General features: G+C 40.5%; 3 protein-coding genes across 4 annotated transcripts; 1 reads left to right on the top strand and 2 right to left on the bottom strand.

The window, feature by feature from the left end:
- Nucleotides 1-6,079: 6,079 nt before the first annotated feature.
- On the bottom strand, nucleotides 6,080-19,762 carry slc17a6b (solute carrier family 17 member 6b). Its single transcript, XM_085455325.1, has 12 exons — nucleotides 19,126-19,762; nucleotides 16,865-17,120; nucleotides 15,896-16,014; nucleotides 14,100-14,214; nucleotides 12,837-12,924; nucleotides 12,637-12,723; nucleotides 12,086-12,228; nucleotides 11,739-11,888; nucleotides 10,424-10,556; nucleotides 9,959-10,069; nucleotides 7,337-7,464; nucleotides 6,080-6,598 (listed from the first exon to the last, which is right to left on the bottom strand). The coding sequence occupies exons 1-12, from the start codon at nucleotides 19,197-19,199 to the stop codon at nucleotides 6,257-6,259; spliced, it is 1,746 nt and encodes a 581-aa protein (XP_085311451.1). The 5' UTR covers nucleotides 19,200-19,762; the 3' UTR covers nucleotides 6,080-6,256.
- Nucleotides 19,763-24,001: 4,239 nt separating this feature from the next.
- On the bottom strand, nucleotides 24,002-52,828 carry ano5b (anoctamin 5b). Of its 2 annotated transcripts, XM_085455313.1 has the most exons (21): nucleotides 52,534-52,828; nucleotides 47,879-47,923; nucleotides 42,333-42,391; nucleotides 37,598-37,705; nucleotides 34,146-34,214; nucleotides 33,685-33,969; nucleotides 33,374-33,493; nucleotides 33,192-33,298; nucleotides 32,977-33,111; nucleotides 29,407-29,512; nucleotides 29,074-29,134; nucleotides 28,604-28,755; nucleotides 28,204-28,278; nucleotides 27,872-28,118; nucleotides 27,595-27,773; nucleotides 27,372-27,469; nucleotides 25,817-25,947; nucleotides 25,506-25,711; nucleotides 25,207-25,385; nucleotides 24,348-24,453; nucleotides 24,002-24,230 (listed from the first exon to the last, which is right to left on the bottom strand). In XM_085455313.1, exons 1-21 carry the CDS (start codon nucleotides 52,598-52,600, stop codon nucleotides 24,003-24,005), a joined length of 2,763 nt encoding a protein of 920 aa, XP_085311439.1. In that variant the 5' UTR covers nucleotides 52,601-52,828; the 3' UTR covers nucleotide 24,002. The 2 variants fall into 2 exon arrangements, with proteins under 2 accessions (XP_085311439.1, XP_085311442.1); XM_085455316.1 differs by lacking the exon at nucleotides 47,879-47,923.
- Nucleotides 52,829-57,605: 4,777 nt separating this feature from the next.
- igdcc3 (immunoglobulin superfamily, DCC subclass, member 3) lies at nucleotides 57,606-126,275 on the top strand. Its single transcript, XM_085455307.1, has 14 exons — nucleotides 57,606-57,874; nucleotides 63,323-63,628; nucleotides 89,384-89,528; nucleotides 89,623-89,753; nucleotides 90,093-90,230; nucleotides 93,823-93,981; nucleotides 98,980-99,145; nucleotides 112,630-112,877; nucleotides 114,990-115,154; nucleotides 115,426-115,614; nucleotides 115,825-115,929; nucleotides 117,717-117,852; nucleotides 118,001-118,211; nucleotides 118,333-126,275. The coding sequence occupies exons 1-14, from the start codon at nucleotides 57,811-57,813 to the stop codon at nucleotides 118,456-118,458; spliced, it is 2,289 nt and encodes a 762-aa protein (XP_085311433.1). The 5' UTR covers nucleotides 57,606-57,810; the 3' UTR covers nucleotides 118,459-126,275.
- Nucleotides 126,276-144,179: the final 17,904 nt, after the last annotated feature.

Below are 144,179 nucleotides of genomic sequence, written 5' to 3'. Positions count from 1 at the left end.
ATTGGCTTTCAGCCCAGTTTGTGGTGCTACACTCTGAGGTAAGTAGGCAAACTTGGGTGAACACAGTGTAACTTTCCATCTTCAGAAGGAGAATGTAAAACAGGAGCCAAACTTTTCACAAAGTGCGTCATTCTTTACAGTCAAGGTCAAACACTCAGAGCGAAGCAGCAGTACCCCAAAAAAGGATCCACATTTCCAGCATACAGGGAGTGCCGAATTATTAGGCAAATGAGTATTTTGTCCACATCATCCTCTTCATGCATGTTGTCTTATTCCAAGCTGTATAGGCTCGAAAGCCTACTACCAATTAAGCATATTAGGTGATGTGCAACTCTGTAATGAGAAGGGGTGTGGTCTAATGACATCAACACCCTATATCAGGTGTGCATAATTATTAGGCAACTTCCTTTCCTTTGGCAAAATGGGTCAAAAGAAGGACTTGACGGGCTCAGAAAAGTCAAAAATAGTGAGATATCTTGCAGAGGGATGCAGCAGTCTCAAAATTGCAAAGCTTCTGAAGCGTGATCATCGAACAATCAAGCGTTTCATTCAAAATAGTCAACAGGGTCGCAAGAAGCGTGTGGAAAAACCAAGGCGCAAAATAACTGCCCATGAACTGAGAAAAGTCAAGCCTGCAGCTGCCAAGATGCCACTTGCCACCAGTTTGGCCATATTTCAGAGCTGCAACATCACTGGAGTGCCCAAAAGCACAAGGTGTGCAATACTCAGACACATGGCCAAGGTAAGAAAGGCTGAAAGACGACCACCACTGAACAAGACACACAAGCTGAAACGTCAAGACTGGGCCAAGAAATATCTCAAGACTGATTTTTCTAAGGTTTTATGGACTGATGAAATGAGAGTGAGTCTTGATGGGCCAGATGGATGGGCCCGTGGCTGGATTGGTAAAGGGCAGAGAGCTCCAGTCCGACTCAGACGCCAGCAAGGTGGAGGTGGAGTACTGGTTTGGGCTGGTATCATCAAAGATGAGCTTGTGGGGCCTTTTCGGGTTGAGGATGGAGTCAAGCTCAACTCCCAGTCCTACTGCCAGTTTCTGGAAGACACCTTCTTCAAGCAGTGGTACAGGAAGAAGTCTGCATCCTTCAAGAAAAACATGATTTTCATGCAGGACAATGCTCCATCACACGCGTCCAAGTACTCCACAGCGTGGCTGGCAAGAAAGGGTATAAAAGAAGAAAAACTAATGACATGGCCACCTTGTTCACCTGATCTGAACCCCATTGAGAACCTGTGGTCCATCATCAAATGTGAGATTTACAAGGAGGGAAAACAGTACACCTCTCTGAACAGTGTCTGGGAGGCTGTGGTTGCTGCTGCACGCAATGTTGATGGTGAACAGATCAAAACACTGACAGAATCCATGGATGGCAGGCTTTTGAGTGTCCTTGCAAAGAAAGGTGGCTATATTGGTCGCTGATTTGTTTTTGTTTTGTTTTTGTATGTCAGAAATGTATATTTGTGAATGTGGAGATGTTATATTGGTTTCACTGGTAAAAATAAATAATTGAAATGGGTATATATTTGTTTTTTGTTAAGTTGCCTAATAATTATGCACAGTAATAGTCACCTGCACACACAGATATCCCCCTAAAATAGCTAAAACTAAAAACAAACTAAAAACTACTTCCAAAAACATTCAGCTTTGATATTAATTAGTTTTTTGGGTTCATTGAGAACATGGTTGTTGTTCAATAATAACATTATTCCTCAAAAATACAACTTGCCTAATAATTCTGCACTCCCTGTATATGTGTATTCAGCAGCCCTGATATGAGCAAAATATAAAGATTCCTTACTTATTAAAGTCATTCACAACTGGAATAACTGCCTTCTGTTATAACAGAGTGTTGGTATTAATTTTTTTTAGATCAGTGACCACAGTTGGGTGATAACAATTCACTTAAGCTTTTTTGTATTTATTGTCAAAGAGCGTCCTTAAAGAGCAAATAGTAGCAGAAGGACAATGTACAACCATCAAGGCTGAATGATTTCGTGCTTAATTCAAGTATTTTAAGCCAAATAAATTTAAGGGGTAAACTGTAGACATTTTCAGAAAGCTTTCTTTCCTCCTGGTCATTTCTAATATTTTTTGGTAAGAGCTCATAATTGTTTAAGTTTTCTGAGTGGGACCTTTATCAGGCTGGGACACACTGTTTCAGTTTGTTGAATATGTGCGACCATCTGTGAGAACCATGTGCTGTAGATTTGAGAATGGAGGAAGGAGTCAGCACTTAAATCGAAGTAACACTTCCAAATAGCTCAATAAGTGCTCCTCCTCCCTCTCATCTCCATTAAGAGGTTAGAACAGTCAATAGGTCTCGCAGAACACTGGAGACTGACCCTATTGATTTCACCGAAGGGGGAAGGAGGGCAGCCATTAACTGTGTACTTCCTGTGGCCTTGGTGGAACAGTAAATCTCAGCCTTACAGTTACGATTGCCTGGATAAAGCAAATTCTTTTAATTATTCCTGTTTTTCTTTTGTGTTTTTTGGACCAAAGTCCACAAAAAACCTGACATATGTTATGAATATAAACTTGAAATAAAGCAATAAGATACAACTTGGCAGGTTTCATGAATGATACTGCTGCATCACTATGACAAATGCAGAGGCCTTGTTTGTCTGAACTCTAATACAGGAAGCTGTGATGAGAAAGAATCCAATTATGTTAAATTGGTTGATTAAATAAAAAGAACAAAAGATCCAAAACAGCAAACTCAGTGACATGTTTCTTTTATTTATATTCTGCTGTTAAAAAATATCACCGAGGGGGGAAACACATAATGTTTTCTGTCCTCAGACCTGCTTCACTGCAAACCTTTTTTTTATCAGTGCAAAACAAAACATACATTCACAAATATGCATTTGAGAGTTCAACCCTGTTTGATTGCACGACTGACGTAGTGCTCGTTTGACAGAGCATCAAGGTTTAAACTTAATCATCACACCACACAGCACAGGAAGTGAAGCTCTAATCTTCCACATTTACCTCTGGATGACATTTTTCAATTCAATTCAGTTTTATTTATATAGCACCAATCCATGACAACAGTTGCCTCAAGGCGCTTAAATGCAAAGCTATCCACCAGGACACTGAGTACAGACACGTGTATATACATTTGTTATCGTCCAATCTTTATCAACTATATAAACTCATAATTGGAGACAAAAAAAGCAACAATTCACAAAGAATGTAGGATTTATTAGAGTTGCTATGTCAAAAGCTTAATTTTTGTTTGGCAATAAATTCAATCATCCAAGATTTTTTTTCCCTAGAAGTAATCTACATTTTACAAATTGTTGCTTCTGATGTGACCGTAGCTTTTTTAAATCACTGACAGTAATCGATTCAGTGGTATTATATGACTCCATAGAAGTGAAACACTGGCCGCAGATGGCCGGAAACATGACTACAGTTAAAGGCGATGTTGCTTCATTGCCTGCAGGATGTGTAAAACAGAAACTCTTTGCAAACTACTTCACTAGATCAGCATGAGGTAAAAGTAACAAGTTATTCAGTGTTGCCTGAATTTTATTTTGCATTATTTATTCGTCTTTGTTGCCAGTACAAATACTCGAGACACAAACAGATTTGTTTATCATCATTTTTTATATCAAAAAGGATATGGAGTATTTCATTTTGACATCAACAAACCTCTCAATTTACACAGCAACAGAAGCCATAGACTCACACTTTAACTTCAGAGGCACAAAAACAGGAAACTTCTTACTACTTCAGGTTGCAACATTTGCTATTTTTCAAAATCGCATGTTTACGTTTCAACCTTTATGTCAATGAATATTGTGACACTGAATTAGTGGTTGTACAGGAGAGGAGAGGAGGGTAATAAGACATCGGGGGTCCGGCCACTGAATGAAACACATTAACCCAACATAGTGCTGAGAAAAGAAAGAGAGAAAGAGAGTGAAAGAACAACGACAGCACAAAGTCAGTGTGGACCACGGCAAAACAAAATCAGAAACATGAAGAAGAAGAAGAGGAAGAGCATTTGCCACTCAGGCAGAGCTCAGTTTATCATTCTCATCTGGTGAGCAGCCCCTTCACAAACTCCTTAGACTTTTCGTGTTGTCAAAGACGTTTGCGTTGGACTCTAGTACAATATTTTATAAATGTAATTTTTTTTTACATATTTTTCTTTACAAGTGTTTGTTTTCTACATTTGTTATCACAAAAAACACGACATGTTTAACAAATGCCTTTTTTTTAAAAAAAAAACAGTTACACAATGAGTGTTCATGATGGCTGACCAGAACTGTTACTATGGATTTATTGCTTTGTACACTGAGTAATGTTTGGTGCCACCTGCACACTGAAGGTCCAATATGCTGGAACCTCACTGCTGATGGTCTGTACTACCTTAAAAATGTTTGACTTCCAGCTAAAACCCAGCTCAGCTTTTCACCTTTGGTAAATTGTGCAAAGAAATTGAAGCAACAGTAACAGTTTCAGAGACGAAGACGAAAAACTTTGGAAGAAAAAAGAAACGTTAAAAAAGGACACACTACACATTTCACTTTGTTCCATGCATAAATACACAGCCACACACATCTACACTGTGAAGTGCCAACTTGAGACAAAATAAAGAAAATGTACCCCCTTCAGATCTCGTCAGTGTGAGTGCAGACTGAGGACAAACAGATGGTTCTGGGTTGTCTTGCATTTCTGTCTAATTCTGACTCTAAAACACTTTCGATAAGTCAGACGTCCACACTGTTTATCAGTGCATAAACTGCCTCCTTTCTGTAGTGCTGCTTTTGGTTTTCCATCCATATAAATAGAAATCTCCCGTTTTGCTGAATCTCATGAAAGGTGAAAATATACTGTATGTTAACATACAAATACTTTTTGGGGGGAATGTTTGTAAACAATTTTTACCTCTTGCTTTGAACACCTGCATTTTTCTCACTCTTGTAAGATGACGGATTTATGTGTGCGGGGTTCAGCTGGGGAACAAAAGGGCAACATTACAACATTTATGTAGTGAAGGATTGCTTAGTTACTGTCAGTCAAATCTGATTAAACCTCTGTGTTAAAATCTTAATAGATGCTGTGAGGAAACATGAATCTTTCAGGAGTTTTTAATATGATGCATTCAAATGTCCTCATGCATCCGTTTGTTAAAATTTCTAAATATCTCTTATTATTATTTATTCTTCTCTTTTTAAATAATATTAATTTTGCAGGTCTATAATAGTAAGGCTCTCATACTTGTTTTGGTTGGTCCCCAAAGACTTTCCATTGCACAAACCCTTGATAAGGTCTTATATGACAATAACTATTGTGATCCAGCTATATCTGAATTCATACAATATTTCTTTCATATATGTTTTATTTTAGATAAATCTTTAAAACAATGCATTGGTACAGTTACATTCTAAGTGGCATGACGGTGATGCTGAGTATTACAATGGGAGCGGCTTAATTCCTTCACTACACTGCTAAGATGTGTTGGGCTGCAAACACACACAAAAAAACGCTCAACTGCAGCAGTACAGGGTCACAAAAGGAATTACAGATAGGACACTTCTTTTTTTATCGTTTGCATGTGTAACTAAATGAGCATCACAAGTTACAATGCCGCTTTACAAGCCTCCACACCAGGTCGCTTCCATGTCCAAGACACACAGAGGCTGGTGATGAGAAATCAAAAGTAATGTGCATTAAAAAGGACACACGACTGCGAGTGCATTCAGGAGAGAGAGAGTACGATCTATACCAAGAGAGTGTCTAGTTTCTGTTTACAATATTGTGCAGTGACATATTCACACACTGAGATGGCTGGCTTGGAGGACATTGTACTGTACTTGTTCATTTGATTAATAAGGGTCAGCTTCTATGTACTTCTACAGGCTTCAGTGTGGTCAGGAAACCTTAGCTGATGGGATGAAAATGTTCATGTTTATACACAGTTGGACTCCAAATAAATATATCTATCATTAATATGCATAATAATACGTTAACAGACTGCCAATTTGATATGTGTTACACCTCTATTAATCAAATAGCTTTAGTTATTTATATGATCTCATTTTAACATTGAGTTGATCTTTTTTTTTTTTTTTTACATTTTTTATTTGTTTTCTTTAGAATTTGTGCAATCAATACGACAACGGATTGTAGGTTTTCTTGTTTATCATTTGTAGATCATTTTAAGACTAAATCTGACACTCAGGAAAATAAACCTACTCATATATCAGTGAGTGCGTGTTTGGTTTAGGAGTATCCCTCATCCTGCCTGTATCCATAGCCTCCTCCCTGTGCTTCTTCCTGGACATACTCCTCTGTCTTCTCCCAGCTGGCAGCCCAGCCTCCATTCACCTGTGTGGTTGCACCATATGTCTTGGCTGGCCCTCCGAAAGCACCGTAGCTCTGAGTGATGTCACCTGTTTCTTCTGCCAGCTCGTCCTCATCAATGAAGCCACACTTCTCCTCACTGGTCAGTTCCGGGTCAGCCCACGGCTGTTTTTCTCCTGATGCAAAAAGGCCGTAGAAGATCACGCCTCCATAATGCACCAAGGAGGCTATGAGGAATACATACTGCCACTCCTCTCTGGTCTGAAGAGGGAAGAAAAAAAATAGTGTTTTCATAAATACGCTGATCATACCAACAATTTGCCTGTTTATTATTTGTGACCTTGGAGCAGAGTATTGGAGAAATATTTAAAAGGTGTCTACTTTGTAAATCTGTGGCTGCACACATCAAATTATGTGTAGAAATGACATCAGTCCATGTAGAAAACAATACTTGCTACCGAGAAGTACAAGTAAAAGCAAGTTATACTTTTGTGGGCTAGCTCCCAGAGGGATGGTCTTAGTCTTATTTATTTAAATAAATAATAGATAATCAAGACATTTCTAGAGTTTACTCATATATAGTAATACATATATAGTATACTCATATAGCTACGTGAAAAAAACTACAAGGTCACTGCATGCAGATTTAGGCCATTTCTCTCTTATTGTTATTTTCTTTACCTTAGAAGACAAAACGCCTCGAGGTAACTGTAGTGCGATTTTGTTCATGTATAAATAAAACTGAATTGAATTGAATTTGTAAATGTCTGGGTGAAGTATAATTTCTCTGTACTTTTACAGCAAATGTATAACATGCTGTTATTTCTTTAACTGTTTATGCAAATGTTGCCAGAAACCATTAATGAAAGGTATGCTGTATGCTTTTTAATGTCAAGCAGGGAAAATTAAAGTAAACTTCAGAGTTATTTGTTAATTTTTGCACACATTTGAAATGTATGATTTTCATGATTCTGTCACATTTGGAGGAAAAGCCCTTACCTTGTGCTTTGTCATAGCACCAACAATCAGCGGGCACACCATGCCAGATAAGGTGCCCACACCATTAGAGATGCCCATTAGGATACTGGCATAACGCGGAGCAATATCCAGGTGATTGACATTGAAGCCTGACAGCAAAACAACAACAAAAGATTTTATCTTTGTGAGCTACAAGCCTGGTTAACATAATTTAAAGGCCAGTTTGATACAGAAAGGGCAAATGCTATGAGTAAAGTATAAAAGGCAACTGATGCATGACACAGTTACAGATAAAAGTAGCACAAATGGTGACCATCTTGTTGCAGAAATAGGCACCAACTCGCCACACGACCTCCTCCCCCACTCTGACTAGCTGAATGAGTAAGTGTCCTCGTGAGCTGCTGCACGCCGCCTGCCTGGCAAGTCTCCCGAGACAGCTAGCACTGAATTATTAAACACTCTTGGAGAAAGCTGGAGAACACCAGCAAGAAACTGATTTTGCACGTAGTCACAGATATCTGCAGCTTCTATAACTGAGCATAAACATGACAACAGCTGTTGAATGAATAGCTGGCCTAAAGGTTTAGGATCATTAATGAAATTAAATTTCTACTTTTACTCTCCACAGCTTTCTAATTATGGATAATTTCCATGGAAAAAGGTCATTTTTATAGTCTTTTTGTCCAAATATCCAACTTGAAGTCTGTACTTAGCTAAGAAATAATAAATAAACACTTTTATTTATTATGAATTAAATAGACACGATATGATGTGTTAATTAGCTTCATAAATGCTTGTTTTATTTTTAAAACGCTGGAGAAAGCCACACTCGCTGTTTCTCCTGGTTCTACTCATTGTGGTATGCTAGTCTTCTAGCTCTAGCATCAAATATAGAACACAGAGCAACAGCATTTAATACCAAAACAAATCAGCACATCTGTCACACGTCGTCTTATTTTATGCCTCATTCAACCAAGAAGTTGTAAATAAAGTCCAAAAGGCACTGTAACAAAAAATAATTTCCCCTAGGGATCAATAGAGGATTCTGATTCTGATTCTGAAAAACTCAAAGCCACAACTGCCAGCCTATGGTAGTCTTAAAAACAAACTGAATGACAATTATTTCGGACAAAATTCAAATTTGAGATTGAGGTGAAACAAAGAGCAGACTCTGAAACTGACCTGAATGGAAACAAAGGCACATAAATTGTAATACAACACGCACAGAGGGAGTGTCACTATGATCTCTGCTGAGCATGCAATGGCTCCATCAAATCCTTACTGTACATATATTATATAGACAAAAAGTACCGAGCTGCCTTTAACATCATACATAGCAGTATCTAGACTGATATTAGGCATATATATATTTGTTCGGCTGCTATTTATTTTTGTTACAGGAGTTTCCTAACAACTGTTATGTGTAGTTATTTATGAGTCCTCACTAAGATAACCCAACAATGTAGTTTTAAAATATATGCCGTCTGTTATCAAAGCAAGTCATTAATCACTCTTTTGCATTCTGCCCGATTAAGCTTGAGTTAGGTGTTTGTTGTGTCCTTGCTGAGTGATCAAAGGGTTTTTCTCTCATCTCTTCTTTAGGATTTTATTTTTATTTGCCGTTAAAAATGTTGATACAATATGGTGGCAAGGTGGCAAATACGTAATATTGGCTTTTATTATTAATATAATTAACACCCCCTTGAACATCGGTTGGGCTTGATGATGTGCCTCAAAAGAGCGCCTACTAGAGTGTCAACACCACTCTGTAACTTTACGTGGTCTGACACTTTGTGGCTCAGTTGCTGTGGTTCCTAAATACTTCCACTTTGCAATAATCCCACTTAACAGTTGTTCATAGAAGAACTAGGAGGGAAGAAATTTCATAAACTGCCTTTTTGCTGTGGTAACGTTATATTACAGTACTGTGCACTGAGCACTTCAGAATGACCCAGTCGTTCACTTGTAAAGAGGACTGAAGAGGACCACTCCTGTGGTAACTGGGTTGCATTTGTCTGAACTGGGTAGAACAGCGCTCTCTTGTTTTGCACCTTGGTCATAGAATGACCGTCAGAGCACATTGAAGTGGAATGATTTTGTCGCCCTATGTGAGTTCAGAGCATTCTCCAGCTTGTCCTTGTATTATTTTGACTATGACTTGTTTTATGTATATTGATGTTATGTTTTATTATTAATTTGAAACAGTGTAACATTGTAATGGTGGGCCTTCTTGGGCAGGACTCCCCTAAAAAAAAAGAGATGCTAATCTGAAAGGACTTTCTGATTACATAAAGGATAAACAAATAAAAATACCTGAATTGAAGGATTAAGAGGCTTGGCCCAATACTTTGTCCATAAAGGGCAGCTGATTGCTGCTGTATTAATGTTAAAAAAGTGCACACTTTCTTTGTAAGCTCTGGGTCATTTTATAAATTGTCTCAAAAAGCAGTGCAGTAGCACCAAGTGTTGCTTACAAGTATATTTATTCTTTGTCTAGCTTGTTATCCTTTTCACTGAAGCCCCAAATCATTAAACATTAAATGAAATAAAGCTAAATCTAAACAGTGATGACATTATTTAATCACTTTTAATTTACATCTTGTTTCATACCACATATATTCTGATCTTTTTACGCCTACTAACCTGATATAGCAAATCCACTGAAGCCCACTGCAAGCACGAGGAAGGAGATCGCCACCCCTTTGCTGTGGGAATATCCTACCACCAGTAGCAATGTGGCCTCCATGCCAAATCCTGGCAGGGAGAGACAGTAGTGTCACACACACAAGCACAGACAAAGCCCACGGGCAGTTGGTCATTGTGGTGCCAATTGAATTAAGCGTGATACATGATCTGCACTCAATTACACAAGTGTCAGATATGAAATCAATGCACAGTCACAATCAGTGAGTCAACCCGTGTACTGAAGTATTGAGCAGATAGATTTTTACCAAAAAATATAAACAAAACCATCTCTGCAGCCCAGCTGGCCGTTAAGAGCACCTTAAAAACAACACTATGGATCTGACACCATCAAAATAACACCCTGCAGCCGTGCAAAGAGAGGTGTGGAAATTTTTGATTTCATCCTCGGTTCAGACTTCTCACCTCCGCAGTTCATGATTTTCCTGACAGTGGTAGTTGTCAGGATGTTCTTGCTGCGCAGGTAGTCGGCCAGCTGGCCACCAATGGGCACAATGATGGTCATCACCAAGTGGGGGAGGGCAGATAGTGCACCGACCTAAAGTCCCATACAGAAAATCAATAAAATTAGATGCACAGCTGAATGCCAGTATAATAGATGAAGATTTATACTTTTGAAGATGTTTCTCCATTAATTTTTAAAAGGCTCTACAATTTAGGACATTCTATATTTTTCATTATTCGTATTTTCTCACTTATTCAAAGTAGCTGAGCAGAAAATAGAAAATATCCCTGTTTTTAATGCATTTTCATACTTTGTCAAATGAATGTTTGAGGGAATGAGCAGCTAATAAGGATCAAACTCAAACACACTTTGAGCATATATTGGTCTTATAGAGCAAATAACAAATTTCTGATTTGAAAGTCACTAAAATAAGATGAATGGCATAAATCTTTGGAATTTTTACTGTATATTTCTACATTTTACACCTTTTTCTGTTGATAAAGACCTCCCCACAGCCATTCATGCTACACCAAAGTAGTTAATTAAAAGATAAACAATTAAATTACTGAAAAGTTCTAGTTGTTTACTGTCTAATATAGAAATTTCAGTTAAAAACAAGTAAAATTTTCATCAATTGACAAAAAAACAATGTTTTAAAACTACAGGACATTCCCGGCACTGACCTACAATATCATGTAGAAAAACTGACACATCCTGTTGAAATTGCACTTCTTTATCTCATATTAATATATCGCAGGGATTAAATATGTAATTTAATCCCCACATAATTAAACGTTTCACTCACCAGGCCCATTTAAGATTAAAGTGGATTGTTTGTGGCCCTTAATGTAAAATGACCTTGACATCCTTGCTCTAAGAGATTCTGTGCAATATATAAAATAACTACAGTGCATTTTGTTTTTTAAATTTAAACCTGTTGAAGTTACAGTTGCTTTGATGTGTTTTTTTATTCCATCAGCTGAAAAAGTTCACACAGGCCTTAAAAGATAAGCATGGATATATAGTGGAAATGTATATTGCATCACTTTGTTATGATGTGTATCAGTTCATGAGAGAGAACTATTGGCCACCAGCTGCACTCACACTGATTCTCATAATAAATCAATGAATCTGTCCAAGAGCAAAGCGTCACTCTCAGCTTTAAACAGACTGAATCTGAGTGGTGAGGGGTTTTCTTTACGACTTTAATCTTTCATGTCTCTATTCTTTTTTTTTCTTTTTTTGGTTGTCTTGTGACATTTTTTGTAAGCTCACCTTGCTTATCTCAAAACCAAACACTTCTTCAAAATATGCAGGCTGGCTAATCAGCAGCAGGTAAAATGTCCAGCTCCTGCAGAAGTTGGCCACAATAATTGCATAGACAGGCATAGAGGTGAAGAACTTCCTCCAGGGTGTCTTGAATTTCTGGAAAAGATTAAGAAAAATGATGGTTGTGTTCACATGAAGGTAAAGAGCTTTGCCTGACTGACAGTTTCTGGAACTGTGTTCATATTTTTGTAATGCTTCTTACAAAAAAATAAATAAATAAAAATGGGCTAAAAACGGGGTATTTTGTGAGGTTACTTAAGCCCAGGTTTTTGACGTTTTTGGTGTCCCCTCACCTCTGCAGGTCCCGTTAGCTTGGCACTCTCTCCAATGCTCTCCTCAATGTAGCAGCGTTCCTCATCAGTGATGGTTGGATGTTCAGCAGGGCTCTCATAAGACACCAAGATCCAGAACATATACCAGAAGATGCCAAAGCATCCTGTTTGTATGGACAAATTACAAGTCAGAAGGTGTACAGAAGAAGCATTGCAACTAATTTTGACCTCAGCAGTAAGCACATGCAGAGACTCTGGCAGCCTGATCTTTCTAAAATGCCTGAGAGAATAAAAGCCAGACAGGAAAGCTAACTGTATCCAGTCCACAGAGAAAGACATGGGGGTTATTTATTGACACACCAAAACATCAGGGGGGGAAAAATCAATACATAGTCTGCCTGGCTAAATCCATTTGACTTTCACTGAAGTCTCTTAGTTTTTCGCCAAGCTTAAAAACAGTTACATTTATAACCTACATGTATTTTTCATATATAAAAATTTATCTCCAGTTCTTTTTGTATCAATATGCATGCCTATCCCATGCAGTCCCTCACTGAGTCTTACAGTCTTACCGTAGACATAGAACACTGAGGACCATCCTGTATACTGAACCAAGACCCCAGCCAGAGGCATCGCAATCACAGCACCAGCATAGGAGCCTGGCAAGGAGAAAGCGATTCAGTGCTTGCAAGGACAGACATCATCAAGGTAAAGTAAAGTTTAACAAATCATATCTGTATCTAGAAGGAGAAACAGAAACAAAAGTATTTACCACAGAATGAGAGGGTGGCCAGACGACTCCTTTCTAATGGCGGCGCCCATTTACTCCAGATCCCATGACAGGCTGGGTAGGTCACTCCCTAAAACCAACCACAAGGAACAGTCTGTTTTCATTTGTTACAGTAAAACAATAATCATCAGTGAAACTCTCTGCACTTTGGCCTGTTCTTCTAAGCTATTGTTGTTATAGAGATGCATGTACTCTTGTCTCCCAGAGGCCAGAGGGATTATATAAATGTAGCCAATCTATATGGTCTGTGTGAAAAATATTGCAAAATTTGAACAATGGCACAATTGCAGAGCATGTACTTTCATTAGCTTGCACTTGTTTTGTAGGCTACTGTATGAATACTATTATAACAGGAAAGGCTTTCAGGATTTCTAGACCAAAGCATAATTAAATTATTATACAGATGTATTATTATATGTATATGAATACAGATATTTTCAGGTTTAGGATGTGTTAAACGTCCATCTGGAATACCCAGTTAGACTTGAATCTGAACCAATAGACATGTCATAAGTAATCAAAATTAACATTTTCGCCCTTGTAATTACCATGAACAAACAGCTCAGCACCGTGATGACCTGATGAGCTGTTCAAGAAGCAAAACAGGCCTGCAGACATTAAATGCTAATCAGCCTCTAATTTGAACAAACTTCACTGATTTTAAATCCAGTCTGCAGGCTTCCTTACAGTAGGGCCTGCTGGTCTTTAAGGAAATTAACTGTGTACATTACCACGTGTTTATATGTCCAGGAAAAGCTGTATCTTTGTATGTTTATATCTATCGCAACAGACTTTATAGCCCATGTGAGAACTGCATTATAAGCCCTCCATGTTTTTTACTCCAATAGGTATATTTCATCAACATGAGTGTCTAATTTCACTACAAAGCCAGGAGGATTGATATCCCTCTGCAAATCAACATTTTCCCCATTATCCATCTCTGCAGGATCACTTTACTGTTGTTTGTATTCAGGCACAAAAAGGCACAATAAAGGAAAGAAAAATGAGCTGGACAAAGCCATGGAACCAGTTGGAGTGGACTGGATCAATACAGTGCATCTCGCATTTTATTGAACTGCACGCCATACTCTTTATTCTCTCGGGAACTAAAATTATACAGTGAGCGAATAAAGTGAGAGAATAAATTCATTGCTGATTTTTTTATTCATGCACACAATAAAAATAAAATAAAATAACATAAAATAAAACATAGACTGCTGTGACGCACCTCTGACAGTGTCTTACCTCCACCAGTCCTTGTAATATCCTGACAAATATGACACACCCATAGTGGACTCGGGCAGCCGAGGGAATGAACATGTTGAGAGTGGAGGTGAGGACGATGGCTGCACCAAATACCCTGAAAATATCACAATGACCAGCGTTTTAAATTTCAATCATAGCAAATCGCCTCATTATTAACTGTGCTGAACGTATGGCAACACATTTTATTAATCAAGTATCACAACAGTCGACAGCGTGCTTTTTGGGTGAACATTGCCCGGTTTTTTCCAGACACTCATAGTAAAGCAAATCCATAAAACAAACAAAAAATAGTATGTGTTACTTCCAATGGTAATTTTAAATCTCTTTGTTTTTACTTTGTTTTGCTGGAAAAAGCCGAAACCTTCCATTTCAGCTTTAAACCATCACTGCACCTGAGGAGGATGCAGGGCTGTTCGCCGGTCCTCGGATTTGATTGGCTCTGCCTTACACGCGCTCTTTGACGTCATGTAAATGAATATTTGAAGTAGCAACACCCCGTAAATGACCACGTCACGTGTCGCTTAGCAACCGTTTTCGCTTTCGTACAGCTCGAGACGTGTTTCTCCTGAAGAATGGCGTTTAATTTTAGTTTTGACGCTGACCGAGAGCGAAGAGGACAATTAACCGATGACTGCTCTGCATTATAACTCGGGGGAGAAAAGATTCATGCAGGCTAATTATTCATCAGGCTGTTAAATTTAGCCCTAGCACTGCTTATTCTGAAAGCTTACATGGAAGGTTGTAGAAACAGGAATGCTTTTATTATCGCTATTTTATTTTATTTTTATTTTATAGATAGGCCATATTTTTCCATCTTTATTTTTAGGAGGGAGCAGGTGAGCAAGCAGAGCAAGGCCGAACACACAGCTATTTCTCATTTTTGTCACGTCCCACACTCCCCCGCCCCTCTCCTCCGCACGTGGGGGGACAAGCCCTAATCCGGTGGAGACTAGTGTTGAGCACGAGACCGATTGATTCGCTTACATCCTCGTGTCAATCACACAAACGGACTGCAGGGAGATACGATTGTAAAAGTCGCGGGCCCTAAATAAAAATATCACAAAAATATCATTTAAAAAAAAAACAATTTTCCGTTTTATTTGAGCAAAATGATTGGATGAGAAATGTTTGGTACCATATCAACGTCCATCCACTAAAATGTGTGCCGTGTTGTTGATATGACAGCATACAGTCTCTGCAGTTTAACGTAATTATAATGACTGACGCATTTGGCAGTGCTCATGTGAATTAAAGCCTTTGGCGACAGGACCGGGTCTGGTATCCATGCCCTGAGAGAGCGACAGATTAGACCCGGCTCCCCCAAGGGAGCTCATTAACAGGTGGCAGAAAGCCCTGACACCAGGAGCTGCAGGCCTGCCAGCCCAGTGCCCTCCCTGCAGCTCTGCATCACTTCAGATCTGCAGACTGTCTGCTCCCTTTGTGCAGAGATGCTCTGCATATAACCGTGAGCTGCTCATCCGTTTCACAGTTCAGACACGGATATTTTTATGCCTGCTTTTGGCTGTATTTGGTTTTACTATTCTTTTTAATCGGAGGTGATTTTATTCCACTCCCCGCCTGAACGGGTTTTTTGTTTTCCCACTGTTGATAAAAATTGCAAATATAGAAATGAATAGACAAAGGGAGTAAGAGGAAACGAAAGTCACGCCAATTGTTCAAACAATTCTTTTAATACCCAACACCAAATCACGAAAATCTGCCGACTGAATATAGCTGTGTCGTATTTATGGTAATTCAGGGGAGGTGCCGCCTACCTGTTCGCTGCCAGCCTGGAGGATATATATCCTCCCGGGATTTGTGTCACGATATAGCCCCAGAAAAAAGATCCGTGAATCATTCCCACCGTCTCTGGATCCCAGTTGAACTTGGCTTTCTGGCAGATAATATGGAAAACAAAAACAGTAGAGTTAAAATGAACAAGTGGCCTATGCGCTTTGGAAAAACGTACATGTGTTGCATGTGAGCTCTATTGTGGCTAATTAACCAAGAAATGAACGAATTTACTCTATCGAAGAATAAATCTAAACGGGGGCCTTTTTAATAAAGGCCTGCATGTGTTTATTTCGACTGGATTTTCATTGATCCGATTACTAAAGCACCTAATTTTCCCGTAAAAAATAATATAAAGCAAGCTAGTTATGTGTAACAGTTTGGCTTTCTTGGTAAAGACGAATATTGGACGAAATTTGAGATAATGCAGTTGTATAATATAGGGGTCAGGATGAATACTAAATACATGTTTTATAGAAATTGTTCGAAATATTCAGACATTTTTAATGCACCTTTTGTATGTAATATCCCTTTAAGAAAAAGACTGGCTTTTACATCATGACACTGACACTGTTCTACGTAATTTATTACACCATACACAGGAAACAGTGACGCTACTGATCTTAAATCTTATTGAACCATCAATGTATGCTATTTAATCCTAAGAATATCCTGTGTAAGCTGTGGGGGCCTGGTGCCATTTAAATCAGGAGCATCTCTGGCGCATTTTTACTTTCCCTGCACACAGATGTATGTATACTAAAGCTCTGTAGAAATGACTACCGTGGTTCATTTAAACTTAGAGGGGGGCTATTTCACGGCCTAGTGTGCCAGCAATAGAAGGCCTTTATGTGTTTCTCATTTATCATGTGCAGAGAAACTCGTTTTAATAACCATGTGCCATGATGTGCCTCGTCTGTACACGGTGTACTCGCTCGCTCGCTTTGCCACACCTCTTTGATGATGATCTTGCCGTTCTGGTGAACCGTGCTGTTGTTGACCATGCCCACTATGGCCACGCCCAGGTTGCATCGGATGCCGAAGGAGATGCAGAAGCCCAGGCCGCTCATGATGGCGATAATGTAGCGGCGGGGCAGGCCGAAGCACTTGCAGTCGCACAGCGGGGGTTTCTTCTCAGCGGCCTCCCGTGGCCTTCCATCCTCCGTGAGCTCGATCACTTCCCCGGTTTTCTGCCTCCTTTCTATAACCCTGCAACAACCAGGGGGTGATAACTCTGTCTGTGTGGATCCTCACTCATCCAGGTCATGGCAGTCTTAGGCGATTGAAATAAAGCCAACTGGGATTCTTTCTTTCTTTCTTAAGGTTCATGGAGAGATTTCATACCTCATCCACATCCAAGAGTTTTGGGGGGTTTTTTCGTTCTGAAAACTGATGGAGAGTCCCAGGTATTTATTGTCTAATGGGGTTGTCCCTTTGGAGGAGGATCTAACCCACCCTTTGTCCACAGGGTAAATACCTGGGACTCTCTTGGATGGGAGGTGAAACTTCTTCACTAACCACAAAAGTCCAGTTATCTTGATTTCTACCGCTTAAGAATAACACTGTCTGCGGATCCAACTAACACCACATGAAATTAAGATTCTCAAATTTATAAAAACAACAGATTTTTTTCTTTCTTTCATGGAGGCCCATTAATATTTCCATTTAGCATGAATATTTTAGTAGGGGCTGGGTGCTTGGGAGTATGTGTGTGTGTGTGTGTGTGTGTGTGTGTGTGTGTGTGTGTGTGTGTGTGTGTGTGTGTGTGTGTGTGTGTGAGAGACCAGGATACTGTTTGAGACGTCTTGTCAAACAGTCAAGTAAATCCTGGAAGCATTTCCTGTAGAATCACCATAATGAGAGAGAGGTAGTGGGAGGTTTAGGCCTCTGTGATGTATTTACATTATGGAGAGCATTTATTCACACTGAGGACAGCATGTCTGTGAGGCTTTAGTCAGACGACTCCTGCAACGAATTAAAAAAATAAATTTGATGCTTTTATTTGCTCCAATAGGAGGGGAAAGCTTCTAATGGGAAACGAGAATGAAGGTTCCCCTTGTAGAGCAGAATTAAGTCGAATATGCCCCTGACTGTACCGCATTGCAGCACCCAGCTCGCTTTCACACTCATTAGCATTCAGGGACCGAGCAACAGCTCCAGCCTGCAGACAACCCGTCTGTGGGCTTTCCTCAAACTCCTCGTGCTTTTCTTTTTTATGTATTAATTTTTTCTGTCCAGGAAAATCGCGTTTGTCGCAATCAGTTAATTGTCTAAATCTAAAATGTTATCAAAACATGTAAATCTCCGTCTCTGCAAACGAATGAAGACATTCCAAGTTAAATAAAAGGGACAGCAGAATATTAGAATTAAATGCGTGTATTTGGGGTGAAACGTAAGACCTGGTTCAGGGGGTAAAGCCAGAGAGGATACAGAGAGCCACTGATGTTTAACGAAAGTCGGTTTAATTCCATTTCTCCTGCAGATTTGAGCAAGCACTCGGTGCAAGGGTATGTAAGGCGGAGAAGATGAATTCGCAAGGGAATAGGCCCGATGTGAATATAGCGGGAAGTCTAAAAACGCATTTATTCTGCTGAACACTCAAAAATAAATACAAAATAAATAAAACGGGTTTTTTAAATCACCAAACATCAACATTAAAGAAAAGACACACACACATATCGAGGTGCTGAATTAATCAAAGTGATAGCTGTAGATTAAAATGATTAAAATGAATAGAATTTCCTTTTATTTGGTTATAACGACATCGTGAAATGCTTTAAAAATCACGAGTGGAGTCCCACAAATTTCTCACGCGGCCTGCGCGTCCTCTTTAACCTAATCTGCCAATCAGATTCATGTGCAGGCCCCTGCATCAGGATCTAGTGGCATCCATACCCTTGCCAGCAACACACACACACACACACACACACACACACACACACACACACACACACACACACACACACACACAGAGAGAGAGAGAGAGAGAGAGAGAGAGAGAGAGAGAGAGAGAGAGAGAGAGAGAATTTTCTTATTTTCTTCTAGAGGCGTGACTAAGCATCCCTGTAAGTTGTGAGACAGTGCTGGGTGCCCTCTGGACCCACACGTCGTGCCTTGTTAAAATCCAGCATACAAATAATCGCATTTTGGGCTCAGACGGTTTCAAACGCGCTGTTGTCCAGATTTACCCACAAAAAGAAGAGCCCGTCCTTACCTGTACATATGACCCAGGGTCTTCCCCGCAAATTCCTTCACCCCCGCCGTTGCTTTCGTCTTTACTGACTCCATATCCAGTTTCTGAATGCAGGCCTGTTTTCTCAATATTTGTTTTACTGTTCAGGCGTCATGTTACAGCGCAGGATGGCTGGACTGCAGCGGCTGCAAGGAAAACAACAAACGAAATTACGAGAAAAAAAATGAGCCCACAAGGAAGGCGACGATCCAACAGCCGGGAATAATTCTCAGCGCTAGGCTGAAAGCGCAGAGGCGAAAAGAGCCTGGTGTAAAAAGGGGGGATCAAGCGAGCAGTTCGCCTTCATCCACCACCAACTCATCTCCTGCCTGGCGTACAGTAGCCAAGCCAAGTGCCATCACGACGAAAGCGAGCGAAAAAATTGATAGCCGGCGTCGTGGAGCGATATGGATCTCTCTTCGCACCCAAAAAGGAAAGAGAGAGGGGGGAGAAACAGAGCTAATGAATGATGGATATGAAATAATAAAAAAAAAAAATCCAACAAAACAAAAGTTAAAGTTCAGAAAGCGGGAGTGGGCGTTTGGAGTGGCTTCAATAAATCAAAGAGCGAGTGAGGCTGTATCGTGTCTCCTGTGGTGAGCGCAGGTTCATCTGACGTCGCGTTCAGCACCGAGGTCAGCGACAGCAACGCTCCGCGTCCAAACATCTGGCCAGCTGCTCAGCCCAAATAAAGGCCACACGCAAAACACAACATGCCCACAAACGCCATGTCTATATATTTATATATAGACGCTATAAAGGCTAAATGAGCCTGTGTCTAATAGCAAATAAAAAAAAATAGTGAGGGGAAGAAAAGGAACTGCTTTATAGCTCAATCGGTCTCTTTATTTATCAGCTGAAATGTGAAACTAAATGAAGCTATTTTATATCAACTTGTGTTTTTTAACACTTTGAAGAAAAAACGAATATTAACAGCAACAGTACATATGAGAGCTGCAGTTCTCCTGAGGGCGGTGCTATGGAAACCAATGGAACAGGAGTGGATCTCCCCCACCCATCCCAGTGCTGCCCTCCAAAAAGCTCCTCAACGCAGGAATCCATCAATAATTTAGCCGTCTCCCCGGTTTTCCTCTCCTTGACAACCACATCTTCCCACAGAAGCATGAAGAAAATCTTAGAATAATTAAAAAGAAATCTTTCTCAAAAGCATACGTCGAATAATAATAATAATAATAATAATAATAATAATAATAATAATAATAATAATAATAATAATAATAATAATAATATGCTTTAATACGAAGATCTTATTTTATTCACAGTCAAATAACCTGGGGGAAGCGACCAGGCTCTTTTTATTTGTTGGTATGGGGCGACACCTGGTGGTTGAAAATAGCAGTCTGAAACTTTTGTGTGACAATCTTTGAGATTATTCGTGCATATTTTGTGTGTCTGTTGTTAGATTTTTGTATTTATATTGCATTTGTATAATAGTTTATATTTGGCTTCTCCTGAAGTCATTATTCAAAAACTGGGTTTGTCTTCACTGATGTGCCGGAGCAACAGTGTGCATAGTTCTTACACTGACCTGATGAAAGTGCACACACGTTTCAAAGGAGCAAGACTTTCGTTCGAGTGTTTCTTTGTTGTTAACATTCAAGCATAAAAGCCGCCTAAACCAAGTGATGAACCAGTGAGTTGTCTACATATAACAGACAACTCAGCAAAGAACCAGAGATATATTCTATCTTGAGACACTTTGTTACAAGTAGCCTGACACAAAAACACAGAATTTGTTCCCCTTTCTTCAGTTGAATATATGAAAAATGCTGACAATAACACAGTTTGACAGGGATAAAACTGTACTTATTTATCAACAAGGTGATTCCCCAAAGAGCTATAAAAACCTTAGAAAAAAGTTTCCTTAAAAAAAATCAAGAAACTGGACAAGGGGAGGACAAGAGAAATGGACTAAAAACCACTGATGAACAGCATCTGAAAGTTATGTCTTTAAGATATAGGGAAAAAAATCAGCAGACGTGAGAGATGCATTCGGCCCTTCAGTTGATTCATCCACAGTTCACAGAAGCCTCACCAGACATGGTTTTAATGGAAAGGTGGCTGTAAAAACCATAAGAGAGGGAAACAGAGAGGAAAGGCTGAGGTATTCCACATTACACAAGGACTGGACTGAAAATCAGCAGCGAGAGGTCTGATGGACCAATGAATCCAGATTTGACAATTTTAGTTCAAATTGTCTTGAATATTTACAGGTCAGTCTGTAAAACACAGTGGAGCCTCATTAAGGACAAAGTATTTTCAGCAAATATATAAAAACACAAAATGGAGCACTGTCAGTCATAGATCAGCCTCTGCAGAGCCTGGACATCAACATTACCGAAGCAGTGTTGGATCATCTTGACACAAAATACAGAAAAAGGCAGAGCTTTGAATGTCCTTCAAGAAAACAGGAGAACTATTCCTGAAGACTACTTAAAGAAATGACTAAAAAGCAGCTTAAGAGAGTTCAGGCTGTGTTGAAGAATAAAGGTGGTTGTGCCAAATATTAACTGTTAAGCTTGTTTAAATTGTACAGATGTTTTTCTGTGGAGAAAAACGTGATCTTAAAATAAAGTTGGATGAGATCTTTATGTTGGAGAAAGATGCAAAACATAGATGCGCTGGGTGTCTTATTGTAATTGAAAATAAAGCTCCAACAAAAAATGACTTTTCTTTATTTATTGGGAATTTTAACAATTTTAATAAGTTCCTGTTCAACAGTCGACAGAAAACTTACATATTGATACTGACAAAATATTTACATGATCACAGTTCATGCACAAAACTGGTACACTGCACATAGTTTGCAGCAGTAACAAATACTATGCAACAGATGTTGAGAAACAGATAGGAATTTTTTTTCTTTAAAAAAAAACATACAAAAACAAATTAAGACAGATGTTTAAGGCATTCGTTTGTTGGGAAGTCCATCATGGATGTTGCGGGATTTTGCACGCCTCAGTAAACAGTCATGCTCAACAGACACTGAAAGATTTTAAATCCTGAGACTGGAGTGAGTGTCGACTGTCAGATATATCCTGCTGATTGCATCAGCCGCTTTACTGTAAGAAGTTAAAGCACAAACACGGAAACCTAAAAAAGCATAACAGATTTATACGCACTCTATATGACAAATGATCAACTTATTAAAAAAATAATCAATCAGACGCTTGCTACAATGTAAAATGTAAAGCAGGAGTCTTATTTTTCATTAGTGTGGTGGAAGAGCTGTCTGAGCTAACACTGCTTCTTGGCCAGTTACGAGGTGATGAAGAGGACAATCTAAAACAGGGGTCCCCAATCCCAGTCCACGAGGGCCGGTGTCCCTCCAGGTTTTAGATCTCACCCTGGGTCAACACACCTGAATCACATGATTACCAGGCCTCTGGAGAACTTCAGGACATGTTGAGGAGGTCATTTATCCATTTAAATCTGTGATGGATCAAGAAGACATCTAAAACCTGCAGGGACACTGGCCCTCGTCTACTGAGATTGGGGACCCCTGATCTAAAAGAAAGAACCCAAATGCTGCAAGGTCTTTTATAGGCAAATGTAAAAGCATAAAAATAGTAACTCTAAACACAAATGCTTCAGGCCACAGGGCAGAAATGGATCAATAAATTAATTGCACTATAGCCCCTTAAAAAAACAGCATCTTTATATTTAGTAACCAGCTCATTAACTATGGTCAGCTATAGTTAATGAGCTGGTTACTAAAACCATTTCATGTTACTCATACATATCCCCACCAGGCTACAAGAAGATCTGCTTCCTGTATAGTTCTCAGCTTGCGGTTGGACGATTAATAATATGTGGTGACATAACTAATGTGAAAGTTGAAAATTAAAAGTTGGCCATTTATTGTATAAACGGGGAAAAGTAAAACCAACACATGATCTGTCCAGCGCCCTGACAACATGTTCTTCATGTAGTCTATTTTGTTTGTTTGTTTGTTTTTAGAGAAACTTTACAATTGGTCCCGCAGCAACTTGGTAATACAAGCAGAAGATCAGACACGAGCCTGCAGCTGCTGTCTTAACGCATTATTTCTGTCGCTAACTCAGGTCAGAGTGAGTGGAAAAACACCACACATCTGATTGTTACAGTGTTACTGCAGTGTGATGGAGGTACTTGGTTTTCAAATGCACAGTTTTAAAGAGCTTTTTTCTACATATAATAAACACTCAAACAATGAAACTCATAGTCTACTAGCTCGGCTGTAGATCAGTAGACATATTGTTATGTAGCTACCTATTAAAATAAAAATAAAAAACTAATCATGGTGAAGCTGTCCGAGGAAGCACCGCCAGTTGACTTGTGTTTCATCTCGCATATGTTTTTAAATATTTGTAAGCATGAGTGTTTTCTACATTCACAACTGACTAAATATTCAGTCCTTCATTCTCATCAAAGACTAGCATGCAGAATACTAAATTGACGTCACAGTCAGCTCTTTAAAGAGGAATCAAACCCACTGTCACACATTCAAGAAAACAAACCTTAACTGTATCAGAAAACACAGAGATTATGCTTTTATGACAAAGAAAGATGAATGTAAATACAGTTTTTATGGAAAATGAACGCTTCGTCTGCAAAAGAAGCTGATTTTAAGGAAAATAAAATGTTATACTGCACTGGATTTTAAATGCTGTATCTATGCGTTTCCTAACATAGGAGTATAATGTGGAAGGCTTTATTGTCCATCCAAAATGAAACAAATAGCGTTTTGAATTCAAAGACAGAAGCCCTTGCATATGGCTGTTCTCAGGGAGAAGAGAATACACAGACATGTCCGCCCTCGGCTTGGTTAGCTGGAGGTGTCGCACCTCCAGCAGGTGCTACAGGCACTCAGAAAGCACTTCGTGTTTGTCTGGCGTCAACGACGTTTCCGAAGTTTGCGGCTCTGTGATGAAGCTGGCACTCAGCTGCAGTTTGAGCCTTTCCACCTCGTAGTTATGCAGGTGTTCTTGAATCAGGTATCGTTCTCGCTTGATGCGCGCCTTCACATCTGACGGGACGTCTGGGATCATCCACGCAATAAAGAACTTCACCACAAAGACCACATGCTGCAAAGAGAGCGTTGGTAAAGATATCATCACTTTGCAACATTAATTCAGGTTATTATTTATTTATTTATTTTTACGAGTGAGGAACGTGTGAGGGAAAAGTGTATTTTGTCTTACTTCCATGATAATAATGAAGGCCATTTTGGCTGCCAGGATGTGCCAGAACTGCATGGTGTGAGTGTACTCGTTCTTGTGGCCTGGAGGGTGCCGGTAGTCACGGTATCTGTACAGACCAACAAGAGAGCGGCGTCACATGCAAAAATTTCAAGGGTTTGCAGAGAATGGTCTGAAAATGAGAAAATATCCAGTGTTTGACATCTCTGGGGGAAACTAACTCAAATAACCACTCGATACACCACCAATGCTTGCAGAAGAACCTTATAAATTGAAGTGAATGGGCTACAGAAGCTGTCATGTCAATGTGAACCAACATCTCTGAGGAACTTTTCCAGCCAACCATGAAGAAATAAGGCAATTCTTAAGTCGAAAGAGGGTTCAATATGCTGCTAGCAGTGTGTGCCTAATGAAGTTACCAGTGAGTGTACAATAAGGCTCCCATAACAGACAGAAACATGAATAAACTGAAAAGTACGTAGATCTGTGCAAACAGTAATTTGAACCTAACTGACAAGTTTGATGAAATGCCTTTCATAAAAGTTATGTTTGCTAACATGTAAACACAACATTAGTACTCATCTACAGTCAGTGAGAATGCCAAATATTTACTCTGATTTTTGCCTCACGAAAGCCTTTTCACCACCAATTGCTGCATGTAGCAGCTGGAAACAACACTGTAAGATTAGTGAGCCTGAATCTCAGATGAAAGATCCTAAAACACTCCATTGACAGGCACGAACTGCAGAGTCTTGCAATGACTTTCATTGGTTAACTCATTCTACCAATATTTTGTAAAGGATATTTATTAATGCTTTAAATATGCTGAAAATATCTAAAGAGCTTCTTTCAGCTCTAATACCTGCAGGTCGTATTGAAGTGACGAAACCAGTTGTCCTCAGTCATATTTTGTGGTCGTATCGGTATTCTGTATTCTGACAGGCTGCTGTTGATGTAGCCCTTCATGCTGGTACTGTTGCTGTAGGCATACAGGTACACCATACGGGGGATCATGTCTGAGGTGAAGGCCATGATGAAAGCCTGGAAGAAAAGGGACCACAAAAAGTTGTTTCTGAAGCTTATTTCCAGGCTGATACGTAAGCACTATCTCATGAAGTTTAACCTCATTTTAAATGCGATGAAAGGGGAAAAAAAACTCACATTGGTAACAACAGACAAGATGGCCACTGAATTTAGGATCTCCTGCCATGCTCCGATGTTTCGAGCCTTGGATGCCACTGGTCGCCTAAACTGGGTGGTGAACTTCCAGGCGTCCACCCTGATTTCCAGGATGTTGTTGAACAGGGCCAAAAGGGGGGCCAAGGGGAAAGAGGCCACAAAGAGAGTGATGAAGCCAAACTGGATCACTGGAATTACAGGGAAAGCAGTCAGGACAAGTTAAACATTTCCTGTTTAATGTGACTTTTTAATTGATATTTGAATTTATCAGAGAGACTAGTGAAGCATCTCACCCATCTCTAGGTACTCGTAGAACAGGCCCAGCTGGCTGAAGTTCTGCAGAACATGATCCTGCTCCCATCGACTGTAATGGTTCTCGGGGTTGTGACGTCCCTTTCTGCTGCTCCACCAGTTACGCATCAACCTAGCAAAAAAAATATGGAAAAAATATGGTGGAGCTTTCCACAACGAGATTTTCAGAGCAAGAATGGTGACGTCAAGCTGCAGATTTTAAGATGCAGTTCTCCTCTGAGAGTTTAAGACACCACCTCAGCACCTCTAAAGTCCCTGCTTGTTTTGTAGCAATTTCAAAGGTTCAAGAAGGTTTCATTTTGTCATGGGTTCATGTAAAAAGTGTGATTTTTTTTAGTTTTTTATAAATACTGTTTTCTGTTAAGTCGCTTTCATTTATGCGCCAGGCACTTAAAATCCAGCTAATGATCTTCACTTACACTTTTAAGCTGCAATAGGCAGAAATTCTTTTAGCATGGCTGGACAAAAAATGCACGACAGCTTTTCAGTTTAATGTAATTCAAGAGAGGAAACTCTCCCAACTGCCTCTGGGCTTTGTTTTCAGGCTTTAGAAAATTTACTGTATGATGGAAGACTGTCAACAAGCAAGGCATTTTTCTACCTAATCAGGTAAGGTGAGGCAATACAAAGAGCAATACAGTCAAATTCACAATGGGAACTGGATGTGGTGGCTCCGTGCGTTAAATGGAGGGGTTTGGGTGTACCTGGCCCTATGACAGCTGGGATAGGCTCCACCCCCAATGTTAGGCCCTGGTTTGACAATTTTTGCTAGTGCTTCTAGATGCCGATCCTTGTGGATACTTATTTAGGTTTTTAGGTGCTTTCCTGCTACAGCACACTTAATTCAAGTGATCATCTTGTTATCAGGCGTTTAATACGTGAATCACTTTAATTAGGTGTGTTAAAGCAGGGACTCGGGTCCTTAGGAGTGGGGTGACTGTAGCTCAGGAGGTAGAGCAGGTCACCTACTGATCGGAAGGTTGGTGGTTCAATCGCTGGCTCCTCTAGTCTGCATGCCAAGTATCCTTGGGCAAGACACTAACCCCAAGTTGCTCTCTGATGCATCCATCGGAGTATGAATGTGTGTGAAGAGAGCATTCAGACAGCACTCAGTTTAGAGTCAGTGCTTGTGTGAATGTGGCATGTTAAGTGTCATACACTTAACTGTGATGTGTGTGGGTAAGCAATAGTGTGTATATGTAAATGATGCTGTGTCTACATGTGTGTGTGTGTGTGTGCGTCAGGAGGTTGGAGAGGACTTTAACACACAGTTATTTGGTTGTTGGATTAAATGTTTATATGAAAATTAACTTCATATTTGCTGAAATTGAAGTTACATTTTTTACTCTTGGACATTTCTTTCTAAGGGTAGGGTAAAATATTTTTAACTAAACTTTACGCCATAGATAGTTAATGTATTATCTTTGTGGTTTCATGTAAATCTCTGACTTTTTTCCAGACTTTGGAGCTGATGATGGTTTCACAGATTGTGGCTTATTGTTCGGCCAAATAAGACAAACATTTGACGGTACTCACGGCAGCAGAGCTTCTTGAATGTTCCCCCATAACTGTTTCCCCGCCATGACGATCAACAGCTGTGTGGTCAGCTCTATCAGGCAGCCTCCGGGGTCACACTAGGACAGCAAGAGACAGGCTTTTCTGTCACATTTCTTGTATTTATGAGGATGTCTGCTTAAAGAAATACATCTCAGTTTAGAAAAAAAGAAACAATGCTTAAATGCTGTCTTTTAAAACTCACCTCCTCATTCCTAAATTTCTTCCATTTGCCAAACATGTATGTGTAGTTACCCGGGTAACCCACAAATTTGCCTTTGAAGAAGGCCACATAGAAGCAGGAGGAGTAGTAGTTGACAAACTGGAACATGAACATCTTCGTAATCAACCTGTTCTCATATTCCAGGTGAGTTTTTGGTATTTCTGCAGGAAGCAAAGCATCATCAGTTAGCAGATCAGATAGTAAATCATCAGTTTTATTGTATTTTCTAAATCCTGTTTGCCCAATTAAATCCCAGTACCCATATCAGTGATCCAGATGGCCACCTTCTCATAAAAGAAGTTAAGGATCATGATGATGACAAAATTGATGCAGGAAGCGGTGACAGAAGTCGCCAGCTGTGGGGTGATCAATCCGCCGACTAGCAGGGTCTTGTTTTTATGGTTGCCGGACTCTCCTTTATGGTTGCCAATGATACTTGCGAAGGATGCATAGACAGCCAACCTATATGCTATGACCCCAGTAATACAGGCCAGAATCAAAGAAATCTGTGGAGAGAACACACATGATTTATAAAGCTGTGACTAGTTATAAAATCACACACACATGCACTTCAGCTGAATAATCGCTTACCCAGAATGTAACAGTGGCTCCAGAGAGGCAGTAGCGAGCACACCTGGTGTGGAGGGGGAGATATGGCTCCATTTCCTGAAAGATAAATTGTTGTTATTTAAAGCTCAGACAGACAGAAAAATACCAAATAACCTTTTCAGCAAATTTAACTGCAATATCTGTTTTTCCAGCTTTAGAAAGCCGAGTGGGAGGCAGGAGGTTTGGCAGTGTAAAGGAGCAGGAAGAGGGAAATGGGTGCAAAATGCAATGAGGGCTTTAACCTGTGAGAATGAGGTTTAAATCCTGGGAAGGGGAGCCTTAAAACAGAGAGAGGAGCACTCTTTGTACTCAGTGTAATTCCCATTTTTTCCTTTAGGTCCAAGCTTTTTGCCTATTATAACTTTAATAGTTTGAAAAGCACCTGTGTGATCTTGTTGAGTCTCCTGTTAGTGCATTTGATCTCAAACTCAGGCCGAGTTTGAAGCTCTTGCTGTTCCTCTTCAAAGTCCACCAAGTCCCACTCGTACTCCAGCCGGGCCTGGCGCCGCTTCCAGAACTCCAAAAACAGAGTTACTGTCAAAGTCAAGAAAAAGACACGGCATTTTTTAAAAACCATAACTGGTCAAGATCGATCAAAACTCTCATAACTCTCACATCCATTTGGCTTTATGCTGCATTTTATGCTATGCTACCTACAAACAGCCCCGCTGCTTTGGCATAACAGCATAATTGTGCCAGCAAATCTTCCCGGACTGGAGCAGTTTAGGCAAAGTTGGACGCTCTTTTCGTGTGAAAGGGCTTTAACTGGGAAAATCTGGCCAACAGGAGGGGGTTTCGTTGGATCTCCTACAGAAGTCAAAAACAGCAAGAGCGGCACAGACTGACACTTACCCCAGATCCCCATAAACATGGCAAAGAACACGGTTGCCTCATTATCAAACAGATGGGATTGCTGGAAGAGAGAATATGGAAAAGTATAGGTTCCTCAGACAAGCACAAGAGATCACATGCTGGGAACAAACAGGGTAACATGCTGGTTACTCAGTATGTAGCTGTATGATTAAATGTGGTCAATCTAAAACATTTTAGTCTATGCAATAATAGTTGACCTTTTTTCACTGATTACATAAACCGCATTGATTTAAATAAATTGATACAATGTAACATATGTGTAAATGAAATTATAATAACGCGACCAGCTAATATATGAAATGGAATAATTACCCAGGATGAGAGACACGTTGAGTCGAGCCTCCAGAAAGTGCAGTTTTTATCGCAAAGAGGACACATCATGATACTGCCTCCTATTTTAGGGTCACATATTTCTTTGCTAAAAATAAAACAAAATAAAGAAACCCACAGATGAACATACAGTACACACAGTAGAAGGCAATTCAATAATATTCAAAGTGTCTGTATATAATATTGTCTAAAAAGGGTATTTTGCCATAGTATAAGCATTAAAGGGACATTTCATCGCTCTAAAGCACATTCACGGTTTCCTCTGGCCTCGTGTGTTGTTCGTCCATTCTAGACCTAGAGGGCATAGTAGCGGCACATGACCTAAAGTGGCTCAAGTGCTCGGATCTGGCAGTGAACTGCAGGCTGGGCAGCCTCCATTTATCCACTTAAAATTGGGTGTGCAGGGTTTTTTTGTGAACAGTTCGGTGATCCAGCTCCACCAACTACAGGGACAAGAGGCGCAAGCCTGCAGAGGTCTGTCAAGGAACTAGCCGAAGAAGTGGAGGAAATGAGCTACTGTTTGTGGCTACAGAGGAGGGTCAGATGCAGGGGGTGGCAGAGGGATATCCTGATGTAGCCAATTGCCGCCTCACCTGGAGATGTACAGGGTACAGGGTGAAACATTAGTGACAGGTTACCAGCTGAAGACCCTGAATCTGACCCAAAGTGCACTGGAGGAGGTGTGAGGCAGAGGGCTGAGCAGGAAGTCTAGAACCTGTATATTTTATTTGGTTTTTAAATGGATTGAAAAAGTGTCTTTCTATCTGTGACAAGAGTGTGATAGGATGTAAACACTGGTGACAAAGAAAAGAGCACAAACACAACAGCTACAGTCTGCATAGCTTGGTGCTTGGTTTTATATTTATATATATTATACAGTGGGGCAAAAAAGTATTTAGTCAGCCACCGATTGTGCAAGTTCTCCCACTTAAAATGATGACAGAGGTCAGTAATTTGCACCAGAGGTACACTTCAACTGTGAGAGACAGAATGTGAAAAAAAAAAATCCATGAATCCACATGGTAGGATTTGTAAAGAATTTATTCGTAAATCAGGGTGGAAAATAAGTATTTGGTCACCTCAAACAAGGAAAATCTCTGGCTCTCACAGACCTGTAACGTCTTCTGTAAGAAGCTTTTCTGTCCCCCACTCGTTACCTGTATGAATGGCACCTGTTTGAACTCATCATCTGTATAAAAGACACCTGTCCACAGCCTCAAACAGTCAGACTCCAAACTCCGCCATGGCCAAGACCAAAGAGCTTTCGAAGGACACCAGGAAAAGTATTGTAGACCTGCACCAGACTGGGAAGAGTGAATCTACAATAGGCAAGCAGCTTGGTGTGAAAAAATCAACTGTGGGAGCAATCATCAGAAAATGGAAGACATACAAGACCACTGATAATCTCCCTCGATCTGGGGCTCCACGCAAGATCTCATCCCGTGGGGTCAAAATGATCATGACAACGGTGAGCAAAGATCCCAGAACCACACGGGGGGACCTGGTGAATGACCTGCAGAGAGCTGGGACCAAAGTAACAAAGGTCACCATCAGTAACACACTACAACGGCAGGGAATCAAATCCCGCAGTGCCAGACGTGTTCCGCTGCTGAAGCCAGTGCATGTCCAGGCCCGTCTGAAGTTTGCCAGAGAGCACATGGATGATACAGCAGAGGATTGGGAGAATGTCATGTGGTCAGATGAAACCAAAGTAGAACTTTTTGGTATAAACTCAACTCGTCGTGTTTGGAGGAAGAAGAATACTGAGTTGCATCCCAAGAACACCATACCTACTGTGAAGCATGGGGGTGGAAACATCATGCTATGGGGCTGTTTTTCTGCCAAGGGGACAGGACGACTGATCCGTGTTAAGGACAGAATGAATGGGGCCATGTATCGTGAGATTTTGAGCCAAAACCTCCTTCCATCAGTGAGAACTTTGAAGATGAAACGAGGCTGGGTCTTCCAACATGACAATGATCCAAAACACACCGCCCGGGCAACAAAGGAGTGGCTCCGTAAGAAGCATTTGAAAGTCCTGGAGTGGCCTAGCCAGTCTCCAGACCTCAACCCCATAGAAAATCTGTGGCGGGAGTTGAAAGTCCGTGTTGCTCGGCGACAGCCCCAAAACATCACTGCTCTCGAGAAGATCTGCATGGAGGAATGGGCCAAAATACCAGCTACTGTGTGTGCAAACCTGGTAAAGACCTATAGTAAACGTTTGACCTCTGTTATTGCCAACAAAGGTTATGTTACAAAGTATTGAGTTGTATTTTTGTTATTGACCAAATACTTATTTTCCACCCTGATTTACGAATAAATTCTTTACAAATCCTACCATGTGGATTCATGGATTTTTTTTTTTAACATTCTGTCTCTCACAGTTGAAGTGTACCTCTGGTGCAAATTACTGACCTCTGTCATCATTTTAGGTGGGGGAACTTGCACAATCGGTGGCTGACTAAATACTTTTTTGCCCCACTGTATATATTTATAGTAATGGGACTGTAAACGCTTGAATTCACAGGTGAAGCGGTGTGGCCCAATACTTTTGTCCACATAGTTTATATAGAAATTAACCAGTTTGAAAGTCCTGCACAGAGCCCTGACATTAATCCCAGCACACACTTTATGACTGTTAAACAGGTGAAACAAGTAGTCCATCACTGACTCCACCAGCCCCCTTGTTGGTGAATGTGAGAAAAAATATCAGTGTGCCTTCCTTAAAGAGCACAGGTTCTTATTATACAATATGCCTGCTGGTTTTAGTTTTCACTGGTCAGCAATTATCCATCTATTCTCCTCCTCTTATCCAGTTCAGGGTTGCAGGGCAGCTGGAGCCCATCCCAGCTAGTACAGGGTGAGAGCCGGGGTACACCTTGGAAAGTTCACCAGCTCCGCAGGGTTAACACACACACAATCATACCTATTGGCATTTTAGAATCACCAGTTAACCTAACCCCACTAAATGCATGTCCTTGCACTGTGGGAGGAAGTCAGAATACCCGCAGAGAAAGGATGGATTTGAAGCCAGGACCTTTTCACTGTACCACCTCTCTGCCTGTGGTCAACAATTACATACACTTAAATGGCAGTTTAATGGTCTCCCCTAGCCTGAACTATTGCAGTCAGCTAAAATGTCAGATCATGAAAAGTTTTATTGTTATGATTTACAGTAAACAGTCTGAGAGCTATTATTATTTGGAAGGTTGCAGTTTGTGGTGCTGATGACCTTCTACATTATAGAGAGCGCTGTGTATGTTAACTAGCCTACTCTGCTCAATATAGACTACATATAACAGACAAAATATAACTTTGCTTTAATTGACTGCAAAGTGTAATTAGTCTCTTTCTAAAATAATTTAAGCAAAACAAAAGAAAAAAAAACTATAACCTTCACAGGAAGCAGGATTTACTGCAACATCAGATAAGCTTATTTTTAGCCAGGTGTACTTACAGTAATAAAAAGACTTCTTCCTGTATAAAGTAGATGAAGTAAATTGTTTACTTAGGTTTGTCCAAACAGCTGCGATGCCCCCTGGTGGCACTAACCTTGTTATGTTGTCATCATAACTGAGCACTCCATAGATGAAACATATAAGGCCCACAACAGCTGCCAAAAAGAGCATCTCTGTGTAGAAACCCAACCAGGCAAAGTAGATCCCGATCTTTTCTCCGTAGTACTTCCTGCAAGCAAATGAAGAGTTTAACATCAAGACAAATGGAAATTTTAGACGTAAGATGATATGGGACGTGTGTTTGTTTACTTGATGAGGTTGAGGGGCTGCTCTTTATAAAAGCAGAGAAACCTGGCCCAGTGCTTGTACAGGTTGTAACGCTCCTCTGCATTTCTGCCCTTTTTCCAGTACCGACACTGAAAGCGAAAGACACAATGTCAAAACAGGACCCGCTGAACAAAACACACTTTGAAGTTGGCAACGTGTCTTACATCATGAAGGGGGAAGGCCGCCGTGTAGGTCCCATTGCTGAGTAATCGCTTGATTCCCGTCTTTTCTCTTTCTTTCTGCCCCTCTTTGTAGTACGCACAACGAGACAGGATGTAGAACACCTACCAACGAGAAGGAGGTTTAACAGAAGATTAAAGGATTTGGATTTACCCTTTCAGCCAAATGCATTTTACGTTTTGCCTGACTGATACAAAACACTTTTGTGGTCATTGGGGTAAAACCCATAAAAGGATCTTAATTAATAAAAAACAAAATCATTAAGAGATTTAAAATATATCTTTGAAATACTAACAATTCTATTTCTTGTGGATGGTGGGAAGAAAGTGTCTTTGTCCCCGATGAGGAAGAAGTCAGTCTTGGTCTTGTCGAAGTGGTAGGTGAAATAGTCCGGTTCTGGGTGCATGATGTTGCCCGGCAGTCGAAAAGGCTGCGTGAGCCACTCCAGAGCGACATCCTGACTTTGAGGAATGTCACTCTTCTTGAAGGGAACTTTAATCTTCAAGACATCAGCGTAGGTGGCCAGTACATCCCTTGGAGCGTGGATCTTTAGGAAATAGGTCTTTTGGTCCTTGGAGTCCTGGTGGAAAAATAAGGAACACTTAAAGGAAGCATCTTTGTTAGGATTTTTGAGGCAATAATCATGGCATTGTCAAACACTGAGCCATCCCTTTAAGACAATTATATCTGGACTCAGGTGTGCCTTAGCACACTGTCCACTAGGTGGCGCTTGAACTACACAGTTGAATTTCTTACCGATTTGTCTTCTGTCTCCAGTTCCAGTCCTCTTTTCTCCAGGTTGGCTTCAAACGCCCTCCTTCTCTCCTGTGGATAAACACACAAACCAAAAACATTGGCGCTCAACAGACTCATGCCTGTTTTCCTTTTTACGGATCCATGACAGGGACATTCAGCCAAAGCCTTTTCCTATTTATTTATGAGTATTTACGACTCAAACCTTTACAGTTTTCCCAAATGAAGGTATGAAGGCCTACAGGCACGGGTTTCGGATTAAAACTGGTAAAGCACCAGCAACTTATTCAGGGAAAAGTTGACATCTTAATCAACAACAGGCACTGAGCATGTCAGTAACTGACAGCACAACTGCCCACATGTCTGCTACAGAAGCACAAAAGTGACCTTCACTCCTTAATGTAGGGAGGGATGGCCACATAACAAAACATTTAAAAATATAAAAATGTACCTTTATTTGATACACTTTGAATGAATCAAAATAAAACATGACAACAGTGAGCTATAAAAAATAGCTTATGTATATATTCAGTGTATTCAAATGACAGATACAAAAATGTGGTTAAAGTTGAAATCTTGGCAAGCCTCTTAAAGCAAATGACAAAAAGTGTCATGTTTGTGTTGGATGTTTGGAAACTCATGCAGAACATTTCAGATGCCATCATGAAAGTGTACCATGTCTGGTTTTCTAACGTCTGCTAAAACCCACGTGAGCTTGAACGTTGTCGTTTTGCTATTCAACATCCAGCATCATCTTGGTCAGATCAAACTTTTAGAACAGAGGTGAACACGCCCATATTTATACATCACGCACCCCTATACGCCCTGTGGTGCCAGGTGTGGTTAACATGAGGGTACCCTAGCAAATGACAAAACATTTGCATTTGATTGAGTGAATACATTTCAGCAAAGTTAACAAAAAACTGTATTACCAAGATCATACCTACATATGAATGTTTGATCTCGTACAATCTTATCCGTGAGGGCTGTGAGAGTGAAAATGTAAACATCTTCTCCTCGGAGTGCAAGGGTATTTATAACACTTCCTTGGGGATCTAGTGTGCTCTATGTCACTGCATCAGTGATTTTTCTCCCTGAAATGCAACTGAGCAGCACTGGCCCTGTATCCAGACGCAGCTCCTGTGCTCTGCTATCCTGGATCTTAGAGCTCTGTGTCTTTTTTATATATGCTAGGCCACATGGACATTAGATGAGACAGATGCCACTTGTTGTGGGAGCATGTGTCTCTTTGTGGTTTTCCTTGTTATCCAGTGGGTGTATGTGATACTCTGAGAGTATGCACCCCACTGATAAGTCCCTCCTGGAGGATTAAGGAAAGTATTTTTAAAAGGGATAAGACTCAGTCTACTGCCATTTGTCTCGAGTTTGGAGGTTGTTAAAAGAAAATACTGGAATTTGCCATTAAATAGTGAATCAGATCTCTTATGTGGTAAACTTAAGCATGACATAATAAGTGTTCAGAGGGGTGTACTATAAAAGAAAATCAGCATAGTAACTATTAGATAACCTGCTCCAGACCAGATTACTGTAGGTTTCAGTAAGCTGCATTTTCTCTGACACCGTATCCTGTAAGTGTAATATAGATACTTTGAATATGCTCCATAAACGGTAAATTGACTCTACTGGAGCACTCAAAGCATTTCATACAACGTGCACTTTTTTCTACACCTGAGTGCTAATGTAACATTCACATCCTGGTAAATGCACATTGGGGTTCAGTATCTGGCATGCAGACTGAAGCAGCCAGGGATTGAACCACCAACCTTCCACTCAGATGACCTGTTCTACCTCTTGAGCTAAAGACTACTCAGAATATAATCAGTAGAGCTGACTAAACGCTACTGAGTAAAGCCTAGCCTTGTGTCACACTGTCACAGTAATTTCCTTTCATTTATATTCAGAAGGTCGTGTACATTTTTAGATTTGGCCTTTTTTTTAAACATTGCTTTGTTTTGAAGCTTCTAGAACACAAATGAGAAAACTGTCCATTTATATTTGCACCATATTAACCACTGAAGATATTCAATTAACAAAATTAATTCCACTTTGATCTGGCGACAAACTTAAGCAATTCTCCTTTAGGAGGCTAAGGAAAAGTGTAAAAGCTAAACACACTGAGCAACCTGTAATCTTTAAGTGCATGCAGTTTTAAGTTTCAGAGCTCTAAAGTGCAGTTTTCACATTAGAAATAAGCAGTAGTGCCAATGTAGTAGAAATATATTAATATATTTAGGCCTATTTTACCACTCTGTGCACTTGTGATAATTTCCACAGAATTACTCTCATCAGTTCCTCTGATATTGTCTCTGACTGGAGTAAAAACCCAATTTTGTACATAAACAGAGCTAGATGGCATTAGCCAGCAAAGCCTGGCAATGTTAAACTTGTTCCACTCCTCAGGTGACCACTCCCTTGTTGTTTCTTTAATATCTTTGTATCTATGTGATGTTTGCACGTCTACTTTTTTCCCCAAGCAATTTTTTGACCACTTGGGGACAGTAAAAACAAATTTCTGAGTACAAAAGAAGCACACAGCGAAATATTGCAGGTATTCACTTCTTTAAAGGTTTGTTTTTGGGCCTTTAAAGTCTCCTGAAGGATGTATCTGGCTGTTTGGATCCGCTATGTTCACCATCCAGCTTCTGTGTCCAAAAGAGCCCCTTTCGAGGGCACGATATAACAATCCACAATGTTATCTTTCTCTGTTTAATCTGTTTCTTCTACAATACCCACCAAATCCACAATGCAACATATAGTAGTTTTCCAAGGCCTGTATATTAGTTTCTGCAAACATAAACTATGCAAACATAGTTTCTTCCCATAATGGAACCGCAGCGATGACTGTGATGAATAATGCAAAGTTGATGATGACCAGTTAAGTGTCTGAAATCTTGATTTAGTGCTGACGCACAGTCAGCACTAAATCAAGGATGTGTCATAGCTTGCAATTGTATGACACTATTCCCTCTTCACTGCTTGAAAGGAAGGCAACTCATGAAGGCTCACGAAGATATTTCGTGTACCTTCACTTCTTAAATAACTGAGGGAGAACTCAAGATATTTAACCCCTTGAGAGGATCTTCTCTTTGGAGGGTTGTTGACCCACTGCTATTAGGATGTTTAAAGCCCCATTCTCACATTGCTTGAGATGATCTCAATAAGTTACATGATGAGGAGGAGGCACAGTGTCTTATAGAGGTTTCACATCTTGGCCTTGCTTCGTATCTTGGCTCATAGGATGTCTCACATGATTAACAGTCTGGGTTTCCATTTACAAATGTCATATGTTCACAGAAAAGGGGTTGACTCTCACTTCCTCTTTACAGCATGGATTCCTGTTCCAGTTAGAAATTGCATAATAATATTGTCTGCTAGCATTTTAAAACGCTGAGTAGGCAAGTAATGACAATTTGGCCCTTTTCTGTTACGCTTACCTGTTTCTTTTCTCCGTCCTTGTCATCTACGTAGGACAACACAAAGTCTATTCTTCGTACTCCGTCCCTAAAGAACACAGTGTCTCTGCTTGGGTCTAGTTTGTCTGTCTGCAGGAGAAACAACCACAAAGTAGAGCTTTTAGCTTTGAAACATTGGGAAGCCAAACATACGTCCACCCTTGACAGATACAGACAGAAACAAATTAAACTGACTCAGGCTTGCACTCATACAACTGGATACATAAAAAGCACAGAGGAAATATACCCTCCTGAGTCACAAAGAAAAAAATATTTTGACATTAAGCTGAAATCATACTTAAAGATCATACAGATGACATAACACCTTGTGTCAAAATTTGGAGAAGGGGCTAAAATGACAACTTCAAAAGTCCATTATGGATAAGAAGTATTGTATATGATAGATGTTTGAAGGAAATAATCTTTCCATGGCAGCCTTGTTCCACTTTGTTTAAGAGAGTTCTCACTTTCCAGAGGGCTTTATTCTATTCTTTTTTTCTTTATCCAAACAATACTCAGGATTTTCTATGAATCTGTTGTGGTCAGTGCCATACTCTATGCTGTTGCATGCTGGGGCAGCAGGTTGAGGATCCTGGATGCCAACAGACCCAATAAACTCATCCGTAAAGCCTGTAATGTTGTAGGGGTGGAAATGAACTCTTTAAAGGTGGTGTCGGAGAGGTGGATGTTGTCCAAGATAAAGACAGTGCTTGACAATAGCTCACACCCACTCCATGAGTGGGTGTGAGGTCAGTCACAGGAGCACGTTCAGTGAGAGACTGAGATTATCCAAATGCATCGCTCAGAGACACAGGAAATCACTCCTGCCTGTGACTATCTCACTGTACAATCCTCCATCTAATGCACACGTGCGCACTGCAATCGTTGCACATCCTTAACATCACATCCTCTGCAGAGAAAATTACAAAGTCAATATAACAATGTGATCTATATATATTTAATTTTGTGTAATATACTGGGATATTTATTATTAGATGCATTATTATTTATTTATAACTTTGTTGTATAATATTTATTGATTATATTATTTGATTTAGTTTAGTTAGTTACTGTTCTTTACTGGGATTAATAAAGCATTCTGATTATGGTTTTCCCACTTATCAGAAACATCAAGATCATTTGTTACTCTGACAGCTTACTCTTGAAGCATCTGTCTCAGCTTATTGAATCGGCTATAACTAGGAGCTAGTAAATTCAGATCTTAGGTTATCTAAATCATGCTGAAACCAGAGCTGCTGAATAGAAAGTCGCGTCATCTCTGTTCACTCCAACTGGCCATTGTTTTACAGCAATGGTGGAGCACGGAGCTTTGCTAAATTTCCAAAAGTTAGCAATACATGGTAGCCGTGCCATAATCATATAGCAGCAGAGAAGTTTGATATGCATTTTTCAAAGGTAAGAAGTTGAGAAACAAGTCTGTGTGTTATCAGTATACACTCTATTTTAGGACTATTTGAAGACTACATGACAAGAGGCAGTAAGTCCTGGTGTCCACTACGGAGGACAATGAAGTTTAGTTTTGGAAGTAGTAAAATTACTGTGCAATTTTGATATCCTACTAACTCAAAGTTAAGACTCTCAAATTGAAGAAACAATTCTTATGCAATCGAATTATAATATCTGCAAAAAGTCCCCAAAACAAACAGTGTTACTTAACCTCTCTTGTGGCCATAAAATATGGAAGCTGAAATTTCCATCATTTTGAAATGAAGTCAGAGAAGTCATGCAGATTCCATAAATGCTGCTTGACAAAGTGATCGTAAACTCATGTCCCCAACATAGGAAAAAAATTAATTGCTGGGTCTGAGGATGATATATGCAGTTTAGACCACTGATTACAGAGACATCAACCCGTTCTGGCTCTTCAGCCGAAAAGCATTTTTAAAAAAACACTTTCTCTGACTAGAAACATTTAGAGGGCAACAATGATGACTGTAAAGAAACCAGATTTAACTGCAAAGCCTGAACGCTACACAATCAAAGCCTAACATTACACAAAAATAGCGGACGGTAGAGGAAAAATGTGTCGTGTCTGTATCGTTACTTAAATTTCAGTATTTGATTACCTGAATGCATTTAGAATTCTAACATTAAATACTTTTCCATTAATGTAGAAATTCATCTTTACTGTTTCCGTATATAAGAAACCTTTACGCTTAAATAAACAATAACCATTATTTTCAGCTACTCTAATTTCATCTATCATGCATCCATGCACGCACGATCATTAAACAAAAAAAGAAATTGAATGTATGTTAGTTTTCTCTGCATATAAAGGCAATCTGAGTTTGTACTATACATTAAATAATTTAGCTTGGGATCTCGAAATAATTGGTGCTGCATGGTAGGTAGCAAAACGAGATATTTGAGCTGATATTCAATAAAAATAGTGAGAAATAGCATGTCTTAACTCCACTTTGAGCTAGTTAGTGTGAACTGCCTGTATATATATTTTTAATGTTTATAGATAAAGTCTAAAAATAATGTTAATTAATTTAATGCCCAAAACACACTACATGGAAAACTTGAGTTTAAATGATGTCATTTTGTGGATTAGCTTTGTTGTTCTATTAGTATGTTTCACATTTATATGGCTTCATTTCTTATTATGATATTAAATCTTTGCTGCTTTTCCATTTTTGTTTATTTTAATCATTTTTGTCTGTCATTGATTGCATGACCCGTCTTGCAATGAAAGAATAACAAAATAAAAAAGGTAACATACATTTGAATTGAAATGTTTAAAAAAAACAAAACATACTTTAAGAACTATATACTATTACAGTGACTTGACTAGGACTTGAAGTGCCATGTTGCCTGAGCAGTTTGCTGCACTCCACCCAGGGTTTTTTTTTTCTTTCTTATCAGACGCTGTCATTGACTAACAGACTTTCCTCTAAAGGAGTGTGACTCAGCTTCTTATATTCAGGGTGCAATTTGTGGGGAGAAAACCACAGAGGGTTTATTGTCTGAATCCTGTTAGTGTTTATTACTGCTGTCAGTTTCCCATTTATAACAACTAAACTAATTATAACTTCAGCTAAACAAGATCACACAACCACAGCCTTTAAAATAATATTACAACATTTTTCTGTGACATTATCTGTCTTATTATGGCTTTAAACACAGGTGACCCCGTCGAGACAAACTGTTTAACATCCCAGATTAAATCACATTTCCACTTATTGCTATTTAACCTCAGTTTTAAATGAAAAAATCTTAAATTTCAACTGCACAAAATGCTGCCAGTTTAAAAATAATGCAGCAATATTAGGCTTAGAAAACAGACTTTTTCTGCAATCCTGCAGAAAAAGTCTGTTTTCTGATTTTTAGAGTTAACATATATGCAAGTTATGTGTTTTACAGCATCCTGAACCATATGTGAATGACTCTCAGGTTAGGCTCGATCTTTTCACTCAGGAGTGTGGCTGCTATTCTTTATCGGCCCATCACAGTAGCGGCACCATTACTTTCAAAGCCAGCAAGCAGTGCACTTCATTTCTTCATAGACAGCGGCCTGTTGAGTGCAATTCAACGATTTTAAATACAGCATTGCAGAACTCATAGTTGTAGGAAATTCAGATGTTAACAATCGGGGATAATCAGTATTTTTCAAGTATTTTTTTCCACACGAAGTAGAAATATTTCTAGGATTTTCTTGTGAGTTTCCTGTTGATTTCTCCAGGTAATTTAGCTAACTCTGAAACAACAGTGCTTAGTGGTTTAATAAAAAAAAAAAATAGAATAGAAGCACTCCAGATCATTCCCCTCCCCTACTTTGTGTCATACCTGTCACAGGATCACAGTGCTGAAAGTGAAAGACAGCATCTGATTTAAGTGTTGTTTGCACTGTGGATCGTTTCAGATGCAGTGCTAAAAATCAGATGGGGCGGTAAAAATAATTTGGCAGAAGCAGGGACATATAGACCAGAGGCAGAGGAATACAGCTTGGTCAACTACACCCTGTTTGGACGGTTAATAAAACATCTTTTGACCTAATGAGAAAATTTTAAAAATATAGCGATTCAGTGTTCAATGGTTATGCACTGAAACCTCATGCACACATATCAGAAATATACCATCATTTGTATTATTAAGATACATAGTGCATCTGTGGAATGACCTCATTATGTCACTGAAAAACCAAAGAGACAGTTTATTTCAGTCTTGCTGAAATGAGCGGCACTCTGTGATAACATGGCTATCTTGTGACTCATCAGAGTCATCAATCAGAGGGGTGAGTCACCAAAGGGTCATCTAAGATTTTAAAATTACTCATACATACAGTGAACACTGACATAAACAATTTAGTTGACTACAAAGGAAATAACACACAGACAAAAGGCTGCTCAATTAACTGTTAATGGAAATCTTAATGGAAATAGATATTTTTATATATGCTTGTTTACATTTAGTAGGGAGATAGGAATCATCATGAAGTTAGCAACTAGCAGCGTTTCAATGCATCCAGTATGTATTGTATTAAACAAAGGAGGCATAGCACATTAACCAGTGCTTTGTGTGCACATCGGTTTACTTTTGAAAAATAGTTGCTCTGAGCTGACCAGCTCCTCTCATACAACTAGCAAAAAAGTGATAAACCTTTAACTGTCATTCCCAAAATGTCTTAATTTTTTTTAGCTAGCTAGATAGAAAGGGAATGTGTTGAAATGCTCACAGATACACCAGCACTCACTTCTGTATTTCCTGGCAGTGGTGCCCTTTCAGATAAAGAACCATTTCCGCTGCTTTCATCTGCAAAATAAATGAAGAAAAGAATAACATCAAGAGAATTATACAGCTGTACAGAAGAGTGCAGTAACAATGCTGTTCATGTTTTAGAATTCAGTCTTTGGTATGTAATAGCATAGTAATTATCTAGTTATTATCGTATTATTGTATTGTAATTGAACTGGTCTAAATACACTCCATCCATTCATCCATCCATTTGCTTCCAATCCAATTCAGGGTCACGGAGGTGGTGGAGCCTCCTCCAGCTGCCATAGGGTTAAAAGTGGCATACACCTTAGACAGGAGTTAACTTGACACACAACTCAGTGTGAGGAATATCTGCAGAGAAACCACACAGGCACATGGAGAACATGCAAACTCCACACAGAACGGTCCCATGAACTCCAGACTTTCTTGCTCTGAGGTGCAACAAGATGCTAACTACTCCACCACTTTGCTGCCCAGTCGAATAAGTCGAATCATTAAATGATATATTTGTTCATGTCAGTAAATGGTTGTCTCACGTAGGACTTAGTGGTCTTTTTCATGTTAGTTTGTGTTGCTGAAGGATTAGCAGCACATAAACTCAAACATAGCCAATCTTAAACAGGTAACCCAGAGACGGGTACCTGGTTGAAGTGAATTAAGCTTAAAATGCACATACTTACAAATTTGCAGACTTTAAGCAAAAAACATGATTAATGAATTAAACATGATTGATTTTTCTAACTTCTCAAAAGCAATAGTTGCATATATATCATCTAAATTGACAGTAAGTAACTGTTAAACTAGTTCAAATAATTTGGACCGCAGGATAAATTAAAGCTCACTCATAACAAAAACATCCCTTTAAGAAGAATCAGCTGCCAAATTACTGTTATGGCTACAAATGCATAGTAGACAGCATCAATATAACAAGAGCCAATGAAAAAAAGACTACAGGAGGCAATATCAGGAGATACTGACTATCACCATGTTTGTAAGTACTGAGTTGAGAGAGATGAAAACACAAAGGCCACATTGCACATACACACTTATGCAATGGCTCGCCACATTCCAGCAGAGCCTCTCCGGCCCTGCGTGGCAGACTCTGGCAGAGGAAATGTGCTCATGTTGCACTGCTCTGCTAGCCGCCTGCTTCCCTATTATTCCTGGATGGTGGGAAAGCTGCACTTCCTGTGGGGGAGGCTGCATGACAAAAACATCAGTGAGAGGGAGGAGCTGGCCGTTGAGGTTGCTGTTGTATCAAAGGGTCCAGCCTCCTCCTAAAAGAAGCACACACGCAGCACACAAAGAACACAAAGCGCTTCAGTCTCCCTCAGCTTGCACTGGCAGAGACCTTTCGTTAAGCAGGAGGGTCTGACAGACAGCAGTGACAGCCAATAGCAGCAGTACTTCACTGAGAGGCCTAAAGAGGCACTTGGAGTAAGAATATGGCATATCAGTTAGACTATAAGAATCCACAGGAAATATAAGTAGCATATTACACCGTCTTTCCAATTAACCCTGTGTGAGCTGCTTTTTTCCTCTCCTATCTTTTTTATCCCACTTGTTTTGGTCTAACTCCAACTGTGCCAAGCCGTCCACAGTTATCACAACCTGGCTTAGAGCAAACAAAGGCAAAAGGCCAGCAACTTCCACAGAGAGACAGACTGAAGGAAAACACAAAGTAGCGTTCCCTCTGTGAAACAGGGCAACAGACACACTTACTAGAACAGATGGCCATAAATGAGTCTTCACTGGAAATTACTACCACGTATTAAAATGAGACAGCTATTAATTTGGGCAAAATTGAATAAGTGAGAAGTGCCATGCGCTCTTTTAACTACCCACTTTCCACCCATTTAACCCAATTACACGTCTCCTGCTATCTATTTACAGGAGCTGAGATACTCTCTCGTCAGCATGATTGTCAAAAAACATGTTACTAACTTCGTGGGAAATGAACAGTGGCATTTTGAACCATCTCCAAAACAAATTAGAGCACCATTGCTGAGTATTGACCCTGATATAGCCAAACAGCATTTCAAAACCTGTTGCATGACTGAGATGCAGTTGAGAGATGTGCTTTTAGTGATTCCAGTTCATAAAAAGTTGTGCATACCTCATGCCCATAGGTCCTGCCCTGTAAGACACACCACAAGGCCAAAACTGGAAGTAGATCAGTGCAAACTCATCCAGGAGGTAGTGACTTTATACATGTGCGATGCAGCCAAGAACAGAATCAACTAATCTCTTTTCCTAAATGAGTTGATTCTATCCAGAGACATGATGCTGTACTGATGTTCAGACGGAGCAGAGGAAGGCGAGAGATTCACATGTAGCCGAAGCAGAGGCATCTGCTGGTGTTATGAGCTGTAAACAGAACAAGGTTGTAGCAGATGTATGCACTGAGCTTTCAGAGCTTTATCATAAGAACAATCGAAAAACTATTTTCGCATCTTTACTTTCTGCATCATTGGAATTTGAATCGTGTTAGGAAATAACAATCATTAAGATCTTTAAGATAAAGTCTATCTGTGTTGTGCGAAAGTCTTGAGCCACCCCTCATTCTTGTAATAGTGGGCTTCAGCAATAGTTCTTCAGACCTTCCAAAGGTCTCTCAAAGTTTTCTTTTGTCATTAGCTGTTTTTTCACTTATTTTCAGTCTACTCTTTACAAATCCCCACTTTCAGAGGAACATTTGTTTTATTGTATAAGCCACTTAAAACTGACCTAATCATCGTTCAACAATAAAAAAAAAAAATCACCAACTCAAGAGATGAACCTGACACAGGACCTGGGAGATGCACCCACTGATCCATCTAATGTTTGCTGAAGCCACATCAGAAATATCAATAAGCCATTTCTAACGAACAGGAACCAGGAAAGGAGGCTGAGGTATGCCAAATTACACAAGGAATGGACTAAATGAATCCAATTTTCAGACCTTTGGTTTGATACAACATCTGTATCTGTAAAACACAGTGGAGGCGCCGTCCTGGTTTGGCGCTGCGTTCCAGACAAATATCTCCCCTCAATTACTGCTTCACATCAAACTTATTCCGTCAGCAAGATTAAGAACAGTGAGGAGTGACCAGCATCAGAGTTGGAAAATCTCCATTACTCTAAATAATTAAAGAAATCAGAAATCAATTCACATTACATGAGTGGAAGAGAAGAGGAGACCTTGTGCCAGGATACCGGTTCCCTAAAGACAGCACTGATCTTGCAGAATAGAAAGAAAAGAAAGCAGGGGCTATAACACTTCTGTCACTGCTATCGTCTAACAATAATCTATCTTTATCCAGACAATCTAATGATATGAAAATACAGACAAGCCCGTGCTGCCTTTCTATTTACAGTAAACTGACAAAACTTGATTCTGTGCTCGCTCCACTCTTTGCAGGCAGGCAGCCTGCTCAAAGGATATGTGTTCATGAAGATATATGCAAAGCTGGACTAAGGTACAACCAAAGTAGTCAAATGTACCTCTGCACAATCACAATCATTTCTGCTACAGGACTGCCTGTTACAGAAAAGGTGTCTCTAATTTCTGCAGCTTTGGGGACACATGCAGCCCCCAGATGAGACGCACACATAGCTTCACTTTTTGTGTGACGCTGTAAGGCTAGCAGCCTCATCACACTGAGTCACCGAAACAAAGATTATGAAAGTCAACCTGCATTTCTCCATCTGAAACAGCATCCTGGGTTTAGTGTTTATCTAACATGAGGATGTGAAAGTTTACATCACCTACCCACTCAGTCACCCACTCATGTGTACGTTAGCCACATGAATGGCTAATGTACACCCCCTTACTGCTTCCCTAGGAATTAAGAGGAAGAATAGCAGGCAGGTGCTGGTAATCAAATACACTTGATTTAAAGATCACTGTAAGTGTGAACACCTCTATTAAAGCAGACGTTTGGGCAATTTGGAGGTCTAGGTGTGTGTTATTATCACAATACACACAATATGCGTTATTACATATTACCAAGAGGGACATCAATAATAGAAAAACAATTGCTGCTCATTAATTTGGATAGGATTATAAGGCTATTTCCACACCGTCTGAAGTTCATCCTTCTACAGTGGGAAACATTATCCACAAGTGAAAAACACAAGACAGCTTCCATTCTTCCCAAGAACACATTCTAGCAAATTCACCTCAATGCGATGCTCAAAAAAGAGTTGAATCTCAGACTTTAAAAGACTTAGGTTTGCAAAGTTACATTTGAACAAACCACAAGACTTCTGGAACCAAAGTGGAAATGCTTGGTCATAATTCACAGCACCGCGTTTGGCAGAAACCACACACAACATGACACAAACACCTCATTCCCACTGTGAACGCCTCTGTATACCAAAGAATTCTGGAGTCAAATGAAAGGTCATCTGTCCAAAAGCTAAACTTAATCATGCAACAGGACAATGACTCGAAGAACAGCATTCTCCAAAATGATATCAGAGTCTGATAAAGTCACTTCAACTTATTGCTCTCAAGGACGGTTATACAATTTAATCACTCGTGGGGTGAACATAGATTTTCACAAACCTGCATGGAGTCCTGTGACTGCGCTTACATTTTACTTCAGTGCTTGTGCTTTATTTGCATTTCTGTGCCACCACATTTGAGAGGAACACACTGTATTTCATTTTTACTTTGAACTATAAGAATGCATTCAAAGTATGATTGTGTTACTCCCTGTAATAATGAAGGCATACTTTACAGGCTAACATACCACAGGCTAAGAATAAGCTACCGCAGAAGGACTGATGGCTACCTAAAGAAAAAGCTAGCTGTAGTAGCTATCCTTCTTTACTCAGCAAAAGACTATCTGAAGCCAAATGAGGGTTTTTTTCTTCTTCTTATGTCAGACTTATGTTTGAATATGGTAGTCCCTAATTTCTCGGTGATTAGTGGACCTTTTTGGGTAATGTTATCAAAGGTTGCTCATTCTTGATGCTGTAGTGGAAGCACTGAGGCAAAGTATTCAGGCAGAAGCTTGTTAGAGCTTCAACATATCTCTCCTGGGCCCACAGAGTCCACAGGCTGTGCTACATACCGCATTTGTGAGTAAAATTATACATGCAGGAGTTTTTCTGCTTTTATAGTACTAGCAAAACTTTGCTATAAAAAGTTATACATGTTGCTTATGATATAAATCATCAAATAGCCTAGCCACAAGTTGAAATACCATGGGCACATATCTTAATTCAGCGTCTGGGTGCATGCACCAGTACAAATAGTACAAATTTGACACAGTACACAGCACATTAAGCTACCAGACGGCAGACACTTAAGCAAATGGCTACAATATGAAAGCTGAGATAGCAGACAGAGAGGCATTTGATTCTGATCAGCAAACAAACAGGAAAGCCGTAACAAATTTACATAAATGGAGCATACGCAGTGACATTAAACATGATGACGGCACGCGATGGAGGGTGCGAAGAGAAATAGCAGAGATTACAATGACGCGAGGACGGACAGACAGGCGTCACATAAAGCCTCTGATCTGCCCATACCTGGGTGGAGATTAATCCTGAATGCAGTCAACACAGCAGGAACATCTTTAAGGGACAGACAGACAGTGGTTAGGAGGTGGAATTAAACTGTAGATCAGGACAACACAAAGGTTAAATATTCAGCCATCAGACTTTCACTTACACAAGCATTAAAAGAACAGCATAAAAGTACAACAGAGAGTCCTATCACTGCTGGAAATCAGACCACAGCTTTTATATGTTGCAGATCATCGAGACCACTAATGAAAAGCACTCGCTGTGTTTTTGTACCTTTGATTCAGTATCAAGCAAATCGTTTTTACTATGACTCAAGCAACATGCGTGGGCGCCTATGGTTCAGAAGAGGCCCCGCTAACAACTCTCGTGTAGCTCTTCAGTGTGCCTGGCACAGAGCTAGAATGTCCTTCTTGCTGTACTGAAACAGGCGTTCTATATTTTACTCGATTAAGAGCTCTTCAGAGTGTCGTTCGACCTTCCACTTTGACAAATGGAAAACACAGCACTGGTTTATTATGACAGCATAATCCTTTCTCAAGAGAAGTAATACAAACATATCACAGACTGCTCTACAACTTCTCTCTATTCATGAGTTTAATAATACCAGATGGGGCATGAGGGCTCAATTGCAAATCGATGTATATGAAATATTAATGCGATGAACAATACTGTAGTCTAAATAGGGGTTCCCACTCAAAGTCATCCAATATGCAGGATCACGCGAACCACAAGTGAGTCTTGATGAGAGCATCAGGCAAGTATGTCAGGTTTTTACAAAAAGAACTGAATTAAATTTTAAAATTTGATGCAAAAACGCAAATAAGAACTTTTAATCTTGCAAGCACGGTGCACACCCTGTTTCAGTCAAACCACAACATCCTGAGCTCAAACCCAGGGCCTCTGTCTTCTAGGACGAGGCATCCTCAAAGTCTGCCACTCAACATTTCCTGTCAATACAGCTGACTATATTCAAAATGCATCCAGATTAATATAAATGTTGTTTGAAAACATTGAATACGTGAGGCTTTAAACATATACAAGGGAACACTACTGATAAAGTGGGTTGTTTTTTAATGGTGTCTTATTTTTAGAAAGCATTGTTTGAAATGTTGACAGTTGTGTTTTCACATTTGTATCATGCTCATGTTGTTGCCAAGAACACAAGTTTCCTTTCTTATCATCAGGAAATTGTTGATACTTTCCTGACAATTACCGGAAAGCTTGAACAGTGCCAGCTGAAGAGGTCATATGCAGAGCAGAAGTCATAATTCATCGCGTTAAACAGACACAACATAACACGCCTGGACTTCAACACTTGACGTGTCTGACGGGCTTTTAAGGAAGAGATGTTTGACGAAATTTTTTGAAAGGATGACTGGACGAGACAGATTAGGGCACAAAAGTAGCTTCCTTGCGTCTATGATATGAAGGCCTTGGGCGTTTTGTTTGCCCAATAAGTAGATTAACAACATTAACCAATGAGAGACGGCACAACAGTGAGTCAGGTTCCTGCATCCAAAGCTGCCCTGTAAAGAGCACCCATATAGACTGGTGACATATTAAAGGAAAAACTCCTACACTCCTACAGTAAGGATGTTGGTGAGGGGGAATGGTTTGCTGCTTTGAGTGCCCTTATCACCTAAGAAAAGAATCAATATGGAGGTGTTACCTTTTGCCCTGATAAAACACGTCTATCCTGGTGGGACTGGCACGATGGGTCACTGAATCTTTTGATCAGTATGAAAATGACACGAATCATTTGCTACTGAACTTTCCCTCACAAGATCTCCACCCAGTCGGTGATGGTGGTGACAGATAGTGCGTTCCTCTACGGTCATCAAAGCACCAAATCAGGGGCGTATCTTCTGGAAAAACGATATTCCAAGTTTTCATCAGAGTCCCAGCGACTTTTCAGAGGTGTTTTCACATGTGAGCTTTGGGCAAATTTTGCAAAAATTGAGTCAGGATAGATGTTGTTGTTCTTTCTCAAACAAAACACAACAGGAAACACTTCCCTTCAGCTGTTTTCGCGCTACTGCACATGCTCTGTGTGGTTTAGGCGAGGGAGCTCCCTGCATGCCGGAGGCGGCACAGACGACGCCCATTCACTAGCTGTAAATGCAACGAATTCTAAACAGCGCTGTTCACACATCAGCACAGCGTAACATCAAGCATCCTTTGCACTTGGGAACTGACATTTAAAGAGTGTCTAATGCCTGATCCAGCTGATATCAGCCTTCTCACGTGCACCTCTGTCAGGCAGTGGCTAGAGACGTTCAGGGAAGTCTGAAAGTGTGAAAACAACTTTTGAAAATCCGCTAAAACTATTCTGGCATCGTGCGATGGCCCGACACCTTACTAAGACACATGATGGGTTTTTTATTTGTCACTTGTCTCTACAAAAACGTACCAAAAGGTGAAAGCCCAGAGGAAAAAAAGAGGCATATGCCACCTATGATTAAAAATTTATAGAGCAAAAAATGTATTTCATGCCCAAAACAAAAGGTCTGTACTCTGAAAATAGTTCTGGCAGCACAATAAGACCTCATCTAGTCTTACTGTGGTTGTGGTGAGAGGACGTCTTGCTTGCCTGCCATGTGTTATTCTGTTCTGTTTGCCTCCTCAAAGGGAGTAATTTAATTACAAGGCCTGTTTCCATAGCAACTCTTTTGCTCTGCTTCACCTCTGACTGGCAGATGACTTCATCAGCTGGACTGCGGATTGAGATCACCTTAAAAGGAGGCAAATCCCGATATAAATGAGTAATTAATAACTATTGAGGGCACTTAAAAGTGGAGTCATTAAGATTTTTTCCCTGACTGTGAACTGGCCAAGAAAAAGATTTACTGACAGAGGGTGACAACAAGCAGCAGGTTGATTTTAGAAAACCATCCACCAAACGGTATACGCTGTCCATGGACATCTGGTGTTTATCCAGCAGCAGAATGTCATGTACGATTATAAATCAGTGTTTGGGCAGCTGTGAACAAGGTAACACATACAGACACACACACTGAAGTGAGGACTGAATCCTTCCTCTCCTTTGTTTCCCCTTTCACTTGTGGCTGAAAGTCTGGCCTGATAAGAGCCCGAACAAAGCCTCTGTAGAACAGCAGTCTTTTAATCTACTGCTCACTCTAAATAAACAGCCACGTGTCCTTATAAACAACCCTCTAATACACACAGCGGAGGATATGCAAATACAAACAGGGAAAGGTGTAATTGAGGCATCGTAAGCTTAACTCAGACATGGTTTGATTGAATGAAAATGCTGGAAAATGTGTTCTATAAACGTTTTGTTTTTCTCTTCTCATAATGGTCTTGTTGTGATGCAGTGGTCTGTTAGGCAGAGGTAAGCAGGCTCACAAATCTTGTCACAAAAGCAACAGAGGTTTCCAGTGAACCTAATTCATCTTGTCCTCCAGCAGGTCAGCAGATATCAGCACATGCCATGCTCTTACTGCAACTTGAGTATACTTGTATTTTTCCTGTTATGGATTTGTGTTTCTTTTGGAAACCAGAGCGTCTCCTGACTTATGCAAAATCTTGCTGGATGCCTCCAGACGTCTGTGGCTCAGTTTTAGAAAAGCTGAAAAGTTTCCCACTGCACACGTGCAGAGTTTCAAATGTCAGCGAGAGGACAGCATAAAAATGAAGATTTAGTGTTTGTGAGGCAAAGACATGGGTTATTCAGACTGGGATGGACTGACACATAGTGCTCAAAACATTAAAAGTGTCATTAACTCATAGATCTGCTACTTTAGATACTGGAGTGAAAGCAAGTCATTTAATTCATTCATTCATTAGTAAGATTCATTCAGGACACAAGTCCTGTGCAGCAATGTCATACAATCCTCTCAGGACTAAAACGACCGCAGAACCAAACCATTAGGTTTCACAGTGCTCCATCAACTTAACTGACTTTCTAATGTCCACGTAGAAGCAACAAATCACGGTAAGCCGACATAATTCAACCAAATTCACGTCTGAAAGCATTCCTGTGGTGGCACATTGTTCAGACTGTGAACCTCCAGAGAGGTGACTTCATGTGACTATAGGCGAAGAGTCAGTAAAGCCTGACTATCTCACAGGGGGCTAGTCCCATTAGATAAGGTGACACATGTTAGGCTTGACAGATAGCAAAAAGTATGTTTACTCACATGCTTTACAGCATGGATCAATTTGTCTTCTTCTCTAATTTAATTCGTTAAAAAATGCCTGAGATGCTTCTAGGATAGTTTACTACAGTGTACACTGAGATATTGTGCGCTAAAAATAAATATGCAGTCTGGCTCAGTTTGGGAAACAGACTATGTGTGTGACCTCAGTGTCACCCTGCAGTTGTAAGGGACTTGGCTGTATCAAAGCAGTAGACAAGAAGAACAAACAGCATGTGTGTTTTGGTCATGAGATCTCTGGTGCAACCCAGCATCACTAACTGGGCTGTATACAAGCACAAGCCGAGTAACCAAATTACAGCCACATGTAGAAATGGTTTTGCCACGTAAGACTAAACAACTAGAGGACATATAAATATTCACCCTTCACTGCTGAATTGCGAGTTTACAATGAACCTCGGATTACTGTAACTTGTAGAGCGTCGCTCTGCCACAGCAGCTGCCACATTTAGAAATAAAACCGTGCATTTATGCGGTTACCTGCAGCCCTGGCGCTCTGCAGCTCGATCAGAGTCTCATCCTTCGCCTTACCACTTATTCGTCTCATAGCGGCTAGCGCTGTTATTATAACGGCTTCACCTTCTCGGGAAAGTGGGTAAGGCGGTGAGGATGCCGCTGTCTCCTCTCGGTGTCTGTGAAGACCAGCACTGGGTGATCACACACTGAAATCAGCGAAGAGATCCAGGTCAAGGGAGGGTAGATGGATCATATTTACACTATAATCGATTTTCACTGAAACGGTCCCAACACGGCTCCTGAGTGCTAACCGAGGAGACCAGGCATAAAGGGGAGGGGCTCTGATTTTTTTTTTCTGTTTTTTTACGTCGGCAAAACTGGGTGTATGTGTGTGTGTGCAAAAGAGAGAGAGAGATCGTGTAGGAAACATTTGTCATGTGGCGAGGCTGTTTGAGAAATAGCACCATCTTGTGGTCATTTTGTAGTACTGAAGCTTAACTTCCTTTATTTTTATGGCCTCCTATTGTAGTGAGACAAGCCAATATTTCATATGAAGAGTTTGAAAATAAAGAGTTAAAAATCCTACTTTGTTCGATTCAGGCTCATGTTAAAAGGACTTATTTTCTCTCATATATATACATATAGTGTTACAATGGATTCAACACAGCTAGAGGTTCAAATAACTGAGTTCAGTATATGTGCAAGTGATCTCTATGGGCGTGCAGTTCTTGATATGAGCACAGAATCCCATCTTTTGTTCAAACCTTCTGTTTGCAAGGGGCAGCAAATCAGAAGAAAGTTGGCTTAAAGGGTTGGGAGTTAAAACAGTGGATGAGCTGAGGGGCTGCACCAAGGAGCTGTGAAACTTTACTTTTTTAAGTTTTAATATCACTATCTATCGATCGATCGAGATATATATATATATATATATATATATATATATATATATATATATATATATATATATATATATATATATATATATATATGTATATATATGTATGTATAGGTGTTGATCCAGGCCATCAACACGTATGCCCTGTCCGTGATCAGGTACCCTGCTGGGGTAATAGGCTGGCCAAAGGAGGAGATAGAAGCCACTGACATAAAGACAGGAAAGCTCCTTACCATGCATGGAAGGTTTCACCCCAAGTCCAGCACCCTGAGGCTGTACGCTAAGCGGAAGGAAGAGGGCCGGGGACTGGTGAGTGTCAGCACCACAGTCCAGGATGAGACAACGAACATCCAAGAATACATTGGGAAGATGGCCCCAACTGACCGAGTGCTCAGTGAATACCTCAGGCAGCAGAAACCCAAAAAAGAGGAGGGAGACGAGGAACCATCATGGAAGGACAGGCCCCTGCACGGTATGTACCACCGGCAGATAGAGGGGGTGGCTGATATCCAGAAATCCTACCAGTGGCTGGACAAAGCTGGACTGAAAGACAGCACAGAGGCACTAATCATGGCAGCACAAGAACAAGCTCTGAGCACAAGATCCATAGAGGCTGGGGTCTATCACACCAGGCAAGACCCCAGGTGCAGGCTGTGTAAAGATGCCCCTGAGACAATCCAGCACATAACAGCAGGGTGCAAGATGCTAGCAGGCAGGGCATACATGGAACGCCATAACCAAGTGGTCGGCATAGTGTACAGGAACATCTGTGCCGAGTATAACCTGGAAGTCCCGAGGTCAAAATGGGAGATGCCCCCAAGGGTGGTGGAAAATGACCGAGCTAAGATCCTGTGGGACTTCCAGATACAGACGGACAAAATGGTGGTGGCTAACCAACCGGACATAGTGGTGGTAGACAAACAGAAGAAGACGGCCGTAGTGATCGATGTAGCGGTTCCGAATGACAGCAATATCAGGAAGAAGGAACACGAGAAGCTGGAGAAATACCAAGGGCTCAGAGAAGAGCTCGAGAGGATGTGGAGGGTGAAGGTAACGGTGGTCCCCGTGGTAATCGGAGCACTAGGTGCGGTGACTCCCAAGCTAGGCGAGTGGCTCCAGCAGATCCTGGGAACAACATCGGAGATCTCTGTCCAGAAGAGCGCAGTCCTGGGAACAGCTAAGATACTGCGCAGGACCCTCAAGCTCCCAGGCCTCTGGTAGAAGACCTGAGCTTGAAGGATAGACTGCCTGCAGGGGTGAGCGGGGGATATTTTATATCTATATCTATATATGTGGAGAGAGAGAGAGAAAACTGTGAGTTATGCGAAGCGATATAGTGGAATCCACAAATAAAATATTTAACTGGAAATGAGCAGAAAAAAATGACTCTATCTTAAAGACCAGAGGAATATTCTCCTTCATTTTCTCCCGCCAGTTCCTGACCACAACAAATGCAAAAACTAAAGATGCTAAAGATGATTTTCAGTAGCTGACGAGGATGTTTTAGTACTCGTAGACCACTTCTTTACATTAACTGAGCACTCAAGCACTTTCTACTCTACACATCTTTCACTCATTCACACACATTAGTACAAGCTTTTTGCTTTGCCTAATTGTTTTTTTTTTTTGCTGAGACCTTGCTGATGCTTACATCTGATAAACTGCTCTCAACCCTTGTTGCTATTTCGCAGCACACACAAGGTCTCTGTCTGCTTGACAGAAAAGGCCTCCTCCTCCCTCCACAAGCCAATGCTATAGCCACCAAACTCTGGGTAAAACACACACACACACACACACACACACACACACACACACACACACACACACACACACACACACACACACACTGATAGAAGCATCTGAGGACACTTGGGAACAGGGGCGTAATTTCCAGGGTGGTTAGGGAGGTTATGACCCCCCCAATAATCAGACCCAACCAATATAACCCCCTCAATAAAGTTATGAATTATCTTGCATAAATAGGTATAAATAAGTTGATTTTCTTTACTCATTTCAGGTATTACCAGGAAAATAGTTCCATGTTTAATCATCTGGGAATTTACCCAGATTTATTTATTTATTTAGACAGAGATATTACTTGGGAAGCAGCATCTTACCCAAGGATACTTTCTACATGCAGACTGTAAGAACTGGGGACTGAACTAGCTCTGCCCAATGAACCACAGCCATACATAGTTTTAGACACACAGATACCTAGTGTTCAAACCTTCTGTTTGCGAGGGGCAGCCAATAACAGCAGGGTTGGCTTAAAGCTAACTTTGCTCCTTAACCCTTTCACTCATAGTGGTCACTACAGTGGACAGCTATTCAAAGGCTGTTTTCTTGTATTTGTGTCAGTGTTGATGGTATACTTGCACATAAACCACTACACCCTGCCACCCACTGGTCGTTTAATGTTACTAGAGATGTATGTCGTGTTTCATTGTAATTATTGCTATTTAACCCTGTCATGCATGAAGTATGCCAACCTCAATAGGGATTTCATCTTTAGGCATGAAAAGATGAATTAAAGTACTTAAGAGAAAAATCCTGATTGAAGTTGTCATAATCCATGCATGAAAGGGTTAAAGGAGGAGGACCTAAAACAGCTATTTTAAATAAATTCAATGAATTTTCTCTGGCTGATATTTGTCCTTTGAGTTCTGGACATCCTGTGGCAACGCAGCCGTCTACCAGCTTCCTTCTGCAGACGAGCTTTATGGAGATGCTGACATCAGTTTCCAGCAGGACTTGGCACCTGCCCACGCTGCCAAAAGTACCAAAACCTGGCTCAATGATCATGGGATTGTTGTGCTTCATTGGTCAGAAAACTCACCTGACCTGAACTCCAAAGAGAATCTATGGGGCATTGCCAAGAGAAAGATGAGAGACATGAGACTGAACAATGGAGAAGAGCTGAAGGCCACTATTGAAGCATCCTGGCTTACATAACACCTCAGTGGCATAGGGCATATATACTATGCCGCACTGAGGCAGTAATTCATGTGACCCAAACCAAGTACCGAGTACATATGCATGATTACTTTTCAGAGGTCCGACATTTCTCTATTTAAAATCTTTGTTTTATTGTTTTCGTGTAATATTCTGATTTTCTGAGCTTTTGAATTGGGGGTTTTCACAAGTTGTAAGCCATGGCCAACAAAATTATAACAAATAAAGGCTTGAAATATCTCAGTCCAGTACAGCACCTTTGGGATGTGGTAGGATTCACATCATGGATGTACAGCCCAACAAATGTGCAGCAACTGTGTGATGCTGTCATGTCAACATGGACCAGAATTTCCTGCAACTTTCATAATCGATCTGAAGACCATCCCGGTACTAGCAGGCTGCACCTAATGAAGTCATCACTGAGTGTGGTTTTTTAAACATGTGACACGTGTTAGTCCAGTAAATAACGGAGCGCATGGCTGACACAGATAAGGTGTACACAGATTCATAAATACCGCCACTAGGAGGAGCTCGTCTACAGCTAAACAGCTGAGCTTTGTCGTAACCTTGTGCTCGGAAGCCCTCCTTCCTTATTTATCATATCAGGTTTACTTGTGCTGAACCATCAGCTTTAAATAAAACACATACAGCCAACCTGACACAGTTACACCATTTTGGTTTCATTGTCCTCGTAGAACTGAAGCTGAAAACAAACCCAAACCAGCGCAAACTAACGAACAATTAAAGACACAGATGTCATGTGTTCAGTTTGGAACCAGATGGTTGCTATTTTTTATTTCATACAATAAAAATCATTCATTGTCACAGTCTGTTAATTTATTTATTAATTTACTGATATCTGAGGCTTGTTACGTCATATTTCCCGTATGAAAATCGATATAATCTCAATTAATTATTCTTTTTTATTATTGGGATAATGACTGATTGCTGTAATTAGGAGCAGTCATCTGTACTGATACAAGGTTGGCTTTGTTTTCCTGACATGCAGAAATCATGCCGCTTGTGCAGGTTTCTCGTGCACTGAGAGCAAAACAGTCAGCAGTCGGCTCTTTTGTTTGAGACCAGATTCAGTGTGTGTGTGTGTGTGTGTGTGTGTGTGTGTGTGTGTGTGTGTGTGTGTGTGTGTGTGTGTGTGTGTGAGAGAGAGAGAGAGAGAGAGGGAGGGGGGGTTGAGGCAGTTTTTAGGATACAGCAGAGTGAGTGAGGAGGCTAGAGAGAGAGAGCGGGATGCTGACAGACTGCTGATAGATGGTTAAAAATGGCGAAATCTCGTTCAACCCCTGCGACCCACCACCTCAATGTAGCACTGTAGGTCGGAACATGTAGTATCTGAAGCTGACGTCTGCGCTCCTTTCGCTCTTTTTTTTTCTTTGACCCGTGTTTGTTCATCTCACGTTGTTCTCTGCGAGTGCTGGAATATCTTCCGTGTTTAAATGGCACCCACAAGGCGCCGCCGCCTTCTGTGCTTTTTGGGAATACTCCTGAACGCTTTAATCGGTAAGTGGCATTATCTTATAGCGTAGTATGCAGCAGAGTGTAACAGCGTGACAGAGGAGGACAGCCTCTCTCAGCTCGGTGCTTACAGCAAGCAGCGAGCCTGTTAGTGACCAGTAACCCTGAACTTGGCCCCTCTCCGGTGTCTGTTTGTATTCTGGGCAGTAAGAGCCGGAGTGAGCGCCCTTGTGTCTCGTGCACCGCGGAATGCCTGTGTGCACTTTGCCGACATGTGCACCAACACCTGGAGTGTGCTTAAAGTTGTACTCTGTGCTTTCTGCAGCGCTTGTACTGTAAGTGTTTTTACGCACAGATGCTTCGGAGCACTCAGATGTCCAGGTAGCTCCACGATACGAGGCATCCCACCCAAGTTTGCTGTAGTCCCCCAATAATGAGGGTCGATATCTCATTTGCACGTATTTTGATCCACATTAGATTAAAGTTAAGGGTGAACTATGATTGCCTACACAGAGAAAGTCTTGCCAACAGGAGCCAACAGTGTGCAGGTTAGAAGGGCTTAACTCACAGCTAACTTGTAAAAAGTGACTATGCGCCTCTCATAAATAGTTTCATTTAATATCAGGGGACTTTTTCAAAGCAGATGGAGGTCTTGACTGTCCAGTCCTCAGAGCACACCACCCTGCGACTGGGTGAGGTGACAGTGGTTATTGCTCTCAGAATAGATTAAACGACTGTAGTTATTGCCTGCTGGGGAGAATATTTGTACAGATTAAATGTCAAGACTGTCTCTCTCTTTCTTTTCAAATTTTCTTTCACATCCCTTTGTTCAATATGACAGACAGTTTCTCTCTCGCTCTATGTGGGGCCCCCTTAATTCAAAGGCAAGAGAGAGTATTGAGTATTTGCAAAGCATACCACACAGGGACCCACAAAGGCCCCACTGGAATCATAAAGGCCTGTACACAGTGGTTCATAACATGTTCAGCGAGAGGGCTGGGAACAAAAACGTCAGAAACAGAGCTCTGTGATGGATGAAGCTCCAATCTTCCCATCACATTAAGGAAATGAAGCGCTTTCAAGTGCCTGGCCGCCGCAGAGATTAGATTCAGTTTAGATAAAGGCACTTTTTATGATATTTTAGGCAGTTTTGATAACACAGAGAAAAGAATTCAGACCAAAGCTGGCCTTAGATCTCATGGGGACTGAAGAAGTCAGAGAGCCAGGAAGAGTTCAGAGCATCACTCTGAAGATCTCACGATTAAAAAAAAGTTCAGTTTATCAGAGGGTTAATTATTTGCTTTGAATGGACGGCTCTGAGGTGGCTTGTGAGTTTCGAGCTTCAGAGAAAAACGAGAGCATCAAAAATCCAAACTGATTTGCATTTTAATTCAAAATGATTTGGTTAATCTGAGGGAAGATTGCGCAGTTCACCGGCAACAGATGAGTAATGGAGAGAGCTGAACTGTGCAACTACTTTCTTTTCACCTCATGGGCTACTTCTTAGCATTATTACCATAACTAAACAGCTCCAAGCTTCTATTATAATGGGTAAATATCAGTTGAAGCAGCACGCTCTTTAATGCGATGGAGCATAAAGGTAGCTAGAAAACCAGAGTATTGATTAATAATATATCAAGCTGAAGCCTATAGGAGGGAAATTTAGCATCAGTCCTGCACATATAGTCTTCCCCCAGGAAAAGAAATAAATATTGGTTTGTTTGTTTGTTTGTTTGTTTGTTTGTTTGTTTGTTTGTTTTTAGCCAGACATTAGAGGCTTTATAACCAGCAAAGGAATTGAAGTTGTTCATTTTAATGGTTTTATTCATGCTCACAACTCTCGTTTGTTTCATCTGCACTTACGCACTCAATCATACTTAAAGTTTCAAGTTTTTGGTGTTTTTTTAAAAGTCTATTTTTATTTAATTCTTGACACTCACAAGATAGTGCCGCCGCAGTTTTTCCATCTACAGTTCATATATATATATGTGTGTGTGTGTGTGTGTGTGTGTGTGTACTTGTGAAGTGTGGGAAGCATTTCAATCAAGCCATGCATTGAAAATAAACCCCATCTTTGAGTTAATGCAGTATTTAGAGTCACACTTAACACGCACATAATGACAGAGTGAGAAGAGAACGCAGGTAACTACTGATAAAACTGCTTTAGTCAACCTTACTTTTCCTTTAATGTCATATTTAACTTGAATCTCTAAGACTATATCACAGATCGTAGTTTTTCAACAAGGCCTTTTGTAAGTAATTCTAATCTAGTTGATTAAGTTTAGTTAAGTATAATGTCTGGACTTGGACTACACCCATTATTATTGTGCTATCATGTGATATGATATCAGTAACTTTGTATCCTCACTTTGCTTGTGGTGTGTCCTGAGCTTACTTAGCTCTGTCAGTGGCGCTTGTGTCTGCTAGCTCTGATCTGTCTGTGAGTCACTGGGTGTCATCTTCACTCTACTATTGCAGCAATAAATCTTAGTGCCAGCCCGCCACACTTATCTGTCAATAGTAAGCAAGCCAAAGCATGAGTTGCACTTAGCTGACGGTCGTCTCTAGTCTTACCCGCTAATCCCCTGCGCTAGTGCCTGTTTTCTGGGCATGAAAAGAGCATAAAATTGTGTGAATGTGTGTCTGTCTCCTCGTCAAGGCACGAAGAGCCAAGCCTGAAGACCCTGATGCCCGCAAACGTGTTTCTGTGGCTAGGCCACTGGTTTTGCCACTAATTTGTACAGCTGTGATTTCCTCTCCCTCTGCACACCCCTGGATGCTCGGCATTCACAGATGACCTTAACCTAAAGCACACAGAGCGCAAAATCCGGCTCTCCCCTCCTTCTGTTGTCCTCCTTCTGCCTGTGCATTATTGGATCTATCTGTCTTATAATCTGCTGCTGTGGTGAAAATTATTTTCCCTGACCTTTCTCATACTGTTGTTTGTAACCTTCTACCGAGCCAGTGCTCAGAATGGCATTAAACAATCACTCTAGCAGCACACTATATTTATAGGGAAAGCCAGAGCCCAGCAACCTCCGATTGTTTTAGCTAATGGAAGAAACTCTGATTGCTTGAACACAAAATCATTAAAGTTGTTTAATCCACTCCAGATCAATGAGCCCGTATACACACTGAACACTAAAATGTTATTATCCTGTCTGCTCCGAGGCTTGATAACATTGATTAATGTCTTTTTTGCCAGCTTTGAAAGAGGAGAATAAAAAGCCTCCAATATACTTTCAGTTTACACAAATAATGTAGAGCTGAGTGGAAAACATCCTGGGTGTGTGGCTGCTGCCTTTTTCTTTTTCTTTTAAATCTGCCGACTGATTCTGTTTGAAAGCGGGATATTATTTGGATCAAACGAGATGGAGCTCTGTGGCCAGCATCATTTTAAAGAGCAGCAGCTCAGGCAGCAGGATCTGACAGCTAAGGGTTAATTATTCCTCCAATACCACCCCCTTGTTTTTCACAAGTGGTACCACTGATGTCTCTTCTGGTCTCATGGTCATTTCACTTACCGTGCTTGTTGAGTGTAAGGGGGAGGGGGGGGGGGGGGGGGGGAGTAAGGAAGGGACACAGAACATAGGGAGAGCCGCTTCTTTACATTATGCTCCATATGTGATCTTCGTGGAGTGTGTCAGTGAATTCCCTGCCTTTTCCTCAGGGGAAGTGGTTCTCTTCTGGAATTTGAAATGATGAAGCCAGAGGTTCTGTGTTTTGACCCCTGTGCTTTGCCCCCCTCTGCTGCCCTCCCCTAGCCCATCCCACCAGATTCCAAGGCCTGGGGCAGAAACTGGTAATGCTCAGTCCATCAGCAGCTGAAACGTGATACCAAGAGAGCTCGCTAAGCTCCTCTTTTATAGTACCAAGCCAAGTCAGGCTGTTTACATCCTTTATTTATTATTCTCCCGGCAACCTCTTTTACCCTCAGAGACTGCAGACACTGAAAATCTGATCTGCACTAACCACATTAGATTTGTGAGCGCGGTTAAGAAAAACTGCATAATTTTGTGCTGACGGATGAAAATGAAAGTGCGAATGAGCTGTGACAGTGTTACAGCCACAGGTTAAACGGTACAGTCACTAGAAGACTACAAGTGCTTTTCTTTAGTACAAGAATACACTCGCTTGGGGTGCGTTCACTCCACAGACGGTGAATCCTCTTGGGACTGTAGCCCGGAGGTGGCTCAGCCAAGGCGTTTTACCCATATGGAAAAGATATATATAAATAAAAGTTTGTATCTGTCTTGTGTGAAACTTGTATGAAAAGCATACAAGAGTGAAAACAGATATCCCCTGTTTCAAGATTCCTTGAAAAATTATATAAATGAAACTTGTATGTTTTGGACACTTACTAAAACAATATATGAAAGTAATGAGAAAGTGGCCACTTTCATGAGTAAATCATATAAGTTTTTAATATTTCTTTTCCATAGGGGTATTCATCAGGTGTGAGGCCTGGTGAGCAGCTATAAGGACATTAGGAACATGGTTACTGTTTGCTTCAGAGGTTAATGTGGAAATTATCAGCTTTGATGCAGTGGTTGGCATCCATTGTGACCCCGGGTAGTAAGGGTTGTTGAAAAGGATGGATGGCATTGAAAAAGGCTAAAAAAGCTTCACTAACTTGACAGAGAAAAATAAATGTAAATTAAAAGGAAGATATTTTGTGACGCACATAAGATAATAAATGTATGATTTCACAAGGAGTTTTCATAAGGATTATGTATTATAGGTATTGGGTCCATTCATCTCTCCACCTTACATAGAATGCTGCAGTAAGGCCCCGAAGGACTATCGCGGAGGTCACATAACACATATTTTACAACTATTACACTCACTGTGTAGATTTTTTTTTAATGTTAGGAATTCAGCTTTTACTCATTACTATTAAAGCTGACTCATCTGAGCTTTATATGCACCTGTGTTTAATGTTAGGTCAAAGCAAAGCTGTGAAGAATCTTTAAACTGACAGTTACTCCAAACTCTGCAGCGCTCTTCCTGCTAACATTTAAATGGAGAGCACTGAATTGGTGATAAAAATGAAAATGAGATTGTAGTTTAGTAAAGCAGAAACAGTAAAAATGTGTGAATGAAATAGACTTAAAGGAAGTGAGAGCATAACATGGGTAACGCAAGTTACTCAACTCGAGGTCGTGTGGTTTCCAGTAATCATACACAGCCAACGCCACCACATTTTGCACGCACACTCAATAGCTCAATCTGGAGCTGTAATGGAACTTGATTGCAAGGTCTGTGGTTCAGTCCCTGGCTTGGGCAAGATGAACCCTGAGTTGGCCCGGTGCATCTGTGTGACCAGGTGAATAGGTATAGAAACAAACGGTTTGTGATTGGTTGAAGGAAATTTGTTGTAAAAAGCCTTTTGAGTCCTGAGTTACAGTAGAAAAGCGCTATATAAATATATAAACATTAGTCCATTTTACCATTTATTTTTGTGTTAAAATGTATGTGTTTGTGTTTCCTCAGGTGTGATGTGCGAGGCAGAGCTGTCCTTCACCTTGGAGCCCAGTGACATTATTGCTGTGCAGGAGCAGCCTCTCATGCTCCACTGCCAGGTGGATGGCATCCCCCCGATTACGACACAGTGGAGGCGTAATGGCCTACTTTTAACTCAGGACCAGCATCATACCACCTTCATCAATGGCTCGCTGCTGATTGCACACTTCCAGAAGACCAAATCTGACGGCTCCTCTGATGAGGGCGACTACGAGTGCATCGCCCAGAATTCCTTTGGGTTGGTGGTGAGCCGTAAGGCACGCATTCAGGCAGCCAGTAAGTCTTTCTTTTGGTCATCAGCATAAATAAATGGTAGTAGCAGCGAGCAGTCCCCAGTAACTACTGAATTTTGGGGGGTAGTTTCTGGAAGTGAAATTTTTCAGCCAGGGAGGATTTTTCTTCCCATAAGGAAAAGATATATATAAATCTTATAAAGTTTGTATCTGTCTTGTGTGAAACTTGTATGAAAAGCATATAAGAGTGAAAACAGATATAAGACCCCTTGAAAAATTATATAATGAAACTTGTATGTTTTGGATACTTACTAAAACAATATATGAAAGTAATGAGAAAGTGGCCACTTTCATGAGTAAATCATATATAAGTTTTTACTATTTCTTTTCCATATGGGTTGGTTTAAATGCGTCGCACTTATTTGAATACACCGGTGCTCCCTTGCAGTATATTAAAGTGCACGGTGAAATAAACAGCAAAAGTTGACGACATATATGAATTACACTAAGAATTTTTTTTTTTGGACTTAAAAAAAAAAGAGTCCAGCTGATGGTCGTGTAGAGGAAGTCTCCTTCACTCTGGAATTAGCTGACCATGATTATGATTGACATCTCTGTTGATTTTATTGCTCTTTTGTTGTCATTATGAGATACTGGCTTCATCATCCTACATTATCCTATATCAGGATACCAATATATCAGTTTGTCTCGAACTGATTGTTTTAACTGAATGGAAGTCAATGCAGTTACAACACAAGCAGAATCACAAGCACTTACTTGTGATTTTGAGTTATGATCATTTTTCTATAAATAAAATGTAAACATTGTAATGGAAGCTTACCTCAGGTATTTTGGTTTAGTCTCTGTATTGCTGCTGTGCATGCTCAAGTAAATGCTCTTAATATATCCCCAGCTGCTTGAATAATTTAATCTACGCCTTTGAGTGTAATGAACTTTCTGATGCTCATCTGCAGTGCTGCTTAGAAATAGAAGCCTTTTGAATTTAGCATTAACAAGCGCTCATACTGAGAGTCTCCAAGCTGCTTTGTAAGAGTGCAATAAGCTCGAAGAAACCCAGCAACCCACTCAGTGGTAGAGGCATCAAGGTGCATTTTCTCAAGCATGACGACCAGACCCTTTGTTTGAAGTCCCTCTAGTTCAACCCCGTTTTCCCTGCGTTGTTGCCATGGTTAATTGTTACTGCATTTTTAATCTTGTCACCGTTTCGCATGTCTCCACTTACTTTAAGTCAAAGGCATCCAGGATCCACACTCCTCCTGCAGTTTTAGTGATACTGTACTGCTCCACATTGTGCCGAGTTAAGTCTTTTTCGAAGGCTCTGTTATGTATATTCTCAAACACAGAGATGGACAAAGGCTCACAGAAGCCTGTTGATTCCTGTGGTTATATGTAGACAGGGTACTGCTGTGCTGTTGTGCCCAATACAGCTTTTAACCCAGTGGGATAGGGAGGTTAGCATGGACGTCTCACTGGCCAGAGGGAAAAGTCACTGCAGCTCAGTGGCTGGCGTTGTCAAGCACATGCAACCTTTCACAGCCTCCCTAAAAGGTCTTTCTTTTCAAAGGTCATATTGAATCCTCTGTTGCGGCACATTTTTGATTCTGCATGAGGGAAAAGTCAACAGTAGTGCCCCTTCATTTCACAAAATGAATCAGGGGTAGGAAAACTTGGTAGAAAAACCCCCCCCACATTAATTTGTGGAGCCTGACTGATGTACGGTTTTTAACAATGCCCACACCGATATTTAGAGATTTGAAAAATACAATATATCATCGAATATTTTTCTCTCTCACACATGCAGTGTGTAACTAGATCTAAATCCTTGCTGATCTAATATAACAACACAATTTAAAAATAATCATGTTTAAATGTGACAAAAAGTCGTGGATTGCTCGTTTATACTCTACCCAACTCTGCTCAGATCAGCTGGTTGTTGTCTTTGTGTCATTTCAAGGACATGTGTTGCTAGCAGAAAAGTTGCTGGCAACACTTATACAGTGGTTGAAGGTTGTTTCCCCCATTTTTGCTTTTCTTTGTATTTATCGACAATTAGAAATGCAGATTCCGCAGATATAACGGCAAATAGCTAACACATACCGGGAAATAGGCGATATATTGACTCAAGCTGATATATGAGTCAGGCTCTACTCATTTAGAGATTCAGTTTGAATCCCAGTTAGACTAACACATGGTCCTGGAGGGATAATAAGGTTTTGTGACCTAAAATACACTATTCTCAAATATAGTTAATTTGCATTTTTATGTAAAGCTGTTAAATATTTCAGTATGTATAGCATTAGCTACATGGTTATTATTCTCTGGGTCGATTCCATTAGCAATATTTTTTGATGGACGAGAGAAACATTGATATATATATATATATATATATATATATATATATATATATATATATATATATATATATATATATCAATGTTTCTCTAGTGTGGAATTGTGATCCAGTGAAAGCATCTATTCCACTCTCCAACCATGCAACACTCTGCATTACTAATCTGCCTTGAATATATCTGAAATCCTTTCTGATGATTCCAAATCATATCATAATCACACTTAATTTTAAGGGCGCAACAATGTCAAGCTACGCCTTTCTAATTGTTATTTAACTGTAAAGCAAATTAATCTTTCTTTAGTTCAATGGTTCATTAGGGTTTTAGCATGAACAATTAAGAATTATGCAAGTGTGAAGCAGTCCTCTCGCTCCCTCTGCTTCTGGAAAATTCGATGAATGAAAACAGATTTAATGAGTGAACAGTGAATAAATTTAACCAGGAGCAAACCTCAAAGCAAATCTTGAGTGAACATGGTAGCTCAAGTTCAAAATCTTTCACGGTTGATTTATCCTGTTTTGACTTGGCTTTGTTCTCCCTCTGACCTTTTCCGGGTTTACCCTTGATTGGTATTGATTAGGTAGGGACTAGTGAATTACTGAAAGTCACATTCTGACCTCTGAGCTTTGACCCTCTGAGCTGTGTTGACCAGTTTGTTGACAAAGCGTTGAATGAGACAAGGCTTTGTTCTTGTCGTCAGTCTTCCTCCTTAATAGAGTTTCGATGAAAAGCCATCACTAAAAGCAAGAACTTGTAGTCTTAAAATGAAATAAACTCTTTTATCTGTCATGTCTTTGATACTTTTAGTACATATGTCATAAAATACTACAGTTTCATTTAATTGTTATCTTTCATTCTCTTCATTGTTGTAATTGAGATCTTGTTTTTTCCCAATCTTGAAACAGGAAACACGACGTGGCTTTCATGCCTGTATTATTTCTGTTGCAGTATGTGTCTGAAATACTATACATTTGCTGTAAAGAGTGAAATAGTATTCCTTATTACTAAACCTAATTTCTGGCACTCCTCCAACTCCATGTTTCTGAGGTCACCTGTTCAGCCCAGATGTGTTCTCGTGGCACTCATCACCAGGTATTAGGTAAATAACATAAAACCTTGTTCTATTTCATCTTGTCTTGGCCTGCCAGAGTTATGCAGTGGGCATGGATTAAATAGGACAAAGTGTTTTCAACATTTTTACAAAGACAAATGGAACAAAATAAGGAAATGCTCTCCTTAACAGGGCCAGTGACTCGTGTTTGTTTCTTTTCCTGTTCAGTGTTTGTTAATGTTGCCTCTGTCTTTGTGTTTTAGTGGTAATTTGCTGGGTTATAGTCCCTCTCACAACAGAGAGTGACTTGCACCACTGTGATGCAATAGGTGGTGCGATTACTGAAGCCTCTTTATAGCCCTCCCAGTGGATGAATCCTCCATCTTATTGCACACTACCACCCTCCATAAATTTTACTTTTTATTTGCTTGACAACCGTTTGTGTGAGCTCACAGTCGGGAGCTGGTGCAGGACTGACTCCCTGTTGCCCCTCTAAATCGACAGTCGGTCCAGGAAACACTTGGAATTTTTTCCCTCCCAAATTTTATCTCTTTGATAGTCCATTTCTCTCTCTTTCCTCACTTTCTCTCAGACCTCCTCATTAGCTTAGGCTCCGGAAGCTTTTCATCATTTGGATGAATGACAAGCCCGGTACAGTGGACCCAGCCAGGGCTCCCACCCCTCCCCCACAAGCACACCCTCGTCACCAGGCAACACACCACAAAAGCCCTCTGTTACAAAATAGCTTTTAGGATCAATTGAAATGACTTGCTTTTGTCTGTTTGTCTGGAATTATTTGGAAAGAGCTGAAGCTTTGGTAGGAAATATGTGTTCACCCTGTTCGACTCTTATATAGAGACTGCAGTTGACCTCAGGGACTGTTTGAAGAGATCTAAAAACCACCATTGAACTACTGTTATATGGCAGGCCTCTCAACAAGACTGTAATGAAAAAAACAAGAAACCGAGAAGGGGGGGGGGGGTTAAAGGACATGACAGAGGAAGCCTGTAAAAGTGCCTCAGTTTATACCCACGCCACTCATTCATGTGACTTTAACTCCTCTCTGGATGCAAATGTAAAGAAACATGTTTTCATCAGTCTACATGTGGGAGAAGCTGCAAAATTGCAGTTCGCCACTCCTCAGAGCTTTGTGGACAGATTGCCACAAGCGGCCACTCAGATTCAGACAGCAGCGAGGAAGAGTGATTTATGTGGAGCTGATGGTAGGTTTCATGAGCGTGTTTGTACTTGTGCGTGCACGTGTAGCTCTTGATCACGCTCCGACCTTCCTGTCCCCACCCCTTTCAATGAGCTCCTGCCTGGGTGACCGCTGAAGCTCCATCCTTACATCCTGTTAGCTCCCTTTGTCTGCAGGCCAAACCCTGCTTTCGATCAACCCCCTCCCTGTTCCACCTCCCTTGCTCCTCCTAGCCTTACCGTGAAGCAAGTGATCTTTTTGTCATATTGATCAGCAAAACATAGCTTTAATATTTTAACATAAAGCCTCTTGGCGGGCTCCTTTGTCTCTTGCCAAATGAGAATGAGTTTAATATAAATATTTTCACTTCCATCCATCCATCCATTCGCTTCCGCTTATCCTTTTCAGGGTCGCGGGGGGCGCTGGAGCCTATCCCAGCTGTCATAGGGCGAAAGGCGGGGTACACCCTGGACAGGTCGCCAGTCTGTCGCAGGGCTAACACATAGGGACAGACAACCATTCACACTCACATTCACTCGCACATTCACACCTAGTGACAATTTGGATTAATCAATTAACCTATCCCCACAAGCTGCATGTCTTTGGACGGTGGGAGGAAGCCGGAGTACCCGGAGAGAACCCACGCAAACACGGGGAGAACATGCAAACTCCACACAGAAAGACCCCGGCCTGATGGTGGAATTGAACTCAGGACCTTCTTGCTGTGCGGCAACAGTGTTAACCACCGTGCCACCGTGCTGCCCCTTTTCAAGGCACCCAAAGCACCCAGCATATTTTCACTTATAGAACAGTAATCCATCTGTATCCCTTTGAAAACATTGCAGACTTGTTGTTGTTGCCCCCTTTCGTGTGGGCAGGTACATAGGCTGATGTTAACTTGAGAGTGCTCCCTCCTGCTGTGTGGTCAGCACTCCTCCATCTGTCTGCCAGCATAGCTCAGATGAACTGATGGAGAAAGAATTTTTTTTTTTTTTTTGCTCATAACGAGCAAGCTAAACTAATGAGAGCTCTGACCTCGGTTGTGTAATTGCACCAGAAACCGATTATTACTCTGCACCTGCTGACTCAATCTGCAGCTCTCATTGCTTGATTATGAATGCTCAGTTCTGGCTCATTAAAAAATCGGAAACAACAAAGCGGTTTTATTACAGCACGCTATTTTTCTGATTTGAGAGCAGGTTCATTTTCTGAAAGGCAACGACGATGGTCGTCTGACTATCTGTAACACGCTCCACTTCAAGTAAAGATGCTGTTTGCTGTCAGCAAGCTAAGTGAACAGCAATACTAAAAACCTCCCGTGGGTAGTTATGCTGACAAACGCTGAAACTTGTCCAGCAGTCCTGTGGGGAAGGAGCGGAGTGAATCTCTATTACGTCTGAAGATGGCACGTCACTCACCTAAAAGCGGGGGAAAATCGCCAAGGGATTCCATGCTGCTCATGGCATGCCTTATCATCTTCATTTACTCATTATTAAAAAAAAACTTGGAATTTCTATCCATTTAACAATTTCTGAACCAACAAAATTAAGAGTGCAATGTTTGCCACTGTGCTCAAGTCCTAAGCTGTGCTCAGACGATTTCAGCCATGTACAGAGCACAGACATGCATGGAGAGCTCTAAATATCCACTGTTAGCTGTTAGCAGTTATGACATGGATTTAATCGCATCACTGTTATTTTTATGGGATCCCTCTTGAAAATGCAAATAAATCTGCGCCAGAAACCTAAGAAAAAAACGTACGCACATTGTACACACACACACACACACACGCGCGTGCACCATATGTAACAAATTGATAAAACAGATATCTACGCATACACAAACTTTGCTTCTTTTTGTCAGTGCGCCAACTCTCTAAGCAGCTGCTCTCAGCAGCTGTGTACGCTGTAGCTCATTCAGATTTCATTGTTCTACATATTTCATAGTTCTTTGTGTCTCTGGAAAACACAGACTGGAATAACATAATTTAGAAAGTAAATGCCTCAAAGAAACAGCTCATCGCTGGGTAGATTCTAGACATTATTCGATGTAGATTATTCGATGTGCCTTGAATTTGACAGTGTGGTAAACAAACAAGTGAAAAGGAAGAAACAAAAGGTTAGCTCTAGTCTCAAATTCAAGTTCAACCTGTCTATGACTGTCAGTGGACGTGTACGCGATTCTGTTTGTACGTACATATGGTGCTACCTTTGCTTGTGTGTCTTGATTAAAGTGGCACTCTGTTAATGAAGTCTGCGGCCGTCTCTGGACCACCCCAGCTATTCTCAAACAAACAAATGAATAGGGGGCCTAAAATTCCTTCTGTCTGCTTTTAAGGCTCATGGGAGGAATTCCTGAGTAATAGAGGTGAGAGGTGAAAGAAGAGAGAGCAGAGGCCGGGCCAAAGGTTGGAAGAGGCGGACTAGTCTCCAAATGTGGAATTTTGCTTTGGCCCCACATCATTAAGATTTTATATTATGGTTTGAACCACGTAGGTTTTTGGCTGCAGGAAGTCATTTTTATCAATCGCGTCCTCCCAGGGATAGAAAGATAAGGATGTGTGAGCTTGTTTTGAGCGCGTGTTATGTTGTTCCTGTGATTCCAGGCTTGACGAAGGGCTTGGTTAGCTCTCGCTCCTGCCCCGTCACCGCGCTTCACTACACTTAACAGAGCCTTTATGGCCAGATTGTGCAGTTAAAAGTCTTTACAGGGGTCTGCACCATCCACCAATAAAAACACATAAGGCCCCTCTTTTTGTCTCCTTCTTGGCATGCATTCTGTTTTTGCATCTGTGAAAATGTGTAATAAGGACAAAGACAGGCGGGAGGTGGAGCCAGTTGTGGATATTATTATCGCCCTCTCAGTTTTTCACAAAACACACACACACACACACACACACACACACACACACACACACACACACACACACACACACACACATGCACACACAGGGGGGCCCTCAGTCCAGTTTTGCATTTTGTTTAAGCAGGGATCAGGAAATCTTTCTGCCAACAAGCAGAAGAGTCTGAGACAAAGGCCTGTCAGTGATGGGCAGGCAGCAGCTCTCCTTTGGGCCTCTGCCATCTCTTTCCCACTATCTCGGCTCTGTTTGTGTTTGTGTGTGTTGGGGTACCTCTCGGAGCAGACCAGCAGCTATTGTCATTTATGAAATGCAGGGGCAGTGGAGTGGCTGGGAACAGGCAGAGGCTGTGGAGATGTTCAGCCTCTGTTGGCTCTGCTTTGTGACGGTGGCCCTGACCGTTTGTTCTCCTGACCAACACAGCTAGCTGTGGCTGAGGCCCCCTTTTGTCACTCCTGACTCTGGGTGGGTGTGTTTCCCCATGCTCCCTCCTGCCTCTTTCTTCCCCCTCTGTTTCGGCATTGACGTAGAAATAAAAGGGTCAGAGGTCATAAGGGGCTGGACGATGAGAGGGGGTCCTTATCTGGGAAACGGTGACCTTTTTGTGTGCACTAGGGCAGAATGCCCCTCCCCTTTTTTCTTTTAAATTCTACTCCCATCACGTTTCGCCTCTTCCAACACTCGGTCTTATTCCCCAGTGGGGACCCATCCCCCTAGTATGATTGCCCCGGGGCAATGGCAGTGACCTTGGATTTGGCTGTGAAATAAAATGACCCAACCCTGCCACTGCACCAGAGAACTAAGCCCGCCCTTTCCCAAACAAGCGATGCAGCAGCCTGTCTTTTTTTCTGTAAATATCAGTAAAGATATTTATTTGTGCCTGTCACATTTTCAGTGTTGCTTTTGAGCTTGCTGATATTTACACGTTTCAAACAATACTGGCTGGAGGACTGATTGATCGATTACAGTTTTTCTCAAATGCTAAAACACATGTCACAAACGTTACCACCAGGTCCCCCAATGTCCAAACACAACACCCTTCTCTAAAGCTACATAAACACAACCACACCTTCCCACTGCAAAACTCAAACTCCCACACCAAGAGAGCAGCTCGAAGCTGTCAAAACTGTAAACACTATACACAGCATTACACACTACAGCAAAACAATTGAAAACACAATGCTCAATTTGTGAGAAGGTTCTTTGTTTCATAACTGCCAATGCATATTTTAGAAACCATACAGTAACGGATCGTCGTAGATCTCTGCAGAGGATTAGGCATTTAGATTTGTGAGTTTCATATGAGTAGTATAAATCTATAGAAAATCCTGCATGTACGTACACTACTGTAACACAACTCAATGCAAAAACAGAATCTATTGCACACAACAGTAATCTTGAAAACATGAACAGGGTGTGAAGTTTTTTTATTTACGTTATTCACACCACACACACACCACAATCACTGTGCGGCATCATGTCGCTGAGCTGTTGCTCGCATCTCGTCCGTAATGATGGTGCGAGGTTGTCTTGCTCTCCCTCCTGGACCTTCTCCTCTCCCATGTTGGCCTTCTCCTCTTCCTCGTTGGTCGCTCCTCTTCCTCCTCTCATTTGAACTCCTCTTCCTCATTGGCCTGCTCCTCTTCTTCCAGGGCCAGCTCTTCTCCCTCCTCTGCATCAAATTCCTCTTCCCCTGACTCTGCCTTCATCCATTGTGTTTGTTTGGAACCTTCAGCATACTGTGCACTCTGAACTTGCTTTTACATGTGGGTACAGCATTAGCAACAAGTGTCTTCAATTTTGAGTCATTGTGTGTAGTGAATGACGCCAGGTGTGTTCCCTGTGTTCAAAGATTGGTGACTGTGGCAAGCATTTTGCATCACATGGGCTTTCATTTGAGAATATGAGCAGAGTTGTTTTGCAACATGTGTTTTAGCAAGGAAAAATGTGTTTAGATTTATGAGTACAGAGGGTTGTGTTTTGTGACTTGTGTCTTCATGTGACATGTGTTTATGGTACTGGAATATGGTGGCTACATTTAGTAAATGTGTTTAGACTACTGGTCATTTGGGTTACAGGATTGGCTTTTGTGTTTTAACATTTGAGAAAAACTGTAATTTATTGATTCAGTAAGAGGGAAGATGCATGGCAGTGTTTTACACTGCTCATGCGACGATAATGACTGAGTTGTGCATTAGAGCTATTTTTGCCCTAAAGTGACAGGATTGAGTGACTACACACTACAGCTTTTAAGTCATGACCTCAAAGTAAACATGTCAACTTTATATTGTTGTGTAGTCTAAGAAAAAGAGAATTCCATTCTTAGACATATAAAAAAAATGAGCGCTCTTGCTACTGTAACGTCTAAATGGAACAGATAAGTTGTTTTTGAATTACATGTTGCTGCACAGCCTGCAACCTTGCTTCCATAGATACTGAATTTAATGCTAACCTTTGCTGTAGTTAGATACTTTTGTTATCATGACATCACAAAACTGTGACATAATCGTAAAACATGTTAAAGCTGTCTAATTTCCTTTATATCTGTTTTCAAAGGAGAAAAGAAGTTTATGAGTGTCACAGGAAGTCTGTTGAAATGCTTAAACTTAATTTATCTAAGTTTAATTATCCTTCCTTTCATAGTTTATATAGGCCAGTTTCATATAAAATGAATACTGTAGGGTTCAGCGTACACTCTTCTTCAGCTGACTTTGAGAACTTTTGGCTCTGGGTTCAGACTTCCTGGCCAGCTGGGGCCTTTGTGTGTGCCTACGTGGGTTTTTTTCAGAGTGCTCCATCCAAACACATGCATGTTAAGTTAATTGCTGATTTTAAATTGGCGGCGGAGTAGATGTGAAGTGTGTGCCTTTCTGTGTTGGCCTGTGACAGACTCGCAGCCTGTCCTGGGTCAGCTATTGTCTCCAGCCTCTTACAACTGTGGTTGCAACTCACAGCCTGTGAAGCCATTTGTGCCATTTCTGAGCAGTGCAAATAAATAAATAAATAAAAATAAAATCTAGATAATTAAACTGATTTAAAAAAAATAAAGTGTGTATATTTTCAATAAGTAAACTGGGGTAAGATAAGTTGGGCTGACCAAATTCTTTTGTAACTTTTTCTTTTTTTGCCGTGTTGAAATCCTTTAGCTTCCATGTGAGCATCCATGCATTGTTGTTGCATTTACAGTCAGTCTGAAACGAGGAGTTGTTATAACAGCATAAACTCACTGAGGTCCATAATCTTTACTTTCTTCCCTCTATAACTACACGTATTTGAAGCGTTTGGGGGTAAAAGCCTGTCAGGCTCCACAGTGTGTGCAGAGTTGGTCGTCAGGGATAAAACGAATTCCACAGGAACCAATTAGAAGCGGCTACTGCTGGCATAGGATGAAAGATTTCTGAGATGACCAGTTTCCTGCTGGCAACCTGTTTGCAGTGTCTATAGTTCTGTTAGCTTTGTTCTGTATGACTTTGGGGAAATCTAATAATTGAAAAATGCGCAGTTTCATTACAATTTTGCATTATAAATTATGAGTTCTGCTGTTTAGAGTGATTTCTCGTCAGTATACATTAGATACAGAGCAGTCGAGGTTATAGTAGAACATTTTCTTCCGCTGTTGTGAACTGATAGTCCACAGGTTTTGGACACTGGGTTGTATGAAATAAAGCATTTGAGAATGCCAACACATTATACAAGTGCGGATGATGCTCAGAGACTTATAAAATCTTTGAGCATTTTAAATGATTTAAAACGGGGGGAGGAATGAAGAAAATATTCCTAAGGCCACAGCAAAACAAGCCGCGTGAAAATCCAAGCAGGGAATAGGTGAGACAGATGAAAGTGGAGCGCAGCAGGAAGTGAAATAGGTGGAGCATGTGGCGGTGGTCTCGAGTGATCCCTCGGCCTCTCCGGCTCTGAAGGCTGGACCTTGAACCAGGAAGGAACATTCCATTCCGATGCTGTGCCGGGACCTCTGACCCCCACAGCTTTGTTTTCAGGGCTGATTTCGACAGTCACCAGGGGTACAAGGCAACATCGGGCTCACTTAGCTCAAAGAAGCACGTCTCTGCCGTTTGAACATGCCGGAAAACTGCTCCCCCGACCCCGGGCTCGTAATTCATCTCTGTAACTCGCACATTACCTTCGCTTGCGATCAATTAAATGATCTGACAAGGATATGTGCGCAGGATTGCGGTCAGAGACTGCACATACAATACGTTGACCTGCCGCTTTCCCTTAACATGAAGGTGTGTTTCACTCTGAAAGCATCAATGGAACATTTAATTTCCAATCCTCAAGTGACGGAGCTGAGAGTGTCGGATCCTTTGCAAGAGCTGTTTTATAAAATTCGTCTTTCAGTGAGCGCTGCGAGGCGAGATGTGTTTATTTTGTAAACTTATAAAGAATTTGTATCATCCGTCTGAATGCAGTCTTTAATCATTTTTATGAATGTATCTCAGATTTTTTTTTTCTTTGCAGAAGTGGTTTCATGTCATGTGTTAGTAAGTCGTAAGGCAGACCATTTCATTGCCACAGCTTGAAAAGATGAAACATGACACTAGCGGTGTAATGGCCCTCTCCATTTTCCAGCATGGGCATTATTTGTGAGAGGTAAGACAGCTTTAGAGGGTTAGGCGGCTGATGGTGATTTGGACGCGTCGGTGATATGTGCTTATGTCTGACAGCTTATAGTTGTGCCCCTCCTATCCACTGCAAGGAACAGATGAGATGAGAGCATGACTGTCAACAGAGTCCATGTTACAGGTTGCTTATGCGTTCTTTGTCAGTGGACATAAATTATACGAATACTGAAACACTCGTGTTTTTGAGAGGGATTTCCTCAGACAGGACTCTTGATTAAAGACGCGTTTTACAGCATGTCACAAAATTTCACCTTAAAGAAGTGATCTCAGTGGAAAAGAAATATCAACTGAGTATTCTTAGTGCTATTAAATTAATCAATCGGTGGCTTTCCATATTCCCGGGTGAAGATTAATCGACCATAAATATAATCTGTAATTGCAGCCCAGAGGCGTGCTCCTGACAGGAGACTATATAGGGAAGTTACTAAAATTATCCCTCTCGGCTGCTCGAAAACACAATTAATCATTGTGATCTTGCGTTAATCCTCACTGATTGACAGGAATTTGATTTACAGGAATCACTGTAAAGATAAGGCCTTCATTTAATTTCATTGTTCACTGGACCTCAGAAACAAAATATTTCTCTCAATTTATGTAAATCCAAAGCTGCTCTTTGTTTATTCGGGCCCCGCATGTAGTGTCGTGTTATCAGATGGAGCAAATTGTCGCTGAATGTAGTGTCTGCACAGGCTTTGTTTGCACCCGCTATAGGTAGCGGCAGAGACAAAGGGCTTTCATTTCTCACCCACCGTCTTGTAACACTAAGTGGTCGTGACAGGCTCTGCACTTGCCTTTCCTCCCTGTCTCTGCTCCTCTTCTTCCTCTGTGGTAATTTTTTTCTCATGATTTCACGTGAGCTAAGCTCCATGCGGTGGGCGTGGCAGGGGGAGACACACATGTGCGTACAAAGGGGGCTATGGTGGGGGGGAGGTTACTGACTGCATATTATCATGGATTCATCGGGCTCAGGGTGGAGGCGAGCATTGGGGGCTGGGTTCCCTGAATGAGCAAGGGGCAGTAATATCCCTGGTGACCGCAGTCAGCTGGCAGCATGAATGGAGGAAAGAAGGGAGGGTTAAAAAGATAGTCAAAAGAGAGGAATGGGAGGCAGGCTTTGAGTTTCCAGGCATCTCACCGAGAGGATGTGTTGGTGTCAGTGACTCAGTATTGGAAAACGAGGTGATGGCAGTTTTCCATACATTAGCAGCACCTGCTGTTACCTAAGATGCTCCTTAGGCTTTAAAAGCTGCTGTGACATTATTCCCTATTGCTTCTCTTCCTGTTACGCAATATTTTCCAGTCTTCAGCGCATACATTTTTTTCATCTCTTTCAGTGCACATGGATATGTGTGTGCGTATTGCTGTGAGAAGTTAAGAACAGCACAAAGCAATTGCTAGAAATATCTTCCACCAATCTTGTCGCCGTGATTGATGTCACAGCATCTCTTCTTGGAGTAATTGAGCTGATATTTACAGCATTCAGGGTCTGATCTTTTTTCTCTCACTGTCTTTTCATCCTCCATTTAGCTCAGCATCAGGCAAAGCCCAAAAAGAAGCAGGCGGTTTACCCAACCAGCACTGTTATGTTTTCTTTTCTCTCATGTCGTTCTCATCAGTGTATCCCCCCCCCCCCCCATCAATGCATCTCTCTTTGCCACGCACTTGATGGCAATGTGTTGCCCAGGATTGTGATTAATGGCCACAATTCAGCCTGATAAATTTCCCTGAGTGGGTGCCAGTTGGCTTACGCAGAGAAGAAACTCATTACTGCTGTCAGCTGAGCTGACGGCATAGAGACGGGTGTGAGCAATTGTACATGTGCTCGTGTGCGTGTCCGTGCAAGGGAGGGAGAGAAACTAATTTCTGTGCATGTTACTGAGTCTCTTCACCTTTTTTCATATAGAAGCCATCATGCGTGAATAAGTGTGTCCACGTGTTTTAAGCTGAGGGTAAAAGTGACAGCGTGTCCCAGGGCTGGTGTCTAAGTAACATGGATCATTTCTGAGAAATGAACGAGCCTAACTCACCGCACACAACCACCACAGCTTCAGGTCTTTAATGGACAATCTCGTGCACACCACTGCTTCATCAAACAACCATTCTACTTTATAATATCTTAGATATACTTGGCATATATATGTATTCTTATTTTTATAATCTGCCATTCATAAAAACAGTCTCTAATCGCTACTAAGATGCACAAAACAGGTGATTTAAATATTACGTCTTTGTGTCCTCTGTTAAAGTAATTTCTTGTTAAATAATGGACAAAAAATCTTTTTAAAAACTATAATTACCTCTCTATTCTTATTGATGAGGATGTGATGGTGAGAGAGTGAAGCAAGAATGAAGATAAAAAAGGAAGAAAGATGTCTAAAATGAGAGTAAGTCTGCACAGTACGGATAAGCAAATGCATGTGTCTTTTCCCTGTGAGATAGCTATCTACATTCACTGACACCACAAAGGGGGGAAAATGAAGACTTGAGGACGTACAGACAGACCGCATGGATGAAAATTAACTGCATGTGTGGCTTTGCTGTATAGTTCAGGACACTGAGTCATGATTGGAAACAATATAAAGTTATTCTATTTGTTTGGTGCCTGCAAAATATACATAGTGTCAGTATATTGCTCTAGATTCTTTTTCTAGTTTTCTGTCAAACATTTTTTTAAATCAAATTATTTGCTTTAAACACCAAATACATGAATATTTGAAAGTGACAATGGCAGGTATGGACTTGCAGAGATTTAAAAGATGCAAAGATATCAGCTTGTTGGACAGCTAACTAAGAGTACATGGTTGGAGTTGGTTCACTGAGGGGTTTCACTCTGTCTAGCATCACTATGATATCGTTCATTGTTGGAATACTCTGATGTGCTACATAAAGCAAATATATTTTAATGTCAATGAGAAGAAAATGCTGAAATCAGCTTCTTTTAAGTATATTTACATGTTATTTCCATATAACATAATTATGATGTTATCTAAATTCTCCATTAATGCAGACAGTCACGAGAGACCTTGTTCACAGATCTGTTTAACAATTAAAATTTTGTATTTTTGAGAAGTTACATTGAAATCCTGGAAACCCATCCATTATCGTCTCTGGGCACCGCTTCTCGTGTAACCAGTCGATATCAGGGCAAAGAGTTACAGTTCTGTGAGTCAGCCATTATTTATGAATGCAGATAGAGTAAGAAAAAAAAAGCCAATAAAAGATGAATTATTTCAGTAGATGTATCTTTTTTTTTTGCTGTCTACAGTGGCTGTTTACCTGCTTTCAGGCAAAGCCCGCTCATACACTGAATGGAAAGCAGCCACATAAATCTTCTTTATAGTAAATTATAATTCAGTCTTGGGAAATTTATGGGTCTTAATGCTGAATCTAGAAAAGCATTAGTGCTTATATTTGCTGTTGACGCCGTTATTGTTTTGTATAGCTTCAAGAAGCGATCGATCCTAACAAGAATCCATATTTTGCTGATTTAGCTTTAGCTTGTGCAAAGAAAAATCCTTTAAGGTTTTTTCTGATCCACAATGTTGGGGGAAACAAAAAGTGGATGTATTGGAAACCCCGCAAGCAGGATTAAAACTCTAAATCTGTCACAGTGACTGATTTGTTTCGGGTAACTTTTCGCGGGTTTGCATGTTTGGAAGCTGTGATGTGATAAATTCCCAGTGGTAACTGCACAACTGGGGGCCCAGGCCAACTGGACCTCCCTTTTGGGACTTCTGTTGTGTTGTAAGGGATGGAGTGATGCAGAGGTGAGATTTACACAGCCGTTTTAGCCATTTGGGGAGCAAGCATTTAAGGGTGCTATGAGATGCAGTGGAGCGCACGGACCGGTCCCGCCCTGCGTCTTTCAGATTTCCCATGGGAGTGCCAGATGTGGGGTCATCCATCTACTCAGGGTTCAGACCAAGCGCCTCCCTTCAAAGTCATTTTCAGATGTGTAGTTAATGCTGCGTGCTGCACTCTCAGAAAGCAGCACATACACACACGTTCATATGTATCTAAAAAAATTCTAATTTTACATTTGTGTTCTTTTCATCAGCATTCTGTTATCAAGACACAGCAGCACAAATTTAAAAAAAACCTTTTCGTGGGAGATTCATCGTGGCCTCTTCAGCATGGCTTACCAACCCAACAGTTGTCCTCTAATGAGGGGGAAGTAATGAGTGTTAGACTGAGGAGAATTGTGATGCCAAATGTTCACCCAGGTTGTTATTCAGAGCCTCTGCTGTCCAAGGTCCTCGCTCATTTCTGGCTTCACAAAACAAGAGGCGTAGACCATCCAAAGAGGAATTTAGTGGCATTTCCATTTGAATATAAATCTCATTTAACCCCAGATAACTCTAAACGTTGGAAAATATTTCAACAAACGGCAAGTCAAGGATTAAGAATTGTAGGGTTTTACTTTTGTGCAGAGAGCATACGGCGAATGAGCTGAATGGAGGACAGCACATAATTCATGCAGCTATGTGGCTGATAGGAGAGGCGACTCATTTGAATTCTGAAGCACAAGTATTGGTGATAATTAGATATGTGACTTCTGGGGAAGAAGACAATTGCATGGAGAAGACATATGGTGCTTCCCAGCAATAATCAGGTGTGAAAAAGATTGTAGACTCTTTTGTCTTTTTTACTGTCAGCAATAAATGTGCGGCGAGTAGGAGGTTTAACAAAAAAAAGAAAAAATCAACTGGAAAACATGAAAATCATCACGATGCTTACGGCATGAGTGGAACTGCGAGTGAAATGTATTCCTCTACGACTAAATGAATTTGAGGACGCTTACGAAAAAGCGCCCATTGTTCCCTGAAACGCTCCAGAGAAAGGAATTTCATTATGTTTAAGGATTTACTTTCAGCTGCCTCGCAAGTTAAGGAAAAAGTCAGACATTAACAGCCCAAAACCTGACCCGCTTTCAACTGTCTGCTCATTTTTCTTTTATTATCTTCTCCGAAAAACTGAATATGCTTTTCTGCGAATTATCTATAGGACTGTACTGTAAAGGTACAAAACATCTAGTTTCCTCCCATGCATCCTGTATCAACATAAGTAAGCTGAATAATGATTTTACCTTGGACCAGACTGCTGGTACTTTTATTTAGTTTTTTTTTGAGCCATATGAATTAATGTGTTTGAGGCCATCACACATAATAACATGGTAATGTGTCCAAGGGATAAACAAAGAAGTGGGTCAAGTTAAGCAAGAAGAGATCACATTCTTTAAGAGAGGCTCTACTAATGGGAGAAATGTTCATTCACTGACCCGTTTGTGTCCTCATGTCCTCTTTAACTATTCATTTATTTGATCTTTTTCTTAATCTAAATTTAGATTGTGGACAAGAGGCACAAACTCAAGTCAAGACGAATGTTATTCATATCAGAGACAGCACAGGGGCTCACTGGTTAGTGATTTTGGTTCCCTGTGTTCAGGTTTCTGGTCCTTTCTGTATGGTATTTATGTGATGTCTGATGTTTTCACATTTTCTCTGAGCATTTGTTTTCACGCACGACCACAAAAAGCATTCTCGCCTATTTATGGCCCCAGAAACGTTCGCGAATGAGATTCTAAATATGAAGAGTTTCATTTCCTGGTTAAATGAACATTACACAAAAATACCCTGGGGGGGTCCCCATCCTTGGATTCTTGATTCAGATATGCAAAAAAATAACATTTAACAGGGAAAGACTGATAAAAACAAAACTCAGAAAGAGCAACAGACGGTGGCAATATAGTGGAAAATATGAGCAGCATATCAAGGAGGACGCCAAGCTGCTTCCAAACTGAACAATTATGCAAACATGACTTGAGTCACAGCACCTCCTCTACACTTTGAAGACCTGGAAAGCGAGCACAGATAATGTTTCTCTTCATGTGTGATGTGTGAAGTGGAGCTCTCCTTCACCATGTACTCTAGTGGCATCACTGCTGTGTTCATTCCTACTTAAAGCAAGACAGGGTGGCTTGGTGCCATGCTTTAATCCTATAACTCAGTTCTCCTCTTCTATACTCAGCAGGAGGACAGAATACAAAAGTGCACAAAATGTAAGCACGCAAATAAAGACGGCCAGCAGGGCCAAACCTTATTAATGCTTTGGCTAACGGCTAAAACTGCGTTTTAGTCACACGACAGGCAGAAATGTGCGTTTGCATTCTTTTTGGCAGCTTTGTAAAGCCGTGTGTATCTGTGGTCCTCTTTGATAAATCTCAATCACTGTGAAGCTGCATGCATGTGCACAAGACTGATTTCCATCCCAATCTGTAGTCACGAATGGATGTAGACAGTCCCTTAATTAATCATTTGCATACAAACATGTTGTTTGTCCCACAAGTTATTAGACTCGCCCATGAAAACAGCAGCAAAGAAGAAACACAATTTCATGGAATGTGATTTTTTAAATGATCATTGGAAAATTGGAGAAAAAGAAAGGTGGTTTTCCGGGATGATAAAAAAAACATTGAACAAAAACCACCAAAGACTAAAAAAAGGGACTGAGGTTATTAACTGTGTAAGCTCAGAGCAAAGGACTCTGGCAGATGTACAAAAGAAATGGTCACAGTAGGAAGAGAGGCAAGCAAGGTCATCAGACCAGTGAATGATTAGTATGCACAGCTGCAGCTATTTACACCCCTAACAATTAGCATTAAAAATGTATTACTAATAACATTATAACCAATAAAGAAATTGGCCACTTTGTTTCTGTTTTTACTTCATTCTTTGTCTAATTCACCACGTCAGGCTTAATCTCTAAAAAGGTTTAGATGGTGTGAATCATGCATTAAATGCACACAATCTAATTACACATTCTTTCTTTATGAATGCCATTTCACGTGTGGGAAAAAGCATACGCATGGTTTTTGTGCATACTCATCATTTATTCATCCAGGCCCTTGGGCTCTGTGTCTGAGACGATAAACAGTGCACACTGGATGAACCCCCGCGAGACCCTGCGTCACTGTTATTGATATACTTTCCTCTCCTGCGAGTGTGCGAGGGTCCTCTAGTGTCCGGATGATGCAAATTTTATCACCGGGGGTGGGGGGGTGTTTGCCCTAAAAATAAGCTGCAAAGGCACCAACTGCGCACGCATCCTTCAAGTGGAATTATAATTATTAGAGTACAAACAACAAAACGTCCACGCTATCCACAGCTGCCCACGTGCATGTCCAACAGAGTATAATCCAGGCATTGGGCGACACTGAGCCTGGACATGTGCTCATGCGATAAAAGAACAAGCTTAGGCCCATGCACCTGCATGTTAAAGAGAGACAGCTGTTTTCTAGAATAAACAACGTAAGTCTTTGGAAAGCCGGCTGCGATGGTCATGAGAAGATGTTTGAAGTTTTTTTAATGAGTGTGGAGTTTTACGCTTAGTTTGGCCTTAAATGTTACAAAAGGCCCACTTTTTTTTGTTCTCTTGCATCAAATCCCTTCTTAATTGCTCGCGAGTCTCTGAATACACAAAATTCTTATTTGGCAGTTGTTATTTTCCTCAATCAGTAAAAAGGAAACGGTATCAACAAGGTTGACAGCTACAGGGAGAAGGAGTTGCAGTTAATTTCAAATCAGTTCTACTTTTCTTGTTATGGGCTTGTCTGTTATTTTAGCCTCCTTTCTCTGTTGTCCTCACTCAGCCCTCTCACTCTCCTCTTGTCTCTCCTGCTTGTCTCTAATCTTACCCAAGCTGTGCCTGGGAATTATTTGAATAATCCCCTAATTTACAGCATCTGCTGTGCTTTAATAGGGCTCTCTTTAATTAGGGTCTACTTGCAGTAGTGAGCATGGAGATTTGGGGCTAAGGTCTAGAGTGGGAGTGCAAGGGGGGTGTTGTGGGTGGAGCAGAGGCAGGAGAAATGTGGACGAAACGTGGAAAAAAATGGACAGTATTTAGTTTTGGGAAACACCTTTTTTGATACAAAAATACTAACTGGCATTTTTTACAGACTCGGGACTAATTGAAATTTTTGTCCCAGGCTAATTGTAACAAAGTGACAAAAGATTTAATTTAAAATTAGTTCTTCGCTAAGTTTTCGGTCACGTGTAGACAAAGATGGGTTCATCCTTTCAGTTAGTTCCCTTGTTTATACCTGAAGGATTCATAGGTCACTAGTAAGTGGCTTAACAAAGTAACAAAACATTCTTCTGAAAGGTTTTGTTACTTTGTTACATTTGGTGCTTCTGAAAAAGCAGCCAGTGTCAAGGAACTGTTACATGAGTTGACTTGAAAAAAAAAAAGACAAGAAAGTCTGACTTCTTGGAAGCAATATTTTGCATTGTACTGTAATTCATTAATTGACTAATTTTTTTAAGGTCTTCATCTCCAGGTAATACAGTACAGTGCTGTGAGAAATTACTGTATCTTTCAATTCATTGTCACCAGACTGGCTTTAATTCCCTCAAACTTTAGCTGTCTAACTGTGAAAATGATTTTATTCATCACTTTTTCTGGTCATCATATTTTGTCATCGTTCTTGTCATGATTTATATTGTCTCATTCTCCTGAGGGATAACTCTTGTAGGACTGCTGCTCTCTCTACCTCCGACAGGGACCCCTAATAGCAGCCATCAATCTTAATATGTTTAACACTATTGATCAGCACAACAAACTGCACACAATCACACCACCGGAAAGCCAAACAAGCCTGCAACACAATCAGAGAAGACCATTTTAATCTTATTAAAACTGTTGTGTAATGTGAGAGGGGCAGAGTTCACATGTTTAGCTGTTAGAAAAGCAAAGAAAAGGTTGGTAATTCCCTCTAAGAAAAATTACACTCAAAATTGAAGTGGACACAATGCTTAGTTTGTATAAATTTTAGCTAATCTCTGTGTTTTTTCAATGCCATCTGTGCACAAAGGCCTCATACCTTGGTGTTTGATTCAATTACAAGACTATGACTCATTCTCCGTCTATATGGAGCAGAGTCACACTGCGCACTGTGTTAGCGGTGTGGTCCTGGAAATGTAGTGTCAGTCTGTTGAGTGGTTTACCAACTGCTGTGTTTCAAGCTGAGATTTGAAGGGATTTAATTTTGTTTTCATTTTAGTCGTCCGCTGATATTTATTAACCATAAAAATCCGATTTGTAGGTGATATCACAAAAAAATTAAAAAGGTAAACAGGGCCTTTTTCTTCTCAAAATGGAGAGTGAAGCTGACAGAAAAAAAATAAGAGGATCGTACACATGCAAATTGCCTTATAAATCTTATTACCCATATAGTATATTAGTTGGAGTACTTGTCATATAAATGATCAATCAGTTTGGATTCTCAGCTTCACATTCATGTGAACATCTGGTACTTCTGGGCTCAGGTGGCAGGTGTTGCACCTCAGCTCATGCTTTTGCTCCTGCAGGTTCTGATGTTCATGTGTCGGCTTGAAGCATTAATGGAGGGAAATAAGTGTGTGTGTGTGTGTGTGTGTGTGTGTGTGTGTGTGTGTGTGTGTGTGTGTGTGTGTGTCAGAGGCAGATAGACAAGACCAGGTGTAGCCCTACGTATCGTAGGTGATAAGCATCACACACCACAAACCAAAGCCTGATAGCGGGACTGGTGAGAAAGAGGTGGGGGGGCTAGTGGGGCAGGGAGCTAATAAAATATCACATCTGCATTAAAATGCCAAGTCCAGGGTCCCAGCACACGGCCTGCTTTTTCAGGGATACCTATTTAAAGGCCGTGGAAGCACGGACTCTGCACGCCGTTATAGCGGCGTACATGTACACCATCTCCATTATTTATGGGTCTCATCTCTGGTTTACTGAGTTGGGGGTGGGGTGGGCACTGCAGTCATCACTGCCGCTTCGAACAACATGTGCTTAATGATGTCACAGACTTGAGAGGACCCGAGGGGGTGGGGAGAGAGGTGCGATGAAGAGCTGGGAACGGTTAAAATGTGGAGTGGGGCAGGAGGGTGGCCGCAGGCAAATGGAAGGAAGGGCAATGACATTACAACATAGGGGTTCACCGGAGAAGCTTTTTCACGACAGCTGCTGTTTTGAACAGTACTGCAGGATATCTGCCCCTCTGCTAGCATCATTAGCGCTGTCATATCACTGAACACCCACATGTGACCACAGGTGCTTGGAAATCATGAAAATTTCTCATCTGGCTGCCTGATTTAGTTGTTGCAGTTGGAGATGCCAAAAAATAAGGCAGTTTTGGGCAGTTTTTAGTAATGGTGTTAATTATTATCTGTGGAGTATTTGTGTGAGTGTTTCACAGAGCGATAAAGAAATGGATCATTACTTGGGGCTATTAGCCAAAACTTCACCAGTAGGGTCATTTCAGTAATCACCGTTTAATCTACGTTTCTTCATTAGATAGATACAAGCTGCTCACATGACAGAGCTAAAAATCTGCTATCGAAACGTTGAAGCCATTGTACTTGGTTTTCTCATTTAGCATCATCATCATCGGCCCTCAAGTCTGATAGTCAGCGATGGTATATTTTCACTTGCTTTCATATTTCATCCTTTGTGCGTCTTTGTGGGAAAGCGGGGGTGACATTTTTTCCTTTCAAAGAGATTTTCATGTTAATTTCGGCCCGATTCCGATTTATTGTTATGCGACTTCATGGTAAATTGTGCAACACGCAGCAGGACAGTGCCAGTCACTTTTGACAAGATCTGATTTACAGCTTAGCTCCTTGTTTCACATTTCCTCTCTGTGACCTTCCGTCATATTACTCCCTCAATCATTCTTTTGTGGTTGTCACCGAGAAACTGTCAAACATATGTTCGAGGAGTGATCTCCTCACTGTGCGCCTGTGTATGGATTTCCATTTAGTATGCACCCCAACCATTCTTTCCCCTATTGCAGTAATTAGACCTGCTCCATTTAAGCCGGCGGCGTCACGCTGGTAGTGGACAGTCTTTAATCATGTGAGAGTGTCTGTCAACACTTAGCAGAGCAGGAGATAGACAAACAATGGCAGAACAGGTCTTGTTGGAGGTGTGTGTTTGGATGAGTAAAATGAATTGTTGTTGTCTACTGCTTTTATTGTGCTTTGAGCACAAGGAGGAGGTTTGATAGGGTTGTGTGTTTGGATGTCTTCGTATGCGTTTGCTATAGCTTTGCTAAATCACGTTGAGCTGCTTCTGCAGCATACACCATAAAAGTCAACTAAAGTGCAGATTATAAATGGCTGTTTTTCTTTAGAGTTAATCAAATTCTCTGCCGCATGCATTCATTTGTGGGTGTGACCCCGCTGTGATTTTTGAAATTGTGTCTGATTTTGCGAGGGTTCAATAATAGGAGGACTGTGGGCCTCTTAGAGAGACTATGTTTTATGCATGAGGGCAAAGGGTGGGGCCCGTTAGGGGGTTGTGTCAGTGGACACACACAACAGCCAGATCAGCAGACACCCTGACTACTTGGCAGAGATGCACAAGAAAGACTTCTATAGACACTGGTCCTCCTTTGTCCTGCAGCATTCAAGTGCCTCAGTGTTCCCAGTACACACGGACAGTGCACACAGCTGTGTGCGTGCATGCCTGTATCTTAATTTGAGACTTTATTCCAGGACAGCGCTCGTCTTGCATCATATCGGTCACCTTGACCTTCTTGTTTTCCGCACATTGTTTTTCTGAAGGATTTCTAGCCATTTCACCTAAGCGTCCTTCATCAGCAGTGGCAGCACCTTCAGGGCTTTAATTCAGTGCCTTCTGCCAGTCTTTCTGCCCCAGGCTCAGTATGACAGCAGGCCAGGGCAGAACGTATTGTTGATTGCTTTTGTCTAGAAATGAAGTGCAAGCCCATAAAAGTGTTTCTATGGGGCAACTTGAAATATACAATAATAACTTCTGACAACTTTACAGTGGGTTTTCATCATTTTATAAACTGAAGTGTTCCCAAGCTTGCAGTTTACTGTGTCAGAAGGAAGAATTGAAAAAAAAGAGCTGAAATGGACCATAATGGTGATTTGGTGATAAAATACTTCCGATGCTCTCGGTGACTTTAAAGCCACGTATGCTTCAGAGTGATGTTACATTTATTAGGTAGGGCATTGTGAGGGCCGTGTGGCCCTTTGAGACTGACGAACAAACTGAATTACCCCAGTAAAAATGGACCGCTGCTTTTGTGAGGCCTTATCATTTCTTAAGAGAAATGATTTCACATGGTATCTTCAGAGAAATATGCTACAGCTTCATAAGTCATGGCTTATGAAGAGCGAACTACTGGAAGAAAAGTAGATTACCATGGTTTAATTTTCATTAGAGCGCCATGCATCTATTCCAAGATCTAAGGTCAAGTCGTGTTTGAGAATGCCACGCTTCTCATTAAGCTCTGAAATGTAATAATCACAGTGTTGCAGCCGCTGGTATAAAGTAGTGCTTCTCTAAATGAAGTATCCACTCTCTCTCTGTGCTCTCATCCTTCAGCATCAGTGGTTAAGGTTTGTTTTCTTCATTTCTATATGCTTATTTTAAACTATACATATTTCTTTTCTGGTTCTGCACAACAGGAAAACCTTTACAACATTCAAAGTGCACACAGTCCGTAGTTCAGTACAACAAAGTTAATGCTACACCAGCCCAAGAAGTCAGAGAAAGAACTACCAGACAGCAACCAAGCATAAATACGCTTATTATGTATTGCTGCCTGCAAAATAAAGGTCCTGCAAGTAATAATTTAATGCAGGCTACATGTTGGAAGGGGGTGGGTGGGGGGGTCTTATGAAATAATAAGGGGTCTGTTCCCGTTGTTATGCTAACAGTTTTCGGAGAAACCCCTCTTCCTCCAAGTTAATTATGGTTGACATTTAAATGCACTTCTGTTGAAGAAGGTGGGAGAATTGTGGAAGAAGAGGGCCTCTCTCTAATTGAGTTTGTTGCTGGCTCCACCTTCGATGCCGCCTTTGTTCTGCAGGGAGTGGATATGTGAACTGCAGCTGAATGAGGCTCTCTGTGGGGATATTGATACTAGCTTGGCTATATGGTGCTGGCCTTATCTATGTTGTCTTTATTTGCGTTAGCATCCATTTTGGAAACATATGTTTCTTACCTGCATATAAAATGTTTCATCAGCTGCATATGAAGGACAGGCACAGTGGCAGCAGAAAAATGTATCACATCCTCTCAAGCAGGTTGCATGCTCTCACAGAAATAGCTATGCTTTTACTTCTTGAATGTGTTTCATTGTGTTGTTATTTGTAGGATTGTTTTCTTTTACAAAAGCTTCCTTTTACACATTTGTAGTGATGTCAGAAACGTTCTGCTTGTCTCTGAATTGGCTTATGTGAAATAGTAAGGTTAGCAGGTAGGTTAAAGCTCTCAACAATGAAGTGCATTTAGTGAATCAGTGCCATTTTGTGCAAAAACCCAAGTATCTCTGTCAACAGTTGAAGTGTGGATTTTCCATGAAATTGTAGTACTTGCTCTTTATTTGTGAAAAAGCAACACACTAAAAATAAATATAAATACTAAAATAAATTTCCCTTGCAGAAAATGTGCCAGTTGCTCCAAGCATGTTGCAGCACTCCTTTGGTAGATATTCTGTCTCTTTATGTAGTCCAAGATTGGTTCTCTGATGTTGGGATCTGTGGGGGCCACGCCATCTGTTGCAGCGCTGCTTATTTTTTCTGTAAGCAACTGAGCTTATTGCTCTGTAGCTGTTTTGTGAAGCTATGACCTAATATTTCAACTGCTCCTCTTTCTATCTCACAGCCATGGCAGATTTCCACGTCCAACCCGAGTCGGTGCACGCTGAGGAGTCCGGCGTGGCCAGATTCCAGTGCCAGATTCACGGCCTGCCAGAGCCGGTCATCAGCTGGGAAAAAGACAGCCGTCCAGTGGACACCAGTAATGAGAGGTTAGATCAAAATACCACTTGGGCTTCTTGTTTTAAGAAACTGCAGCACTTTGGTTAAAGGTGCCAAGTCTCGTGATTTTTTTCTGTCTTTTAGGTACACTCTCCTGCCCACAGGCGTTCTCCAGATCACAGGAGTGCGTGAGGAGGACAGTGGAAGGTTCTGCTGTGTGGCTCATAACAGTGCAGGAGTGAAACACAGTGCTGAGGCACTCCTAACAGTTTCCGGTTGGTATCTATAGTTGAGCACGCATCTGAGTAAACCTCTGGTTTTTTGTTTGTCATTTGAGGAAAGCCTACATATCCTCACTGTAAATTGACTTTGGTTTAAATGAGCTTTCTTTATTCGGATCTTTAGTTTTCTGTATCACTGATCAAATACAGTCACTTAATACGCCTCTGCTTATCTGTATAGCACATTTCCTAGACTTTTCCAAACCTATTGTCCTGCTGCCAGATCTAAGAGATACAGCATATTGAGCTAATGCACTTGGAGAAATCCAATTAAAAGAAGCTATCCATCATGCTCATTCCAATCTTGAATTCTCGTCTCCCTTTTCCCTTCAGGCTCTCAGTCATCTGTTTACAAAGAACCTGTCATCGTGGTCGGTCCAGAAAACCTAACCCTCACTGTTCACCAAACGGCTATCTTGGAGTGTGTTGCCACTGGATACCCTCGGCCCATTGTGTCATGGAGCAGACTAGGTGAGAAAAAAGTCCTGATCAGATCAGACCTGGTGTTCTTGTTTGTGTGTTTGAGAGATTAGGTGGCATTTGTGTGTTCTGTCTTCCACTGTGAAGTATACAGAGCCAGACTGATATATCAGTCGATACTGGTTATTCACTGATATCGATATGGAATTCACTGGCATCAGCATTTATGGCAGCTGATAAATCGAAACTTAAAAAGTTTAACAGCATGTGCAAACAAGCTGATGCTTGCATAGTTTTTCATACTATATCAGATATTCATGTCAGATTTTTAAATCACCAAATATCGGTATCAGTATCGGTCAGTAAAATTCCTATATTGGTCATACTCTACTAGAATATATTTGTTACAGCACAGATCTATTGTGTACACATGAGGCAGTGGGATTGAAGGTTAAGTCTTAGGGCTAAACATGATGTTCGACTCTGTTGCTTCGTGTCCTCACGATGCTAAAACCTCCTTGGAAGCAGCGGAGAGCCTCTGAGTAATTGCTGCACAGACAGCTCTCTTCATGCGGATTTTTCCTTTTCTTGACTACCACTCAGATTCTGTCGTGAACAATTTTTCAATCTCCTATCTGTTTACTTTACTTCTCATTCAATCTGATTTTCTGTTCCAAATGTAAATCACAGCCCCTCCCCAGCATCTGGGTGTAATCAGATTGCCAGTATTGCCTTACACAGTGTTACCAGAATGAAATGCTAACACGATGGGATTTGTATGTATTAGATTACAGCAGGGAGGCTAGGATAAGCCGCATAATGAATCTTATAGTTTCACATCAGTCACTCCTTAATGCCAGAGTTGGTTTGCTGCTATTCATTGAACAGCGGCACCACGGCCTCCTAGCTTGTGCTCTTTTTTTTTCTGACACTAAGTTAATTAGTCTCTGACAGGGAGAAAGTGATGGCAAAGCCAGAGAGAGAGAGGAATATAACAGGAAAATGCAAGAAAAGAACAAGACTGCTTCTGTTAGGACAACGTCCCAGTGCGATAATGAAAAAAATGTGGAAGAAGAAGAAGACGAACACGTGTCACACAAGTTGGAGACATTTATTAGATCTCAATGACTTGTCGTGATTAATTGCATTAATTACATGTATTGTCTTCATTAGGCATCGCCACATAATTGCACATTTACTAATTGAAGCTGCGGCATTTATCACACGAGCCGTGTGTGTGTTGGCTGGTTTGAAGATTCAAGCGAACTCAAAGGATTTTTTTCATCACTTCTGATGAATTGAATGGTGAGCTTGAGATGTGATGAGGTTTGGTCTGTGTGTTTGCTGTGATGATTTCCTTTTGCAGTTTAGGGCTGGTGATCATATCTCATTTAAAAGCAAAACCTGGTGTGCAAAATCTCTGTGTTGTTACAGGGCTTGTCCCTTTCTCCTCCTGGGTTCCTTTTCTCTCTGTCATCATGTTTGGTGTCAGTGTAGTTGTCTTTTGGGCGTTTCCTGTTGTACTCCAGTAGCTGGGTGTCTCCTGCGTCATGATCTGGGTCACTTTCTGTTTGTTGTATTCACCTGCATTTATTAATTTCATCTTGTCACCCTTTTGTAGCAATTATCTGTTTGTGCAGCCTTCTTCCTTGGCTCTATGTATGTTTTGCTTTCTGTTTTACCTGCACTTCTTTGGAGTTTTAGGTTTTGGACCTGTTGTATCACCCAGAATAAAGGCTTGCTTTGATTTCATTGTTTTACATTTCATGACACTATGTGTCATCACTACAGTTTGGCTGAAGAAACCAAAATAACAGTTGCAAGACAAAGGTGCTCATAATGCTACACACTTGCACTAGCTACACAGTAATAACATGTTTTTGCCACATTGATAAGGCAGTGTATATAAAATTTAAAATATTAGAAGATTTCATGTACTCTTGATGAATTAAGACATTCATCAACTCGTTGTGTAGACACACTAGTGAGATATTCATGTCACATATGGCTGTAATGTAAAATACACACCATTATATAATCTAAGTATCTTTGATACAAGCACATTTGTATGTGCAGTAATGGGATATATTATCATGCACAATATACACACAAAATCACGAGTCTGGTAATCATTTTTGTCATCATATAATTTGATTAGGCCAACATATGCCACAGTGTATTGGTTTGGAGTATGCCATTATGTTTTCAAAGTACGCTTTTACAGTTTTTTAGTCTTTTTTTTCACTTAGATAAGTGGTGATCATACTGTTATCGTCAGCAACAGTTTTACCACCACAGAGGACTCTGAGATCTGTAGTCCCATAGACCATCATCTCTCATTTGTCTTGCAACCAGCAGTATGTGATAGAAGGCTGTTCTGATGGCAGTTTCAGTATTCCACAAAACTCTTGGTCATGTGGGTCACGACAGTAAACTTAAACGTTTGTGATGGGCATTCAACATCATATATCTTAGTCCTTAAAAATGAAACTAACAATATGTTTTCACAGTCTTTTGCTAATAAAACCTTAAAAAAATAATTTGTTGATAATCCTGATTAGCAAATTCATTTTTAGGCTTAGTGGCATTATTTTGAAATTCACTTGCTAATGTGCAAGTGAATTTCAGTCAAACTCATTATCCAAAGTAACCTTTCTGTTGAAAAGTGACTTGCTTTAAGTTTGAAGATAAGGGACGAACCCAAAAGTATTCACTGACTATTGACCACATAGTTAGCATTTCTGACTGGAGCTCCTTTGTCCGCTGTGGTACCTGTCTCCCTTCCCTCCATTCCTGGCCTTTCAGTGTATCATATCTGGAACGTACAGGCTTACAGGCTGCAGATGGAACTCACAGATGGGATTAAAATGCCCCTTTGGCCCCATAGCTAACATCATAGGCAGACTGAAGCCATTGTTGGAGTTGACACTGCAGATAAGGGAGCACAGGAAAGTGTGTGAGCTTATCATGTAATTACAGCAAAAGCAGAGAGGAGGCTGCTATGGATTGTGTAGATATAAGATTAGAAGTTACAGTTAGAATTTCTGGTCCCAGACTGGCAGCTGAAACATTTCCAGGGCCAAGAAGCAAACCAGCTTAAAAGAAAATGTACTCTGAGGATTTTTCAGACAAATTCCTGAAAAAGGTGAATGTCTCAACTGGAGCATAAAAGTTTTAATTAGCTGAACATCCGTTAGGGAGAAGCAGAAAAGCAGCATTGATTTACTGTAAAGCACCCAAAAGCCAGATGATTCTCACTGGAAGCTATCACAAAGTCCCAATTAAGTTTTAAAAAATTGCAGCGTGTACATGACTCAAACACAAACTCGCTGACCTTTCTTGGTGTATGGTGTGCTGGCAGCTTTATCACATTATAGTCCTGAGGAACACACGCTGTGAGCGCTGCATCCTTGGGGGGACAGAAATAGCGCTGCTTCTGTCAGCTCGTGGCCGTAAACTTGCATGATGTTAATTAGATGTCTTGCTAGTGATTTACACCCACTCTGATCTTTACTATAGTTCAGTTGACCCCCATCTAACATAAACACCCACTGTGCCCATATACCTGGTTCTTTTTATGCTGACCTCCATAGATTCTTACTCATCCTTCTCAACTGTTTTCTTTTTCTCTCTCCCTGATTAGATGGCCGTCCCATCGGGGTGGAGGGAATCCAGGTGCTCGGCACAGGAAACCTGATGATCTCAGATGTTGGTGTGGAGCACTCCGGGGTCTACGTATGTGCCGCTAACAAACCAGGGACCCGTGTGCGCAGGACTGCTCAAGGACGTCTGGTGGTCCAAGGTGAGCTCTGGATAAAAGCAATGACATTTTCTTTTCAGTTGGGTGAAACTAAAAGCACCTGCGAAACATCCTGGGGAACGTGACGAGGTACAGCTCAGCACTATGTGGGTGGATCAGGCAACATGATACCATGTACCATGACTGAAACCTCAGTTTTGCTGCATTGATAAACAAGTGCTTTGCTCCTGTGCCACCAGCGTGTTTTATGTAGGTGGTCTTTAGTTTAAAACCCTCATTCTGATCTAGTGGTTGGTGCAGATTTTTCAGGGAGACGGTTTTGAATGATTTTCCCCCAAAGCAAAGCAAAGCAAAGCATACCAAAACATTTCAGGCTGATTTTTATTTTGCTACCTTCCAAGCAGTAATTATCAGCTATTTCTGGTATACCAAGCATACTTTTACACCTTTTTGTGCCACCAGCAAGATACAAGACCACTAAAATGTCTCTGCTTGTTGCTCAGAGCTAGAGTCTGTATGGTAGGCATTACAAACATTTCACAAAGAGTTCCGACTCTCAGCTTTTGCAATTTCAGTAATAGTTTCAGGTTTCAAATCCTCAACACTCTGTTAGGAAGAGATAAAAAAAATAAATAACTGCAGAGGTTTATTTGAATCATCATTTCTTTAATATTGGAGAACAAAAACACAGAGCAAAATAGATTTGCAGCATCACACCGAGAAGCAGACAGTCCTGCAACATCGGCTTTTGTGGTCTCTGAAATACACTTTAGGGACCAGGCGCAGTTTTTACCAACCCTGGGAAGTTATCATGTACAGTATATTGCATTTGTGGAGGCACATGTGATTAAATCTTTTATGGCAAATAGGGTTTTTTTTAGATAGAATGAACAAAGATTGTTTTGTATTTGGAGGCACTGAGCACAGAGATACTTGATGATTAGAGATGGGACTCTGGAGAGTCAGGGGACGTGTACCGTGAAGCAGGATTTGGGGTTTAGCGAGGTTAAGAGGCTATGTTGGAGATTACAGATCAAGTTGTATCAAAGCATAGCCTACTAACTAATCAGTTCTGTGACACCATTCCTAGAAGATCCTATAGACCATGCGTGCATATTTTCAGAGGAGCTCTAGTTTTTTTTTTTTTTAGAAACTCTTTAAACCCCTTTTCATTTTTCCTGACAAGCATCGTTAAGAGATACAGATTCACAGCCTTTCTGCTTGCTTTGCTGCAAGCAGTTTCAGAGCAATTTCATTGTCTTGTAATGTAATGGACTTGCATTTATATAGTACTTCTCTCGTCTTGCTGACCACTGAAAGCACCTTAGACTACAAAGTGCTTGTACTTGTTGGTCTAAGATGTGCAAGTCAGCCTTCACAGCCATTATAATTTGCTAGTCCTGTGAAAAGTATGTACATCAACATCAGCACTGCCCACTTTTAAAGGACATTGCAAACCTGGCTTGATTTGCCCAGTCGAGTTTGCCCTGTTTATTCGATTCAGGTTGGTGAGGTTTAGTGAAGCCACGTTATAAAAATTGTTATACTACAGTCTGAGCTACAAAAATGAGATGCACACTGTGGGCACTTCTGGGAAATTCTATAAATATAACCATCAAATTTAAATTAGAGAATGACATATGGAGATATGATTTGCAGATTTTAGATGCCACACTAGAAGGATAAAAAAAAAACCCAGCAACACGGATTCTTTCTTCTTTGTTTGTTGGTTTTCAAAACGCCTAGAAATTGATTTATTGTGTCTTTGTTTTGGCACTGGTATCCTCAGCTCAAAAGCCGCGCCTTCATGTCTGCAGCTTTTTAAAATTCTTCCGCGGTTCTTCACAGGCTCTGCAACAAGAGACAATGCCTCTGCAGTATTGTATCTGCGAGCCTTTTCTTCACTCAAATGACATGTATAATCAGTTTTTTAATAACAGGCCATTAGCATTCAATTTTAGATTTGTTTGTTTTATAACACAGTTGTGTGAGTCTCACAGGAGATAAATATGCAGATTTTCTACAATAAATAAGAAGTAACACCATCATCTGGTGAAAGTGGTAAACCCATAGCACCTCTCTTTTTCTTCTTCTCAATATATAATACAATATACTAGATACTATAAGATACATCCAAATTCAAAATATCCTATAATAACATATCTTTGATTTGCCAGTCTTACGTGTAGGTGTTCCTGTAGTTATAGTCATTAGTTTATTTGTACTAGCTGATTACACACTACTGTATGTACAGGTTATGTGAAAACAAGACAAATCAACTCTTAATACATCCTATAAGTCTTTTTAAAGAAAATATACTTTATGTAATGTGGGGAACTTTAATATTAGACAAAAACTTAAAGGTCAATAATCTGTTGCTCTGCCACAGCATGCAGAAGAAATATAGTCCTTTGAAGTTTCATTCTCTGTGTGCTTTCTAACATTTTGATTGAAATGTTGTTGTTCTTTTCATCTATTCTCCACAGAGCTGGAGCCAGTATCATGAAGGTGTTTGATGTTAGTGTTAAGAGACAGGTGCTTTTGACCAAAAGGATATGGCAGGTGTGGGCTGCCCTGTGCATTAATTGCCACCAAGCAGGAAACATCCAGTGTCTGCCTCACTCACATATTGATCAGACGGACCATACTTTGCTCCAGCCTATAGCAGCATCGATCGCAGACAATATTTCATTTCATCTGCTTGTCAAGTCTGCGACGAGCCCCTCACCTGCTAAGGATAAAAAGATGTGGACATTCATGATGTGCCGCTGTCTGTTTTTGGTTTCTGTTATTGATTTAAGGAAACAACAAATGCCTCATTAACTACACATAAACACATGTGTTAGAACTGCTCCGTTATGATGGAATAGTGTGCTTTAATTAGTCATTCTCATTATTCTATAGATAATAAGCTACTATAAGAGGGCTTCAGTGGCTGTCACTGATTAGGAACTTCAATAAGCACAAAGCTAAGAAGACAGTCACAGTTTAAAAAAGCACTTACACAGTAAACAAGCTGGATTTATGTTGGCTCCTTTGGGGTACAAAAAGAGAGAAGAGAGAAACAAAGAATGAAAGAGTAAAACTGTAGCGGCCAAAGAAGCGAAAAACAAGCGTAAGATGGATAGCTGGTGCTCACAGTCTTACCCCACACCCTTACAGGTGCAAATCAATGCCTTCCTGAGCTCCCTCTGACCTTCACCTTCAAGTCAGCCCTCAAAGCACACAGCAAGTGTGCACAAAACAGACAATGAAGCTGGGAAGGACTGAGATGAATGAAAGGACCATCTCACGCTGTCAGCCCCCCTCATTCAAGTGCCTAACGGCCCCTTAGCTTTTCCACTGGGAAGAATGAAAATGCTTACATTGAGAAAGTGTCAGACAACATTTTATTTATTAGTGTTGGAACAAGAAGGAGGGCAGAAGAGCGGGGAAAACAAAATAAACAGGAATTCAACTTGACAACCGAAAGTGTGACAGATCTTTTAAAGTTGACCTGTTTGACTTGTTCCTAGTATATATATTTTTTATTTTTTTGTCAAATAAAGGCACATAGAGTGGTGGATGCCCACGTTATATATGGCCAAACTTTCAAATAAGGCCAGCGTATGTGTAAGACCCTATTTCGAGGGATTTTTTCCCACTCTTGGCTGTATGATGTCAGTAGAAGCAGGATGTGGTTAATATGTTTATCTCAAGCGTACAGCTCTGGCCAGCGCAGCGCCTGTTTAAAACCTTCTGTTTGCTAGAGGCAGTCAAACAGAAGACACGGTGAACTGAGGGTCATCAAGGGCCAGTATAGGATAAATAAGGATTATTCAAAAAAGTATATCATGTAAATGTACACTAATAGATGCCAAGAATTAAAAATATGCATAAAAATGAGCATATTAGGTCCATTTTACAGGAACTATGGCTCATGACCGCTTTTAAAAAAGACAGGAAAGTCTAGCTCCATTGGAAGCAAAATATTAAGACGTGACTAAAGACTTTTGCACAATACTGTATTTCTTCATTCATTCCTCTTAGTTTGGACTTTTAATATGTAGCCCTCAATACTCCATATATGTCATAAATGTGCTGTCCCTAAGAGAGCCAGCTAAAATTACTTAACCTATTTAAAACAAGTGCAGCCTTTTTTTATAAACAGTAATCTGTTGCACATTACTCATTACCTTTTTTAATACTTTTTTAAGCAATCTTATAATCCCATCAAATTATAGGTCCAAAAGTTTCTCTTTAAGAGTCACCTCTATGATTCAGTCACTTTGATCTCACGGTATTTGTGTTCAAGCTATTTCAGGTTTTCTCAGGTTGCTCATCCTCTCTTGATGATGATGAAGAAAATGACAGGGACAGAAAAAAAGGTGGAACAGTGTGGTATTTTTTACTAAAGGCATCATGATACGCCTCCAGTAAAGGCATTATATAAACCCGCGTATATATAATACCATCAAATTTTCTCGGCTAATGTTGTCATAAATAAATTAGGCTGTCAGATCACTTACATCTGTTGGGACAATTATAAGCACAGAGGAGATAATTCAAAAGCACCAACGTAGAAAATTATAATCCAGCAGGTATAATTTTAATTACTCTTTAAATTAAAATAGAGCACCTGCCATTTTGAATAATGAATAATGGCTGGAAGCCTGAATCAAGTGATGAGAGCAGATATGATAAAAACTGAACTGCTGTTTTAAGGCAAATTACTCCCAAGTATTGCTCTGGTTGCACAAGTCTTATGGCTTTATCTCGCTTTCCTGCTTCCCCCTTTTCCTGCATCTGCATTGATCTGGTGTCTATCATAATCCTGCCAACTGACCCTATCTCTACAGCAGTATTTATACCATTCATGCATACACTAGGCTTTCATATTTTCCCTTCCTCATTCTCACCCTTTGGCTTTTTCTTTTTCTGCACCTCTTAATTCTGCCAAAATTGTATTTCTATTTTTTTGGCACCGATCTATCCAGCAACATCTTTTGCTTGACGGATTGAGGTTACTCGATCTGATTCTCAGTCTGCCTTCTCTTACAGCTCCAGCAGAATTCGTTCAGCCTCCACAGTCCATCGCCCGCCCCGTCGGCACCACCGCTATCTTCACCTGTCAAGCGCGGGGTGAGCCTGAGCCGCAGCTCACCTGGCTGAAGAACGGGCAGATTCTGGAGCCCGGGGGGCACATCAAACTCAGAAACAACAACAGGTAAACAAAAAAACAAAAAAATTTACTTTAATCATATTCAAATTTATTCATATATACATAAATGCTCACAGAGGCACAGAGCTCTGTAGTAAGACAGTTCGCTCAGTTTTTGCTCATTCTGTCAGAGGTTTTCTACAAAATGGTCCCTTTTGATACCATAAATTTGTTTAAACAGCTGTTTGTTTCCTCACCTAAAACTTTAGGCAGCCCAACAAAAATGTCAAGTGCATTTCCTCCCATAGAAATTGCCACTTGAACCGTGTACAACAACCTACAGAGGATCTTATTAACTTATTAACTCATATTAACTTATTTATAGCTTAAAAACCCCGCATATGCTTATGATATTATATTTACATGAAAAACAAAAATGACAACCCAAAAACTCTTCTTAAAAATGATCTGTAACGAATCTGTCACATGTTACAGTGATTTCATTAAGTCATCATCATCTGGGCTGTTACATAACGTGATAACTGCATTTATCACAGATCAGATTTCTTTCTTTCCAGCCGTCACTTACAAAGCTGCACCCAGCTAACAGGACTAATATGGTTGTCAGTATTAATTGCTATTGCCTTGATCTGATCATTGGCATCATCAAATGCTCATTTTCACCACATTTGTGTTGCTTCTATAACGCAGCAGCTGCTGGAATACGTTCCTGCCAAGGCGTGAGCCTCAATTTATTTTTGCGTCTTTATGTGTGCGCTGTAAAGGCTACATTATGTATATATGTATATATACACGTATATAGATACACATATATATATATATATATATATACACATATATATATATACACATATATATATATATATATATATGTGTGTGTATATACACATATATATACATATATGTGTATATATATATATGTGTATATGTATATGTATATGTATATATATATATATACACATATGTATATATATACACATATATACACATATATGTATATATATACACATATACACATATATACACATATATGTATATATATACATATATATGTATATATATACGTATACATATACATATATATATGTATATATATGTGTATATATATATATATATATGTGTGTGTGTATGTATATATATATATATATATGTGTGTGTGTGTGTGTGTGTATAGTATATTTGGCTGTTAACACTTCATGGCCAAGAGTTGGGGTTTTTTAAAAATCCATGCTTGATTTTATGATATTTCTGGAGAAACCCAAAGTTTCCAGCCTGTTTCTTAACACTGCTAGGCATAACTTCAACCTGCGATACTCCAATTATCCTTATATGCTGTTATTATTCATATTATACGAAATATGAAGTCAGTATGCAACAAAAAGAATCAATACTCACACTACATCACAGTGAGTGATGCGAGCAGACACCTTCATCGCTCACACACACTGCTGCACTCCTACTTGCCTTCCACCAGTCTCTATTTGTCAGCGAGATGGACTGAGGGGCTAACAAAGAAGGAAAGAAGAGTGGGAAGATATAAATGAGAGGCCAGACTTAGATGTGGTGAAAAAGTGAGAAAAATGAATCTCACTTTGTGTTCAATAGAGAAGTGATGAGTTGGCAGGAAGAATAGATGAGACGAGAAAAAGAAAAAGGGTAGCCAGAGCATTACAGTATTTCTACTCTACACCATTACTGCATGACCTGCTGTTACATGAATCTTATGCAAACCATCTGATTGGTTAAGGAGGCAGGCCTCAGCTTGAGATCTCCCATTAGCTAATTACATCACAAACTCAGCTGGTTAAACAGGAATTGCAATCAGCTATTTAGAGAACCGAGCAGCTTGTTGTGCATCTTAAGACTCTGCACTGTCTGTCTGCAGTGTAATGTTAAACTCTTTCTGTTCAGGGAGTTTGTTTAATGAAAATCAAGAAATTCTCACATTTATAAAACAACTGAATCATGTTGAAATTTGTGCTTAGAAACTGAAAATTTTCTCTTTGACTGACAGATAACATATATAAACATATGCTGCAAGGCTCAAGCAGTAGTAAATCCAGAATCTATATTATATGTTCCTTGTATAATTTTCCCCTCACAGATGCTGTATATTTGTTCGGTAGTTATATTTTGCTAAAATAATTTGGTGAGTGTAGGAGGGGAAAGTCCTTTATGCTGAAAAAATTATGAATTAGTCAACCTTTTATAATTAAACAAAAAACCTCTGTAAATGACATAGCCTGTATTGAAAAGATGGGTGTAGTCGTCTGCAGAGTGAAGCCAGTGCCTCAAGTCTGCATTCTTTATAGTGGCCAGCAGGGGGCAACTTAAATAAGATGGTAAAGAAAATTGTGAGACACATGTTTGACTTCTCCCTTGATTTACATCCTCTGTAAAGTCTTTCCTGGTGAGTTTATGGTCTTGATCACTTGGTTTAACTCCTACCTAGTAAAACACATTCAGGTCATAAAATCCTTCATCCTGTTAAAAGGGAGTTTTTCTTTCCCACCATCACAAAGTCCTTGATCATTGGGGCTCGTCTGATTGTCAGGGTTTTCTCCCAAAATACTAGCGACAACAGTCGCCTCAAGGTGCTATACGGTAAAGGTAAAGCTTTACCTTAAAGCACCTTGAGGCGACTGTTGTTGCGAATTGGTGCTATATAAATAAACATGGACAGAACTGAATTGAAGGTTATGTCTACATTTAAGATTAATCATGCATTAATTGCCAAGATTTGATGATGTGGAAAAAAATTCTGAACACTTTTAGATTCATTAGTCAATCTCTGGATATTTAAAAGAACATTTTTTAGTCATAATTACATAAGATTACTCATCTACTGCACTCATTATATCTCATGTGTATACATTTGAGGGCAAAAGGGTAAAAACACATGTGACTTTCCCACTGAGGTATAAACATCTTGCAGATTTTAGCTGTATATTAAATTCACTCAGCTGGCAATTCACAGTGGGGTGAGTTTTACCGAGAGCCTGAAAGACCATGTAGACTCAAATACACAGTGGGCCAAATTTCAAAACTGGAACAAAGTCGCAGGCTAACATTAATATTTATTGAAAAAAAATATAAGATATAAGAATGAATCTTTTCTTATGGACTCAAACACGTTTTGCTGAAAAACTGAATATGGAACAAGCAAAGCTTAATACTAAACAATATATATATTAGCTGTATAATACCAGCAGGCCAGCTCTAATAGTAATTTGGTATGGCTTCGCGGGCCAAATGTAATTAGGCTGCGGGCCAACTTTGGCCCGCGGGCCAGAGTTTGACACCTATGATGTAGTGTGTTTTCTGGAGGTCCTAAAAAATATATATGGGATCAGGCAGAATTTACCTGCTGATCCAAGCTAAAACAAATGATATATAATGATATGCAAATTCATTCAACAGCTCCGGGTAGCACAATTATTCTGTTTTCACAGATACGTACATATATATAGATATATTCAGAGGCTATCAGATAGTGTAGGCTTGAGTACACAATGCAACATACCTAGGAGAGAGATTTTAATTAATGTGTGTGGTCGGTGTAACAGTATATACACACACTGCCGACTCTCATGATGCTGACCTTCAAGAGCAAAGAGGGAAGGAAGGGGAATCGATTGTGCATTTCATTCATACACACGCACACACATTAATCAAAAAGCAAGTCTGTATGTGCAAAATAGCCCCACGGTGCATGCCATCATTCATTTTGCACTCACACATAATCCAACATGACAATTCACAAGTGTGATGCCCTTTACTCCTCAGCCGCACGAACGCTTTTCTCGCCAAATGCAGGAAACCGACGAGGCTGTGTCGGCAATATGCGGTGATGTCAGAAATAAGCTGATTGGCTGCTTCTGTAAACACGCGAGGCGTGTGTTCTTCCTGACACAACCCAACAAATGTGACACCACGGACACACACTGCCAGCATTATTATGAAGCCCCTTCATTATTAGTGTTTGCTGGCCAGCCTCCTGTGAAATATGCTATCCTGGTTATTTAAACCCTCTCAGAGTTGGATCATTATACATTGTTCTTACATCACCAAAGCTGCCGTGTGTGATCCCTCGACAAACACAAGCTGTGATCTCCGACAGTTTAATAATTGAGAGGTTGAAAGTCAGCCTGTTTAGTTTTACTGCAGTGGATGAAAATTAAATTCTCCCTTGTGGTAAAAAAAAGAGAAGAATGACAAAAATCATTAAATTTTAATCATTCAGATCGACTAACAATCCTTTTTTATCTGTTTAGAAAGTTATGTAGTAACTAAAAGAACATTTTCAATTGTGTGTGAGAGGCGTGGTGTATTTTCAAATTAATAGCCAACATCTGAAGGAACAGGGCACCACACAAACCTGGTCATTTTGTAGCAGAATCCTTTCAAAGGGTTTTTTTTTTCTTTTCTTTTTTTTTTAAACTTTCTTTCACCAAGACCTGCCTTTCTTGTTTGCAGGCCCCTCTCTGTGCCCCACATCCCCCTTTCCTGCCCACTTTACAGCGAGCTCTGGCCTGAGCATTGGCCTTGAACTCTGACCTCGCCTGTAATCAGTCATATCCCTGGGCCCTTCCCTCCTCTCAGGCCACAGACAGCTCATCACTCCTCCCCTCCACCCTTCCCCGCCTCTTCCTCCTGTTCTCTCTTTGTCCCCAGACTTTTTTCTTCTTCTTCTTCCTTTCACTCTCACTGAATCCAGAATGGCAAAGCTGGCTTTTGATGGGGTGCTGCTCGGAGACAACGGAGAGTAAACACAGCCTTAGCAGCTGAACAACAGACCCAAAGCCCCACTGTCAGCTATCCCCCCCGGTCCACAGCCTTATCTGTCAATCTGTGAAGTGACCTTGAACTGATGAGTAAATGATGGTGTCAACCTGTCAGGACGGGACAGCTCAGTTCAGGAGCTCCAATGAGACAAGCAAACAGTCCAAATTTAGGCCATACACCTCCCGTGTGTTTTCAACTCTGTCACTCGCTTTTCCCCTTCACATATGTTTGGATCGTTGGTGAGGTGTTGCTTATAAATACAGACCGATCTATTTGAAAAGAAACTGAGTCAGAAAGTATTTGAAGATGGCGAAGGTTTCAAAGGTTTCAATTTGAGTAAGCTTAGCATTTACTGCTGCCATTCATCAACAGTGCATCTATAAAACAAGTCATTTTTAATATTTCTCGACAGTGGATCAATTTGTAACACTGCAGGGAGTAATGGATCAAGAAGACGGAGCAGCCACAGTGAGCTATTAGATGAAGAGTTACAGGCGTGAGGCTGCACACCTCCAAAGTCCGATCACAGCTGCTTAAAAAACGACCACACAAACTTTTCCGTTAATTAAAAGTTTCCTTTTGCTGCATTCAGTTTTCTGTGCTACTGAATAGGGCTGAACGATATATCGCATTTGCGATAATATCGCGACATGATCAAGTGCAATTTTCTAACCGCAAAGGCTGCGATTATACTCTGGACATGTCCAAATTCATGGGCTGCATCCTCCTGAGGCCGCATTTGTAGACCGATTACGTCACAGCGACGCGCCGAAGGCTGTCCAAATTACTACCATATCCCAGAATTCATAGCGCGGCCCAGCCAAACTCCAGTTTCCAACAATGGCGGCCGCTACTAAGTTTTTAAATTACTCATACTAATCTTTCTGGGTCACAAAATAAACTTTTAACATATTTTCAGGCGAGAAAGTAGTTGTGTAAACATCAAATATCTGCTCAGTTTATCAAGATATCCCATATTTGCAAAAGTGCTTCGACGTTTTCAGAGGCGTCTGCTACCCACCAGCTCGACAGCTAGCCGGGAGCTCGAGGGTTACTGATGCGGCCGAGAGCGGCACAACTCCCGGCACATCATTTTCAGATCACCGCGGAGTTTCGCTGCTCGGGTTAAACGTAATATATAAGTCACTTAGACAACCTAAAAATGTTATTGTTGGGCTTTTTTCAGTGTTTTGTTTGTTCGTGAGTAAATCGGTTTGGCTGAGATTAAAGTTATTAGATTAGATAAAATAAAACTTTATTAATCCCCCGGGTGGGTTCCTCCTTGGTTTTCACACAGCTGACTAAACGTCAAACAGAAAACTTATTAAACAGAAGTATGAGACAGTCGAGAATTTACACCAGTGTCTGGTTATATTTTAGATAGCAAGAAGCAGACGGCCGAGTTTATTAAACTCCACCGAGACAGCGGTGACGCTAATCAGAAGGCTAGACCGTCCAATTTCACGCCTTTAAACTTTAAAGGCGTGTTTGTGTGTGTGTTTATACAATTGCTATTATGTTTGCACTTTATGTGTAATGTTACTGACTGCAGAGATCAGTAAGATGTGTGTATTTTTTATTTATTAGTTTTATTTATTTAATATTATTTTTTAATTGAATGACTGTCTAGTAGTTCACAGATGTCGAAAAACTGAGTGTGGTAAAGCCACTGATTTTTTTTATGTATATTTCTGCAATCTGCACATTGTACTGACTTTCATTTTAATGTTTACACCAGGGTTCCTTGTCAGCACTTTATGCTCAGATGTTTGTAAGCTAAAAATAAACTATTGTGTATGTTCAAATATACTGTTGTGATTGAAGAAGTTAAATAAAAATGTCAGTCATCAATTCATGCATCACCTCATGTCATCATAACAGAGGTCTGTCTTCCAGGAAAGAACAGTTTAAAATTAATGTAATATAGTATTGGCCATACTATATGATGTATTGCTTGTCTTTGTTTAATAATACAGAAGACAAAGACCTTAAAAAATAATCGCAATCGCAATATTGGGGCAAAAAATCGCAATTAGATTATTTTCCATAATCGTTCAGCCCTACTACTGAACCACATTTGCTGTTAGAAAATCAGTCGGTGCTGAAAACCTTGACATCATTAATAAAGAGGGCATGCCACTTGTAAAACCTTTCATCAACTTGTGTGCATGAAAATGGGAAAAAGTTTCTTTTAATGTGTAGAGATAGGAGAGTTGTCCATATATGAGTTCATATAAGCAGCATCAAACCTTGCAGAGAATTTCTTCAATAACTAATACAGTTTCCTGGAATGTTTTGTTCCTCTTGGTCTTTACAAATACTTGTGACGTAGTTATCTAAACATCCGCCATCTGTCACATCATTCCTCAGCAGTGATCTGATACAAAAAGCAATGTGATTTAGATTTCCAGCTGAAGCAACAGAGAGAAAAAAAGACCTCAGAAACGAAACATCGTGTCACTAAACTGTCAAATGACACTGAGGCTGAACTAAAGACATTAAGCCAAAATTAAATGCAAGACATTACGTGCATCAGCACTGAAATCATTATACCTAAATTAATGCAGTCATCACTGTGCAGTGATAATTAACAGAGATAAAAAAGCAAATCTTCATGAATATGATTACAAGATCAAACAGGAACTTGATAATGAAACTCTAAATCAGAAGCGTCAAACAGTACAAGATGTGAAATGAAAATTACATATAAGTTATTAGTAGTTGGTTCTTATTAATAGCTGGAACATCTGGAAAGTGAAGTGAAGTGAAAGTGATTCAAATTCCTGCAATTATTTGGTTTGTTTTTAAAGAAGTAAAATACAGACAAATAGTTAAATTTGACCATTTTCTGCATCAAGTAACAAAAAGCGGAAATTTTGTGGCTTTTTTATAATCATATAAATCATCAAGTTTCTTGAAGATGTTTCACCTTTTTTTGGGGGGGGGGGAGTACAACACATATAGGATCAAAGTCGACTGACTGTGCCCCATTAACTAACATCCCTGCTCTAAAATGTCTAAAACATCTAGAGCTTTCCTCCTGGAAGTTATAAAGCAGGTTTTGACAGCAGTTGTGGAATTTCACAAGTGACCAGCTAACAGCGTCCATCCATGTGTTCATGAAATGTATGTGTGAGTGCGTGGGTGTGTGTGAATTAGCATACATGCAGCTGGACGCTACTGTACCTCCTCAAACAAGCGACTTCTTGTGAAATTTCGCTGCCTTCCGTTCTCACACTCATGGGGCGCATCCGGCCGCGGTGGCATTGAGTAGGGCATCCCTGGGGGCCTCTTTGCTGCGTCTGGTCAGGCTGCTTGTCTGCAAACACTCCATCCATCGCTGATATGAAAGGCTGTCAGAAACGTGATGGTTGAGTAGCGAGCTGAGGGCTGGTGACTGCTGCCACCTCAGGGGTCAGAGGTGAGATTGGCTCAGAGAGGCTGCAATGCAGAACACCTCTTTGACCTGATAATTATACAGATTGAGTCCACCTGGCAGCCTGGAGCGAATAATGACTCTTCCATCTCGCGGCTTTCTCTGACCCAGATTAGAAATCTCCAGTAACAACACTTCAATTTTGAAAAGGAAATGGAATAATTCAGTTCTTTGTCCTACCTGCTGACCCAGAAGAGGCTCGCCTGACCTTAAAAATCCATCTGCATGAAACGCACTGAGGCTGGCGTGATGTCAGTGTTGCTGAGAACTGAAATGCCACTTTGCTCATGTTCCCTTTCACCAATCTAGGAGGATACCTGCAGTACTGTGTAAAATTCTTAGTAATATAGGGAGTGCAGAATTATTAGGCAAGTTGTATTTTTGAGGAATAATGTTATTATTGAACAACAACCATGTTCTCAATGAACCCAAAAAACTCATTAATATCAAAGCTGAATGTTTTTGGAAGTAGTTTTTAGTTTGTTTTTAGTTTTAGCTATTTTAGGGGGATATCTGTGTGTGCAGGTGACTATTACTGTGCATAATTATTAGGCAACTTAACAAAAAACAAATATATACCCATTTCAATTATTTATTTTTACCAGTGACACCAATATAACATCTCCACATTCACAAATATACATTTCTGACATTCAAAAACAAAACAAAAACAAATCAGCGACCAATATAGCCACCTTTCTTTGCAAGGACACTCAAAAGCCTGTCATCCATGGATTCTGTCAGTGTTTTGATCTGTTCACCATCAACATTGCGTGCAGCAGCAACCACAGCCTCCCAGACACTGTTCAGAGAGGTGTACTGTTTTCCCTCCTTGTAAATCTCACATTTGATGATGGACCACAGGTTCTCAATGGGGTTCAGATCAGGTGAACAAGGTGGCCATGTCATTAGTTTTTCTTCTTTTATACCCTTTCTTGCCAGCCACGCTGTGGAGTACTTGGACGCGTGTGATGGAGCATTGTCCTGCATGAAAATCATGTTTTTCTTGAAGGATGCAGACTTCTTCCTGTACCACTGCTTGAAGAAGGTGTCTTCCAGAAACTGGCAGTAGGACTGGGAGTTGAGCTTGACTCCATCCTCAACCCGAAAAGGCCCCACAAGCTCATCTTTGATGATACCAGCCCAAACCAGTACTCCACCTCCACCTTGCTGGCGTCTGAGTCGGACTGGAGCTCTCTGCCCTTTACCAATCCAGCCACGGGCCCATCCATCTGGCCCATCAAGACTCACTCTCATTTCATCAGTCCATAAAACCTTAGAAAAACCAGTCTTGAGATATTTCTTGGCCCAGTCTTGACGTTTCAGCTTGTGTGTCTTGTTCAGTGGTGGTCGTCTTTCAGCCTTTCTTACCTTGGCCATGTCTCTGAGTATTGCACACCTTGTGCTTTTGGGCACTCCAGTGATGTTGCAGCTCTGAAATATGGCCAAACTGGTGGCAAGTGGCATCTTGGCAGCTGCACGCTTGACTTTTCTCAGTTCATGGGCAGTTATTTGGCGCCTTGGTTTTTCTACACGCTTCTTGCGACCCTGTTGACTATTTTGAATGAAACGCTTGATTGTTCGATGATCACGCTTCAGAAGCTTTGCAATTTTGAGACTGCTGCATCCCTCTGCAAGATATCTCACTATTTTTGACTTTTCTGAGCCTGTCAAGTCCTTCTTTTGACCCATTTTGCCAAAGGAAAGGACGTTGCCTTATAATTATGCACACCTGATATAGGGTGTTGATGTCATTAGACCACACCCCTTCTCATTACAGAGATGCACATCACCTAATATGCTTAATTGGTAGTAGGCTTTGGAGCCTATACAGCTTGGAGTAAGACAACATGCATGAAGAGGATGATGTGGACAAAATACTCATTTGCCTAATAATTCTGCACTCCCTGTAATGTTACCGGGGTCTTTGGACAATATCTGCTATTTCACTCGTTTTCAGTCCATTCCTTATACAATTTTTAGAGGAATTTGTTGTTGTTTGTTAAGCCATTTAACACTGACCCCTAAACCATAAGTCACCCTAAAAAGGGCACCTTACTCAAAGGATGAACCTGCGTTGTGTCTACACATAACAACCAAAACAAATTCTATCTTAAAGCACAAAGCACAGGACGAGCCTGTCACAAAACACATAATTTGTTCCCATCTATTGGACTCTATGAAAATTGTGAACAGTAACACAGTTTGTCAGACATGGTGTGCAGCATGTCCTTTAAAAATCTGATAAAACCAGACAAGTGGAAAACAAAAGAAGAAGTGGCCTAAAAAACTGATGAAGGGTATCTGAATAAGCAGCAAAGACCTGACACAGGACCTAACAGATGCATCTGGCTCTTCAGTTGATCCATCTAGTGCTGGCTGTCAAGAAGCCATTCTTAAGGAAGGGAAACAGGAATAAAAGGCTGAGTTTTGCCAAATTACACAAGAACTGGACAGAAAATTAGTGGCAATAGGTGTGATGGCAGCACCGTGGCAGGACGGTGGCATGGTGGTTAGCAGTGTTGCCGCACAGCAAGAAGGGCCTAAATTCCACCATCAGGAATCCATCCACCATCTTTCTGTGTGGAGTTTCCATGTTCTCCCTGTGTTTGCCAGGGTTCTCCCCGGGTACTCCAGCTTCCTCCCACAGGCAAAAGACATGCAGTTAGTAGGGATAGGTTAATTGATCAGTCTAAATTGCCCATACGTGTGAATGTGGGAGTGAATGGTTGTTTGTCTCTGTGTGTTAGCCCTGCCACAGACTGGCGACCTGTCCAGGGTCTACCCTGCCTCTCGCCCTATGTCAACTGGGATAGGCTCCAGCGCCCCCCGCGACCCTAAAAAAGGATAAGCAGAAGCAAATGGATGAGGTCTGATGGAGTGATGAAATTTGAAACTTTGAATGTCAGGAGTTATTCCTAAAGACCAACCAATAAGTTACAGGAAAGCTTGCCTAAGCGAGTTCATTGAATAATAAAGGTGATCACATAAAAATATATAGAGTTGTTAGAACTGTTAAATCACTACATCTATTTCCCATTTTTCCTGCAAAATATAAAGAGAAGAGGGATAGTTCAAGATTGACTCATTACTTTCTAATAGCCCATCTATATTTTGATTTCTTTTCCTCATAGCAGCATTGTGAGGAAAGGTTATTTAATATAATGCTTCCTGTTCATCAAAGAAAAGTCACATTCTGCTGTACCAACTCATACAAACTGGAGTAGCGGGATATTGCAGTTTGCATTCAGTTTCCTCGCTTAAAGTTAAAACACAGCGTGAGAGCCACAAACCCGACAGTTTACTTCCCTTTATCTGGCAAATGCTTCTGAACTCTAGAAATAATATGACCAAGGGGTGCACCATCTTCAAGGTATAGCTCAGTCCATTTCATATTCATGTTTTGTTCGGCATATATTATACTTTAAATACAGCAGAAATGGCCTTGACATAACAATGACATGAAGAAATGCTTTACACTGCAGTGCCTCATTTCCGTAGTATGTTAAATGTTTTACTATTTATTTCTTTTGCTTGAAGACAGGCAGAATGTGAAAAGTGGATTATGTATTCTTGTCTAAAAACACCTACACAACCTACACATGTACATACATAAGGTAAACACATGCACACACACACAGTGCTCCCCTATATTTATTCTATAACTGAGGACAACCCAGGTAGGAGGGAAGCGATAGAAGTAGAGAAAAATGAGGACAAAGAGCAGCGTGTCAGAGGTTTGATAGAAAAGTGTGTGCGTGTTTGTGTGTGTCCATAGGTAGAGTTCACATGTGTGTATGGAAATGTCACAGTTTATACCGATGTGGGCAAATTTGATTTTTTTGAAGCACTGATATAAATTTATCTACTGCCATGGGAGATTCAGTTCATGATGAATCTAGTATGTGCTCCGCATGATTGAGGACCTTCTGTTCTTACTGCTGCTGCCTGCTGTCTGTGCCACAAATCACTTTTTCTCTCACCCAGCTGAACACAGTAACTCGTGCTCTTGACTTTATGTCGCAGTCATCTTTTGTTCTGTGTGGTCCTTACCAGGAGAAAGATATACTACATTAAATGGATTTATTCAAGCATGAATACCTCTTGAGACTTTATTTAAAAACACTACTTTTTAGTTTATGACATATAAAGACTTCAGTCTCGAGGTGCGCTGGAGCCTAGAAGGACTTGTCTAGACATTGCCCATCAGAGATGCATGTTACTGTATAGATGGCTGATGTTTTCAGCTAGCAGCTTAAGCACTCTTTAATCTACCAGCTCTCTTGGACAAAGACATTACGGTGTGCTACACTTGTGTAATGACAACTTTAAAAAAAATGTTCCAACGTTATTCTTGCAATTTATGTGTGTAAACTGTCAAACGTTGGTTTTGAAAATTAAAATTGTGAAAATAAGTAGTAATGTTTGGACAGCAGTACAGAGAATACTACACAGTGTAGGAGCAAGACAATTTTTATAATGGTGGGGAGGTTGAGCTCATTTCTTGCATAGAGATGAGGTAAAACGCTACAGGAAAAACAGTTTTTGTATTTTGGGGTTTTCTTTGTTAACACTCGCTCTTATTTAATATACACGATTTACATTTTTTTCCTTTTTAATTAGTGAACCGTTGCTGATACTGTAAAGCTCATAAGATATTTACAATTTTAAAAGGTTCACTGTTTAAATGAGTACATGAAGGAAAAGTAGCTGTAGAGAAACAGTTCTGTAAACAGAAAGTTCCAAGGAGAAAACCAGTCATTACCACTGGTCTTGTGTGGAGGTCAGACTTTATAGTCTGGTTGCCATGGCCACCCCATGGGTCTGCCCCCGATGCTATAATTAAAGAGGATATGTTGTTGACGCTGTGAGCAGAAAATTTCAAAATCTAAACTTAAAAATGTTTGCAACTCCTGTTTTTTTTTTTTTTTTTTTAAGCCAACATGGGCAGTTACTTTCCCCAGATTTTAACAGTTTTTGTAGCATTTCATCTAAACTTCAAATATGTGAGTCACATAATACAGAACAGTTTCTTTCTTACAGTTTGTAAGAAGCATTACTGCTATCACTGGCACTGAATCAACGTGATAGGTTTAAAGGCTAAAGAAGGCACCTAAATTCCTCATAGTTAGAATTTAAGGCAGCGAATTCACCTGCTCAAACACGAGGTGCAGCTATTGCACTGCTAGTAAAGCAATAGTAAGAATCTTATGTTCCACATTTGCACCAGAGAAACTAAACTTCCTTGTTTCCTTTCTTCTTTCCCACACTCTCTGCTTCCTGCTTCTCTCCTCTGCTGCTTCCACAGCACACTGACAATATATGGCATCAGTCAGAATGACGAGGCTATCTACCAATGCATCGCTGAGAACAGCGCGGGCTCTACGCAGGCCAGTGCCCGCCTCACGGTGCTCTGGGCTGATGGACTGCCTGGCGTTCCCACCCACGTGGAAGCAGAGGCCCTCTCCCCCACCACCATACAGGTGTCCTGGAGGGAACCTGATAAAAACACTCAGGACATCATCGGTTATGTGCTCCACATCCGCCGGACCTCAGGTGGGGCTTCTTGAAGATCCAGATACAGTTTAAAGCAAAGCTTTAGTTAAAACAAGTGTGACATGATGTCAGTGTCAAAAGGCATGCCAGGTGAGATGAGAGGAGGCAGAAAAAACACAGGCCTCTTAATGTGGAATAAATCAGCTCTGAAAGTAAATAAGTGTTTGAGGAGCCCCATGACATTTTCACTGAAGAATTAGGAATGGATGCGGCTAAATTCATTCGCATAACTACAAATGGCAGCAAACAAGAGAACGCTGACACACTTTCATTATAATTCAATTATGTAAATAAGCTGCTACAGTAATGAAATGATGAGGAACGGCACTGACACAGGCAAAGATGGTTCTGAGGCACAAAAGCGATTTGTAAGCACACACACGCACGCACACATCACTTCAGGCTAATGCTTTACTTTAGTTTATTTCATTTATTTATCACGCCACTTCAAACTAGCAGCCATCGTTGTAACAGTCATACAAATTATTGGTAAGGTAAAACCCTTCATTAGTGGTAAGCGCAGGTTTCTAGTAGTAGAGTATGAGGGATGTCAAATCTCATGTGTAGTTTGGTGTGTCAGACTTTGGAAGAGTTATCGCGTCAATATTAAATGAGAAACAAGAAACAACGACCAAGGTGATATGGTGCCTATGGAAAATTCATGTTTTAGTATTTTACACTGAATTACCTTGACACATACTTTTGTTTAAAGATAAACAAAGAGGTGGATCCAAGGTCTACAGAAAGGAAAGAAATCAAAAAACAACAAGAAGCTGTTTTCACATGTCAGCTTCATAATATTTAAGGATAATTTGTTTTTGTGGTGATTTTCAGTTTTCCTTTCTCACAAGATGCAACCAACACACACCTTGAATCAAACTGTTTGCAAAATTCAACAACGTGACCTCAAACCTCCAGGGAGAAATCAACTTTGCAAAATTGTAGATTAGCCCTTTAAAGCCTGAACCATGAAATAAGTGCCGGAGTGTTTATTAAACCTTCTCACAAAAAATTTCCATATATGAGTTTTAATTTATAGCATATTTGCTATATCTGCATTTTATTTGTGATGTACACATCCGGGACAGAGAGGAAGGCTAGTTTGAGCTTTGAGTCCAGGATGCCATTTACGTGAGAAGGGAAAGACCAACTCAGAATCCACCATTGTAGGAACATTGTAGGTTCACCATCCTACAATGTTGTGACTGTTCTCTGCAAATAGTCAAATAGATCATGGTCATTGGTCAATAATCATGACAATTTACTTATTAAAGGTCATGAAACCGACTTTGCCTCAAATGGTGCCAGTGTCGGCTGTTATGCACATGTACTGTTTATAAGGTGGGGAAACCTGCACTGAAGAAGTCACTTGGATGATGAAAAGTGTCTCCTATTGAAAATGCTACGTCCAGATGAACAGAATCAACTTAACACTCTGTGTCAGGGGGTTACAGACTGACTGATCTCTGATCCCCAACTGTTTTGGATGTTTACATTGGTTCTCCGCTGTCAGTTGGTGTCTAGAAAAGTCCCTACATGCCTACTTGATAAATGCATGTGTCATTTATTTATTTTCTTTACCTTGTGGGTATGGTACAATTAACTATGTATGTTTTTACTTGTTTTTATGGGGAGACCATTGTAGCACCTGCTGATGTTCCCCTCAGTTGATCTATTAACTGATCATTAAGGGACCTGGGAGACGACTAATAGTATTTCCTGTAATTTCCTCTCCAGCGTGGCGTGGCCCAATGGATTGAGGGCTAGATGTAGATAGTGGTTATGGTTGGATGAATTGCTGAATTAAAAGCAATAAAATGCTTTAACCCATCCTGAACAACTCTCCCGATTCCTCCCTCCATCTTCTTATGCCGCCCCTGCAATTCACCTTGAGGCCCAGAGCGATACTAAATTAGCTATTAAATACTGTAAATGCTTTGATAAAACCCACTGAAGTGGGCAGTAAGCACAAGTGCTAATAGAAACATATTATTTTCCATTTTTCTTCCTTTTCCCAATTATGTCTTTCCTATTTTTCTTACAAATCGTTTCAAAATTTGGCTCCTCCTTTCTTTTATTCCCCCTCTTCTCCCTCCACCCTTCTTCCTTCAGACCCGGCGGAGATGGAATACGAGGAGGCTGTCAGTAAGGTCACGCTGCAGCAGATCATCCGGGACCTGGAGCCCTCCACCAATTATACCTTCTATGTGAAGGCCTACACATCCCATGGGGCCAGCAAACCTTCAGACAGTGTCACAGAGAGCACTCACGGAGAGGGTGAGTTGGCGGAAAAAAAAAAAATTAGAAATATCAAGACTCCCACAAAATTTGTAGCACAGGTAAAACACACGATTTCACCTTAATTATTGCAGAACATCCATAAAACATAAGACAAATTGGGCTGCTCTCATTGCTTTATATTTTAGAGCTTGTTCATCCTGAGGAAAAAAGTAAAAATATTATTGCTCACATTTTATTTTTCCCACACCTGATCAAATTTCTGATAGTTGTTTAACTACTTTGGCTTACATTTTGTTTTGTGTTGCAGTGCCAGCTCCTCCTTCCCTCTACACAAAGGTGGTGAACGGTAGTGTTGTACAAGCAACATGGGAGTCTTCCTCCAAGATGGGCCAGCCTCAGGGCTTCAGACTGTATTACAGGAGAGCGCACACACCACTGTTCACTGGGCCCATCGCCTTCCCTCGCAACGTCACCCAGTACAACATCACTCATCTGGGTGAGACATGACAGCTGACTGTATCATTGCTTTTATTGGTAATTAGCGTCACGCGTCGTAAGCGCTGATGAGCGGGCCTGTGATGCAGAATGGTTTGTTAATGCACTTTAGTGGGTTTACATAGTTGTTTTTGCCAAGAGCTAAAAATATGTGTCACTAACAGCTCGTGGTGCTTAGTTTTGATTGCTTTCTTTGTTTCCTTTTGTTCAGACTCCTCACTGGTCTATGAGATAAAGTTGATTGCTCACAACCAGCATGGAGACGGGAATGCCACCATACGATTTGCTTCACTTCGGGAGGCAGTGGCCAAATCAGGTGAATTTTTCTTTATCATTTTTCCATCATTTAAAATACAGTCATCTTGAAATGTGGATATATGGAAATGTACAGTCTGCCCACATTTCCATATCACGTTATCCAAGGACAAAAAAATCTCAGGAAGACAGACAGTGGAGAAAAAAGATTATAACAATACACCTAACAAAAAGGAAAATAATAAACTGAGAATAATAGAAATGCATTTATTGTTTCATTGGAAAAACAAAACTGAAGTTTGAATCAAATACTATGATGTGAATTAAAAAATAAATCAAATATTATCATCATGCACATGATGATGTATGGATTAGTGAGATGGCGCTGTCCCACAGGTCATCTGATTATCTCACCAATGTCTATTTCCAGAGGTGGAGAGGCTTCCCATATGCATCATCTCTATATATCATAGACTACGTGTCCACGGGTTTAATCCTTTTTATATTGATTGATTTTGTGAGCCTGATGTGATAAGTCTTTCTGACGGTATTTAGGTAGGATGAAAAATATTTCAAGAAAAATAAATGTTTGCCTGGAAATGTAAGAAAAAAGTAATGAATGGCGTGTCATTCCAAGATGGGTCAGCAAATAAGACAAATCCAAAACCAGGACTCATGATCTGAATCCCAGAATGAACTGTCGGAGTGGAAATAAATGGTTAAAGGTCATTTGAGAGAAGCGAAGTGTCTCTGAAAAACTTAAATGTTTTCTTTATTGGATCTGCATTTTGAGTTAATGCATTTTGAACTACAGGATTTAATCTTTCAGTGATGCCAGCGAGAAAAACTAGATCACAGAGGGTCTGTTTGTCTAGTATATTTATTTAGAAAAAGTGTTTGCCCAATATTAATGTAGAAAATTGAAAAGTCCTGGCCAATCCTGCAATTTGGATCTCTCGAGGTGTGCTTTTTGAATACAAGAGACTAATGTACTACAAAGATAAAGAGAAATACAGTTATATCACGCCTTCCTTTGATCTTGCTATAAAAAGAGTATCTTTACTGGGGCTCTCGCCTCTTTCTCTTTCTCCCAATCTCGTATCTGTCTGAAAGTGTAGACTTTGGCCTACACAGGCTCATCAAATGATTTCTGCCCTCTGATCCTCAGTATGGCGCATATGAGCTGACATACCTGACTCACTTCATCCTCACTAAAAATGATTCGCTGGGTTTTTTTTTTTCAAGTATTGCTGCTGCATTTCTATCGTTCCACTTTATCTTGGAAGAAGTGGACCTTTAACACAAAAGGTCTGCCCAGTGTGGGCTGCAAGATTCTACGAGCAGTCTGGGGAAGTGTAGTGAAGGCCAAGCAAATCTTGCATCATCTAGCATGCTGTGGGTGTACATCACCAAAGCCATCCTCCACAAAGTTGTTTCTCTGTTACTTGGATTCCAAGTTTAATCTTTATCAGACTGGTCCAGGACTTGAGGCATGGTTTAGCTGAGATGACAGCTCGAAAAACCCAATAAATCACAAGAATCATCACTCAAAATAAGGGCTAAACGTGGTTGGAGTACAGTGTGGATTTGAGCTAAATATGACCGTATATCGATCTCACAGAAGAGATGTCTTTACTTGTTGCCACTACCCCTTATACCGCTGCAGTGACCCACCAAATATGGAAATATTTTCACACCGCTACACACTGCCCACATCAATACGGAGCATGAAAGTAGATTAGTCTCACATAGCATCTTTTGTATCAGTCAAGTTGACCTTCATGCCACATAAACAGTCCAAGCTCACCCAGCTGTGATGTGACCGTGTTGTGTGCAATATCTCCTCAGTGTTGGACGGCCCGTGCGACTGTGTGAAAGATGAGCAGGTCAAAACATCCACCACGGGCATCATAATCGGCATTCACATCGGCATTACCTGCATCATCTTCTGCGTGCTTTTCCTCGTCTTCAGCTACCGTGGCAGGTCAGAACTAGCACGACGTGCACATTCATGCGGCAGTTAATGGTGCCAGTGAAATAACTTGCCAATAGTTGCTGTTAAAGGGTCTATTTCTATCGTGTGTATAGAATCAGGCAAACGTTTAATGTGTGCATGTTCGTGTAATCCCCAGATTAATGATGTGTAAGACAGTTCAGGCCACCCCCCAGGCAGGGAACGGCGCTGCTGTGGACTCTTCTTCGTCTTCCCAGGGAGCCTCTGGGCTTAACGGGGCTGCCAGAAGAGAGATGGAGGTCAATGGCAGCGCGGCGAGGAAGAAAGCGGTTGACAGCAATGAGCTCGAGAGCCTTTTCATGCAGCCGAACACAAGAGAAATGTGCATGGTAGGTCCTCAGAGTGAAAAGAGTGAGGAAAGCTATGTTAATTAAAGGAAAAAAAGTATATTCTATCTAAGCTGAAACTAAATGAAATATACTCAGTCTGATTGTTTGCACGTGTTTTCAGTCTGATTCCTACATGCTGAATAACACCCAGCTGTCTACGATACCGCTGGATGAGTTTGCCGTGGAGAGGGAAACCCAATTCCGAGAGACTCCTGTAGCAGGAGCAGCTCAGCAGGACCAAGGCTAATAATGTATGAAGGCCAATTCACACGACACTGTCCAGTGTCCACGCAGACTTTTCTCTCACTCAGGTTGACAGATTGTTGTTGTTTTTTCAAAGTCGTCATTCCTTTTGTGCAAAGACTTTTTTCTTTTATAAAGGAGTTCTGGAGGATCTAGGACTGTATATCTGAAGCCCGATGAATTTTTAGTTTTTGTTTTGGTCTTTGGTTAATTTGCTGGTGTTGGGCAGCACCTAAGACAGAGGCCCCAGAATGTCCTTGTTATACAATGGTTTTATTTTTAAGTTTATAAATATATGTATATATATAAATATATACACTATATCTTTATCACTTATATGTCAAAGCAGTTATAAGTTATTGGTCTTATCTCTACTTTTCTGTGGATGTCAAAGACTCCTGCTGCCTACTCTCACCTACCAATGATTCCACCTTCTTGTTCACAGAAGATCTCAGCCTTCTTCCAGGGATTCGATATATTCTGCCTCAGGACTTTGTTTCAGTGATTTCGAATTTTTTTTTTTTATGAGTTTTCGGCCTTCATGCAGGCGTTAGACTTGGCTGCGTGAACCTTGCGATAGAAAGAAAAGAAAGAAACCTACCTCAGCCGGAATGAATGTGTAGTGGGAAGCTTTTAGGGACTTTACCTTCCCCTGAGCTCACAGTTACTTTACATGCAGAGGAATTGGTTTGGAAGTGACAAAATCAGGTGCCGCTCTACCTCAGATGTCAAGAATCATCTCTCTTCTCCTGCTTGTCGAAGTAAAACAGAAAAATAAAGAAAACAAAAAAAAAGTATCCAACATAAAGCACTTCCAAATGCTGAAATTAATGTTCTACCTCAAGATAACAATGTTAATGTTGTCGCTGTTGTTGTTGTTTGTCTGTTTATTGCATAATGAAAAACCCTCTTTTGGCCCTTTGTGAAGTCCTGGCTTCCCTCTGTTGGTGAATATGGTGTTTGTAGATACAGCATCAGTACCTCATGCAAGCTGACAGACTGATAACATGTTGTACGGTTACGGTGTGTTGGAAATATGTATGAATTATGCTAATCTATTGTAAGCCTTTTGATAGATTTGACTTTATTTTAAAGATTGTAATTTCTTTTTTCCACCGTAGTTGCTTCAGTTGAATGACAAGGCTGTTAGAGATACACTGCATTGTCAATGACATCTTAAAGACTAACTGTGCATGAGATGAGATGTCATGTGTTTTTAAAAAGATAAAGCTAAATTGAGCACAAATGTTAACAGAAAATGGCCCGTGTCTGCGAATAGTTTGGATCATATTTCTGGAAAATCTGCTTATTGGCTTTCTTGTTGGCAGATGAAACCGCTCTCATTTGATCTTTCTCAGTTTTAAGGTCATAGCTGTTTGGCAAGTAGCCTAGCCCTAATTCCAAAATTGTTGTTAACCATCCCCGGTCTCTTAGACGCTTAGATGAGCTATTAAAAATCTAAATTCTCTAACACATGCTATTAAATATATCTTTTTTTAATATGTAAAAAAGCCAAAGCTTAAAAACAACTATTTGGAAGAGATTTATGTATTAAATGCACGTATGTGCTATTGCTTTTATTTTGTCCTGTTATCTAATATTTAACTGTAGTTTTGACAACAGAGATATGAGAGCGGTATTTGACCTCTGGAAAGAAAGCAAAAAAAGCTCAAATTTTTTTTTTTGACAGCAGTGTATCTCTAAACTTTTTCTGAATATTTGTGTCAGCATCACTTTCTTATTTTGTTTTCACATCACATTTCCAGCCTCCTTCACGAACGCAGCAGTAGCCTTTTATTTCTCTTCTGGTGCCCAGTAGACGTAACAGTTGCCGGTTAAGCTCGTTTACTGTTACTCTTCTCAAAACTATACTTGCTGCTCGGCCTTCTCCCTCCTGTCAATGCTGACTATGTGCTTCAGGTGCTTATAATATCTTTGAATGCTGACGAGCACAGACAGAGAGCTGGCTGAGGGAGATGGACGGTTGTTGGGTAGCTAAACAATTACAGGGCTTTTCTCTCGCCGGCTCTCTGCTCAGTGTTGTCACTTGCTGCACAAGTACTGATTTGATGCATTATGGTTACCTACCTCAATCTTGTTGTTGGCCTTTCTCTCAGGTCTTAATGAAGGACACGTACAGAGTATAAACAATGAACTTAATGTATATATATATCTACAGTCGTGTGACACAGTAAGTATATCTCATGGAAATTGCTAGCTTTTATTACATACTGGAGCAAGCAAAAACCAGGTCATCTTTGAAATAATGCCTGAAGATAATCGCTCAACCTTTTGCTGAACAAAAATAGCAAAAGAAGTTAAGCTTAAAATCAAATACATCAGAAGCTAGTGTTGCCCAATATAGCAGTAATTACATCATGTAAGCCACCTGCTCAGTTTTAACGAGGCTCTTCACCTGAAAAGCTGCCTGTTATCGGCACCCTAGCAGGGCCTGCTGTGATTTTGCTCCAGAGGATGTATCTGGCTCATTCTCCAGCCTGGAGTAACAAATCTTTGTGCAGCTATTTCTGTGGCGGGTGCTTAAAGCCAGAGAGAGGAGCGCTCTAGTGCCAGAGAGCCTTTTTGTATTGCGGCTTGTGAGCTGTGTGTCTGTGGCTACTTGTGGTGCGTCTTAGTTGAATTCCCAGGTGGATTTTTCAACTGGTACGCCCCCCTTATAGATATCACCTTTATCTACAGGCATTGTTTCCTAAGGGACCAAATGTTTCCCCCAATATGTCAAAAGATCAATAAATTCACACGACTGTATAATATAAATACATAAAAAATTGCAATTGGCAAAATATGCTGGACAGACAGAGTCAATAGAAACAGACACAATAGGAGGGGGAACATTTTAGGACCTTTATGTTGAGCACTAATTATTTAAGCAGTTCAAGTTCATGCTTAATTTGTAGTGATTGTTACTTTTATTACTAGCACATCAATTTTTTTCGGTAGTGATTTACTTTATGTCTTCTCTAGACATAAATAAGTTTAACTGAATCAAAAGTGGGTGGCACGTACAACTCGACATCATGTACACACAAAAAAAAACACTTTCAGACCTCTTTGGTGCATCCAGGTATGGGATACTGTAAACAGTAAAATGCTGACACTAGCACTTTTTTTATGAAAATGAGCTTGTCATGTCTCTGCTGCCCTAAGTAACTAACATTAGTGTAAGATGAGTGCATTTAATATCAGCAAACACCTTTGATTGAATCCATGGTGTTGAATGCAAAATGCTTCCTGGTGCTACTCCTCAGGCAGCTTTGTGTTATCCATTCATCAGCCTTAATAGTAAGAAGCATATTAACAGCTTCATTTCTGACAGGTGGCAGGGCATGCAATGGTTTAAAGGTCACAGCATTTTTGAGTCCAGTGGAGCCAACTAATGCAAAATGACCTGTGTTCTACTTATGCATCATACATACAGTGTAGGAGTACTTTTGAAAAGCATGCACCGTCTGGTCCTCCACCACATCCAAACTGAGAGCTGTACGTGTCCCCACAAAAACAGTAACTCACCTGTCATTTTATTGTGTTATGCAAACCAGCATTAGAGTCAATCTCACTTTAGTGATCATCCTAGGTACTATGTTTTATGCCTTTTTAATTTGTTTGCATATGCGTATTTCTTTGCATTTCTCTGGTATCTATTTCCTGCATTTAATTGTACACTATGTTGTTGATATCATTACCAGCGCTGGGGGAAAAAAGAAATGGCAACTGTCAAAACAGTAGAACAAATGCTTGACCTAAATGTCTCCTCTGTGTATATTCACTAACTGCAGATTAGTTTCTCTCCGGGGCTCCTGCAGCTTTAATCAGTGTTTTCACCTCTGTGGAGAGAACTTTCACAAAGGACACAATGGGTATTTTTTTCCTCCTTACTTTGTTCCTCAGTCCCTTGGTGTCATTTAAGGTTAATGTCCTCTTGCAGGAAATTGTACACCACTGTGGATTTGACAGGCGTTAGTGTCATACGGACGTTTAACCTGATTCACCGTGGATGCGGTGCGGTGATCATCATGTTTACTTGATTAGACTTTGATAGGTCAGGTTGTCATATAGCTGTATAATATTAGAACCTGTGTGATTTATTGGGGTGCTTAAAGCTGTACTCACTGACTGACTGGTGCTGTAATCCATCAGCTGTGGGGAGCAGATGATTTCTTTGCTGATATGGTTAGTCAAACTGAGGCCTTTGTCTTACATATTCTGCAGTTTTGAGAAGTGTTTCATCACTAAACGCTGCTCTTGTCAATGAGACAGCCTCCTTTGTTCCTTGTTCAAGAATCCTGACCTTTGGTCAGGGAGGGCGTGTGCTCAGGGACTCTCTGATCCTGTGTTATATGCATCTCAGCCGGCCATACAGTTGGCCTACTGAACTTGAATTTCCTCAATTTCTGCTTTGTGCCCAGTTCAGACAGATTTGCTGCAAGGAATGCCATCGTTGTCTGTCATTAAAACTGGAATTGTTATGCTTTTACTGCTTTCTGTGATATGAATGGCTGTCGCAATGGTCATGACCAAAGATTCAAACAGTGGTTTCAAAATATCTGCAAGTAAGCCCAAAATCTCAGGCTCTGCTCTAATTTCTCAATTTCAGACAGATCGTTCTACTCTAAAAAGAAGAGGAAAAAAAGAGGGATATACCTGGTATGGTCACTTCAGGTACCATACCAGGTCTCTCCGGCTATGTTTAAACGTCGTGTTTGCAAAGGGCAGCCAATCAGAAGAAAGTTGGTAATTGAAGTTTGTACTACTTGTTTCAGACAAGATAAAACTAAGAGCTTCATCAAAGCCCAGCATAAGATAGGTAAGGTTTACTCTGAACTGTGAATCGTACAAAGCTATCCTCATCAAACATATTCAATTATAAATGAGCATAATAGGTCCACAGGTGTTGGCAGGATAATGGTTATTTAACTGTCATTTTGCCTTTGTTTGGCTCCTCTGATAGGAAAGGGAACATTTGTCATAAAACAGTTCATCCGCCTCTTAAGCGTACTGAGGGGTGATGAAAACAGGGAGGCACATTAGCATCATGTTACAATTTCGGCAGAAGAAATCATGTGACAACAGTAACATTCACAAGGACAATCTAGATTTTTATAAGAATATGCTGCTTTTCTTTACTTTGTATATTAAATGGATTAATTTGGGGGTTCGACTCTGGGTCAGGCAAGAAAAAACAAAAATACAAAAAACATTTTAAATAAGTTAACTGAGCTTTAGAAAAATTAGTAAAAGCACCATTATCTTAAATTTAGATGGACCAAATATTTGATCAAATTGACTAAGAAAGTGTTTAGAACAAAAAAAACCTGTCATTTCTTCATACTTATACCCTCAGGTTCTTAAAAATAAAACATCCTGGACTGGGAATGTGCAGGGTTTCTTTCACATATGGTGCCAATATGACTCCAACTCTTCATGCTCTTATAATACATTGACTAAACACAGGTAACCAGATCAAGTCAGGGGGGTAAGATAGGCTTAGTCTGGCTAGATTGGCACTGTATTGTTCTATGATGTCTGTTATGAGTGTTAGTGACTCTGTGGTTGATCTCAGTGACAAAGACGTTTAGCACACCCGAAATATTAACTTTTTTCTTTTTCTAATTAAACTTTGCCCTTTTTTAAAAGTCCTTTACATTATGTGGTACTGATTGTTGTGGCACCAAATGACTATCTGAGCTGACTGTAAATTGATTACATTTCCAGTACATTTATCTCTATGGTGTTTTGCTCTGATACACTGATGACTGTATGTGTCAAATAATGCTGAGTTTCAGGATTTTCTGAGTGATTTATACTGTTGTCAAATGGTGGTTTATTGTAACTGTACTTTAATGTTTGATATCAGTATTATATTTTACACGCTCCTGTTGAGAAAGCAGATTAAATTCAGTATGTTTAAAAGTAGAAGGCAGAAAAAAACCCTACAGTGAGTCTGCATGAGAAACAAAAAGCTGATGTGTTTTTTTAGCCCTAATTGAAAAGTTTTAGTTAATCCTTATTGGCAACACTGTGATATTTAGCCAAATCATGACAAAAAAAATACAAAAAAAAATCTTGTATTCTCAATATGGTACTATTGATTGTCAGTCTGTTTTGCTGGTGTATATTGATGAAATAGGCTGAGTGACCTTTTTTTCTGTTGACAAATCTAAGTCTCTCTTGTCCTCGCTGATGCCTGATGATCACCTCATTCTCATCCTGTTCCCACCAGTCATCCTCACATGAGTGACTCAGGCTGAGGTCCTGCCAGTGCTGTCACAGTTAAAGTGAAAAAGGTGTCTTTGTTTTCCTTCACAAAGCATCTGCGGTTGAGGACAATGTGTGTTTTATATTGATGTTGTCAGCATGAGCTAAAGCCGCTCAGTCATCATTTAATCAGCTGCTTAAATGGAAAAAAGAGCTCCTGAGTAGGATCTACACTGCAGGTGTAAACCCCAGTGCCAAGCACTGTAGTGAGCAACAGCTTCGTACGAGAGATGCATTGCTAAATTTCCACATGCACAGCAACTTCAACTTGCAGCACTGCAGGCAAAACAAAATTTAGAAAGTTATGTCAATATGATGTTGACATACTAAACCATGTAGGCGTATGAATGTGTGACCTGTTCTTACCCAGAGTTTCTGGTTTCACCAAGAATTTTGTATAAAAGTAGAAAAAAATGCTGATGGGATTATTTTTAATCATTAAACCTCTTAAATGAACTATGTTTCCACGCCAAGGATTTAAACCTCCCACACCTTGTCACCACCTCCAGAGCTGAGAAGTGATTGCAGAGCTCGAGACTGCTCCATCGGTGAAGTTTAATTACTGGGTTTAAAGCCCACGAAACACATTTCCGTAGTACATTAAATATTCACGAATAAATAAGAAGCAAACAGTTCAGAAAAGAAACCTCCCTGATTATTCAGTTTTAATCTGCTTCATCCAAAAACATTCAATTTGCTGTCTGGTAAAAATGCATCTTCTTTTACATGCTGATATATTGTCAATATATTGCGTCAAACATTGACTTGGGGCTCACTGTAATCTCTAATCAGAGGAGGCATTACTTTTAAGCACATTTGGCTCATGATGCTTTTTTTAAATCAACATCTTTTAAGAAATGCATCATTATATAAATGTCTTATTATATTTTAATGTTGGTTCTAAAAGCAGTGTCTTTATGGTCCAAGTCTGAACTACGATAAAGGGCACCGTAGGAAAAATCTGCCCTGTAGATTTGTTTCTACATGCTGTATTAAAATGTGCAAAATTTCTGTTCTATTCTATAACCATTTATTCCCAGCAGGGTTCAAATGAGGTGCCAGAAGTTTAAAAAGAGCAACTATATGGTGTAGCCTGTGTTACTCAGATTTTGTTAAAGAAAAAAAAAGTTGCAAAGGAATAAAGGAGCACAATATTTTACATTTAGCTCATGATCATGCATAATCATGTCTGTCTGTCCGTCTGTCTGCTGAGGTCACTGCTGATATCTGCTTCTCTCCCACAGTTTACTTCAGGTCAACACTAGATAGTTTTAAAAGTGTTCTCAGAGAGCTGTCATGGATCACTGCTGTATAAAAAGGTTTTGTTTCTATGCTCTCTCTAGAGACCATGTTGGTGCAACTATAAATTGTAATCTGCATACATATCCACATATAGTGTATATACTGTATGTGTGTATGTATATGCTTTAAAGGAAAAATAGACCATTTTTAGTGGTTTGTATTGTTTTAGGGTTCATTGTGCAACACTGATAGGAGAAAAAAAAACAATAACAGTGATAATAAACTAGCTCTAGTGATAATGAATCCAGAGTCTGTCTTTATTCTGTGTGTGTGTGTGTGTGAGTGTGCATGAGTGAGTGTGTGCACCTGGTGCAAAATAGTGTAATTTACAGCACAGTCGTGAGTTTGCTCGCTTGCTTCCTGCAGTCCGCTGAGATGCAGCAGATCAATCTGGTGCAGGCTGCTTCTCTCCCTCCCCACATCACCATCCTGTTCTCGTGTTCAGCACATTAACTCATGGCCTCCGTGGCCAGACAAAGAGTATTGAGCACCAGGCCCAGAGCTCCTGGTCAATGAAGGGTGGTGCCTGACTTCTAATCACTGTAAATCCCAGTGCATGACTGCAGACAAAGGAAGAGTCCAATATGAATCAACGTCCTCTCTCTTTCTCACTCTCTCTTTAATATGATTCCATTTTTTTTTTGTCTGCTTGTTTTTGCTGCTTTTTTTTTTCCTAGCATACCTGTTGGTAGTAATATTGTTATATATTGTACTCATGGATGCATCGTGAATTCAGCAACATAATAATAAATAAGTCCTGCAGAGCAACGTGGAAAGCTTACACGGGACGTTTATTATTAAATTCTAGAAGACTGATTATTCAATCTGAATTTCTGAGCAGTCATAGGACATTTTATGCATTTTTGCATCCAATTCTCATTTTTTAAGTTTGCTCTTGACCTTGGTTCAATTAATTCCTCAGCTATATTTGACCTATTGTGTTTACAGTCCTGCTGTCTTTTCTGTTTTTTGTTTTGTTTTGTTTTGTTTTGTTTTGTTTTGTTTTGTTTTGGTTTTTTTTGGGGGGGGGTGCTCACTTTTCAGTTTTACATTCCACTTAAGTCAACATAAAATGACCCTTTTATAACTGCCAAGGATTTCTATTTAGCTTTCCTGATCCCAGCAAATCATTTAAATAAATCACCTGAGATAATGAATAGGAGTGATGGTGAAATTCTCAGAAAATTAATCATTGCACATTCTGAGTCATTTGAAGACGGATGAATAGCTGTATAACTATTCAATCTACTTTTTACCATGGTTGCAGCACACAAACACAAGACACCCACACAGGAACTTAAAAAGACAGCCACATTTCACTACTCTTTGTAATTCAATTCACCTCTATACCAGCCCTAACTATATGCTTACCAAAAAGGAAAGTTTTAAGCCTAATCTTTAAAGAAGAGAGGGTGTCTGTCTCTCAAATCCAAACTGGGAGCTGGTTGTACAGAAGAGAGGCCCGAAAGCTGAAGGTAAGTATTGGCATGATACAATACTATGAATTCTTACATTGCTTTATAGGTAAAATTTCAGCACTAAGGGCACCATATCTACCGGCAGTTAACCAAACCCCAGTTTCTGAATGCGCTATGGTTTTTCCAAAGTTTGAGCCTGTATCTTTTTCAACTCTGAAAGAAATAATTAATCATACGCTGCATGACATTCTTCCTTCCCACATTATTTAGGAAGCTCTGACTACTATTGGTCCCTCTATCTTACTTCTAATGAACTCTTCACAGTCATCAGGCTGTGTTCCGACTACCTTCAAACACGCAGCCGTACAACCTGTAATCAAGAAAAGCAATGCTGACCCCAACACCCCTTCAAACTACAGGCCAATCTCTAAACTTCCTTTCATGTCTAAAATTTTTAGAAAAAAATGGTTCACCAGCAACTTCAGTCCTTCTTAGAGACATGTGGTGTCAGTGACAAATTGGATTCAAACCCCGTCATAGTACCGAGACAGCCTTATTGAGTTTTTTAATTATCTCTGGGCACCCTGTGGCTCTAGTCTTATTAGATCAAACTTCTGCTTTCGATACGATAGACCATAATATTCTCCTAACAAGGCTAGAACATGTAGTTGGCCTTAAAGGTAATGTTTTTTCATGGTTTAAATCGTATCTATCAGACAGATCCTTCTCTGTCACCTTTGGGAAATACTCTTCCTCTTCTGCCCCTGTTAATTGTGGTGTGCCTCAGGGGTCCGTATTAAGCCTCACGCTGTTCTCCCTGTACATGCTGCCCTTGGGACTCATCTTTAAAAAACATAACACCTGCTATCACAAATTTGGATGCCTTGTCCCCACTCTCGCCTTTGTTCGAATGTCTGCAGGAGGTTAAAGACTGGCTATCCCAGAACTCGCTTATCTTAAATGAAAGCAAAACAGAAATTATCGTTTTTGATAGCCACGTTCCCCTGGGCCAGCTAACTGATACAATGGGACTTTGGCCAACCACCTTTCTCATTCTGCCAGAAACCTCGGAGTGCTCATCGATAGTTCTTTTAAATTAAACAAGAAAGTATCCACTGTGCTAAAAAACAGCTTTTATCAATTACACCAAATTTCCAAAGCTAAGCCTTATTTACCACATAAAGAATGCGAAAAATGTATCCATGCTTTCATCACTTCTAGATTGGACTATTGCAACTCTCTTTACCTGGGCCTCCAACTCTCCCTCCTTCAGCGCCTGCAATTAGTCCAAAATGCAGCAGCACGCCTCTTAACCAGAACTAGAATAAACTTTGAACTTGAACTAGAAGGCATGAGCACACCACCCCTGTCCTCGCCAACCTACACTGGTTTCCCATCAAATATCACATTGATTTCAAAATTCTAAATAACCTGGCCCCTAGCTACTTAACTGATCTCCTCTATCCGTACAACCCAAAGAGATCACTAAGATCCTCCAGCCAACTGCTCCTAATGCAACCAAGGTTTCGTTTAAAAACCAGAGGTGACGGTGCATTTGCCTTTGCTGCTCCTAGACACTTGAATAATCTCCCAGTCGAAATCCGTACTTCGGAATCAGTTCAATCGTTCAAATCCTGTTTAAAAACACACTTGTTTAACTTAGCTTTTGTCGGCCTGCACTACACCATGTAAATTCAATTTTAAGTATAATTGTACTATTTGTTCTTTGTTCTGCCCGCTCTGCGGTTTTATTGTGAAGCACTTTGATGTACACTAGTCTTTTAAATGTGCCATATAAATAAACTTTGACTTGACTTGACTTGAAGTCTTTAAATACAAGGTCTAATTATTCAAGTATGTGAGGAGAAAATTTGATTCTGGATTTTAACAGGGAGCCAAGGAAGAGACACTAATATGGGACAGATATGTTCTTTCTTTTTAGTCCCTGTCAGCACTCTCGCTACAGCATTTTGGATCAAGTGAAGTCTTTGCAGGGAGTTTTTGATGTAATAACGAATTACAGGAATCCAGCCTAAAAGTAATGAACTAGTTTTTCAGCTTCGTTCTGAGACTGGATGTTTCCCATTTTAAGGTTATTGCACAAATACAAAGAAGTAATCCTACATAGTCGTATATATCTGCTTAATACACACATTGAAGGACATATTCAAATAAAATGCGACTCCAAGATTCCCCACAGTGTTACTGGAGTTTGAAATGCCATCCAGACTAAGCACCTGGTTAAACACCATATTTCTAAGATTTTTAGGGACACGTACAATAACCTCAGTTTTACAAATAGGAAATCAGAGGTCACCCAGGCCTTAATTCATGTTTGGCTGTTAAACCTGGAGATTCAAGCATTTCTTTTGTTTTATTGTATATCAACAATTTAACAATTTAAAGTGAGCATACAGTTACTGGATTTAATTTAAATCATTGTCTCTCTGCATACATGAGCTGCAGCATGTGTGGATGTGAATAGATTTTTAATAGCTGTGTGGAAGATTGCCATGTGAGAAAGAGAGGATGTTTTTAATCACAGTAGCGAGTTTCTTTTCTCCTTTTATAGAGAGATAACAGTAGAGTAGTTTTCCACAAGTAGCCTCTCTTTCTGTCTCTGTAATGTACACACACACACACACGCACACACACACACACACACACACACGCACACACACGCACACACACACGCACACACACACACACACACACACACACACACACACACACACACGCACACACACGCACACACACGCACACACACACACACACACACACACACACACACACACACACAGTCCAGACTGGCCATGTAAAGCAGTGAAACTTTATCCGTGGCTGGACCACCTCAACTGGGCCCCGGCTGCTCCTGACCCCACTGCATTTAAAACGCGTTGAGAAAGAGGACCTCGGTTTCCCAGAGAGAGCTGGGTGGGGGCGCAGCTGTCTTCTGGCTACTCACACCGCACGCCTTTTAGCGACTCAAAGGGAGTAGTCGAGAGAGAGGGAGGCCAAAGGTCACACCAGCCAACTTTTACACCCGCCTACTTCTGATGTTACCAGGGTTTTTTTCTCCTGTTTTTCCCTCTTCTTTTTTTACTGTGTCCAGATTTCCCAGCCGTATCACACTTCCCAGGTGACATCCCTCCTCTCAAGTCACAAATAATCAAAACCATCTTGTCAGCTCCTGTTTCGTTTTAAAACGCTATCCTCCGTGTTTGTCACTCTGTGTGTGTGTGTGTGTGTGTGTGTGTGTGTGTGTGTGTGTGTGTGTGTGTGTGTATTTAACAGGCTCTCATTTTTTGTGTGTGTGCCCTTTAGTTAAATTGCTCCAATAAAAAATGAATGTTTCACACTCAAAGCGAAGCTAAGCATCACAATTAAACTTTATAGCAAAGACAATTAAATTATAACTATTTTACTTTTACTTTCATAACATTGTGTTTTCATATTAATGCATTATTAATGGATTCATTTCCAGAATAATACAAAACAATCTAAACAAAACAACAAAGGGAGACCACAGTTAATCATGAGTTCAATATAACCTGATCAAATTTCATCAGTGACAGTCTTTGGCTCTCGGAGGAGGCGGACGCACTTTTTCTCCTCTCCCTTATCTTCCCTGCTTATGTCCTTGTCTAGTCTTGTGGGGGTTTTTTTTGTATTTTCCCTGGAACACTCTCTCACAGTCTGTTCTCTAAAACCTAAAAGAGGAATTATGGATTGGATCAACTGGTCCCTAAATGCAATTGACACCCTTTTCTCAACGGGAAGTTTGGGCTTGGGTGAGCCTGAGTGCTGAAGATATCTACCTATTCGGAACCATGGTAACAGGGTTCTGGCTGATCGGAGCTGGCTTGGCCCTGACTTATCGAAGAATTAAGAAAGCGGAACCGGCTGTTCAAACCCCCACAAGGCTGCCCGCTGGGATTGGAGCGATGGGAGAGGCGTGAGTTTCTCAAAATGGGCCCATTGAGTCAGCACGGATAAGATCTTGGAGAGGCTACGGCTGCTGTGAATACTCAGAATAAGATCTCTGACTGCAGACTGGATACATCTCGGAAGGGCTAGCCTGGAATAACATCTCTGGGCACAAAATTGGATGACATCTCGGGGAGGCACACTGCCGTGAGTTCTCAGAAATTGGCTCCTTGAGCACAAGAAATGATAACATCACAGAACGAAAGTATGGCGAAGCTCACGGCTCACCAACGGGAGATTGAGAGACCAGTGTTGGACTGTAGAACTGCTTTGAAATTCATATGAGCTGTTCGCACTAAAGTAAAAAATAACATCACTTATGCGGATACCCCTTCGGGGCCAGCTGATGGAGCTGAACAAAACACCCTGATAACGACTGTGTTGAGTCTGTTCCTTCCCATTCCATGCAAGGCCACCTGGGTTGGCTGGAAGACTGTTTACTTAGCCTGGCAGGGCGAAGGACACTGTCTCAGCTGAACTATGGACACGCACACACATACATATACTGATACTCACCGACGCGTCACCCTCCCTACCCCGGATCCAACGCCACCTCCAACGCTTACCTCCCCTCTGATGTGGACATCGGGTCAGTTGGAGGCGCAGTCGAAGATTGCAGCGGTCCCAGATCAGATGTACACACTGGAACACTTTCCCATGTTGCTTGTCTGTGTTTATTGTGCTATGGTGTGTTGATATCTGTGTATTCCTGTAGTATCCTTTTGTGTTACACATTTCAATGTTTTTTTCCTTGCTACCTAGCCTGACCTGTCTCTCCAATGTGATGTTTGTGTATTGTATGTACGGTCGGCAAGGTCTGTCACCTCGGTTGTGGGCAAAAGACCTGCAACTGACAAATAAAGGCTATCTCATCTCTCATCATCTCATCAGACTTTCAGGTACAGAGTAGTCAGAGTCGGCACTTTGAGCATTTTTTTTTTTTACCCGTATGTCACTAATGATCTAAAAATCCACTTTAATGTCAAATCTTTAGCTTTTAACCTCCTTATTGTGGCACAAGTCTGGTTATTTTTCATATTTATAGGCTTTTTTTCCAGTTTTCTTAACTTTTATAGTTATAGAGGTGGTGGCGCTTACTTAAACTGTCATAGAGCAAGTTGAAGTGTACACCACGGCTACATTCACATACATGGGTATTTTTCCGCTTTTGTTTAGAAGAACATCTCGGTCAACACGAAAATGCATAAAACATTGTTTAATGCTATCATGAGCATGCTCAAACAACCGATGCTCATATACACCTTACTGTATAGAAATGTTGGCCAATCAGAAGCCTAATAGTCCAACCTCAAAAAAGAAGATAGAGGTTCGCACTGCTGATGTTGCAAGACAAAATCTCTGGTTTCCGCCCCCACATGCAAATGCAGAAACTGAGTTTAGGAAATACTTCACCTTGAAGGGAGTTTTTCAAAACCTCAATTTACAGTGACCAAAAATGCCACTTAGTTATAGTTATCAAGGAAAGGCAAATTGCAAAATACCTGTGTAGATGGCCTGATAAACTGGGATGGGAATGATAAGAATTTAGTGATTCCCATTACATTATCGTTATTCCTTATCGATTCCCTTATCTGTGGCACAAAGAGGGTTTAAAGCGATCGCCACGGTAATTCTACTTTTGAAACATACTTTTGAATATGTAGAAATGGAGGCTGCAGCCTGACTGCTTTTGTTACCTGTTGAAGTTCAGGGTCTGGCTGCTGGGCTGGATTCAACATTCACTCAGTTAACGTCACTGTGGGTTCTTGGCTTGCGCTATCATGCTGTCTGTACAGATGCTTGCAAAGAGCCAAAGTTGTGATAGCAGTGTAATGTAGCCGTTTCTGTCCTAGATACAAATTGTACTTTACCATCTCGCTGTCGTCCTTCGGTGCAATCAAAGTAAAAGTAATGTCCATATCCACGCTGCAGACAGTGCCACTGTTTTGGTTCTCCGGCACATGAACTGAAATCAGCAGATTGTAACGCAAGTTGAAGTGGAACCGATAAGAGTCATCGATAGGCAAGCAGACTAACAATTCCAATTGGGTGAAAAAATGCTAATGCAAAATAGGACACCCTCCCCACTTGGAAGTAGACGTAAAAGCAGAAAGCAGCCACTGTGATGTCACCAGTGTGAGGCCAATTTTTAAACATCAACACAGGTTTAAAGCACTTGTCTTTACTTTTCAGATACAAAATTCACATCCACTCTTTGAATACGGTCTATGTTTTAGACCATTTCAAAATGAAATATTTTAGTATGCATAAGTGGTACTTTTATGCCACCAGCAGTGTAAATGAGGGAAAGATTGTTAAGTGCTAAAACTGTGATAATAATGGCGATATTCATGTATAAATCGCCTGCTGTAAATGTTTGTGTGGGTGTGCTTCGGCAAAGGATTGTGTGCTTGAAAGAGAGGATATAATTTTTGCCACTTCTCCCCACGCTGTTGCCTGTGGCTCCGGTTTGAGATGGAGTGCCATGTGGTGGATGGTGAGTGATGGAGAATGTGGGCATTAACGTGCTGAGGCCACAGGAGACGTGGCACTGAACGCATTAATGGAGTGACTGGTTCTGAGAGACGGTGGGCTGATGTGATTGCAATGTGTGCAGGGGGAATTGTTCTGCAGAGTGACCATGCAGACCTTACTCCTGACCTCATAACACATTGAGATGTGTTTGAGAAACAAATTTTGAGGCCTTTTCTTTTGGCAGTAAGTGTAGGGCTCACATACAGACGTAGGCACTCATCATCTAAGAAAGATTTTGCTTCATTTATCACTCAAACACACATCCATGCACACACTAAGGGCTTGAATGACTACTCACCGGTTAACGGGTACAGTGCACCCAAGCGCCCTCAAGAAAGGCAAAGGAGGGAGGTGGGTAAAGTGTGGGGGAGGGGAAGTGGCAGAGATATCACATCCCCTGTGTGCACAGTGGCAGTGAAGAGCAGGACAAAGAAAGGATGGAGGGTGGGACAAAGCAAGCAAGGGATGGAGGTGTGAGGTGGCTCTAAGAAAGAAGATTAAATGATTCTGGAGGTGGCAATAGGTGTGAGGATGCAAAGCCGTGAAGGGAAAAGAAGATGGCATATACCGCTTTAACATGCAAATCACAAAATGTGAATTTTGCAAGCTTTAGTTGCATCTAGTGGTGCACATAAATGTGTGGATTTGATATTTTAGCCACTATTCATTGCTCAGAGATTGCAGGCATAATATGAGTTTCTCCTGCCATCATTTGCAACATTAGAACACCCTGAATTGTCGATATTCCCTCGGGAATGTTTGATGCATTGAACACTTAGGGAAAGTGTAAAGAAATGCCCCAAAGAGGCTTGAGAGAGCCTTGAAGCACTTTACGGTGTAACAGTCCCGAACAGCCTGTGTAGAGGCAGTTCCCATGAAAAACTGGTCAGTCTGCAGCAGCCTGTGGTTTATCCACCTTAACAGTAACACTGTTTCTATGAGCACATGCTGAGTACATTTTTAGTGAAATGTGAACAAGTGGAAAGAGTTCAGTGAATTTTTTTATGGCATTCATTGTCCTTTTCACCTACTGAAGCTGACATTTGTGGTTTTGTGTGAAATCTAAGACTGGCCACAAATCATCCCCACTACTAATGCGTTTAAACACTGGACATCCATCTAAAATATTTGTCAGACACACCTATTCTTAATGCAGCCATTTATACCAGTGGTGTAATTTCATTAGATGAAACTGGGGCATTTAGTTTTTTGTTTTTTTTCAAACCAAGCCAAATTTTTCAGATCTGACCAATCAGACCACTGCATTTGGCAACGAGTGCGCTCGTAACTCAAATCACACACTGGTACTAAATACAAATACGATAAAAATAATTAAATACTAATTTACTTCAGACACACAGCTACAGTAGATGCTGTTTCAGGTCAACTGGCTCTCTAAAATGATTTCTTTGCCTGCTGAGACGTGGTCCGAACTCTGCTAACACAAATTCAAACTGCCTCACAGACATCCTGAAATACATACGAAAGCGGTTATGATACAGCTTCAACTCCTGGATCAAACCATGAAATTCACTCTGCAGCTGCCTTCTCATGAGAACTGGATCAACTCAGAATCTCCATTTCTTCCTTTTCTTGTTTATAATCATCAGGACCAGCTCATCATCCCTTCCTCTACACTTTTTACAGTGTGTTTTTTGAGGATGAATTTTCAGCAAAAACGCTGAACGGTGTATGTTACACAACAAGTTCAGATCAGAAAATTTGAAATATCGTGTCATTTTTTCTGCAACCCATTCAGTTTGTAAAGGCCTGTAGTTATGTACTACACATTAGTCATTATTGCATGCAAATGCATGCATTTGTTTCACTGCTTGTGTTACTGTGTAAATGGACCTGAAGCGCACTGTCACATTGTAGGGTGGCTGTGCCTCAGGAGTTGGAGCAGGGTATCTACTAATCAGAAGATTGGTGGGTTGATCCCAGGCTGCTCCAATTTGAAACCTGGGGCAAGATACTGGCTGTTTCTCAATACCTGAGTATGTAAGTCTGTTCTTGAAAACTCTTGCACTTTCTTCCGAAATTAAAATTTTTTTAATGTCAGTTTTAATTCAGGATTATTGGTTAAAATAAGTATAGTGCATTTAATTTATCCCCAAATATACTCACGGCTCTACATTGACACACTAAATTAAATGAAACAATCCAGGTATGAAGCTCATCTTTAATGTCAGTTAAACGAATTTGCTCAGGAACAAATTAAACCCTGAAATATGCCAAATATTAACTGTTAGAAACCATTTAAGTGAATTATTTCTCGTGTTTAACTCCAGTGAGTGGCAAAAGCCAGTTGGTGTTTTGAAAACGATAGTGATCGTGAGCCTCGACCTCCCGGTCAGCTGACAGCTGGTGGAGCGAGCTGGCTGTTAGACCAGCGGGAACGGGCATCTCCGAAAACTTTGAAGACCTTTTGAAAATTGACTTGATCAACTGGGCAGATGTTTGAAGTTTACACATTCTCACCTAAAAACATCATAAAAGTTTATTTTGTGTCTTATTTCATTTATTGCATTTTTCACGTACTTGACTCGATGCATACATTATTTGGGTTGCAACTGATGACGTTACACAAGAACACGCAAGTATGCGTACTGAGAAATGGCCACTGAGTTGCTCCTGATGCGTTCATCAGACTGTTAGTGTCACACAGAGAGCACTTAGACGTAGAAAAAAGAACTTGTGCAAATCTGTGAGTGTGAATGGGAGTATGGCACATGTTGTATAAAGTGCTATGAGTGCTTAAGAAGAGTAGAATAGTGCTATATAAGAATCACTCCATACTTGATTTGAAGCTACCGTCCCACACACCAACACAGATCCCGATCCTAATGAGGGCAACATAAAATGTTTCTTTTAGGTTTTACAGATAAAACCTACAACCTGAAGCAAAGATGAAACTCAGTCCAAAGAAACTTTAAAGCGATTCTACACTACAAGCCTGCAAACCTGACTGCTCATCACTGCCTTTGCTACCTATTCACCCCTGGAGGCAGTTTGCTCTTCACCATCACGCTTGTCGTTTCATGCAGCAACAGTGAAAGTAATGTCCACAACTCCTTTCCTAACCAGCTGTAGATCACTCCACCAATTCATTTCCCAGTTGCTGACATTTCCTGACATTAGTGAGTTATTGAATGTGTTGTTTTAACTTGATTACGGTAACATATTACTTTGGAAGTGTTACACCCCGCCCTGGCACTGAGACACTACCAAGATGGCTGTCGGCGAGGGATGACACTTGTGTTTCATCTCTCCACTCTCAGTTCTTCTCATTCAGTCTCTTGCAGTGTTTTCATTTTCTGCTCTTCTACACGGTAACCTACTGACTCTCACCCAGCCTGTCTCTGTCCATCACCATCAGCCCTCTCCTGGTACCTAATGCATACATACCCACTGAAGATTTGCTTTGTTCCAGCACTTATATCTGACCTTCGAAGTGTGTTGTTTCACAGCAAAGGAAATGAAAAAAGGTACCTTTCAAAGATTTTGCAAATAGATTTTTTCAGCATTTATTTATGCTGTTTTCTGCCAAGGCTGGCTTCCTGTTTCGTTGCCACTGGCAGCAGAAACAACTAACACAGCATTACGTCCATATCAGTGATGGAAATATGGAAGAGTGGACCCCATCTGCATCATCTCCTGTGTTTCTCCCCTTTTTTCTCCCGTCCTTCTCCTATCTGTTTAATCACACAGAGCCATATGGATGCACAGTATGTTGTATTAATTAGACTCCAGGGCGTGGCCACACACTGGGGACATGAGGGACTCCAGCAGTTGCAAATCTGAGAGAAGGAATCATCATCCCAACATAAACTAGGAGAATTGCAACCTGGTTGAGTAGAGTGTGTCAGGTGCACCAAAATATTTCTCTAGTATCTCAAATACACAAATCAGAAAGAGCAACAGCTTTAGCATCCATCCATCCCCCCATCCAACCAACAGTAATATTAAACAAAGAGAATCACATCTTGTATTTTCAGCCACATGTTCTGATCTGCTTTTACGTACATGTACATTAAATACATCACTTACTTACATAAAACTATCCTAGACATTCGGTGTGTCTGGTCCAGAAATGCCAAGATTTCTTTTGTTTAGAATGAGAGTTGAACTTGTTGTACTGTGTCGATTATATAAGGCTGGCAGCCTGAGACTTGGAGGAGTTGAGGAGTGAACTCACCAGGGAACAAATAAGCAGTGGGTTGTTCAGTGTGTGTGTGTGTGTGCGTGCGTTCGTGTGTGTGTGTGCGTGGTGTGTGTGTGGAGGAGGAAAAAAATAGAATGGTTCACTCATTCCTCATTGAGCAACTAACAGTTTCTATGTGAGGATATGTAGAACGAAAGAAAGAAAGCAGTGTGTGGTTAGCTGCTGTTGTCTAAAGGCGCTGACCCTGCTCCTTGTGTGAAACGACCTTCTGTATTTGCAGAAGGTCTGTGTTTGAGTCTTGCTCATCGCTCCTACTAAGGGACCCCAGACCTGGGTGGGCATCAGGGCGAGTTGCTTGGCTGCTGAGGCGGCCTGCTTGAACTAAAGGTCCAAAGGGGGGGCCATTTGGGGAGCTGCTGAGGGTGAGGTCATCTCAAGGGGTTGTAGCGAAAGGGGCAGATGGGGGTCAGTGTTTGCCCAGCTGTCCTCTTGTTGTAAAGAAGGTTACTGGATAGAAACAGCTGGGTCAGAGGAGATGTTGGATGTCACGTGCCATTCGGGACTATTATTTATCTGAGGGCGATGTGCGTGTTTGTTTAGTCTTTGTTTTGCTTTTGAGTTGGGGCCATGGGTGGGGGCATTAGCATACTAATATCTTTAAGTATTAGTATAGGATCTTTAGTATCTTTAAGTACTGAGTTTATATCTATGGAATTAAAGATCAGCCATGCAAATATTCATTTTAAGTTCTTATAATTATTTTTTTTAAAAGATTTGTCATATAAAAAGATCATGTTTGTTGTATTTTTCATTTTTTTTCTTGGAATTGTTGGATTGTCAGGGAGAACATAGTGACCACAATAACTGCTGAGGACTGAAGCACAGCTGTGGTATACTTCCCTTAATTAAGGAGGACTGACTGTCTCTCTTACAGAAAAAACACAATGCAATCTCTGCCCGTATTAGACCTCAGACCTTCAGTCTGATGCGCTGATCAATAACCAGGACTAATTGGTCTGACATTTTAAGCTTAAATCAGATGATGTAGTAAACAAAGTTAAATGAGTTCACACTGGCATGTGTGGGGAGCTCATTTTTTGTTCACTTTCATGGTTAGAAAGACAGATTCTACGTTTAGAAAGCAACAGTTCAACTTTTAATAAATATTTATGCTTAGTAGTAAGAATATAAATAAAAACGATGAGAAAACAGATATAAATAGCTGCTGTTGTGCATCTGTCTGCTCCACTTAGTGCCGTGGTTGAGTTCTCTGTTTTACAAAGATGATAAAGAAAACTCAGCTGCTACTTTTTTTTTTTTATCTGATTGAAGCAGTGATGAATCACTAATGAGTTGATTTATAATTTACACACCAGCCTGGGTTTACCCCAGATCATTATCATGCATGAAGATGCAGGAATATAGACTGCAGATTTAGTAGCAAGGTGCAGCCAGTCATTTTGTTTAGGTTATTTAATAAAAAAAAAAAGAATGCTATACAGTGGTCCCTCGCTAATTCGCGGGGGTTTTTTTCTGTACAATTTTGCATGCTTTTTTTTTTTTTTACAGTGCACTGGTTCTGTGTCCTGATTGGCTGTAGACCATTGTCAATCAATCTAATGCCGTGTCTCCTGTACAGTACAGAATGCATTCAGCTTGTCAAATTTACATAAATCTTCTATCGCTAGCAGTGTGACTCTGAAGTGCTGTACTGTATGTTTGTAAGTTTTCTCCCCAACAAACACAACAATGTCGATGAAACGTTTTGCACCGTCAAAGCCAGCTGTGGTAGCATCCAAGAGGAAGATGCTAACCATCGCACAAAAAGTTGGATTTCTGGACATGCTGAAGTTACAGTATTTTTCGGATTATAAGGCGCATTAAGCGAAACAAAACAGTCTGATAAGTCAAACTTTGCTCAGATCATTCTTCTAGCCTCCTCTCTGTCCGATTGATTCATTAATGTTGAATTCTCTCGCAGCTGCTCTATTCATTCTATGATACTGGACTTGTTTGTTTGAACTTTGAGAGTTTAAACAAGAGAGAAAAGTGTGAAAATGTTCATGCCTGTCTGAGAAAAGTGCATAAAGTGTGTAGTGACGGGTTTTACAGCCTTAAAACATCTATAATAACTGTAAAAAATAAAGTTCGCTACCTCGTGGATTTCACCTATCGCAGGTTATTTTTAGAACATAACTCGATAAACGAGGGACCACTATACTTATAAATATATATTAGGGTGTTACATCTTCCAGCTGTTTGGTGTATTCTTGTAAATTTGGAATTAATCCATTAAAAACACATAGGAGCAGACACAGATGTGTGGAAGCCACCATGTTCCTCCGCCATCTTGAAAACAGTGGCTGAGATGGACATCGCTGTTTCGCTTCATTGTGTTTTACGTATGTGGCTAGAGTACTTAGCAAAGCATCATAAGCAAAGAAGAGACTTTATAGGCGTCCGCATGCTGTTGAGGTGATTTTTAATTGTGTCTGCACCTTTGGAGTCAAGATCAAATGAAGGATGAAGGATCACACCTTTGTTTGAGCAGCGTTCCCTTCACAGGAGAACTGAAAACAAGAAGAGGCAACATGACGGCGTCGGGATAAAATGAGAGTAAATAACGGCACGGTTCCCAGATGGAAGGGATGATGCAGAAGTCACCTGCTCTCTGCTCAGCAGGTTATTTATGGAGCTAAATCAGGATCAAAAGTTTTATTCATTTGAAAAGTGATTTAAAACTGAAATTCTAACTTTTGATATTAAAAAAGGAATTTTTACTTGAAAATATTTTTTTTACAGCTTAAATTTATTTTTCAGCTTCAAATCTCATTTTTTTAGGTTCAGACTTTTGACCCCGATTTTGCATGTGGTCATGTATCAAAGGATGAGACACGATTCAAATGGTAGAATTTCAGTTTCAAATCACTTTTTCAAATTAAGAAAACATTTAGCTCCATAGTAATTCAACCTAGCAGTGTAAATTTAATCTTCTTGTTTCGTTGCTGACAGTAATGGGAATAATTTTACACCTAGTTTTACACCAGATACATAAAATCTATGCAAATATTTTCTGCTGTAAAACTATTTTTCGGACTCTGTTATTCTTAATGCAGCCGTTTACAATGTCCATTTAATTCACTGGACAAATTTATTGTATTTATTTTTCAAACCAAGTTTGATTTTTGGATCAGAGTAAACAGATCTGACTTTATATGCTTTATATTGCACGGTAAAGCCCGTACAGTAACACAGAGAAAACCCCAACAATCAAACCACTTCCTTTAAGAAAGCACTTGGCGACAGTGGAAAGGAAACAGGAAGAAACCTCAGGCAGAACCAGGCTCAGCGAGGGGCAGCCTTTTGTTGTGACCATTTGAGAGTGATGGGATCCCTTTCCTGAAATATGTAAGACAGCATTTGTGATACAGCTTTAAATCCTGGATCATACCATTAAATTCTCCCTGCTGCTGCCTTCTCCTGAGAACCCAGAATTTCTTTTTCTTCTTTTTCTTGTCTAGAAGCATCAGGATCAGCTCATCATCACTTCATGTTGACTTCACTTCTTTCACAGTTTGTTTTCTGAGGACGAATTCTGCAAAAATGCAACGCGTTTGGTGTTTGTACACAAGAACTTTGGATCCAAAAATGTTGAATTTCACGTTGTTTTTTCGCAACACATCTACTGACATCTATAACAGTGAGATTTTCCACACTGTACCTTTAAAGTTTCTGTCCATGCATTGTAGAGAGTTTAATAGTTGACACATTTAGCTGCAGTTAATGGATTCTTTGCTGTTTGTTGTATATTTTATTTTTAGTTACCAGTGGTAGAATAATCTTAACAAGCCAGGTGCTGCTTATCACTTATGCCTCGGCTTCCTCTGATGTTCGTCTCGCAAACATTTGCACTCACATCCTTATACGCTGAACTCCATTATTCACCTGGCCTCTCTGCTGCTCAGTAGTCCCACGAGAATTTATTTCCTCTGCCTTTCCAAATCCTTTGAAATGCGCATGTAACATGCAAATCCATAATCCGGTACAAAACAGACCCATTTAATAGATTTGTGAGATTTTCGAGCAAACGGGCGACATATACCATCAACAGCTTCAAACTTCCTTTTTATATATGCTTGTATAGTATCCACTATTGAACTGTGGAGCAGTGTCTGAACTCATTATTCTTTTTAATCCTCCTCCTTCAAGGTTCATTCATGAGAGAAACAGTAGGCAAACAACAATAACATTTCATGTATACAAGGTCTTTGATTAAAGCTTTAGGACAACAAATGTAATATGAAGCTGCTGAGCTTGTCTTATTGACAGCACAAACATATAAACACAAGGACTAGCCCGAGGGTCCACTTTAATCCTATGCTTCACCAAGACAGAATCACGTGCAATGACTGCATTGCTCTCATATTGCATCACTGCCCGCAGGAGTAAAGATGGTCATAATAATGGATGCATTGAAACACGGGACCCATTGCCAAGCTTTGTGTGATCAAGAGTGAGGTTAAGGTGGAGAGATGAGTGGATGAATGATCACAGGTGGAGGTCACTGTGGCTGCTGGTTTGTTTTTATCAAATCTGTGGGCTGGTGTGGAGGCAAGGTGAAGGTCAGGGTGGCTGCTGCTTCTATCCCACCCCCCCCCCCCTCCGGCCACTAACACCACCTCCACGGTCCTCTGGCCAGTGTCCTTCTTTACCATCGACAGCTCACTCAATAACCATTACTCTCAGCTGGACAAGAAGTGGGTGGAGTCTGCAGGGCCATTAATCCCAGATCAATACTTGACCATAACATACCAGTGAGCTCACCTGAGGGATCTATTTGTTTAAAGAGTGGAAGACTCATTAATCACAGCAGTATAATCATATTAAGACAGGAGAATAAGATGAGATTCAGATGTACTTTATGATCATTTTCAAGCAAAACGTACCAAGACTAAAACTTCAGAATCGTTTTCTGGCTCAGTCTCACAGGAAAACATCGCATTTGACTCGATTTGTCTTGTTATTATAACCATCACAGAGACTGGGCTTTCCTTTGTTGTTTCAGCCTATAGACACTGCATGCTTGGTAATGTATGGATGGCAACACAATAAAGCTCAATAAGAAAGGTCTAAGAATGCAAAGCAAAGAAAAGCATTGCCACCTGATGGGCAGAGGGAGTAACTACAGCTTAAAGCTACCATGCATGTACTCAAACCCTGATCAGTTTAAGTTCAAGTTTATGCACGCACACACACACACACACACACATAAATAAAATACTGTTACATAGTCGGTTTGACATGACAGTGGAACGAAGCAGTTCAGAGGTGCTTCAAATAAGCATCACCACATTCAGGAGGGTTTGATTTAATAGGCATTTGCTTTATTTAGCTGCAGCCGCATTCATTTGTTTCATTATAGGGCATGTAAATTCTTAACAAACTTACAGACTGACTATTTAAGCATTTAATAAGTAGAAAAAGTAGAATACTGTGTTTCCTGTGTGTATTATTATATAAGCTTTCACACTGCTTCACTCTTGGTGGGTGTACAGTTGTTGACCTAAAGGAACTAAAGGGGATGCAATGTCAAGTGTGAAGCTGTTTCGATAGGTAGTCATCATACTTATGGCTAGACGTTGCCTCCCCTGGGCGAAAACAACATGTTATCTGTGATGACATCATCAGTGGACCTGTGACAGTGTGCACAAGAGATCACAGACTCTGTGAATGCAGCACATTATAAACTCAAACCTATTACAGCTCAATGTCGAGTTGTTATGGATTATCATAACCATACTTACTAGTGTTGTAATAACCCTTCAATGACAAAATTATTTAATATTAAAAATTTTCCTTATAAACAGGATTTAGAGCTGGTAACATGTTAGATAAGCCACATGAATTTGCATTTTTCAGGTAAATTCATACGTTGATGTGGACGGTGAGTTAGTGGAGCTTGCAGCTGAAACTGACAGTGAGTGGTGAGAGTGATTTGAAGCAATAAATCTTTGGTCTGGAAAATTCAGTTCAACTCAGTTT

The sequence above is a fragment of the Copadichromis virginalis genome, linkage group LG1 (genome assembly GCF_057382275.1).
Source record: "Copadichromis virginalis isolate Kocher_CV1m ecotype Utaka linkage group LG1, C_Virginalis_male_GT1.1, whole genome shotgun sequence".
In the NCBI taxonomy this organism is placed as follows: Eukaryota; Metazoa; Chordata; class Actinopteri; order Cichliformes; family Cichlidae; genus Copadichromis; species Copadichromis virginalis.
This window is presented reverse-complemented; position numbering and strand designations above follow the sequence as displayed.

What these genes read in the sequence shown, in the direction of transcription:
- slc17a6b (XM_085455325.1), bottom strand. Translation starts at nt 19,199, where the DNA reads ATGGAGTCAGTAAAGACGAAAGCAACGGCGGGGGTGAAGGAATTTGCG. An exon ending in GAAAATCATGAACTGCGGAG is followed by an intron (nt 10,070 to 10,423) that starts GTGAGAAGTCTG and finishes TCTCCCTGCCAG; the next exon opens with GATTTGGCATGGAGGCCACA. An exon ending in CAGTGGATTTGCTATATCAG is followed by an intron (nt 7,465 to 9,958) that starts GTTAGTAGGCGT and finishes TTTTGCTGTCAG; the next exon opens with GCTTCAATGTCAATCACCTG.
- ano5b (XM_085455313.1), bottom strand. Translation starts at nt 52,600, where the DNA reads ATGAGACGAATAAGTGGTAAGGCGAAGGATGAGACTCTGATCGAGCTG. An exon ending in AGGACGGAGAAAAGAAACAG is followed by an intron (nt 34,215 to 37,597) that starts GTAAGCGTAACA and finishes GTTTATCCACAG; the next exon opens with GAGAGAAGGAGGGCGTTTGA. An exon ending in CAGCCCCTCAACCTCATCAA is followed by an intron (nt 33,112 to 33,191) that starts GTAAACAAACAC and finishes ATTTGCTTGCAG; the next exon opens with GAAGTACTACGGAGAAAAGA.
- igdcc3 (XM_085455307.1), top strand. Translation starts at nt 57,811, where the DNA reads ATGGCACCCACAAGGCGCCGCCGCCTTCTGTGCTTTTTGGGAATACTC. An exon ending in CCACATCCGCCGGACCTCAG is followed by an intron (nt 112,878 to 114,989) that starts GTGGGGCTTCTT and finishes TTCTTCCTTCAG; the next exon opens with ACCCGGCGGAGATGGAATAC. An exon ending in AGAGAGCACTCACGGAGAGG is followed by an intron (nt 115,155 to 115,425) that starts GTGAGTTGGCGG and finishes TTTGTGTTGCAG; the next exon opens with TGCCAGCTCCTCCTTCCCTC.